The sequence below is a fragment of the Jaculus jaculus genome, chromosome 8 (assembly GCF_020740685.1).
Source record: "Jaculus jaculus isolate mJacJac1 chromosome 8, mJacJac1.mat.Y.cur, whole genome shotgun sequence".
Lineage (NCBI taxonomy): Eukaryota > Metazoa > Chordata > Mammalia > Rodentia > Dipodidae > Jaculus > Jaculus jaculus.
Window position 1 is genome coordinate 62,235,544 of NC_059109.1, and position 121,896 is coordinate 62,357,439.

The 121,896-nt window shown below is 39.7% G+C and overlaps 1 protein-coding gene across 2 annotated transcripts; it reads left to right on the forward strand.

The window, feature by feature from the left end:
* The first annotated feature begins 40,153 nt into the window (after positions 1-40,153).
* On the forward strand, positions 40,154-111,369 carry Sppl2a (signal peptide peptidase like 2A). 2 transcript variants are annotated; one of them, XM_045156468.1, is made up of 16 exons: positions 40,154-40,251; positions 61,256-61,375; positions 62,229-62,411; positions 63,076-63,165; positions 64,758-64,891; positions 71,085-71,236; positions 76,329-76,425; positions 76,813-76,914; positions 84,759-84,840; positions 85,735-85,809; positions 91,219-91,275; positions 91,463-91,516; positions 91,937-92,039; positions 96,900-96,974; positions 99,000-99,160; positions 110,878-111,369. In XM_045156468.1, the coding sequence occupies exons 1-16, from the start codon at positions 40,186-40,188 to the stop codon at positions 110,950-110,952; spliced, it is 1,626 nt and encodes a 541-aa protein (XP_045012403.1). In that variant the 5' UTR covers positions 40,154-40,185; the 3' UTR covers positions 110,953-111,369. The 2 variants fall into 2 exon arrangements, with proteins under 2 accessions (XP_045012403.1, XP_045012404.1); XM_045156469.1 differs by lacking the exon at positions 91,463-91,516.
* Positions 111,370-121,896: the final 10,527 nt, after the last annotated feature.

The window sequence follows — 121,896 nt, forward strand, 5'->3', positions numbered from 1 at the left end:
ATAGGCTATTGCCAAGGCCCTTTGTTTCTCATGAGAAAGAGATAGTAAGACCCTATTGCTGAAGACTTCACATGTCTGAGCAGCAGAGTCACTGAGAAATCAAGCTGGTGCTGAACAGAAAACTTTCTCCTGTAGCCCAGCCAACTGAAAGCTGCAAAAAGCTGTACTACATGCAGCCTTGTGGGAGACAGAAGTCATCAGTGGTGAAAACAGTGGACACTAGAAGTCTCAAGTTTGGCCAGACAGACCAAATGACTGAACAAGTGCAATAGTGGCATGTCTGCTCTGGGGGAAAACAACTGCTCTCTAATTGGACTGAAGGCCCACTCTATGGGAGGGAACACATGACTAGTATTGAAAGTCTAGTCAAAAGCCTATGGCAGGGGAAGTCATGAGCCTTAGGGGTATAAAGCCTGCTCTTGTCTGAATAAATGCATAAATTGCTCAAACCAAATTGCCCTGAAAGCACTGTACTTAATATTCATACTCATATATTAATGCTACTCACACTTCTGGTTAGAGAAGCTTCTCTTTTCAGATGGAAATGGCCACTGTGATGACCCAAAAGGCAAGGTAGTGCTGAGAAGGGTGGAGGAGTGGCCAGCTCTGAAATACCTCACACCCTCCAAGGCTCAGGGTCCATTGATGAATTGGTGGTGGAAAGAATATAAGAGCCAAAAGAAGGGTATCACTCCTTACATACAACTGTCCAGACAGAATTTGGCCTCGATATCCAAGACCTCACAGTGCCTAGCAATACCTACACAAGACCCTCACAATAGGAGAAAAAGATGATAACATCAAATTAAAAAAGAGACTAATGGAGAGAGGGAGTGGATAAGATGGAGAGCAGTGTTATGAAGGGGAAAACAGGAAAGGGGAGGGAATTACCATGGGTGGTTGTCTGTAAGTATAGAAGTTGTCAATATATCTATATCTATATCTATATATCTATATCTATCTATCTATCTACATATTTTTTAAAAAGGAGAGGTCATAACAGACGTAAGTGAAATTGGAAGAATCATCAGGATTTACTTCCAAAACTTCTACTCCCCGAAATTGAACAATTTGGAAGAATGGATGAATTCCTAGACACATACCACTTACTAAAATTAAACTCAGAGAAGATTGATCTCCTAAAAAAAAACTATCACATCCATTGAGATTGAAAAGTTAATCATAAACCTCTCTAAACTGGGCATGGTGGCACACACCTTTAATCCCAGCACTCGGGAAGCAGAGGTAGGAGGAGCACCATGAGTTTCAGGCCACCCTGAGACTACATAGTGAATTCCAGGTCAGCCTGGGCCAGAATGAGACCCTACCTCGAAAAAAAAAAAAAAAAAAATCTTCAAAAGAAAAGCCCAGTACTAGATGGCTTCTCAACAGAATTCTATCAAACCTTAGTTGAAGAAATGAAACCAGTTTTCATCAAACTGTTTCACATAATCAGAGAACAAGAAGTGCTCCCCAACTCCTTTTATGAAGCTAACATTACCCTAATACAAAAACAAGACAGATATACAAGAAGAAAAGAAAACAATAAGCCAACATCCCTGATGAATTTAGATGCAAATTCTGAACAAAATCCTTGCAAACAGAATCCAACAACACATCAAAATCTTGATCAAGTAGGCTTCATCCCAGGGATGCAGATATGGTTCAATATACAGAAATCAGTCAATGTAAAATACCACATAAATAAACTTAATCACAAGAATCTCATGTTCATTTAAATAAATGAAGAGAAGGCCTTTGACAAAATACAACATCACTTCATGATCCAAACACTGGAGAGAATAGGCATGGATGGTTTATATCTCAACACAATAAAGGCTATAGATATAAAGCACCTAAAGCCCAAATAATATTTAATAGGGAAAGACTCAAGGAGTTCCTATTGAGATCAGGAAGAAGACAGGGGTGCCCACCTTCATGAATGCTCTTCAAAATACTACTAGAATTTCTAGCCCAAGCAACAAGATAGGAGTAAGAGATAAAAGGGGTACAAATTGGAAAGGAAGAAGTCAAGTTAGCTCTGTTTGCAGATGGCATGATCCTATACATAAGTGACCCAAAAGTCTCCATCTCAAAACTTCTAAAGATGATTAATTCCTTCAGGAAAGTGGCAGGATACAAAATCAACCCACAAAAATCAGTAGCTTTTCTATAGGCAAAAGGGGAAATATAAAGAGAAAGAAATCAGTGACGCTGTCCCATTTTCAACAGGAAAAAAATTAAATATGTTGGAATAAAAATAACCAAGGATGTAAAAGACCTATAGAATGAAAATATAAAAACACTCATAAAAGAAACTGAGGCAGACTTGAGCAGATGGAAAGACCTCCCATGCTCCTGGATAGATAGAATAAATATTGTGAAAAATGACCATTTTCCCTAAAGCAATATACATATTTAATGGACTACCCCTAAAAATTCCAGCACCATTCTTCAGAGATAAAATTAAAAAAAGATCTCAAAATTCATATGCAGGCCTAGGATAGCCAAACATATACTCAGCAAAAGAAACAACTCTGGAGGAATCACTGGCATAGTACTGGCATAAAAAAAGAAATATAGATCAAGGGAACAGAATTGAAGACCCAGACTTTAAGCCAAGTAACTATAGCTACTTGATCTTTGACAAAGGTGCCAATAACGTATGTAGACTAGAGAAAAGACAGCGTCTTCAACAAATGGTGCTGGACAAATTAGATAATCATAGGTATAAAAATGAAACTAGACCCACCATATCTCACCATATACAAAACTCAACTCCAAATGGATTAAACACTTCAATATAAGACCTGAAATTCTTCAGCTACTGGAAGAAAAACAATAGGAGGAACACTCCATGATGTAGGAGTAGGGAAAGACTTCCTGAGCAAAACCAAAGTATCCCAGGAAATTAAACATCACTCAGCCAACATAATCTCTACTCAGAACAAACAAAGCCGCCTCTCCCAGGATATCTTTGAGGAGAGTCATGTAAGGATTAGCCTGCTTGGCCAGGTAGAACTTCTGACTAGAGGCAAAAGTAAAAGCAGGAAACAAGTGAGAGAACAGAGTGAAGATCTTTGCTCAACAGCCTCATAGGCAGAAAGGAACTAAATTCACAGGAGGTTTTTTGGTTTTTTTGTTTGTTAGTTTTTTTAATTTTATGTTTATTTTTGTTTATTTATTTGAGGGTGATTAGACAGAGAGAAAGAGGCAGAGAGAGAGAGAATGGGTACGCCAAGGCTTCCAGCCACTGCAAACAAACTCCAGATGCGTGTGCCCTGCTTAACGTGGGTCCTGGGGAATTGAGCCTTGAACGGGGTCCTTAGGTTTCACAGGCAAGCACTTAACCGCTAAGCTATATCTCTAGCCCCAGAACTTACTTTTCTTTTAAAATAAATTATTTTAAAAGATGCATGCAACATGTAAACAGAAGGTGAAAGATACTGGGGAGAGGGCGATTAAGGGAAGAGGGAGGTTGGAAATCAACTAAAGCAATTTGTAGTTTAAAATGTCAGAATAAATGATACCTAAATCTCTGTATGCCAAGTAAAAAATTAAAAAACTTATTTATTGACAATTTTATACATGTATATAATGTATGCTGATCTTAACTCTCTCCCATTATCTTCTCTCATCTCCTCCCCATGTCCCTCCCACTGTTCTCCTCCTTCCCAACTAGTCCCTTTTCTACTTTCATGTCCTCTTTTTTCTTCTATGTGTGTGACCCATTGAGTTTAATTAGGGCTGATTGCATAAGGAAAGGGTTATTTACCAGAGCACATGCAACTTACCACTGAAGAAAATTGCTCCCCATACTCTAGAAACCATAAATGCCAATAACTCTCCAGGGAGGGATGAGAGTCTCAGACTCTCCTCTACCATTCATAGCGGAATGTTGATGGACCCAATCTTGATCAGATTTTGTGCAGCTAACTTCAGTCATTGTGAGATTATGAATGTTATGACCATGACATATCTAGAAGACAGCATTCTACAGCACTCTTCCCCATCCTATGACTTAAATTTTTTCTGTCCTCCTGCAGTGTTCCCTGAGCTTTGGAGGGAGTGAAAAAAGCATCCCTTTTAATTCTAAGGAATCAAGAGTCACTTATTCTCACACTTGATGAGTTTTGAGTTTTCCCTGTAGGCACCTATAATTGCAAAAAGTTTCTCTGACCAAAGGTGAGAGCAGCACTAATCTATGAACATAAACACAAATATTAAAGGGGAAATTTGATAGGCACAACATATCCCACAACAATAGTAGCTTCCCTCTTAAGGTCTATGCCCTTTCCAGCCATAGGCTTTTAAGTAGGGCTTCAGTACACGGCATGAATTCCCTCCCATGGAGCAAGCCTCAAATCCAATCAGAGAATAGTTGTTTATCCCCGTAATAGTCATGCCACTATTGTACCTGTGGACACATCTTGCCTGGTTGGTTGGTTAAATAGCTTGCAGGGTCCACCACTTGGCAAGATTTTTGAGGACTTTTCTCCCTCAACAGCCTGCATAGCACTTTGCAGCACTGTGAAAGTTAGCTAGCAGAGAGGGGCTTCCAGCTCAGTTTCTTGATTTCTTTGTGTCTTACAACCAAAGCATGTGGTATCTTCAGCAATAGTCTTATCATCTAGAAAACTTTGTGATGTATCCTGTTCTGAAATTAAAATGCTACCAATGACTCATACTAAACCACAGTAACATCCTAAAGCTAGTTTTTATTTTATTTTTTTTTTATTTTTATTTTTTGTTTTTTTGAGGTAGGGTCTCACTCTAGTCCAAGCTGAGCTGGAATTAACTATGTAGTCTCAAGGTGGCCTCAAACTCATGGCGATCCTCCTACCTCTGCCTCCCGAGTGCTGGGATTAAAGGCATGCACCACCACACCCAGCTGCTAGTTTTTATTTTTGTCTGAAGCCCTGAGTCTTTACACTCTGTCTCCCATCCTCACACTCCACAACTCCCTGTACCTCAGCGACCTAGTCAGCAGACCAACTATTTGTTTCAGTGAAGTCTCTTTCCCTTGAAATTTACTGAGGCCCCTTTGCCTTGCTGAGTTGTCAGAGCCCTTACTTTTCTGTTGGATCCATGCCTGTCTTCTATCACCTGATAAGGTTGGTGGGTGTAGACCCAGATAATCAGTTTATGATCTTCTTCTCCAATCTAAAGTAAACAGTGGCACCTCACAGAAGAAATCTGAGATTACACAGTAAAGAAGTGATTGGCTAGCCAGGCGTGGTGGCGCATGCCTTTAATCCCAGCACTTGGGAGGCAGAGGTAGGAAGATCGCTGAAAGTTCAAAGCCAGCCTGAGACTCCATAGTGAATTCCAGGTCAGCCCAAGCTAGAGTGAGACCCTACCTCAAAAAAAAAAAAAAAAAAAAAGAAGTGATTGGCTATTTTGTTACTCTATTGTTCAGTTAGTATTATAATAAATGCTATTTGTTATGATAAATGTGTTTTAATTATAGTTTATCCCAAGTATGCCAATGGTTTTAGGCCTTTTATGGTCATGATATACATAGTATTGCATTTGATGCATGCACATGTTACTTTATTGTGATAAGTCAAGACTTTCTGTACCTTAGCTTTAGATTGTAATGATTCAATATGCATTTTCAAGGTCCAAACCAGCTGTCCTATTAATCAAACTTTAAAATGTCTTCCTTCAGGGCTGGGGAGATAGCTCAGCAGTTAAAAGCACTTGCTTGCAAACCTACCAACCAAAGTTCAGTCCTTCTCAGCACCCATTGGATGCCAAGTAGCTTCTATAACCCCAACAAGCTATGGCAATGGGAAGCACAATCAGAAAGCTTGCAAGCAGCAACAGCAAGGGAAACACTACCTCAAAGAAAGTGGGAGAGCAGAAACAACTTGAGGCTATGCTCTGACCTGCACATGTATACTGTGGAATGTTTATGCCCATACATATGTATGCATACACATAAACATAAGTAAATAATAAAGAAGAAAAAAAATTTAAATGTCTTCCTTCTTCCCTCTTCCTTTTGTCCTGCAGTCCTTCCTAATGTTCCTTGCTCTTATAAGCTGTATCTTTACTGTTCAGGTAAGAGACTTTGTGATTTCTAAATTGTGGTCTCCATTATTGAGTTTAAAGCAGTTAGAAAATAAACTCAATCTACTTTTTGTAAGTACAAGTTGCCAATTCTCAAAAAAGCAACTGCTATAAGTACTCTGTTGCTTCTTTCAATAAAAGTCTCACCTTTCAGATGACCTGGAAATGCCTAGGTATCCTGAAAGTGTGGAGCCTTTTATTTGCACTTAAACAATACCATATCCACTCAAGATGCCTTCAGTGTTCAGTAAATATAGTTAACACTGTGTTTAATGCATGCCAAGCATTATATACTTATTTAATCACTAAAGCATTTTTGTATGGTAGATAATATTATTATTACCTCTATTTTCTAGAAAAGGACATAGAAGCCTGTATGCCTTTATGAAACTTGGTCAATGTCAGTATCAATTAGGATGGATCCAAATGAAAGAAATCAACACTTATGGGGAGTGGCTTATATCAGAGCTTCTACAAGATTAATGGAAGCTGGAGGGATGGTTTAGCAGTTAAGGCATTTGCCTGAAAAGCCAAAAGATTCAGGTTTGATTCCCCTGGACCCACGTTAGCCAGATGCACAAGAGGGCGCATACATCTGGAGTTCATTTGTAGTAGCTGGAGGCCCTGGAGTGCCCATTCTCTCTCTTTTAAATACATAAATAATAAAATATTTTTAAAGAAAAGATTAATGCATAAAAGAGTCACTTGGGGGATAGGGCACTGGCTCAGTGGTTAAGGGAGCTTGCTTTTCAAGCTTGCCTACTGGAGTTCAAATCCCCAGCACGCACATAAAGTTGGATACAAAATGGTGTATGTGTCTGTAGTCCCAATGCACCTATAACCATGGCAGTCAGAGGCAGCAGAATCTGGAAGCTCATGACACCAGATAGACTGGTCTTTTCAGCAAGGAAAAAAATGTAGTAAGAGAAACCCTATCTCAAAATAAGATGGAAGGAAAAGACCAACACCCTGAGATTGTCCTCTAACTGCAACACACATGTCAAGGCATACATGCACTCCTACACACACACAAATAATGCAAAATTTAACAGAAGAATTACTTGGAAATCTTGGAACTGGAGATTCTAATTCACTAAGAGGGAATAAGGGTGAGGTTTTATACTATAAGCAATGAAATAAATATCTATGCTTGTCTGCAGACCATACTTTGAAAAGAAATAGCCTAAACCACAAGGACACTTATTACTTACCTAATGAAAGGCTTTTAGTACAATTGATTGAGCCACTATATGGTTTCTTTGGGGATATAAATTCTTTTCATATTTTGGATGAACCATGGTAAGAAGCTGACTCTGTGACCTAGGCTATTTCTTCATGGTCATAAGATGGCCACTGTGCTCCAAGGTATCACATATAGATGTAGCCTAAAAACATGATTCATTGTCTGAGACCAGGTATGCTGTCTGCTGTCTGCTGACAAAAACACAGAAAACCAGGGGTGGGGCAGGTGTAAATTATGGTAGGAGAAGTGAAGGATAAAAATAATATAGAGCTGATAGATAGGCATTACACAGTGTCTGCCAGAGTTGAGAAATAATATAGCCAGAAATCAAATCACTGTGTCCAAAACTATATTATCTCCCATCTATTAAGTTAATCATAGCAGAGGTAGCTGGAAATAATCTCAGGAGGCAAGTGCAGACTATAACTATCCTAAACATACTAATAAGTTCTACCATACCAGCTTGAAGGGTGAATGAACTATAGAAAGGGAATGGATCTGTTTGGAGCATAAAGATGAAGGCTCAAATAAACATTGTCGAGAAGGTTATAAAGATTCTGCTTCAGCAGAGAACTTTTCTTCATCATAGAGAGATTCTATATCTAGCTTAGATATACATATAAATATATACCTTAAAAAGAGTTATTTGAGGGCTGGAGAGATGGTTCAGCAGGTAAAGGTGCTTGCTGTCAAACCCTGACAGCCTGGGTTCAATTCCCAGTACCCATGTAAAACCAGATGCACAACATGGTACATGCATCTGGCATTCATTTATAGTGGCAAGAGGCCCTGATGCGCGCATTTCTCCCTTGTCATTCATATTCTTTCTCTCTTTGCAATTAAATAAAAATATTTAAAAATCTATGCTTATCAAGAATGCTTTGAATCCTTCATTTGACTTGCCAAGTAATTAGACAATAGAAAGAAAGGTATGGATCTCTGGTTAGTTTATGTAGCCAACTTCTATTTCTCTGAGAGTCCATAGTTACCATTGGAAACACTTGGACAGAGGTAGGAACTAAAAGACATACTCATGTCCAAATTAAAATTTAATAAGCCATAAAAGTGAAAGCACAAATCACCATGAAATGAACAGATTGCTTATAACATGCTTGGAAAACCACCCATCACAGAACAGAATAAAATAAAATACATATCCAACATCACATATGGAACTCAAACCATTCAAAAGCCTGTTTAGGGCTGAAGAGATGGCTTAGTAACCACTTGCCTACAAAGCCAAAGGACCCAGGTTCTACTCCCAAATATCTATGTAAGCCAGATATACAAGGTGGCACATGCATCTGGAGTTCATTTGCAGTGGCTGGAGGAGTTGGTGTAACCATTCTGTCTATATACCTTTTTCTCATGAATAAAATATTTTTTGAAAAATCCCATTGACACAAAATGCACCTTGCTCACCTCAAAAAGGGATCAGAGATAGCTTATTCTGGAGATATGGCCTGCTAACACAGATCAGGTTACTCCAACATGTTAACAATTCATGAAGGTTTTATAGGAACAAGACAAAACAAAAAACGTCACAACAAAGACACATTTCAAATACATTGGTGAAAATATCAAGTGGGCAGGTTTCAGGAAAGTTGGGAAATTTCTGCTATAGGCTTGAAATGCAATCTAATGACATTCTTAGCCTTTGGGTTGGTGGAAGCTAGTGGTCTGTTTATACCTTCCAAATAGATTTCACCTGAGCACCTGATAGTCACCAGGATGTTGGGACAGACACAGAGATGAGCAATAAATGGTTATTAGGAGCTAAAGGTAGTCCAAGGTAATCTGGTTCTTATAACCAGCAATAAGATCAAAAAAGTCATAAAACTAAAAAAAATTAAAGGACCAGATGGCTTCTCTAGTCAATTTTACTAAACTTTTAAAGGGAACTAACATCAATACTTCTGAAAGCATTCCATAAAATAGAAAAGGAAGGAATACTACCAAATTCCATTCCAAAAACCAGATAAAGTCACAACAGCAACAAAAAATAGAATTACCAACTAATGTCCCTCATGAACATACATTTAATCTAATCAAAATGGTTCCAAAAGGAATACAGGAACACATCAAAAAGATCATTCATCCTTATCAAGTGGGTTTTATCCCAGACATGCAGGGATAGTTCAACATACACAAATCAAAAAATATAATACACCATGTAAATGGACTTAAGAACAAAAAAAAAAAATCTCATGATCATATCAATAAGTGAAGAATAGGTATCTAACATCTAACATCCCTTGATGATAATGTCCTGAAAAACCCTGGGAATAGAAGGTACATATCTCAACATAATAAAGGCACAATGAAGTTTTGTTCATCTGTAAAGAAAAATTAAATTTTGAAATTTGTAGGAAAATGTATGGCTCTGGAAAGATTATGCTAAGTGAGGTAAACTAGGCTCAGAAAATCAAAACACACATGTTCTCTCATATGCAAATCCTAGAGGCTATGAAGCTGGAAAGGGGCCTTGAGGGAAGTAGGAGAGGGGAGGGTTTAAAGGGAAGGGGATAGTAGATAAGCAAGTAGAGGGGAGGAATACTGGGAATAGAATGGTCTAAGTGGGGTCGGGGGTGGCGGATGGAAGTGAGTAGAAGTTGGGAGAAGGGTTAACCAAAACTAAAGAGGTTTAAACAAGCCATGTGGAGACCTACTTTTTTAGATCATTTTAACATATATGTAATTTGTGGATCACCTGCTCTGGAAGGTGCATGTACAGAGACCCAAGGAAATAAACTACCCCTCGCATTTCAGCCAAGCCACAGCTGAAACCACAGGGAGACCTGCTGATTCCATGCTGAACCTGATAATCAGCTCCAAGGCGCAGGAACAGACCCTGAAGATACTCAACACTTAACAGAGCTCCAGAGGCGCCTAAGAGCTCATCACTGAAGTAGACTTAAAACTCACCCACCACAGCTCAAGGAATTTTGTGTAAGAGTGGGCAGAATGATTTTAAGAGCCATAGCTTGTGCCATCATGCCAAAAGGCATTCCCCCTCCCCCAAATAATTGACTGCTGTTCCCACAATGCATCAACTACAACCCTATAGGGAATACCTGCAACCCCACTGTTGCAGGCAGGTTTGCATTGTTGGCAGAAATCACCCAACCAAGAGCAGCTTTTGGGGGAAAAATGGATTTATTTTGGCTTACAGGCTTGAGGGGAAGCTCCATGATGGCAGGGGAAACAATGGCATGAGCAGAGGTTGGACATCACCCCCAGGCTGACATGAGGTGGACAATAACAACAGGAGAGTGTGCCAAACACTGGCAAGGGGAAAATGGCTATAACACCCATAAGCCCACCCCCAACAATACACTGCCTCCAGGAGGTGTTAATCCCCTAATCTCTATCAGCTGGGAACCTAGCATTCAGAACACCTAAATTTGTGGGGGACACCTGAATTAAACCACCACACTCACTGAGGACAGCCCCCAATGGAATGGGGGCAGGAACAAAGGAAAAGAGGGTACCAACACATAATGTAGCCATACAAAACATGTTGATAATAATAATATAAAAGAATTTTTTTTAAAGCATGTCATGTTGTCAAATACAAGGAGTTTACTACTTCCCCTACCAACTGCACCACATACTCTTTGTCTGTAGACTGGGCTCTAGAAAACTAGAAGCTCAAGATATTAGACTATACCCAATGTTGAAGTCCCTGGTTTCTTCTAAGACTTCTTTGAGGGGGTGCTTGTTTAGTGTCTTCATGAGATGTCTCAGCCAAAGAAAATTGTTTCAGTACTAACTTCAAGTCACTTACTTCTTGCACCCTCCTATTGTGTCTTTGTTGTAGATTTACCTTATCACTTCATCCTATAGGTCTCCAGTGATTTCCAACTTGAAACCCTGGCTGCAATCATAGATGGAAACTGTCTTGTAATGTATTGTATCTATAGATGATGGCAATGTATTATATACTAGAAGCTCATAAGAGAGTAGATTTTAAGTATTCTTATCACAAAAAGAAAGGTAACTATGTAAGGTGATGGATATTTCTAGCTTGACTGTGGAATCATTTCACAACTCGTCTATAGAAAAACATTATGTGTATACCTTGAGTATACAGTTTTTGTTTGTCAATTATTCTGTAATAAATGAGTGTAAACAAAAGTAATGGGTCCTTAAGATTAAAGCCAATGAGTACGTCTTTAAAAAAAATATGTATATATTTGAAAACAGAGTTTGAGCAGAAGTACTCTATAGGAGTATAAATGCTGTGCTCGAAAGCCATATAAGTTGTCAGAGAAAGTCTTTTCCTAAAAGAGGGGTTACATACATCAAATTCTCCCTAAATTAATAATGCTTATCCTATTAAACTATGCTGACTTCACTCTCCATTAGAGAATATGTTCTTCTTTTCCAGATGGTAGTGAGACCCGAGAAGATAAACTACCCCTTGCACTTTAGCCAAGCCACACCTGAAACCCCAGAGGAATTGGGGAGACAAACAAGAGTGCTGCTTCCATGGTGAACCTGATAATCAGCACCAGTGTGAATTAGACAGACACTGAGGATTCTCAACACATACCAAAGTAGAGATCCAGAGGCTTCTAAGAGCTCCTCACTGAAGTAGACTTAACACTCACTCACCATGGCTCAGAGAATTTTGAGGAAGAGGGGCAGAAGAATTGTAAGATCCATAGGTTGAGACATCATGCCCAAAGGCATTCCCTCCCCCCAGCCCAAAAAACTGCTGCTCCCACAATACATAACCTACAACCTGCAACCCCACTGAGGAGAGTCTCCAATGAAATGGGGCCAGGGATTAGAGAAAAGATGGTATCAACACATGATGTCCCCATTCAAAATATGTTAAGAAGAAGAAGGAGGAGGAGGAGGAGGAGTAAGAGGAGGAGGAGGAGGAGGAGGAGGAGGAGGAGAAAAGTATTTTCCATCACCTTATGCCATATAATGCCATTTTTGTTTTTGTCAACTTATTGCTTAGAAAGTATTTAGGGGATGGAAAAAAATAAAAAGTTGTTGTCCATTCATTACTTGAAGGATGTCTAGGCTGGTTCCATTTCCTAGCTACTGTGAATAGAGCAGCAATAAACATGGTTGAGTAAGTATCTAAGGTAGTGAGAAGAGACCTGGCCCCATTTCTGGTTCTCAATTCCAAAAATAGGTTTCTTTACAATGAGAGGATCTCTTAGCCAATCAGAAAGCTACTGGTTATCCACTGAGGCTGTGTGCCACTATTGCCCTGGTGTGTACATCCTGTCAGGGTGTTTGCTTCTGAGTAGCTTAGGCTTCTATTGTTGGTCACTTTCCCCCAGTAGCTCTTGTAGAATTTTCCAGCACTAGATGGACTGTCAGGGGGCTGGCTCTCTTTTGGATTATAGACAGGTGTCTGCATGCTCTGTGTCACCAGCATATGATGGTTTCAGCAATAGGGTTTTACCTTTTGCCTAGATGGGTAATCAAGTGCTTTCGCAGGAATCTATATTGTTTTGGGGACCTCATAGGTCTCTCCAATCAACATCTCATTGTTGATAGCAACCAATCTCAGGTACTGGGAGTTACAGGCCGCAGACAAAAAATATTTTTAGGCTTAGGCTTCATCCTACCCTCTCCAGGACCCTTCTTTTCAGGTGTTCCCCCCTACTCCCATTGAGAGTTATATATTTTAGTCTATCTCCAAGGATAAAAGTTTTTATGGTACCAGGTCATTTTGGATGAAATTTTGTATTTATTTATCCCCATTACATTAGAGCAGAAATTAATGAAATAAAAACCAAAAACACAATACAATCAATGAAACAAAGAGTTGCTTCTTTGAAAGGATAAAAAGATTGATAAACTCTTAGCAAATCTGACCAAAAGAAAGGGAGAAGAGATACAAATTAATAAAATTAGAGATGAAAAAGGCATCATTACAACAGATACCAGAGAAATACAGAAAACCATATGGATACTATAAGAACATGTACTCCACTAAATTTGAAAATCTGAAAGAAATGGATGATTTCCTTAATGTATATGACCTACAAAAATTAAATCAAGATGAGATTAACTATTTAAATGGACCTATAACAAGTACAGAGATATAAGCATTTCTCAAAAATCTCCCAACTTAAAAAAGTCCAGGCCCAGATGGATGTACTGGTGAATTTGACCAGAGCTTCATGGAAGAACTAACACCAAAGCTTCTCAAACTTTTCCATAAAATAGAAAAAGAAAAGCTGGACATGGTGGTGCATTCCTTTAATCCCAGCACTTGGGAGACAGAGGTAGGAGGATTGACATGAGTTCGAGGCTACCCTGAGACTACATAGTGAATTCCAGGTCAGCCTGTGCTGGAGTGAAACCCTAGCTAAAAAAAAAAAAAAAAAAAAAAAAAAAGCAGGGCATAGTGGTGCATGCCTTTAATCCCAGCACTCGGGAGGCAGAGGTAGGAGGATTGCTATGAGTATGAGGCCACCCTGAGACTCCATAGTGAATTCCAGGTCAGCCTGGGCTAGAGTGAGACCCTACCTCAAAAAATCAAAACAAAAAAAAAAAAAAAAAAAGAAAGAAAGAAAGAAGGAAAGAAAAGAAAAAAAAGGAATTCTACCAAACTACTTACACAAAGCCAGCACCATCCTGATACCAAAAACAGACAAAGACAGAACAAAAAAAGAAAATTACTGGACTGGAGAGGTGGCTTAGCAGTTAAGCGCTTGCCTGTGAAGCCTAAGGACCCTGGTTTGAGGCTCAATTCCCCAGGACCCACGTTAGCCAGATGTACAAGGGGGCGCACACATCTGGAGTTTGTTTGCAGTGGCTGGAGGCCCTGGTGCGCCCATTCTCTTTCTCTCTATCTGCCTCTTTCTCTCTCTGTCTGTCACTCTCAAATAAATAAATAAAAATGAACAAAAAAATTAAAAAAAAAAGAAAATTACTGACAAATTTCCCTCATGAACATATGTGCAAAAATTCTCAACAAAATATTGGTAAACAGAATACAAGAATATATCAGAAAAATCATTTACCCCAACCAAGTAAGCTTTATCCCAGAAATGCAGGGATGGTTCAATATGCACAAATCAATAAATGCAGTACACTATATAAATGGACTAAAGGACAAAAAATCATATGATCATCTCATTAGATGAAGAAAAAACATTTGACAAAATCCAACATCCCTTCATGATGAAGGTCCTACAGAAACTGGGACTATAAGGAACATATCTCAACATAATAAAGGCTATTTATGATACGCATACAGCCAACATAATACTAAGTGGAAAACAACTTGAAGCTTTTTTACTAAAATCAGGAACAAGACAGGGGTGTTCATTGTACCCACTTTAAAAAAAGTAATTTTTTTTATAACAACTTCCATGATTGTAACAATATCCCATGGTAATGCCCTTCCTCTCCCATTTTCCCCTTTGAAACCCCATTCTCCATCATATTCCCTCCCCCTCTCAATCAGTCTCTATTTTATTTTGATGTCATGGTCTTTTCCTCCCATTATGATGGTCTTGCATAGGTAGTGTCAGGCACTGTGAGGTCATGGATATCCAGGCCATTTTGTGTCTGGAGGAGCATGTTGTAAGGAGTCCTACCCTTCCTTGGCTCTTACATTCTTTCTGCCACCTCTTCCACAATGGACCCTGAGCCTTGGAAGGTGTGATCAAGATATTGCAGTGCTGAGCACTCCTCTGCCACTACTGCTCAGCACCATGATGCCTTCTGAGTCATCCCAAGGTCACTGCCACCTTGAAAGAAAAGGTTCTCTACCAAAAGTGAGAGTAGCATTAATATATAGGTATGAACATTAAAAGAAGTGCTTACTGGGCAGTTTGATGAGCATAGTATATACATGTAGCCAGACAACAGCAGATGTTACACCCCTAGGGCTCATGACTACCCCTATTGTAGGTTTTCAGTATCAGGGATATATTCCCTCCATGGAGCACACCTCAAGTTCAATTAGAGAGCAGTTGGTTTCCACCATGACACACATGCTTCTGTTGCACCCAGTGGCTCATTTGACCTGGCTGGCAAATATAAGGCTTGCAGTGTCCACTGTTGAGTATCTTCACTGGTGATTTTTCTCTCTTCAATTGAACTGAATGCAGAATGGCTTCTTTCAGCTTTCTGTCAGCTGGTCTACATGGAGGAGGTTATCAGCTCTGTTCCAGTAGGATTTCTCACTGACCTTGCAGCCCAAGTATGTGGAGTTTTCAACAATAGGGTCTTACCATCTATTCCTTTGTATCCAATTTTATTTAATATAATACTAGAAGTCTTAGTCATAGCAACAAGGCAAGAGACACTCATAAAAAGGATACAGATTGAAAAGAAAGAGATAAAATTATCATTACTTGCAGATGATGTGATTCTATACATAACCCTAAAGACTCTACTAGCAAACTGTTACAGCTGATAAACACTTTTAGCAATGTAGCAGGATACCAAACAGACACATAGAAATCAGTAGCCTTCCTATATGCTAACAACAAACACGCAGAGGATGAAATCAGAGAAACACTCCAATTCACAATTATCTCGAAAAAATTAAGTAACCTGGAAAAAACCTAACCAAGGAAGTGAATAATCTCTACAATGAAAATTTTAAAACACTCAAGGCAGAAATTGCAGAACACACTAGGAAATAGAAATATATCCTATGTGCTTGGACTGGAAGAATCAATATTGTGAAAATGTCAGTCTTACCAAAAGCAGTCTACACATCTAATGCAATCCACATCAAAATTCCAATGTCATTCTTCACAATAAAAACAATCCTAAACTTCATTTGGAAGCACAAAAACCCCCTCAAATATCTTAACCAATTTTGAGCACAAAAATAAGGCTGGCAGTATCACCATACCCAATTTTAACCTATATACAGAGCCATAGTAACAAAAACAGTTTGGTACTGGCATGAAAACAGACATGTAACAGAACAGAGGACCCAAATGTAAGTCCAGGTAGTACAGCCACCTGATATTCAACAAAAATGCCAAAAGTACTCATTGAAGAAAAGACAGCCTCTTCAACAAATGGTACTGGGAAAACTGGATATGTTTCTATAGTAGGGTGAATATAGATCTTTCTCTCTCTCCATGCACAAGAATTAAGTCCAAATGGATCAAAGACCTTACTATCAGACCTGAAACTCTGAAACTGCTAGAAGAAAACGTAGGGGAAACCCTTCAACATATTAGCATAGGCAATGACTTTCTGAATATAACCTCAGTTGCTCAGGAAATAAAACCACTAATTGATCACTGGAACCTCATGAAATTACACAGCTTTTGTACCACAAAGGATGCTGTGAATAGAGCAAAGAGGAAGCCTACAGAATGGGAGAAAATTTTAACCAGCTATACATCTGATAGAGAATTAATATCCAGGATATACAAAGAACTCAAAGACTAATAAGAAATCAAACAACCCAATTAAAAATACAGATGGCAAATAAACAACTAAAAAAATGTTCTACATCCTAGCCATTAGGGAAATGCAAATTAAAACTACTTTGAGATTCTATCTCACTCCTATCAGAATGTCTACCATCAAAAAAAAAAAAAAAAAAAAAAAGAGGGCTGGAGAGATAGCTTAACGGTTAAGACACTTGCCTGTGAAGCCTAAGGACCCAGGTTCGATTCTCCAAGTCCCACGTAAGCCAGATGCACATGGTGGGACATGTATCTGCAGTTCGTTTGCAGTGGCCAGAGTCCCTGACATGCCCATTCTCACTCTCTCTCCCTCTGTCCTTCTCTTTATCTCTAATAAATAAATAAGAAAAAATATTAAAAAAAAAAACAAATGAAAACATATGCTGGCAAGGATGAAGAAAAAGAGGAACACTTCTACAGTGTTGGTGGGAATGCAATCTGGTCCAGCCATTGTGGAAATTAGTGTGGAGGTTTCTGAGACAGCTAAAAATAGATTTACCATATTACCCATCTTTACCACTCCTGGACACATATCCTAAGGACTCGTCTCACTACCTTAAAGGCACTTGCTCAACCATGTTTATTGCCACTCTATTCACAATAGCTAGGAAATAGAACCAGCCTAGGTATCCCTCAGCTGATGAGTGGACAATGAAGATGTTGTATATTTATACAATGACGTTCTATTCAGTAGGAAAGAAATATGAAATTATGATATGTGAAAGGAAATGGATAGATCAGGAAAGGATTATGCTTAGTGAGGTAATCCAGACCCAGAAAGCCAAAAGTCACATGTTCTGTCTTATATATGGATCCTAGCTACAAATGTTTGGACTTCTATATGTGAGTTGGGATAAATGTAGCAGAGGCTAGTAAGCTAGAAGGGAGATATAGAGAGAAAAGAAAGGGAGGCAGGAAAGGGGGACTTGAGAGGATGGCACTGTGTATGTTTAAGTAGAAGAACAGATTAATGGGGGTGGAAAGGTTCCAGTGAGGTTAGGGGAAGAGATTGAGTAAAGGAAAGGTGGGGGAAGGCTAATCAAAATCTAAGAGGGTATGAATAAATTATATGGAAACCTACTATTTTGGACAATGGTGCTTCCTGAATCCATAGATTGTTACTAGAAAATTTTTAGTGCCAGAGATGGGATACCTTCCAGTGAGTTGTTGGCCAGGGAGGTCCTTATGCCCCCCCAAGCACTGTAGGCCATTGCCAAGGCTCTTGGTTTCCCATCAGGAATAAATGGTAAGACCCTATTGCTGAAGACTTCACATACTTGGGCTTCAAGGTTACTAAGAACTCCTGCTGGAGCTGAGCTGAAAACCTCATCTAGACCCACTGACAGAAAGCTAAAATGCATGTAGTTCCGTGGGGAGAGAGAAATCTCCGCTGGAGAGAAACAACAGCAGACACTGCAAGTCTTAGATTTGGCCAAGCAGGCCAAATGAGCCAACAGGTACAATAGTGGCATATCTGTAATGGGGGAAAACAACTTTTCTCTAACTGGACTACAGGCCCACTCCATGGGAGAGAATACCTGCCTGACACTGAAAACTATGACGAGGGAAGTCATGAGCCATTTGGGTGTAATGTCTGTTGGCATCTAGCTAAAATGTATATATTATGCTAATCAAACTGGCTGGTAAGCATATCTCTTAGTGTTCATACCCATATGTTAATGCTACTCTCACTTTTGGTTAGAGAAGCTTCTCTTTTCAGATGGTGGTGACCTTGAGATGACTCATAAGGCACCATAGTGCTGAGAAGTGGAAGAGGACTGTGAGTGCTCAGCACTGAAACATCTCTAACACACCCTCCAAGGTTCAGGGGCCATTGCAGAAGAGGTGGTGGAAAGAATATAAGAGCTAAAGGAATGCTAGGATTCCTTACAATGCACTCTTCTAGACACAAAATGGCCTTGATATCCATAACCTTGCAGTGCCTGACATTACCTACACAAGAACATTATAACAGGAGGAAAAGATGGTGACATCAAAATAAAAGAGTGACTGATTGAGGGCTGGAGAGAGGGCTTAGTGGTTAAGCGCTTGCCTGTGAAGCCTAAGGACCCTGGTTCAAGGCTCGATTCCCAAGGACTCATGTTAGCCAGATGCACAAGGGGGCGCACGCGTCTGGAGTTCGTTTGCAGTGGCTGGAGGCTCTGGTGTGCTCATTCTTTCTCTCTCTCTATCTGCCTCTTTCTCTCTGTCACTCTCAAATAAATAAATAAAAATGAACAAAAAATTTTTTAAAAAAAAGAGTGACTGATTGAAAAGGGTAAGGAATATGATGGAGAGTGAAGTTGCAAAGGAGAAAGTGAGGTAAGAGGGAATTACCTTGTATTATTATAATCATGGAAGTTGTCATTAAAATTTTTTAATTTAAATATTTACTTATGAGACAGAGAAAGAGAGAGATAGAGAGAATGGATGCACCAAGAGCCTCTTGCCCCTGCAAACCAACTCCAGATGCATGTGCCACATTATGCATCTGGATTTATGAAGGTAATGAGAAATCAAACCCAGGCCAGCAGGATTCGCAAGTGGTCTAGGTCTTTATAAATGACAGTTCTAAGATGTATAACTGATATACTTCAGAAGAGCTACAAGTGAAGAGAACTTCCTGATGTCAAATTTGAAATGAATATTCATATACTCTTAGAATACCAATAGGGAATTTAGAGCACCTTAAACAATGTGTCTAAGTTATGTGCTTTTTATAGCTCCACTTCAGCTCTGAGGAACATTATGACTTTGTGGCTTTATGCTTTCTTCCCCTTAAAATGCAATTTGTATGCATGCAAGTGTCAGGGACTAGTGTTCCAGTTTGCCTGTAGGTTAAACTAGGCATGAACTTCACAGCTGGTGGATACTAAGAGCCCTTAAATCTCATGAGAAACAAAGACTAAGGGCAAGATTGGAACAAACTCTAATTGCAAGCTCACAGACAAAAATGTGTGAGAAATAAGTTACAGTAGACCTAGAAATAACAAATGGAATCAGTCTAATCAAAATTCCAGTATGGGGAACTAATTAATAAAAGGAGTTCTCAGAGGAAGAACATTTTTCTAAACAGACAGAAAGGAGATTATTTAAAAGTGGTTACAGGTACTTGCTTGCAAAGCCTGCCATCCTGGGTTTCATTCCCCAGTATCCATGTAAAAGCCAGATGCACAAAGTGGTGCATGTGTCCAGAGTTCATTTCCAGCACAGTAGGCCCTAGTGTGTTCATTGCATTCTCTCTGTGTCTTTCTCCCTATCTCTCTCTCTATCTCATATAGGATCCCTGAATTGATAAGAAAATAGCCTTGGGAAGTTGGCTTTTTTAGGTTTTACTCAATGACCAAAATTAATCATATAGTAAACTGCTGGAAAAATTATTCTAGGCACTGACATTTGTATCATGGTAGTTTCCAACTGGGGATTAAATTTTAAAGGGATAGAAGGACTTACAACTATAAGGAGAAACTAACTATAGAAAGCAATTTTGAGAAGATTCTGACCTTGTAGCTACTCTCTATGCAGATAAAGGTCTATCAAATATGGAGTCTCATTAATTTGTCATTGAGATATTTTGAAAGTAAAAGGGAACAGTGTTAATAAATATGTAAGGGAAATGGATATAAACCAGGACTTCCCAAGCCCTAAGTGTAAGTGTGGTGTTTATGTCAGCAACACTAGAAAGATCCTTAGCTATCACAGTTAGAACTTTAGTCTTCTGACTTTATTTAATGAGGCAACTGGCAAGGTTTCTATAATATTATTCACAGGGCATGTAAACACTAAGCCTTCCCAATCATCTGTATTTTAACATAAGAAAAAAACATTTCTGAATCTTCCCAGAGGAAAGACTAAAGAGGGAATCTTTTTGAGTCAGTAGAACTTTATTTTTGCCTAAGGAAGGAAGAAAAGAAGAAGTGAGTAGGGGAAACTGGAGAGGTCTGAAGATGTCTTTGGCCATTAAGACTCTCTTCAACCCGGACAACTATCCTTCTCATCCCAAAGGATTTGTCCTCATCTAGGCCCAAGGGTCATACATGATACATACTTCTTTAAAGATTCCACTTCTAGAACACAGAGCTCTTACCTACTAGCAATTCATTCTACTCCAAATAAGCCAATTTAGAAGCTCACAGCATAGCTAGGTATAGTGGTGCACATCTGTAACCCCAAACTCAGGCAACAGAGGCAGGAAGATCAGGAATTCAAGGTCATCTTTGGCTACATAGTGAGTTCAAGGCCAACCTGAGCTACATGAGACCCTTTCACAAAATTCACTCCCCCTAAAAGAATATGAGAAGGAAATAATACAAGAACTTTACAGGGTAGATTAGTTTATAGTTTAGCCAGTTGCTTTCCACTTCCCTTCATAGAACAAGCTGGAGAAAAGTCTCTGGTGAAACCATTGAGTGTTAATAGCTTCCCATGCACTCACAATGGAAAATGAAATGGAGAACTGGGTGAAGAAGTCAGAGTTAACCCTAAAACTTATCCTATCTTTTTTTTTTTTTGTAATTTTTTTTGTTCATTTTTTATTTATTTATTTGAGAGCGACAGACACAGAGAGAAAGACAGATAGAGGGAGAGAGAGAATGGGCGCGCCAGGGCTTCCAGCCACTGCAAACGAACTCCAGAAACGTGCGCCCCCTTGTGCATCTGGCTAACGTGGGACCAGGGGAACCGAGCCTCGAACCGGGGTCCTTAGGCTTCACAGGCAAGCGCTTAACCGCTAAGTCATCTCTCCAGCCCAAACTTATCCTATCTTAAGGAAATGGTTATGAACTGTTTTTCTATTTCTTTACTCTGAGCAATTTATATATCAGATTTAATCACTATTTAACATGAAAATCCATAACAATAAAACAACCACAAAATAAATAAATGAAACTATTAAAATATCTAGTCTGTAATCTAGGCCATTTTTGAACAGCAATTTACATCAACTCCATCCTTGCTTTTCAGAACAACAGGTTATACAAGCAAGGTAATAGTCAGTGACCACTCAGTTCTTATGAATATATCTAAATGAACTGGAGGATGTTTCTGGAAAAGATTACAGGTTTTATGTAAAGCTGCTTTCAAAAATGAGGTCCTAAAATAGAACCATGCAATCTGAGCAAAAATCAAAAGGCTCCAGGATGCCTGTGCAAGGTGTCCTTGATCAGAGCTCTGTCAGGGCAAATATGCTTTTCACAAAGGCTAAGAACAGGAGCTGGCTCATAGATAGCCTCAACAGGATTTTTAGTTCAAAGTAGCCAAGTCCAGCAGAACCTCCTGCAGTGATGGAAGTACCTTGTGTCTATGCTGGCTAACATGGTAGCTTTCGGCCAAGATAGCCATTGAATGCTTGGAATTTAACTAGTACAGCAGGGGAATGTAGTTTACATCCTAATAGCTACATGTGACTAATGGCTACTTGATTGAACAACTCAAACCCGAATACCAAACCAGCAGAAGGAAAGTAATCAAAAGTCACCTTTGATTCAATGAGGACTTTAACAACATTTGGTTGTGTGCATGTGTGTGTTCATGTTACTAAGGCTTGAACAGACATGTGAAAAATGGTAATTGCTCCTACTAATTTTCTCAAGAGTTGATAGGGGCTTCCCAGACTCTTCATGATTTGGCCTTCAGTCTCTCCCTGACTTCACCAACTGCCTCTAATATTTCAGTTTGCCGCACTCTTCCATTTCTCTCTTAGCTCTGGAAGCAATGAGCCCCTTGTGGTATTCCTGTTTCCCACCTTTGCATTTGCTGTTCTCTCTGCCTACACCACAATTCTCCTAGCTAGAGACAGCTCTTGTTCCTTTATTTTCTTCATTATTAATGAATGAGCAAATGCATGGATGAATGAATGCTCAGACATTATGCACTCAAGTACATGTCTTCTGGCCACTATATTTATAATTGTCATGCCCGCTACCACCAACTCTCCTTATCTCTATTCACCATTGTAGTATTTGTCCTCTGGTGATCTAACATACTTCCAATATAACCTCCTCACTTGTTTTGTCTGTCTCCCCATCTAGAATGGAAATTCCACAGCCAAGGATTTTTATTTGGTTTAGCTGTAGTCAATGGTGTATTCATAAATATTTTTTGTGGGGAGGGGTGGTTTTTGAAATAAGGTCTTATGTAGCCCAGGCTGGCTTAGACATCTGCTCATCCTGCCTCTACTTCCCTAATTCTGGAATTATAGAGCTGCGCCATCATGCCTGGCATCATAGATCTTAAAGACACTGTTCTTTGGGTGGGGACACACTGATTTGTAGCACTTGTCAGTTTCTGTGATGTAAATAATCCCACTGAGGGTGCTTCCAAGCTGCCAACACAAAGTTTTTCACATAGAGCTGGAAAGACGTGTGTGTAATGAGGTCACAGACCACCTGAATACCACCAGTGTAGTCCCAGCTCCTAAAGCACTTATGCTAAGAACAGCCTAAGTATTTATTAAAGGAGGATTTTCTAAAGAATCACTTCCTTAACTAGATCATTGGCTCATATTTTTGCTACATATGAGGAAAGTACTAAACAGACCAATGGTCTTCACAGTGTAAAGGACAAGATGGGGAATCTACTCACTTTGTGGCTCATAAAGAGCTCTTTTTGACCCTTTGCCTCCTGATTAAGACCCAAATTTCTTTAATTTTTTAAAAATGGTTGTCAACTGCCATAATTACAGACAATAATCCATGATAATTCCCCCTTACTTTCCCATTCAAAACTCCACTCTCAGCCGGGTGTAGTGGTGCATGCCTTTAATCCCAGCATTCGGGAGGCCAAGGTAGGATTGCTGTGAGTTCAAGGCTACCCTGAGACTACATAGTGAATTTCAGGTCAGCCTAAGCTAGAATGAGACCCTGCCTCAAAAAACAAAACAAAACAACAACAACAACAAAAAAAACCTCCACTCTCTATCATATCCCCTCTCTATCTCTATCACTCTCTCTTTTATTTTGATGTCATGACCTTTTCTTCCTATTATGATGGTCTTATCTAGGTAGTGTCAGGCACTGTGAGGTCATGGATATCCAGGCCACATTGTAAAGAGTCCTACCTTTCCTTGGGCTCTTAGATTCTTTCTACCACCTCTTCTGCAATGAACCCTGAGCTTTGGAAGGTGTGATAGAGATGTTTCAGTGCTAGGCACTCCTCTGTCACTTCTTCTCAGCAATATTGTGCCTTCTGAGTTATCCCAGAGATCATTGCCATCTGAAAAGAGAAGCTTCTATTACCAAAGGTAAGAGTAGCATTAATATATGGGTATGAACATCAAGAAAAATGCTTACTGGGCAGTTTGGTAAACATAATGTATGCATTTAGCCAGACAATAGCAGGCGTTACACCCCTAGGACTCATGAATTCCCCCATCATAGGTTTTCAGTATCAGGTATGTATTCCCTCCTGTGGAGTGGGCCCCCAGGCCAACTAGAGAGTGATTGGTTTCTCCCTGGCTGGCCAAATTTAAGGCTTGCAGTGTCCACTGTTGTTTATCTCTAGTGATGACTTCTCTCTCCCATGGAGCTGCACATAGCATAGCTTTTTCCAGCTTTCTGTCAGCTGGTCTACACAGAGGAGGTTTTCAACTCAGCTCCAGCAAAATTTCTGAGTGTGAGGGTCAAAATTTCTAGTGATGCAACTGGGTTTTGTTGAGAAGAGGAAAGATACTTGGTGAAAGAGATGAGAAAGTGAACCAACAGGTTAAGAATTTCAATATTCTTAGCTGTCCTGAAAACAGTCTAATAACTTTACAGATTATAAGTCAATCAGTAATGAACAAGGAAATACAGTCCAAAGATCCCCTCCTCCTGCCTAAAGATGGGCCCAAGTCTCTGACCTTTGAGCATATTCTTCCATTTTTTACCATGTCACTTTTAAAGAATTAAAACATGCATATATATTATTAAACACACACATATGCATATATTCCTCTCTGTAGCAATTACATGTTGGGTCACTAACCCTTAAGAAAAGAACTGTTTGAGAAAGTCCTGTATGTGGTTTGGATATACTCTACCCTGAATTTCCCTTTTCTTTTCTTTTTTTTTTTAATTTTTTTATTTACTTCGTTGAGAGCGATAGACAGAGAGAAAGAGGGAGAGGGAGAGGGAGAGAGAGAGTATGAGGGAGAAAGAGAGAGAGAGAGAGAGAGAGAGAGAGAGAGAGAGAGAGAGAGAATGGGCACACCAGGGCTTCCAGTCACTGCAAACGAACTCCAGATGTGTGCGCCCCCTTGTGCATCTGGCTAACGTGGGTCCTGGGGAATCGAGCCTCGAACCGGGGTCCTTAGGCTTCACAGGCAACTGCTTAACCATTAAGCCATCTCTCCAGCCCAAATTTCCCTTTTCTTATTGCTGGAATTGAATCTAGGTCCTGGCATACACTGTAAACTGAGCTCTATGCCATCAATTCTCTATTTTGATTAAGATGACCTAAAATGGAAGCACACAGTGTATATTTTTAATGTCCTAAGTGACTCTTACCATCAGCATAGCACAGTACAGTCCTAACCACCTTCTTCCCCTTATTTAATGGGGCAGAGGATAGCCCCTGGGGGAGTTTAAAGGCTCACCCTGAAGACTGAACTTGGATTTGCAATCCTTGGACCAGTGGAACCCCTTCTTGCACCTGGGACAAGGGGTACAAGGGACATTAGGGACCACAGGGACTGTTGGGGTATTTTTTTGCCGGATTGGAGCACTCCCTTTTAAAGTGACCCTCTCTGCCACACCCAAAACAAGATCTCCCCTTTCCCCCTGAGGTCTGCTGGAGGGCACAGACCAGGGTGGCCATATCCTCATGGCAGGCGCCCTGTAAGGCTGACGCCATGGCCCTCGCCTGATGGGAGCTGGATCCCACATGTTTGGTGGCTATAATCCATTTACTCATACAGTGATCTTTTAGTCCAGCACAGGTCAACTTATGGTCACTCGTCATGCCTTCCCAGACCAGCATTTTAATGAACTGGTCTTGCAGGGGGCCAAGGGGAAACTTTTTTGGAGACTTTTGTCAACCCTCTCTATGAAGGTAGCCAAGTCTTCACTAGCTTTTTGTGTGATTCCTGTGATGGGGGCTCAGATGGGCGTTCCTCCAGTTTCCTCCATGCGGCCATTCCCAAAGCCCACACCTGATCTTGGTATGGATGGAGGATGGCAGCTTGCTGAAGACCCATGGAAAATGCATCAGCGGAGCCGAGAGCATGCTGAAGGTGATTGGGAGTGGGGGCTGAGTGGCCTGATTCCACCCAGCTTGAGTATGGCACTCATCCTGAAAGAAGGCACACCACTTTATATACAGGGGACGAGAAAGAACAACTTTATCAAGGTTTTTCCAATCTTGGGTGGCACACTGATGATGAGCCAAACCCTGGAGAATGGTCTCCACCCAGGGGGAATTAGGTCCATCCTCTGACACAGCCTTTTTAAGGTCCTTTAGATCATGAGCCTCCCAAGGGGTACCAAGCAGAGAGGCAATTACCACCAGGGTTAACATTGACAGGGAAGAGGTTGGTTGTTTCTCCCCCAGGGGTGCCATCCCCGTAGTAGGACAGAGGTGCAGAAGGGTTCTGAAAAGGATTTGTATGAAAAGGATTTGTAGGGGGATCTATGAGTGTAGGATCCTTAGAGGGCCAAGGAGCACTTCCAAAGGGGTCTAGGGATGGATATAAAGGCTCAGGCGAGCACAAGGGATTTGGGTTGGACGAGGACTGCCCCATAATTTATGAGGGTACGCTCACCTGCAGACCGATGGCCCGTCACCTTTCTTCCAGTTGGAGAGATGCCTCACACGTTGGGCGCCAGTCTGCTGGGCTCACCGGCAGGTAGGGCTGTAGAAGAGCCAGTCCTGCCTTTCTCTGCCTGGGGCTGAGCAGGATGGTGAGTGTGGGAGACTCAGAACCTCTCCTAGTCACACCGGAGAAAAACCACACTGAGTCGGGAGACTTGTCAAAGCAGGATCTCACTTTATTGTTACAGGCGGTTGTCTATATAATGTTGAGAATGAAGGCAGGGATCTCAGGAAAGGATGAGGTGTAAGGGCCAATAGCATATTGCGACTTTTGAAATGATTGGTTCTAAGCATGTGCGGGAACTCTTAACTCTTTTGCAGAAATAGCAGGCCAGAGGCAATTTGGCGCCCTGCTGAGTCATAGCTGGCCAGAGACAGGTCGCCAAACTTTAGCTAGGCTCAGGAAGTTCCACTAGGCCTTGCATCCAGGCCTCTCAAGGCCCAACAGAACAGGGGTCAGGGTAATTAGAATTTAACATTTTATAGACTAAAAATAAAATTAACATTAAAAAGAAGGTAGAGAAATGTGGCTAGAAATGGTCAAGAACTTTTCTACACATATACTTTTCCTCTATTACTTCCCAAATAGCATAGAGATATTGTATCACTATAAACCTGCCTTTTATTTTGTTTTTTTTTTTCTGAAGGTGCTTATTTGTGACAATTTCATACATTTATATATTTTGATAATATTTACCCCCATCTTATCCCCCTTCCACTCCTACTAAAACATTTCATCCCCTTTGTGCCTTCGTGTGTGTGTGTGTGTGTGTGTGTGTGTGTGTGTATCCAACTGAGTTAAACCCAGACCTGTTTTTAAACTTTAGTTTGCTTTTTAATTTTTATTTATTGATTTGAGAGAGAGAAACGGGGCAAAGAGAGAGAGAGAGAGAGATAGGGGAGAATGGGCACACCAGTGCCTCTAGCCTTTACTAATGAACTCCAGACACATGCAACACCATGTGCATCTGTCTTAGGTGGGTCCTGGGGAATTGAACCTGGGTCCTCTGGCCTCTTAGGCAAGCTCCTTAACCACTAAGCCATCTCTCCAGCCCCCAAGACCTGTTTTTAATTTGGCCTTATAATATTCTCAAATCTTCAATCCAACAAGTATGAAAATAATAGTAAAAAAGCAGAATATAAAGAAGGCTATGGTTTAAGATGACAATTAAAAGAAGTCACAGTTTCCACAGCGATGTGTACCTGTAGTCCTTTCTACTCAGGAGGGTGACGCAGGAGGACTACTTGAGCCTGTGAGTTCAAGCTGGTCAACACAGTGAGACTCCACCTCAATTTTAATAAAAGCCAGGCATGGCAGATCATGCCTGTAATCCCAGGATTCATTGTTACAGTATATGTTATTTAAGAGCACCCTGCTGTCTGAGCTGAAGCAACCTTGAATTATAACTTACTCTCTTATCTATGTGCCTTCTTGCTTGATCCCAACCCCTACTCTGCTGCAGCAGAACAGTCCCCTGTTGCCAGGGAAACCCTAGTTCACCAGGGGTGTCGTTTTGGTCCTATCTAATACCTCTATGTCTCCTACCACTGATACTGAGTTATAAGAGTGAGATTTTGCCTCCTATCCCAAAAAATTATAACAGAAGCATCCTTTGTCCTGTGCAAGCCAAAGCTGCTCTCTGGCTTCAGTGACACCATGCTCTACCATGATGTACAAATCCCACTCTAATAAACCTTTTCCCCCAAAGACAGAAACTTGTCTCTCTTTTTTTTGCAGTTACCTGAACTCCACTCTTTTGTTATTGAACTTTAAACTCATGGTTTTAAGTCTACATCTCGTGACAGTGGGTCACCTCCATAAATATATTTTCACTTAAACTGAAGTTCCCATCTCAGTTACTCAAATGACTGGAAATGACTGAATGCACTCATTGACCAGACCACACACTAATTCCTGACTAGGCTGGCCATACCACACAACCCTATCATTGAGATCTCTGGCATGAACACCTGACACAGAATGCCACGTGTAAGTTAATGATAAACGAGAAAAAGGAGAAGGCAGCTAAGAATACCAAGGCTTGTTATTGAGAAAACATAATGATAAACATTGTATTTTAAGCAAAGAAATTGAGGGAGGTCAGCCTTCACATTATTCTGAATGTAATATTCCTGCCAAATAAGATAGTTGATAATATTGATTTAAGATAATAATCTATCCCAACCCTTGTGAAGAAGACAAAGGAGGATTGTGAATTCCATACTAAGGCTACATAGTGAGTTCCAGGCCAGGCTAAGCTACATAACAAAATCCTGTCTCAAAGTGAACATAAAACAATACCTATTTTTAAAATAAGTTGGTGTTATCTTATATGGGGGACAGGGAAGAGCACTGGTTTGTAATAAAAATGTTATTTATTCACTTCACATGTAATAGAGCTACAATCTGAGCTTCACTGTTAGCCAAAAATTCTGAGCAGACATTAGTCCATTAGACTCCTAATGAAATAGAGAAGAAATGTCATGAAGTACACTTCTGGTTAACAATGATACCTAAAAATATCTCTGTCCATCAAAATGTCCTGACTGCATTTACTTCCTTTGGTGATAGTTTATTAATTTTGAGACTCCCATAAATGTGTATCTTTGGTTTTAAAATCCCAGAGTAGTCTCAACATGTCAATCATTAATACTGTGGTGCTTGCCCAGGAAAGCCATGTCACTTCCTGTGGAGCCCCAGGGGGTTTAGGTAATACGTGAGTCAATCTGCCATGCATAAGAAATTTGGACTTTTATTTTTCATCAAATCTAAAATCAGGGGTAGAGAGATTTCTCAGTGGTTAAGGTGCTTTCCTGCAAAGCCTAGCAATCGGAGTTCAATTCCCCAGTATCCACATAAAGCCAGATGCACAGTGGCGCATGCATCTGGATTTTGTTTGCAGCAGCTGGAGGCCTTGGTGTGCTCCTTCTCATTCTCCCTCCCTCCCTCTCTCCCTCTCTTTCTTTCTCTCTCTCTCTGTCTTCATTCTTTCTGCTTGCAATTAAATAATAAAAAATATATTTTAAATTTTTATTTATTTATTTATTTGAGAGCGACAGACACAGAGAGAAAAACAGATAGAGGGAGAGAGAGAGAATGGGCGTGCCAGGGCCTCCAGCCACTGCAAACGAACTCCAGACGCGTGCGACCCCTTGTGCATCTGGCTAACGTGGGACCTGGGGAACTGAGCCTCGAACCGGGGTCCTTAGGCTTCACAGGCAAGCACTTTAACCGCTAAGCCATCTCTCCAGCCCAATAAAAATATTTTTAAAGGAATCTAAAATCATTCAGTGCCCGTTGCAATCACATTGATTTCTGTAGATATCAGCACCTCTGATTATGTTTTGACACCAAGATCAATAAAACTCTAGCTTACAGTAGGTTATATCTTCAGAAATTATCACATGATCATTCATTCACACAAAAGAAAATATATCTATAAAAAATCTCTATAATATTATCTTATGTATGTATGTATCAGGTTATATTTATTATTTCTAGGGTAGAACTATGTCCCAGGGTCAGCGAATGGGTTCAAGCTATTATTAAGAACTCAGTGAATTAAAACTATCTCTGAGGCCAATAAGTTAACAAGGAGACATAAAGGGAAGAGAAAGGAAGGGAGGAGGGTACTGGATAGGTTGATATTGTATATATGTAAGTACAATGATTGAGATGGGGAGGTAATATGATGGAGAATGGAATTTCAAAGGGGAAAGTGGGGGGGGAGGGAATTACCATGGGATATTTTTTTATAATCATGGAAAATGCTAATAAAATTTTTTAAAAAACTATCTCTGAAAGTTGTCTAACTTTAAAAATGTGTGTATATGTTTATGCAATCTTTATAACTAAAAACCTCTCCTAACATTAATTCTGAACATTGCACTTCTTGTTCCATGTGATTAATAAAGAGACTCTTGTGTGTATGTGTGTGTTTCTGCATGTTGGTGTTAGTGGAGATCAAACAAAGAGCCTCATGTATGCTAGACAAGTGTTTACTACTAAACTGTATCCCTAGCAGCCAATTCTTGGACTTTTTGAGCAAATTAAAATTTAAACTTGAGGGTGGGGAAAGGGCAGCTAAACATAATTCAAAGCTGGGGCATGGTAGCGCACACCTTTATCCCAGCACTTGGGAGGCTGAGGTAGGAGGATTGATATGACTTTGAGGCTACCTACCCTGAGACTACAGAGTGAATTTCAGGTCAGCCTGGACTATAGTGAGAGAAACCCTACCTTGAACAACAACAATAACAAAAAAAAAAAAAAAATCAAAATGATTTTGTTTGGAATTAGATCTAGCTATTCCTCAGAAAACTAGACTTGACATATTGAAGCTTTAGAAAATACTTGAAAAGTATTTTAGTGAAACTTAAGAGTACTAAAATCCACACCATAGTTTGTTTAATTATTAACAAAAGTTTCTTAGTTTACCAAACATTTGTTGAGGACCTATAGTTGTACACATAGAACACAAAATGTCTACACCTAACTCCTGCTCTCCATCCTCCTAGGAGACTCCATAAGAATCATTTTCCTCTCAATTTTCCAATCTGAAAATGAAGTAAGAAGTAATAACTTAGCTCACAAACTGACACCAATGAAATAAATTAGTGAATGTATAAAAGGTACTTAACAAAGCAATAAATGTCAGCTTAAAAAAAAATCTGGAGCTGGGCATGGTGGGGCACACCTTTAATCCCAGCACCTGCGAGGTTGAGGTGGGAGGATAGCTGTGCATTTGAGGCCACCCTGAGACTACATAGTGAATTCCAGGTCAGCCTGGGCTGGGCATGGTGGCTCATGTCTGTAATCCTCACTCAGAAGGCAAAGCAGGACAGTTACCAAGAGTTAAAGGCTAGCCTGGGAGATACAGAATGAGTTCTATGCTAGGCTGAGCTACAGAGTAAGATCCTGTCTCAATAAAACCCAAAATCAGGGGGTGGAGAGATAGTTTAGTGGTTAAGCGTTTGCCTGTGAAGCCCAAGGAAACTGGTTCAAGGCTTGATTCCCCAGGATCCACCTAAGCCAGATGCACAAGGTGGCACATGTATCTGGAGTTCCTTTGTAGTGGCTGGAGGCCCTGATGCACCCATTCTCTCTCTCTGCCTCTTTCTCTCTCTGTCACTATCAAATAACTAAATAAAAATAACAAAAAAATTTTAAAACCCAAATCAAAGCAACTATAGTTTGTTAGACATTATTAAGCATTTTTTTTTTTTCGAGGTAGGGTCTCACTCTGGTCCAGGCTGACCTGGAATTAACTATGTAGTCTCAGGGTGGCCTTGAACTCATGGCGATCCTCCTACCTCTGCCTCCCGAGTGCTGGGATTAAAGGCATGCGCCACCACGCCCGGCCATTATTAAGCATTTAATACCTTTTCAGTCAAAAAGTTTCCTTATTCAAAGCTCAGAAATCTTCCTACACAAGGGCCACTAAAGCCTGAATTTTGGGGTAACACATCACCTGCCACATCCATAGTATGGGAACTTTATTTGACTGAGTTAACATTTCAACTCACCTCTTATGGAGGAAATGTCTACTGCTCATTGATTCAATGTCCAAGGGTGACAATCTGTCAAGAGCAGCAATAAAACATAAGCACGTGAAGGGATGTGACCTTAGTGACAGCACTCAGCAGCTTGCCTCCCTGTCAGTCATGTCTTCAAGCCAGGAAGCATCCAAGTCATAAGTTCTGCTCAAGGAGAAATGCTTCATAAATAGTTGTCAGAGAGGAAAGTATTTAAAGCATTTAACCCAGGCCAGATAGCCTCTGCCACAGAGCAGTGACAGAAAACTCTGAGCTGTCCCTTCATAAAGCAGCAAGATAATTACTGAGACTGAGTAGCAAACATGGTCATTCTCACTGAAAAAGTAACAAGCTTACTGTCTCATAAGAATTGTATTCAGGATCACTGTGTATTCAAGGCCACCCTAAGAATGAATTCCAGGTCAGCCTGAGCTACAGTGAGACCCTACCTCAAAAAACCAAAAAAAAAAAAAAAGAATTGTATTCAAGGCTGGAGAGATGGTTTAGCAGTTAAGTGCTTGGAGGCTAGCTTCCCCAGGACCCATGTTAGCCAGATGCACAAGGGGGCGCGCGAATCTGCAGTTCCTTTGTAGTGGCTGGAGACCCTGGCGTGCCCATTCTCTCTCTCTGCCTCTTTCTTTCTCTGACACTCTCAAATAAGTAAAAATAAACAACAACAAAAAATAATTGTATTCATAGATAGACACACACACACACACACACACACACGCATGTGCACAATCCCAACAACACAATCACAAGATGAAAACCAGGGAAATAAAGCAACCCTACTTCTGGACATAAAGCCAAAGTTGAAATTAGTATGTCAAAGAGATGTGTGCACTATAGGTACAATCAAAGTGCCCAGAACAGCACAGGCAAGGATTTTCTGGATAGGAATTTAACAGCACAGGAAATAATCTCAAGAACTGACAAACAGGGGCTATAGGGATGGTTTAACAGTTAAGGTGTTTGCCTTCAAAGCCAAAGGACCCAGTTTTGATTTCCCAGGACCCATATAAGCCAGATGCACAAGGGGGCACACATATCTGGAGTTCATTTGCAGTGATTGGAAGCCCTGGTGCGCCCATTCTCTCTCTCTCTCTCTATCCCTCCCTCCCTCCTTCCCTCTCCCCCTTTCTCCCCTCTCACTGTCAAATAAATAAATATTTAAAAAATTGACAAACAGAATTACATGAAACCAAAAGCTTCTTTACAACAAAGGCAACAGTTACTAGAGTAGAAAAGCAGCCTTCAGAAATGGAAAAAGGTCTTTGCCAACTCCACATAAGACAGAGGAATATATAAAGAACTATAAAAATTAAACACCAAAACACTCAAATCATTCAATCAATAAATAGATTAGTGAACTAAACAGACAATTCTCAAATGGCCAATAATATCTGAAAAAGTGTTCAACATCCTTATCCATTTCACCTCAATCAGAATTGCTGTCTCCATGAGAACAAATGACAACAAATGTTGGAGAGTATGTTGAAAAAGTGGAAACCTGTTTTGCTGCTGGAAGGCATGTACACTGGTGAACCCATTGTAGAAATCAGTGTAGAGGCTCATCAAAAACCTGAAAAGAGAACTGCTATGTGATGCAGCTATACCATATTTGGATATATACTTGAAGAATGCTGTTAACATATTACACAGATACTTACATATCCATTGCTGTACAACTCACAATGGCCAGAAAATGGAACCAGTCTAGATTTCCATAAAGATGAATGGATAAAGAAAGTGTGATACATAAACACAATGGAATTTTATACATTATGAAATTATAACATTTTTAAGGAGATTCAATATAACTGGAAATCATTATGTTAAACAAAATAAGACAGGCTCAGAAAGACAAATACTGTAACTTTTCTGTCACATGCAGAACCTAGATTTAAAATAATATGTGTTATATTAAAAATAAAACGTCTATCACAAGTGAACAGATTTTAAGACATGATACACATATAATAGATATCACGTCAGCCTTTACAAAGGAGGAAATTCTGCCATTTGCAACATAGATGAATGTAGAAGACATCATATTAAGTGAAGGCACAGAAAGACAAACAACACATGATTTCAATTACATATAAAATCTAAAAGTCAACTTATATAAATAGTGGTTTCCAGAGGACAGAGGGTAGAGCATGGATGGAGAAAGAAAGATGATGGTAGAAGGGTCCAATTCCAGTTAGATAGAAGGAAACTGGTTTGCTGATCTATTGCACAGTATGGTAACTACCATTAGTAATGATGTATATTTCAACATAGCTAAAAGAGGGGCTAGAGGAAAAGGCTCAACTGTTAAAGACACTTGCTTGAAAATTTTGCCAGCCTGGGTTCAATCTGGGTAAAGCCAGATACACAAAATGGCATATGCATCTGAAGTTCATTTGTAGTGGCAAAAGGCCCTGGCATGCTCATATTTTTTTTTTCTCTCTCTCTCTTTCTGTTCATAATTTTTTTTTTTTTTTTTTTTTTTTTTTTGGTTTTATGAGGTAGAGTCTCACTCTGGTCCAAGCTGACCTGGAATTAACTATGTAGTCTCAGGGTGGCCTCGAACTCAGCAATTCTCCTACCTCTGCCTCCTGAGTGCTGGGAGTAAAGTCATGCACCACCACGCCTGGCTCTTTCTTATTATTGGTCTTTTTCTTGAGTTATGAATTCTTTATATATTCTGGATTTAATTTTCTTTTGTTGAATGTATTTTTTTTACAAATGTATTCACCCAATCTAAGGTAGTTTTTTATTCTTTTAAGAGTATCAAATGCGGAAGTTCTGATTTTGCTGAAGTTCAGTTTATTAATTTTTATCCTTTTATAGTCTTCCCTTTGTGTTTTCTATTGTCTAACAAAAACTACTATAAATTTTCACCTATATTTTCTCTGAGATCTTGTATGTTGGCTCTCACATTTAGAATTAAGATCTATTTTGAATTTAGAATATTGTTTGAGGAAGTAGGCATAAGTACTTACTTAAACAGATGCTGGGCCTACCCTGCCTGAGTGTTGCTAAATCAGTGGGTCTTACAGTTTCCAGATGAACTTCCAGTTAAGATGGCAGCGTAGGTACCACGCCAAGGCAGCCTGGGGGGGGGGGGAGAGACAAAAAAAACTCAGCAAAATACACTCTTTTACTAAAAACTGAGGTGTATAGGAAATTGAAACAGCAACGGAGAAGTAGAAGAGATCCAGAGCATCCAGAACCCGCACAGGCCGGCAAAAGCAGCCCTGGCAGCTACGCGACCGTGGTGGCAGTGCACCAGAAAGCCACCAGGCTTGGCCTGAGCCACAGGAAAAACCAGGTGAGGGGAGCTTCCACTCCCACCAGAGCTCTCCGCAAACTCTAGAAACGTGAAGGGAGAGCGGCAGTGAACAACGGAGGAGCAGATCACAAGGTAGAAAAACACGTGGAACAGCGAGAGAACTAGAGCAGCATCGGCTCCCACCCCTCCCCCACTGCCTGTGCCCAGCTCCAGTGAACAGAGCAGCGGTCCCTGGACAGGACAGGCCAACTTGAGCCAATAGCAGGACCCAAGTAGGAGCAGAGTCCAGCAGCAACATCAGTGGCTCCAGCACCGGCAACAGCACCCAGCGGCAGCAGATCCAGCAGTGGCAGCTTCAGTGGTAGCAGCAGTGGTTCCAGCAGCAGCAGCTTCAGAGGCAGCAGTGGCGGATCCAGCAGTGGCAGCTACAGCAGCAGCAGCAGCTTCAGCAGCAGCAGTAGCAGTTCCAGCACCGGGGGTGCCAATCTGCAGGGCCACAGTTGCCAGGCTCAGTTTGCCGCGCAGGAACAGCCAGTGCCCAGTTTCCAGATGATACTGAAATTATGGCATCAAGGGCCTGGTTCAAGGCCACCCTTTGGGAATCACCAGGCAAAGGTTTTGCAATCCTAGCTATACAGTAGACCTACGAACTTTAACAATTCCTGATGTAAAGTATATCCAAACCAATAATATATAGGATTTCAGCAGAGAGAAAGGGAGAACAACAGGACTCAAGGACCACTGATATTCACCTAATTTTAAGCACAACTATAGTTGAGAATCACTGGTCTATGCAAATTATCCAGTTGCCTTGAAATTTCTTTGAAGCTCAGTTCCAAACATCATCAGTGTCCTTTGTGTGGAAGGTATGCCAGAGCAAGTATGACCATCAACATTTTTAACCGAAAAACCTACAGAGATAAAGTGAAATTGCCCAAGGAACATAGGCACCTACAACACAGACAAACACAATTTTACTATTCCAGGAGGAAGAAAAACGCAGGCAGGAAAGCCAGAAATTTTCAGACAGCTTCAGGATCACTTTAAAGACTCACATACAAAGTGCAGAGGAATTAAAATTCAGAAGGTATTATCTAAAGATAATTCTTCTAGTCCATCACAACCATTTCCCCAAGAAGAAACCTGGCTTGTCTTAGGCAGCCATGAAGTATTAGGAGTCAAGAAATGACAGGAAACATACTTGAGTTCTGGCTTCACTCTGCCCCTGAGCTTCTGACCAACCTACATAATCATTAACCTATATGTATTTGCACTTCAGTGTCCCACAGCATTCCAAACTCACATCCAGAGGTATTTCTCCTTCCTAATCCACCTCTCTTCTTCTACTGTGGTATCTCTCTCAATAAGGGCCCAGGGAATGATCTTGGAAATTATTCCTTTCCTTCTCCTGTTTCTTTCAGTTACCAAAATCTACTACAAATCTTAAAAATCATCTCTTCTTCATTTCTTTTGCCACAGTGTTCCTTGCTGTGCCATAACTGGGTTGTTTTTACAGTGGCTTATTGCCTCTTCTACTTCTAGTCCTATTTCAATCCATCTGCCACCTCGTAAATCCCAGAGAACTTCCAAAACAAAAACTGTATGTCATTACTTTATTTATTATTCATAAATCACCACCACCTTAAGGATAAAGTCCCAAGCCATCCAACCTATTTGTGATTGGGCTCTGCCCTCTTCTGATGCGTGAATTTTCACCACTTACCACTTCAGCCAAGCCAGAGTTTTGTAGTTCCTTCAACACTACCCTTGGCTTTGATGCAGATACCTCATTCTTCCTGAAAGTGGCTCCCCCTCCTGTGCCCTTTGTCTGGCTAAAACTATCTTGCACTTCTAGACAGTTCAGACTGTATTTTTCATGGCACCCCAAATATACTTTCCTTTGATACTTCCACAGTACTTCATACAAACAAAAGGATCACTATTTGTGTTGAATGGTACTTGCTTTCTCTCATCATGAACTTTAGTATAGCAAGGACATTTTGTCCTATTCAGCATTTGGTATTACATGTTCATTCAACAAGTATTTGAGGACCTATATGCCAGATATTCTAAGCATTAAGAATACAACAATAACCAGGCATGGTGGCACACGCCTTTAATCCTAGCATTTGGGAGGCAGAGGTAGGAGGATTGCCATGGGTTCCAGGCCAGCCTGGGACTACAAAGTGAGTGCCAGGTCAGCCTGAGCTAGAGCGTGACTCTACCTTGAAAAACCACACACACACACACACACACACACACACACGAATATAGCAATAAACAAAGCAAGGAAGGACTCTGCCAATACAAAATTCACAACTAGCCAGGTGTGGTGACACACGTCTTTAATCCCAGCACTTGGGAGGCAGAGGTAGGAGGATCGCTGTGAGTTCAAGGCCATCCTGAGACTACACAGTGAATTCCAGGTTAGCCTGAGCTACAGTGAGACCTTATCTCGAAAAACAAAAACAAAAACAAAAAGTTCTCACCTCAAAGAGGATGAGGTAGTTTATTCTGTAGCCAAGTGAGTGGTCATCACCCTGGAACACAGATTCAAGTTACCCCAAATTCCATGTTACAATGTTTTAGCAATTTAATAAAGGCTGCATAGTAACAGAATAGAAGAAAGTGATAAACCAATACATTTTTCAAATACATTGGTGGAAACCTCAGGTAGGCAGGTTATAGCAAAGCAGGGAAATCTCTGCTGTAGGCTTCAGATGTTATCTAATTATATTCTTAACCTTTAAGTTGTGGAAGCTGGTGGTGTGTTAGTACATTCCAAAAAGGTTTTACCTGATCACCTGAGAGTCACAAGGATGTTAGGTCAGACACAGAGGTGGGGCAATACATGGCTATTAAGGGGCTAAAGGTAAACCAAGGTAATTAGGCTCTGATCCTCCAATATTCCATCTCTCCATGACCACAAAAGTTCTATCAGTCCATTCAACCTTGCTCCATGTAACAAATGAAGAATTTTTCAGGAACTTTAGTTTAAAACACAACCTTACATCAAGTGGAAGGTAACATAATAAACTGAAAAATAATAAGATATAAGAAAATGAAAGAAGCTAGCAAGAAAATTAAAATAAATCAAATAAATAAAATTAAAATAAATCAAATAAATAAAAGTAACTACAGGGCTACCTTAGGTATGTCAGGGATATTGAAGGGGGATTGTTAGGGTGACTGGACCCCTGAAGGTAAAAAGGGCAGGAAAGTTTTTCTTAGCTTTTGCCTAGTTCCAAAGAACTTTTTTTTTTTTTTTTTTTCCACAGTCAGTACCCCTCCTGGGAGGGAGATCTGTCATAGGATTTTAACACTGGTTGGTCAAGTTCAGCCCAGGGAGCTAATCTCTTCCCAAGACAGTCCCTAACCCTAACCAAAACACAGTCCACCACCCTGAGGTTATAAATTCCTTTGCAAGGGGAGAGCAGACTCTCTGATCACTTGGGAACTTCGACCTGTGGGTGGGCCCAGCAAGAGGGACCCCCAGCCCTTATTCTTCTTATGGTTTCTTACTCCCTCCAACTCCCCACATGACAGGAATCCCTTGAACTTTCTTTTTACTTTCCATGCTTTTCCCCCCAGATTTCTGTCTGGTCACATGGACTCCAGTAAGGCTGGATGGGGGAGAGGGTTTCACATGGGCTTCTGGACTCCACATAGTATACCCCTCTTCTCCCCACTTTGTTTCCCCTTATCTCTCAGCCTTCCCCTTTCCACACTCCTTTGTAAAATCTGAATAAAATGTGGTATTTTAAAAATTATCATCTTGAATCTGGAATTGCCAATTCTTTGGTTAGTTTGTAGATATGGACTCCGGGCTTGTGGTTCTAGGAAGCACCCCAGAACCCCAGTTTCCCCGTTACAAAGTGACATTTAAACCGATAAATGAGTGCCAACAATAGGCTGGAGAGATGGCTTAGCGGTTAAGGCGCTGGCCACCCAAAGTCACACAAGTGCACAAGGCAGCTCGTGAGTTCAACTGCAGTGGCTACAGGCCCTGGCACGACAGTTCTCTGTCTCTCTTATATAACCTAAAATAAATGAATGCCAACAAGCCATGAGTTCTGTCTCCACATGCAACAGAGGACGACCAACATTGGGGCCAGAAGGCCTCAAAAAACATAGACAAGCAGGGTGTGGTGGTGCACATTTTTAATTTCAGCACTTGGGAGGCAGAGGTAGGAGAATCACTGTGAATTCAAGGCCATTTTGAGAGTACAGAGTGACTTCCAGGTCAACCTGGGCTACAGTGAGACCCTACCTCAGAACAAAACAAAAAACAACAACAACAAAAAACCCAGACCAAAGAACTGTGTATCTTAAAGCATGGGAAAATAGTGAAGACAGGGACAGGGGAAAGCAGGAGTCAAATAAGGTAAAGGTAAACATGGAACTTTGCAGCTTCAACCGTTCTGGAGACTGACAAGATCTGATTTATTTATATTTTTTCAAAAATCATTCCTGAGCTAAGCGGCAAAGTCAGGAGGGGAAACAAAACTAGAAAGCTCTGAGCACGGAGAGGATGTTGGCAGCTGCCCGAGAGGAAGTGAACGTTTAGAGATTTAAGTAAGCCAGAGCGCGCGGGTGAATTTAGGACCACAGCTGAATTGGCGTCAGCACCTGAGAAGTCACCTGCGACCCCGGAAGGCCGGCGCGCACTTCCAGGAGCCGGGCCTCACGCCCTACGCCAGCCCGGCCCGCCGCAGTCACGTGGGCCCTGGCCGGAAGAGCCGCGGCCAGCCTTCCCGCGCCAGCCCGCGCCGCCGGAAGCGGAAGTCAGTGCGCCAGCCCCAGCCTCCGCGACCGCCAGCCGGGGCGCCACGCACGCGCCCACCAGCCGCATGGGGCCGCAGGCGGGGCTGTCGCCTTCCGCGGCCGCCCTGCTCTGCTCCTTCCTGCTCCCGCTGGTAAGAGGGCCTGCGGCGCGGGGCCTTCCGTCCCCCTCCTTCCTCCCCCTCCCTCCCTCGTCCTCCTTCCTCCCCCTCCCCCTCCCTCCTCCCTCGTCCTCCTTCCCCCTCCCTTCCTCCTTCCCCCTTCCCTCCTCCGTCCATCCTCCCCTTCCCCCCCTTCACTCCTCCTCCCTCTTCTTCCTTCCCTCCCTCTCTCTCCCTCCTTCCCTCCTTTCCTCCCTCCTTTCCTCCATCTCCCTCCTTTTCCTCCCTCCCCCTTCCTTCACTTCCCTCCTCACCTAGTCTCACCCCTCCGCTGGGTCCTGCCCGCCCCTTCCACCTCTTGGGCCATGAGCCCTCATAGTTTTCACCGTGTTGGCATCCTTTATTTTAGTCCCCCCCCCCTTTTGTTGTTGTTTTTTGTTTTTTTTGAGGTAAGGTTTCACTCTAGCCCAGGCTGAATTGGAATTCACGGTGTAGTCTCAGAGTGGCCTCGAACTCACAGCGCTGCTCCTACTTCGGCCTCACCAGTGCTAGGATTAAAGGCGTGCGCCACCACCCTGCTATTTTAATTTTTTAAAGTTCACTTCCGCAGTTTATTGTCCAGCCTAGCTTCCCTACTGCTTAATCGCTTTCCACTGGGAAAAGAAATCACCTGCCAGTCTGTAGCGGTTTGCGGACTGCGCGGCTTACGTGCACAAAAGTACATGTGTAGTGGCTTGTTATTTTCTTTCCACTTCTGTAGTTTCTGCTTTACCGTAAAGGTCCCTAACCTCGTTGTGAGGGTTTGTTTTGTGTTTCTTGGTTTATTTTTCATGATTTAAAATAACTTTAAGATGAAAACATCAAAAGTGTAATACCTATACTGTTTCAGTTTGAAGTCTAGTTTGAAGGCTGTGCCCTTAGTTTGGTGTTCATAATTGTAAAAAAGTATTGTTTTCAAATTTATCATGAAATAACCTGAGCATCAGTGGGTGACAAGCCAGCTGTCATTGTTTCAGATTTTGTTTCTATTGACTTCTGGAATTTCAGGTTGAGCAGTTTTGTTAGTGTTAATTAGACAGTGGTGCAGCGTGTGCAGTTCTTTCCATTAGAAAGTGTAAACTTTCTGAAAAAGTATGTTTTGTTTACTCTCCAGTTTAAAAGGCCAGTATTCGTGAAATACTCAGTATGAAAGTGTGTCTAACAGTTACTAAGAAAGTTTAGGATCAAAGGTCTTAAGATTAAAAGCTTTGGATGGGGTTGGAGAGATGGCTTAGCGGTTAAGCGTTCGCCTGTGAAGCCTATGGACCCCGGTTCGAGGCTGGGTTCCCCAGGTCCCACGTTAGCCAGATGCACAAGGGGGCACACGCGTCTGGAGTTCGTTTGCAGTGGCTGGAAGCCCTGGCACCCCCATTCTCTCTCTCTCCCTCTATCTGTTTTTCTCTCTGTGTCTGTTGCTCTCAAACAAATAAGTAAATAATGAACAACAACAACAAAAAGGTTTTGATGTATTCACAACTTCACTGGCAGCATTAGGAACACAAATGAGTGAATGATATAGAAAAAAATGTTTCGAAGGGCAAATATAAAGAGAATAAGAAAGTAGTGGAGTTACTCAGAATATTTAAAGTGTGCACTGTGTAATCAGATAATAGATTCAAAGGAAAGCACTTCAAAGAGTATGTAAATGTACACAAACCGGTAACATGTTAAACTTAGCTTGCATTTTCATTTTTATATTTTAAGTTGACTATAAGAAAAAAATAAATATCTATCATAGTCCCACTAATCCTTTCTTACCATAAATTATTATATAGTATTACATCATAGTGATAACATCAATATCAACTCACTTTATAGTTCTTTTTTTCCCACTCTATAATTTCCTTTTTTTTTGGTTTTTTCCAAGTAAGGCTGACCTGGATTTCACTGTGTAGTCTCAGGATGGCCTCGAACTCACAGCAATCCTTTTACCTCTCACTCCTGAGTGTTGGGATTAAAGACGTGCCACCACGCCCTGCTCTCTACCCTATAATTCTTACAAAGAACTCTGACCATGCTAGGTATGATGACTCAAACATGTAATCCCAGCATTTGAGAGGCGGAGACAAGAGGATTATTTTGAGTCTGAGGCCAGCCTGGGTTACATAATGAGGTGCAGGTCACTCTGGTCTATCCTGCCTCACAAGTCAAAAAACCAACAACATGGGTCTGGAGTTCAGGGCTAGCCTAAACAGCACATTAAGACCGTTGACCCAGAGAGAGAGAGGAAGGGGAGCACCATTTTTCCTTATAAAGTATTTCTGAGGTCACTGATATGGACCCTTAAACATCCTTCAGTTTTAAATGCACACATTTAGAACATATTTTGTATATTTTTTTGAGTATTTAAGAGGACTCTGTATTGCCAAACCAGTTAATCTGTGGTGATGCACCTGGCAACAAAGCATCCCTGTCTATGTGGAGCTGCTCCAGGCTGCTAAGATCCCACTGTCAAGTGCTAACATGGAGTAAAGGGCAGTGACCATGTCTGAGCCCAGCTGAGGCACTGAACTCAGATCTATACTGTCTCTAAAATTCATCCTCACATTGGGGGTTGAACTATGTTAAATACAACTGGGAGGTTCAGCATTGTGCTCAAGATATAGTTCTGTGCAGACTATTTAGGTCTTTGGTAGTCATATACTATGTTTCAAATAAGACTGCTAGGAACAAAACCAGTATTCAGGTTTTACCAAGATTGTACATCTATGACAGTGATGCAGATTTTAAAAAAGCTTCCATAAAATTATTAGCTGATCTGACCATGCACTCTTTTAAAACAGATTCATACAGAGATTTCCCTTAATTATGACTGTAATCCTCCTAGTACCCAGTTGGTGTTGATCTTAAATTTGTCAAAAGTTGTTTTTAGCTTATTAAATGTCACAGTGAAGCCATCATTTATTATAATTTTGTCATGCAGATTTAATCATTTTTTTTTTAAGATTTGTGTGGAGGAACTTTTATTAAATTCTTGGATTAAATGTTTTTAAAATTTTTTGTTTATTTTTATTTATTTGAGAGAGAGAGAGAGAGAGGCAGCGAGAGAGAGAAAGAGAGAATGGGAGCGCCAGGGCTTCCAGCTACTGCAAACGAACTCCAGACGCGTGCACCCCCTTGTGCATCTGGCTAACGTGGGTCCTGGGGAATCGAGCCACAAACCGGAGCCCTTAGGCTTCACAGGCAAGCACTTAACCGCTAAGTCATCTCTTTAGCCCTTAATCATTTCTTGAATGTCTTTTTCTGAGAAGGGCTTTACAGCCCCTTGATCATGTGAACTAAGGTTTTTGCAAAGCAGCTGCATCCATTTGAAACATCCTGCAAAACTAATTAGGTGGTTAGAATTTCAATGTAGAAAACTTGAAATGTTGCAGGTCCACAGTCAAATTATCTTGGGCTATCTTAGCCCCTTTTGTAGCTAGCCATTTGTCATCCACCTTCCTGTGTGACCAAACATCATGTGATTTTAAGTAACCCCTCTTGTAATGTATAAACAGCTAACTTTCATCAACCTGAAAGCTAGGATTGTCATTTGATAGCATCCTAGCCCACTTTCAGATAATAGATTTCCCTGCTTTGCTTTAACCTGGCTACCTGATGTTTCCACCAATGTGTTTGAAGAGTGCCATGTTTTATAACACATTGGAACCTAGAATTTGGGGTAACCTACATCTGTGTTCTTCTGTTTGGCTCCAGAGTATACTCTCTTTATTTCCTTTGAGGTCAGAGTTGTTTCTGTTAACAGTTATTTGCGCTTAAAAAATCTTTTCTCTCACAAACGTTCTTTTGATGGGTGTTTTATAAATACCACTTAGGGCTTGAATCCCAGCATCCTTAAGTGCTTCAGGGTGTGAGGCTGAAATCCAAACTGAGTCTATACTTGTGCCATAATAGTTTTTTTTTAACTTTTTTTTGTTATGAAAGAAAGAATTGGTGTGCCAGGACCTCCAGCTTCTGCAGTTGAACTCCAGACGCATACACATATATGACCTTGCACACTTGCATCACCTTGTACGTCTGGCTTACATAGCATCTGGGGAGTCAAACATGGGTCCTTAGGCTTCTTTGGCAAGCACCTTAACTTCTATGCCATCTCTCCAACCCCATAGTAGTTTTTATGTTCACCATATTCAAAGAGCTTGTTATTTTGTATGTCTGTCTCAAATATTTGGAAATAAAAATATAACCTATGCCATCATTTTCCTGGCTTCTTCTTGCTCTGGTGTGGACCTACTGTGTGTCATTTGTCAGTAGCTTCTGCTTCAGTTCATTTAGCCTGACACCTCCAGGAACAACCAAGAAAACAAGCATTTCTCATGGTAAGGTGTCGTTTGTTCATATGTGTGTATACCAGCTATATCATACTGATCACTCTTTTTGCATTTGTATATGGATTTATTTGTATTCTTCTTTTCTGCTAAGACAGAAACTTCTAAAACTAGATGATTTCCTGTTGGAAAGCTTTAAGAGTTGAATTAGTATATCCAGTCATTTCACTGTGTAGTGGCTTGTTCTGAATCATATCCTTTCTTGGAAATGCCTTGAAGGATCAGGATCAGGCCTGCTTTGGGATTAGCATAACCTTTGTTCCTCATTTGCACCATATTGCATTATCTTGGTTCATAATTTGGAGAATGTTTCCCTTTTTAAAAGAAAGTTCAGCTTTCTTACATGGAATTACTTTATTGCTAATGAGGATTAGGCTCTTAGTCAAAAAGGACTTTGATAAATATCTTGTCTTCCTTGGCTAATAAGGGAAAGTAGCACCCAAGGGTTTTCCATTCTTGACTAAATGGTTACTTTTTTTAAATATATTTTATTTATTTATTTATTTGAGAGAGATGAACAGGCAGAGAGAGAGAGAGAGAGACAGGGAGGGAGAGGGAGAGGGAAATAGAGAGAGAGAATATGGGAGTGCCAGCCACTATAAATGAACTCTGGATGCATGCACTCCCTTGTGCATCTGGCTTATGTGGGTGCTGGAGAGTTGAACCAGGATCCTTTGGTTTTGCAGGCAAATGCCTTAACCTCTAAGCCATTTCTCCAGCCTCTAGATGGTTATTTCTGCAGTTGTCTTCATCATCAGTATCATGGCATGTGAAGCGATACAGGATTTTTTTTTTTTTTTTGCATCTCATTATATACAGAGATCAAGCCTTCATGTTACATTTTGACCATAGTTTTAGCAGGTCTCTGATATGTGGCTTGTTCTGAAGCATGTCAGCCAGGTCATCTGCCAAGGCCACCATGGATAATGGGCACTGGGCCCTTCTTCTGAGTAGTGAATGAGGTTTTTCATGAATCTTTACTAGTGAATGCAGTCATTTATCACCAAACATTCCAGAGGAAGGTCAGGTCTTTCTAATCCACATGTGACTACAGCTGAGTGGTCAGAGTTGCCAACAGCTCATATAGACCTGTATTGCTAGCAGATTCTGTGGCAGCCCTAGCATGATGCAGGCTACAGACTAGTAGCTGCCCTCCACTTTTACCTCAGGAAGCCATAGGGAGCTCCAACAGCACCCACTCATGCTTCACCCAAGATTTAGATGTCATGTAAGTCCTTTCTGCTTTGGGAGCTATGGTCCCTTGGAGGGGTTTTAGGTCTGGCTCCTGCAGCCAGAAACTGGAGGCAAGGAGGCGACAATTGTATCAACTGCAACTGCCAATCAAGAGCCAGTGGTAGACTCTGCTACAGCAGACATAGCTCCTTTCAAGTCTTGTTTCTGTTGACTTAAAACTCATATCTAATATTTTACTTATTCATTTGAGATAGAGATGAGAGAGAGAATGAGGGCCTGTAGTCACTGTAAATAAACTCTAGATGCATGTGCCACTTAGTGCATCTGGCTGTATGTGGGTATTGGTAAATCGAACCTCGGTCATTAGGCTTTACAGGCATGTACCTTAACTGCTGAGCCATCTCTCCAGCCCTAAAACTCATATTTAAAAGAGCTTTGGAATACCTCCTTCATTGCTGTGATGGGTAAATGGCTGTTGCTTCTCCATATTTATCTGTGGGTATCATTACCAGTCTGACTATTCTGTTAAAGCATAGATTTTGTTTGAAATGACCTGGGTTTAATTGGCAGGCAAGAGAAGTGGTGACACTAGGACCCAGTGATACATCTATTGAATTTTGATTGGACTAATGGAAGTAATAATGCCTGACAAAAAGCAACTTAAGGAAAGAATTTATTTTGGTTCGTGGTTTGAGGGGACAGGTTGTTAATCATGATGGGAAAAGCATGGCAGCAGGAACATGAGGCAGCTGGATACCTTGAAGCTACAGTAAGAAAGCGAGAGATGAATGTTGGTGCTCAGCTTACTTGCCCATTTTTTTTTTTCCCCTTTTTACTCAGTCTGGGATCCCAACCCATGGGATGGTGCTCACCACATTCAGCGTGGTCTTCCTCCCTCAGTTAAAACTCTGGAAACACTTTCTCAGACAGACCCATAAGTATGGTCCTAGATGATTCTAAATCCAGCCAAGTTGACAGTGAAGATTAACTATCAGAAAACATGACTCTCAGCTCTTGTGAAAATTCTTAAAATAATCCCAGATCCTCTAGAAGACTAGTAGCTTTCATTGCTATTCATGATAAGGTCTATAGCCATGCGCTTTTCAGCTAATATCACAGCATTACATGAAAACTTGTTAGAACCATGTAATCATGTTGGAAGAGGTGTGATAAGACTTAATCAGGGACTGGAGAGATGGCTTAGTGGTTAAGGCATTTGCCTGCAAAGCCAAAGGATCCCGGTTCGATTCTCCAGGACCCACGTAAGCCAGATGCACAAGCCAGGGCACATGCATCTGGAGTTCGTTTGTAGTGGCTGGAGGCTCTGGCCTGGCATGCCTATTCTCTCCTCTCTCTCTCTCTCTCTCTCTCTCTCTCTCTCTCTCTCTCTCTCTCTCTCTCTCGTGTGTGTGTGTGTGCGCACGCGCGTGTATATATAAAAGACTTAATCAGGTCAGAATCTGAATAAGGACATTAAAGTTCTGGGAGCAGTGATCTATACTAAAGGCTAAGAAGTAGTTGTATAAGCTATTAATCATAACAGTTGGGAAGTATAGCCATGTTTCACTAATCTGTTGGGCTTTAAGGGACTGAATATATACAAAGGTAAAAGGGTAGGTAAAAGAAAATGGACAAGGCAGAGAACTTAGATGATCTAAAGGATGGCAAAGATTAAGAGGTACTATGTTCAATGTTTACCTACAGAATTGTTTTGAATCTCTTCTGTAAAATAATTCCCTGTCTTCAGTCTCCTTTCTTGTTCTTTTATTTCCTTCCTTCCTTGCTTCTTTCCTTTCTTTCTTTGAAAGCTTTACTAGGATATAATTCATGTACTGCAACAATTCATCCATTTGAAGTGTATACTTCAATTGATGGTATGTAGTATATTGCAGGTGTGTATGTGAGTGTAGCCACAGCCTTTATCATTTGTCTATCTAGGGTCAGATCTTTCTGTGTTATGCAGGCCAGGCAAATATGTGATCCTCCTGCATCTGCCTTCCAGTGGCATGGACTACCACTTCATCATCACTGTCAATTTCAGAACATTTTTACCAAATGTTTTACCACAAAAGTAAAGCCAAGCCAGCTGCACACCTTTAATCTCAGCACTCAGGAGGCAAGGTAGGAGGATCTCTATGCATTGGAGGCCACCCTAAGATTACATAGTGAATTTCAGGGCAGCCTAGGCTAGAGTGACATTACCTGGGGGAGGGGGAAGAAAAAGAAAAAGAAAGCCAGTACATGAACTACAAAGGATATTGAGAGCAGTGAAGCTATTGAATACAGTGCTATACAGTGGACATGTGTCATTATCTATTTGTCAAAATTTAGAGAGTATGGGCTAGGGAGATGGCTCAGCAGTAAAGAATGCTTGCCACTTGAGAGTGAGGCTGTCTTGGACCAGAGACTACAAGTCAATTGCCCAGAACCCATGTAAAATAAATAAATAAATAAAAGCTTACTGTGGTCATGTACCTTTATGACACCAATCCACAGGAGGGTGGAGAATCACTGGACCTTGCTGACATATAGCAGTGCCCGGTTTGGGGAGAGACTTCATGCACCGATGAGCAGTGAGAGAAAGGATACTTGACATTCTCCTTTGGCCTCTGCACATATATGTTCCTGTCCCCCCCCCCCCCCAAAAAAAAAAACTACCCAGAGAATGGATGTTAGTTACCTTCCATCATTGTGACACAGTATCTGAGGAAAATCAATATATAAGGAGGTAAAGATTTATTTTCTTGCAAGAAGGTTTCAGTCCATGGGTACTTGAAGCTACTGTGGCATTGTTGCAGAGGAAACTGCTCATTATGGTGGCCAGGAAACAAAATAGGAAAGAAGCCGGGCGTGGTGGCACACGCCTTTAATCCCAGCACTCGGGAGGCAGAGGTAGGAGGATTGCCATGAGTTCAAGGCCACCCTGAGATGACAGAGTTAATTCCAGGTCAGCCTGGACCAGAGTGAGACCCTACCTCAAAAAAACCAAAAAAAAAAAAAAAAAAAAAACCAAAATAGGAAAGAAGTGGCCCGGGTCTCAATATCCATTTCAGAAAACTTCCTCTACCCTTAATGATCTAACTTCCTTCCACAAATCCCTAAAGATTATACCACCTTCCACTGTTGCCATAAGCTGGTCACCAAGCCTTTACCATGTGTATTTTTGAGGGAACATTTAAGATCCAAATGATGAGGTTTCACCCCAGCTCCAAAGGTTCATGTACGTCTCCACAAGTCCCCATTAATCTTTTATGTGTCTTTTGCACTCACAAATATTTGGCAAGATGGTAGATGGGTTATTGATGATGCTCCTCATTAATATGTCCAATTGCATTATCTAATTTAATCCTCAAGAAAACTCTTTGAGGTCCAGGTATTTATGGTCATCTCAAAACTGAGGATATTGAAACTTAAGCTAGATTCAATAGTCTATAGACAGTAACTACTGCAACTGGCATGTAACTGAAGTCTAATACTAAAATTTACACTTAACTTTCATAGTATCTAGTGTGCTAAAGTGAATATTTGAAGCTCTGTGATCTGTATCAGAAATTTTACAAAGATACAAAACACAGCAGAATGTTCAGGTTGTGTAGGCATTGCTTGCTTGAAAATTTTTGCATACTCTATATAGCCAGTTTAAACTGTTGGAAAATTATGTATGTTCTTACTTTAATCTTTTTTATTTTTATTTATTTATTTATTTGAGTTTTTTAAGGTAGGGTCTTGCTCTAGCCCAGACTAACCTGGAATTGAGTCTCAGAGTGGCTTTGAACTCATGGCTCTCCTCCAACATCTTTTATACTACTCTTCAACTAAGATAGATGTTTGTCTTTAATTTCTATATCAATGAGTTTTGAGTCTTATTTGTTTTTTTGTGTATATGTGTTTTGTAATAATGAATACTGAATCTGGGGCCTTGGACATAGTAAGCAAGTGTCCTACAACTGAGCTATATCTCTAACCCTTCTTAAATTTTTTACTTTTAAGCATTCCCATTAAGTTACCCATGCTAGCCTTGAACTTGCAATCCTTCTGTCTCAGCCTCCCTCCCAAGTAACTGGGCGTTTTGTTCTTATTAATGAATTATCTACATTATGGTCCATTTTCAGCATTAAATAATATTCAATTTTACTTATCTTTACACCTCTTGGACATTATTACATTTTTTATTTAGTTTAAAAAAACTTTGGGCTGGAGAGATGGCTTAGGAGTTAAGTGCTTGCCTGTGAAGCCTAAGGAACCCAGTTTGAGGCTCGGTTCCCCAGGACCCATGTTAGCCAGATGCACAAAGGGGTATACCTATCTGGACTTCGTTTGCAGTGGCTAGAAGCTCTGGCACACCCATTCTCTCTCTTTCTTTCTCTGTCACTCAAATAAATAAGAATGAACAAAAAATTAACAAAAACTTTTATTGACAATTTTCATAATCCCCTCCATTATGTTCTTTTATCTACCTTGCCTCTTTCCCCTTCTACTGAATCCCTTTGTCTCAGCTAGTCCTGCTTCTCTTATGATGTCTATTTTTTCCTTCCCCTTTCATCCATGACAAAATGTTGATGGGTACAATATTATGCAGGTCTTGTGCATTTAATAACAGTCACTGTGATGACTTCTAAGGAGACACAAAATTTGGGTCAAAGTGCTGAGAAGAAGTGGCTATTGAGTGCTCAGTGCTAAATGAGACATCTGTATTTTGCCCTCCAAAGGTCAGAGAACATTTTGGAAAATAGGATGGAAAAAAATGTAAAAGCCAGAGAGCAGTTGGTTGTACTTACAATAGTCATACCACTGTTGCATCAAGGGGTACATCTTGCCTGGCTGACCAGTTGTGTAGCTCCCAGGGTCCACTGCTGGTTATGACTGTTGATAACTGTTCTCCCTCAGGAGCCTGCAAAGCACTTTCCAACACTAGTGACAGCTAGCCCAGCGAGGATGAGGTTTTCAGGTCAGTTCTAGTTTGATTTTCAGAGTACTACGACTGACATAAGTGGTGTCTTCAGCAGTAGGGTCTTAAAATCTAGTTATGGTAGACAACCAAGAGGCTTGGCAATAGTTTTATTGCTTTTTTTGTGGGGGGCAGGGGTGTTGTTTTCTCCCTGGCTGCTCACTCACTGGGAATTATCCAGCCGCTGGTACTTGGTTTTTCCTGTTAACAACCTATGGCTTCTCAACAGCATTATGCATCCTCATAGGAAGTTTCTTCCCAAACTAGAGTTCTCTTTCTCTCCTCTCCTGCCCTCTCCTCTCCTCTCCTCTCCTCTCCTCTCCTCTCCTCTCCTCTCCTCTCCTCTCCTCTCCTGCCCTCTCCTCTCCTGCCCTCTCCTCTCCTGCCCTCTCCTCTCCTGCCCTCTCCTCTCCTGCCCTCTCCTCTCCTGCCCTCTCCTCTCCTGCCCTCTCCTCTCCTGCCCTCTCCTCTCCTCTCCTGCCCTCTCCTCTCCTCTCCTGCCCTCTCCTCTCCTGCCCTCTCCTCTCCTCTCCTGCCCTCTCCTCTCCTGCCCTCTCCTCTCCTCTCCTGCCCTCTCCTCTCCTGCCCTCTCCTCTCCTCTCCTGCCCTCTCCTCTCCTGCCCTCTCCTCTCCTCTCCTGCCCTCTCCTCTCCTGCCCTCTCCTCTCCTCTCCTGCCCTCTCCTCTCCTGCCCTCTCCTCTCCTCTCCTGCCCTCTCCTCTCCTGCCCTCTCCTCTCCTCTCCTGCCCTCTCCTCTCCTCTCCTGCCCTCTCCTCTCCTCTCCTGCCCTCTCCTGCCCTCTCCTCTCCTGCCCTCTCCTCTCCTCTCCTCTCCTCTCCTCTCCTCTCCTCTCCTCTCCTCTCCTCCCCTCCCCTCCCCTCCCCTCCCCTCCCCTCCCCTCCCCTCCCTTCCCCTCCCCTCCCCTCCCCTCCCCTCCCCTCCCCTCTCCTCGTGTGTGTATGTGTGTGTACTGGGTACTGGGAAATCAAACTTGGGTCATTAGGCTTTACAAGCAAGCGCCTTAACCTCTGAGCCATCTCTTCAGCCTTCATAATTATATTTTTAATCAGCCAGCAAAGAAGTTTATCAGCTCTGAGAGGTTTTTGGTGGACTCTTTTGGGTTTCTTAAGTATTAAATCATATCATATGCAAATAAAGCAAGTTTGACTTCTTTCTTTCCAATTTATGTCCCTTTTATTTCTTTCTCTGGTCTTATTGTTTGAGCTAAGATCTTTTGCTTTCACATCTATTGTAACTTTATTAGTTCTTTTCCTCCTATACTTTCTTGAGTATCTTTATTCTTCTCTTCGGTGTGAAGTATTCCACCCAATATTCTCTGTGTGGCTGGCTTAGTATTTATTCATAAAATTGACTTTTATTGTGGAGAGTTTTTCTTTCACCTTCTATTATGAGGTATAATTTTGCTGGGTGTAGTAGTTAGGGTTGGCAGCCATGTTCTTTCAAAATTTGAAATACTCCATTCCAAGTCCTTCTAGATTTTAGAGTTTCCATTGAAAAATTAGATATAATTCTGCTGGGCTTGCCTTTGTAAGTGATGACTTGTTTTTCTCTTGTAGTTTTTAGTATTCTCTATTTGTTTTCTGGTTTAGTGTTTTAACTATACTGTGATGTGGGGAATTTCTTCTCTGGTCCTATCTATTTGGTGGTTGTATGCCTTATGGGCCTGGTTTTTATAAGATTCTGAAATTTTTCTTCAGTAATTTTATTGATGATATCCTCTATGTCCATGGCCTGTAGTTCTTTCCCTTCTTATAGGCCCATGAGTTGAATGTTTGGTGTTTTTAAGCTGTCTTATATTCCCTTCATGTTTTGTTCATATTTTTTTAATTTGTCATTGATTTTGGCCTCCTGATTTCCTCTGTCTTTCATTCAAGTCCTGATAGTCGCCACATCATCTTTTCTTTTGGTTAGGCTTTCTTGGTAGCCTTTTAAATGAGCTATTTTTTTTTTTTTCCATTTAGGTTTTTCTTCAGCATCTCTATCTCTTTATTGAATTCCATTTTCATCTTTTTGGTTTGAGACTCTTGCTGTCTCTTGGAATTCATTCCTACATTTGACTATGTTCTCTTTGAATTTATTCCATTGTCCATTGAGTTATTTTCATTGCTTCTCATCCATTCATTCAGCTGTCTATTGAGTTCATTCTGCTGTTTCTCTTCCATTTCATTCAGCCATTTGTTCATGTGCTCTTTAAATTTTTTAAATGTACTTATTGTAATTGCATTTTGGAATTTTATATCTAGATTCTCCTGCAAACAGTTTTCATTGGAGGTTACCACTATAGGAATAGGCATTCTTGGTAGGGATATTTTGCCTTGGTTTCTCTTGTTAACTTGTTTTGATTGAGGTTTGCCCATCTGGAGATAGCCCTTTTGCCTGGGGGAAAATGCAGCAACAGCGGCTCTTGTGGTGCCTCTGTTGAGTGGCCTGAGCAGCGTTGATCCAGGTGGGCATGTGCTGGTGGTCTATCTGTAGATCTGGGTTGGCACACTTGGATCTGAGAAGTCTCCTCCTTGTGTGTGTAGTCTTCATGAAGGTCTGAGCTGGATAGTGTGACTAGTTCAGGGTCCCTACTCAGAGTGGTACAGGTAGGCAGTCTGGGAACTGAGGTCTGTGTCAAATAGGCCTGATCCCTAATGCATGGTCCCCAGGGTTGCTATCCATGGGACCAAATGCCTGTAGGGGAGTCCTACCTGGACCATGGATAGCCTACTCAGTACTGGTCCTGGCAGCGTAACCAGCCTTGTCATTTCTATTCATGGTGGCACAGGCAGCAGGCCTGGGAGTGACGTCAATGTCAGATGGGCCTGATCCCCAGGAATGGTAGGTAGCTATTTTGCATTGAGGTTTTCTCATCTGATGCTAGTTCATAGGTCAGGTCTTTCTCCATGTTTGGTATCTGTCCTTGCTTGTCATTGCTCTGCTTTGTGCTGCTTACAGTTCAGTTTTGGGATATTTGATGTAGTGGCAATCATCAGTAGTCCAGGGTGGGGATTGGTAACAGTGCTAGGAAAAAGCTGTGTCCTGGACTCACTAGCGGCAGCATTCAGGACAGTGAACAGAGTTCCATAGTTGTTATTTTTTCATATGTGTTTATCAGTATGGAAAATCTTAGTACATGAAATTTTAAATTTTAGAAAAATACAGAGCAAAATATATCGTGTGATTCTTTATGTGTAAAACAAATTATATACATACTTATTCTGAATCTTTAGAAAACAACACCATGGAAGCATGACTGAAGAATTGAGAGTAAATTTATACTTTTCTATTGTATGTACTTTTCATTTTAGTACTGTTTCTCCCTCCACTGTGTGTGTGTGTGTGTGTGTGTGTGTGTGTGTGTGTGTGTGTGGTCTTGAGGATTGAGTCCAGGATCTTATATGTGCTGTGCAAGCACTTTACCCCTGACTTAATTCCTTCAGTCTCTTCAAAGCTTTGCTTTGTTTTCTCTCATTCCTTCTCTGAACTTCTAATAGCCTCTTTTTAAAATTTTAAATTTAAACTTTTTTATTGACCATTTCCATAATTGTAAACAATATCCCATAGTGATTCCCTCCTCCCCCACTTTCCCCTTTGAAACTCTACTCTCCATCATACGTATTTTTCCACAACTTTCTTATTGGTAGGTGGGGGTGGCTATGCTAGCATCCCTTGCTGCTGCATACGAACACTAGACTTGCTTCACTTTTTGCATCCAGTTTATGTGTGTGGCTTGGGACTTGAGCCTTGGTCAGGAGGTTTTGCAAGAGGGACCTTTAACTGCTGAGCCATCTTCCCAGCCTCTCTATATCTTTCTTAAAGCTTCTATATGCAGATTAATGTAAAGGCTGGGGAGATGGCTCAGCAGTTAAAGGCCCCTGTTTGCAAAGCCTGATGGCCTGTTCAGTTCCCCAGTATCCATGTAAAGCCAGATGTACGAAGGGTCATATGCATCTGGAGTTCTTTTGTAGTGGTTAAAAAAAAGCCCTGGTGTGCCCATTTCCTCTCCCTCCCCCATCTTTCCCCATTTCTCCCTGACTCCCACTTGCAAATAAAAATTTTAAATTAAGAAAGAGAACTCCTTAAGCATTCCCTCTTTAGGCTTTCTGCATTTATTTATTTATGTGTGTGTGTGAGAGAAAGTATGGGCAAACCAGGACCTCCTGCCACTGCAAATGAACTTCAGATACATGTACATCTTTATGCATCTAGCTTTATGTGGGCATTGGAGAATGGAACTTGAGTCATCAGGCTTTGCAAGCTTGTACTTTTAAGTGCTGAGCCATCTCTCCAGCCCCCAGCCCTTCTGCTTTCAAAAGAATTTACATTTTTACAAGCTAAAACTTTTAATACTTTGGGTCTTGCCTTCAGGACATCTTTCTTATTGTCCCTGCATAGAACAGTGGGCTTCTATTTATGGTACTAATCTCTTTAGCAGAAACAGCTGCTTTCAGAAATTAAACTTGCTCTCATTTCTTTCCTTGCCATACTTCACATTTTTCATATCTTTCTGCTCTACATTTTACTTCTTCTTTTTTAATATTTGTATATATATTAATATATTCACTCTGGTATATCTTCAAAGTAATTTCTGAAAACTATTAAATAACATTAAAACATTCATAAAAATACTTAATTGGTCAAACCATATTTCATGAACATGAATAAGTGATATATTAGATTATAGATTATTAACAGTAATGTTAAATAGATTTAGCTAGAGTTCTATTAGTCCTGAAATTTACCACTAAGTTATAATATTTATATATTTTAAAATCTGTGTGCACTATAGGCCAAAAGAGGGTGTGATTAAGAAGTCACAGATTTGAGTCTCAGGTGTGGAGAGATGGCTTGGCACTTAAGGCACTTGCCTGCAAAGCTTAAGGACTCATGTTCCCATGTTCGATTTTCCACGTCTCATGTAAGCTAACACACAGTGAAACACAAGCATGCAAAATTGCACATGCGCACAAGATGGTACATGCGTCTGGGGTTCAACTGCAATAGCTGGAGTCCCTGACTCACCAATCCTCTCACTGATTAGAAAAACAAAAACGTGAGACTCAGAAAGCTAGGATATACACATAAACCCAGTGCACAAGGGGGCACGTGCATCTGGAGTTCATTTGCAGTGGCTGGAGGCTCTGTCATTCCCATTCTCTTTCTCTGTCCCCTCTTTCTTTCTTTCCCCTACCTGCCTATTTCTCTCTCTCAAATAAATAAAAATATTTTTAAAAAGAAAGCCAGGGTATAAATTACAACTCTTCTAAGTAATTACAAAAAAGAGTTGAAAATATATAACAAATGAAATGATATCTTCTAATTTATTTGAAAGACATTGACAATGGGAAAAGAAAAACTAGTCATTGTACTAATCCCTAGCAGTATATAACTAAGCTTTGTTACATCCGTCCCTGAGTAAGGTGGAATATTTTCATGTCTGTGACAGTATGCCATTCAATACACAAAAGTAACTAATGACTCACAATCTGTATTGGAATCAACTGCATGATCTCTGGGAAAAAAAGAAAAGAAAAGCTAGACTATGTTCTCTCAGTAAGCTGCCTTGATCTTGACATAATCATTTTAGAGTTGAGCATCATTTGGTTTGCAAAAATGAGACTGTGGTAGTTTGAATATAATCATGTAAACAGATGGCCCCATAGACTCAGGTGTTTTATTAAAATTGAGTTTGTAACTTCAGCCCCTAACAGGCAGATTTCTTCCCGGGGTGAGGGGGAAGGGTGTCATTGGGGCACATATAACTCAGCTCAAAAATGTGGAGAGAGCAATTTGAGCTCTCGCAATTTGTGCTTGCTGCATGTTATTGATTGCTTGCTGAAATTCCCTCTGGATGTATAGGAAAAAGCAGCTTCCTTTGATGGGAGTTTGACCTGGATTTTGTAAGCTGAAATAAATCCCTTCCTCCCATAAACTGGTGTCTGGTTGGATGTTTGTCTCAGCAACATGGAGCTGACTACAACAGAAGCTACATAGTAATTTATTTTCATAACACTAAAGAGTATCTACATGATTCTGATGTCTGATGATTTATTTCTACCAAGCAATATCTTAATATTTTGCATCATTTCATATAGTCATAGGTTTTGTCTTCTGTAATTCTTTTTTTTATGCCACGTATGAGGTTTTTTTTTAATTTTTTTTTGGTTTATTTTTATTTATTTATTTGAGAGCGACAGAGAAATAGAGAGAGAGAGAGAGAATGGGTGCACCAGGGCTTCCAGCCACTGTAGATGAATTCCAGATGCATGCGCCCCCTTGTGCATCTGGGTAACGTGGGTCCTGGGGAATCAAGCCTCGAACCGGGATCCTTAGGCTTCACAGGCAAGCACTTAACCGCTAAACCATCTCTCCAGCCCAAGTATGAGTTTTTTTAATAGCACAATACTTAATACTTGTCAATGTTTGGAATATGGAAATTTCAGAAATGTAGGAAATCCATGATAAATGATAGTAAGAATTGCTAATGCCACTATCTATATTATTAAAAAGGAAAACTTACCATAGTTGAAACCCAACTTTTAAAAAACAGTATTTTCTGTGCTTGCAGTTCTAAATTATTAATGTTATAAATTAAATGTAAAGATTATCCATATATAAGCAAGGCCTCTTTTTTCAGTGATTTCAGTCTTGTTTAAACCTTTGGATAGTTTAAGCTTTAGATTCCACAATGTAAGGCTGAGTTTATCAGATATAAATAAAATATCTAAGTCCGTGATGTTCTGTAGCACGCAGAAGCCCAACTTATCAGGCTGGCTGCAGCATCCTCATTCTTTAAAAAAGATTTGAATGTTTTTACATTTTGCTGCAAAAATGGCAACAGCATTTTCCACACTGTCTTTCCTCCTGAGTGTGAGGGAAGAGGCAGGGCTTAGGTTGATGGGTGCAGCCTCTACGGGGGTGGGGGCAGCATGAGCTCCATGTTAGGGTCTAGGGATACTTCCGCTTCTGTCCTTGGGTGGCTGCAGCACATCTGCTGATAAACTCAAACAGTATTTCCTTGGTGACAGGATTTCAGATGCTGTTACATATAGCCATGGCCATGCTGTAGGCATTTGGGAAACTTTTGTCTGTTCTTTGTCTCATGTGGACCCAGCTGTTATTCTCAAACTTGCATTCTATAATTTTGTTGTCATACTGCTTTAGTTCTTTTGTCACCAGTCTGTGGAGAACCAATTGTTCCTAGAAATGCTCCATTATTGAGTCTGGGGGTCCCCAGCGATACCAGATGAGCCCCCAAATGTAAGGGTCCGAAGATCGCTGAAGACAAACCCTGGATTCAAATAGTATGTAAAAACGAAGAACGTTTATTCTGCAGAATCATCCAGCATGCAGGAGTCAACCATTCATACAAAATGGTGACCCTTAGAGGAGCATGCAGGTTCCTTTTAATAAGCACAACTAGGGGAATTCCAGGTGGGTTAGGTAATCTCTGTCTTATATAATTCTTTATAGGCCTTAAGAGCTGTGAAGTGAGGAAAGGCTTTGCTAAACTCCTTATATCTATACAATATTTTCAAGTGTAAATATTTGCTCTTACATATTGGACAAAGTTCCATCCAAGTCAATGCATCATTTTACTCTTTCACTGTAGAGCTGACTAAGGGTATTTAACAGAAGCCATTCCACAGCATGGCACAGATTCAATGTTATTTTGCCTTGAAATTTCCTCTCCCAAACACATTCATTACATCTAAATTCAGCCTTGTTTAAGTCCTCAGTACACAGGCAGAATGCATCCAGATTCATTGCTAGACTGTCACATGAAGTTGTACTAGCACAGTCCCCAAAAGAATCCATGTTGTCTGTGTTTCTGTCAACATTCTGGTCTTCCACATTCCCATTAGAATAACCCATTAAGCTCTGCTTATAGCATTATTTACTTATTTATAAGCAGAGAGAGAGAAACTCCAGATGCATGCATACTTTGTATATCTGGCTTTACATGGGTACTGAGGAATTGAACCCAGGCCTTTAGGTTTAGCTAGAAGGTGCCTTTAACCACGAATCCATCTCTCCAGCTCCTACTTATAAAGCATATTAAGGCTTTTATAGCCCAAAATTCCAAACTCTTCCCACAAACCAGTTCAAAATACTGTGATCAGATTTAACACAGTAACAACCCCATTTCTCAGTACCAATTTTCTGAATCAGTTTCTTTCTCATGGCTGTGATTAAATATCTGACTAGAAACAACTTAAAGAAGGAAAGGTTTTATTTTCGGCTTACATTTTTGAGGGGAAAATGTATGGCAGGCAGGAACATGAAGCAGAGCTGGTCCACAGTGCAGCACACAGGAGGTAGAGAATGAAAGAACTGACAACCAGCTATAAAGCGTCAAGGCCCACTCAGAGTGACTCACATCTTCATGCAATAGTCTGCCTTCCCATGGCTCCACAATCTTCCCAGACAATGCTGCAAGCTGGGAATCAAGTGTTCAAACATGAGCCCATGGGAGACATTTTATATTTAAACCACATGACAGTATTTAAAACATCACCATTTGCTACCCCTAATATGTAAACTGGTTCATATAAGGACATTCCTAGAAGCTGTTGGGCTAATAGGCACTGATTAATTACCAACCACAAAGGGAAAAAAATTACACCTTTATACTCTGTAAATCCTGCAGTTACCCTTTAACCAGATGGTCAAAATTAGCATTGCTAATGATCATGAATCATGATGTTACATGCCATTTTGTTGGATCCAGTAAGAAGTACCCCATTCACTACCTAGGATTCTCTCCAAAAATATTTTAACCTAAATCTATTCACTTCCATTTATATCAGCAGGATTATCTTCTGTTCATAGACTCATAAATTAGTCTACTGGATGACTTTAGGTAAGTTATATGTTAGTGCTTTCTTTGTGTCTGAAGTCCTTCTCAATGGCACTGAGTCAAATAGATGTTGGGAAGTAGCCTACCATATTGTTGGTTATATAGCAAGAACATAATGGTGCATCTTTTTTCTGTCAGAATTCATCCATCACCAAGTAGATAGCTGAATAGAAACTACATCTTTGAACTGGAGATATGGCTTAATGGTTAAGGCTCTTGCCTGTGAAGGCAAAGGACCCAGGTTTGATTCCCTCATACCCACATAAGCCAGATGCAAAAGGTAGTGTATGTGTCTGGAGTTTGTTTGCAGTGGCTGGAGCCCCTGGAATACCCATTCTTTCCCTATCTCTCTCAAAGAAATAAATATATATATTTTTAAAGACTACATCTTCCTCATTTAGTTTCCTTACCTAATTTTTCTATATGTTTTTAAATATTTATTTATTTACAAGCAGAGAGTATGAGAGAGAATGGGCACACCAGGGCCTTTTGCTGCTGTAAATGAACTCCATATGCATGCGTAACTGCTTTACATGGATACTGGGGAATCAAACCCAGGTTGTTAGGTTTTGCAGGCAAGTGCCTTAACTGCTGAGCCGTCTGCCCAACCCAATTATTCTATTTTATGTTGTGTCTTATGAATTCTGTATACTTTCTCACTTCCATATGCAAATGAAACAAGCCCAGAGTATGCCAGAGAGCTGTCTAATTTGGGTATGAGAGCATTAGAATATCTCCATACTTGCTAGAAATGTAGGGTAAATTTTATAGAATTACTGATTTTGTAGAATCATTGATTTTTTAGCTTTATATGGTTGAACAAAATGTGTTCTTTAGCTAAAAAGGTTTGTATGTTATTTTGTTAAGCAGTTTCTTCTTTTACTTTTAGAGGAAAATTTGTTTACAGAGAAGGCAAGAAGGATCTATGCTGATCAAAGGTTGAATGAAGCAGTGATGCAATATTCCAAACACTTTAGGGTGCTTCTGCATTCATGCGCCCCTCTGTCACCCCACCCCTATGTATACTCATTATTCTTTTCACTCCTTATCTCCCACCCACTTTTTTCAGGTCAAATGGAAATGGGTCAAAATGAAAGGAAATTATTCTAACTCTTCTTCATTCCTTACCTTAAACTCTGGATTAGTAGTTTTGACTAGCCAGTTCTAGAATCTTGAAAACTTGACTAAGAATACTTCAGGCTCTAGCTAGTTCTCTCTTAGATATAGTAATTGAAAATTATATGCATCATTTTTAACACTAGGTAGTGGTAGAAAATAGAAGGTAACATACATGAGAGATTTTGAATGTATCCTTCCACTGAACATGAAAATGAAGTACTAATTCATAGGAGGGTAGATGAAAAGGATCAGGCTGTGAAGGGCAACTGATGTTACTACATCATCAGAATCCTTCCAAGTATGATATGGCCCTTAGAACAAGAGCCATGGTTAATTCCATAAGAAAGTGGTTTATCTTCCTCAAAGATGAGCCAAACATGTCTAGTATCAATATTCCTGAGCCATTCAAAGAAAAATAAATTCACTGGAGGACTTTATTCTCTTCAAAAATGTGACCAAAGCTGTATATAAATATTTTTATTAAAATCCTTACTTGCCAGCAAGCTCAGTGTTGTCATTGTGAAAGTTATTGTTTGTATCCTAGATAACTGCTCAGGAAGCCATCCTGCATGCATCTGCAAATGGCACATCTTTCCTATCCAAGGACTACTACATGCTATATAATCCACAGTGGACAGTGCTTCCAAGTACCCTAGCAAATGCAGTAAGTAAATCAGTTACTATTTATTCATAAAAGTTAAAATGTTAAATATAGCTAATATTGAATTTTATATTGTAATTGGTAAATATTTTATTGCTGGGCATGCTGGCATATGCTTGTAAGCCCAGGACTGGGGAGGTAGAGACAGGAGGATCCCTGGAACTCACTGGCCAGCCAGTCAAACCTAATTGGTAAGCTCCAAGCCAGTGAGAAACTCCTTCTCAAAAAGAAGGCATGCCTGAAGATGACACCTAGAATTGTCCTGTAGCCGCCACACACATGAACATGTCTACACACATGTGCCTTAAAAAATAATAAAATATTTTATTGACTTTGTATTTTTCTCTCCATTGAATATATGAGTTAAGGAGTTTTTAAATACCTCTAACCCTGATTTGTCTATCATAAGATGTTTCTAGTTTAAAAGATTATTGTTTTTATTGATTAAATTTGGTGCTTCAGATATTACTAAATACATATTCTACCATTCAGCTATACCCTATTCCCTAAAAGACCATTTTTTAAACTAATGTTGTACCTCATCATTAAATGCATTTAGGTGGTATATGATATTTGTCATGTTAAAAATATTTCTTGGGCTGGAGAGATGGCTTAGCGGTTAAGCGCTTGCCTGTGAAGCCTAAGGACCCCGGTTCGAGGCTCGGTTCCCCAGGTCCCACGTTAGCCAGATGCACAAGGGGGCGCACGCGTCTGGAGTTCATTTGCAGAGGCTGGAAGCCCTGGCGCGCCCATTCTCTCTCTCTTCCTCTATCTGTCTTTCTGTGTCTGTCGCTCTCAAATAAATAAATTTTAAAAAAAATTTTAAAATATTAAAAAAAATATTTCTCATTTTCAGACTCCCTTTAGTTTGATGAATCTGACTACCACACCACTATGCAACCTTTCGGATATTCCTACTGGTAGCATAAAGAACAAAGCCGTTGTGGTGCAGTGGGGACCCTGCCATTTTCTTGAAAAAGCCAGAATTGCACAGGAAGGAGGTGCTAAAGCATTGTTGATTGCCAATAACAGTGTCCTAGTAAGTTACAAAACTATAATACCTTCTTTTGAAACAATGACATCAAATTTCATAGGAATTAAACTAACTGCTTTGGGATCTTGGGGCTGAATTTTGAGGAATTTCAAAGTAGACTACTCTTTTTGTTAATAATTGTTCTGGATTTAATAGATATTTAGCTAGAACATTTTGTAGTTTTTGCTCTATTTTTGGATGAGATATATATGTGTATATATATTTATATTTATATAGTGTGTATGTTTATGTATAGGTGTGTGTATGTCGCAGGTACACTTATAGTGTCTGTATCATAGCATATGTTATTTTAAGTTCATGTTAAAAGAATTCCATCTTGAGAATGTACATATTATTAAGAAATAATAATAGGTTGATATTGTATATATGTAATTACAATGATTGTAATGGGGAGGTAATATGATGGAGAATGGAATTTCAAATGGGAAAGTGTGGGGGTGGGGAGGGAGGGAATTACCACAGGATATATTTTATAATCATGGAAAATGTTAATAAAAATTTAAAAAATAAAATAAAATAAAAAAATAAAAAATAAAACTTTGTTTATAATTTCATGTTGTAATATTTTAATTTAATGGAGTAGTATATATTACTTTTCTTCTGTAAACATATTAATAGCTAGTCAGTTTTCATAGTTTTTTCCTTTCAGTTTCCTCCCTTAGGGAACATATCTAAATTTCATGGTGTGAACATAACAATTGGATTTATAAGCTACAAAGACTGTATAGACATGAAACAGGTAAATTAGTAATTGTACATTAGATGAAGTTTATAAGTAGTACAATACTTTTGATCACTGATAACTTAATTTTGATTATTACTTTTGTTCCATTTGCTAAAAACAAGCTTAAAGACCAAAGTCTTTATTTGTAAAGTACTCACCTCTTATCTGGCATAAAATGTATCAAAGCCGCCAGGCATGGTGGTGCATGCCTTTAATACCAGCCCTCGGGAGGCAGAGGTAGGAGGATCGCTGTGAGTTCGAGGCCACCGTGAGACTACAGAGTGAATTCCAGGTCAACCTGAGCTAGAATGAAACCCTACCTCAGAGGGAAAAAAATGTGTCAAAGCCTACACTTTACAAAGAGTACTTGCTTGCTTTTTTCCTTCCTTCCCTTTCCCTTTCCCTCTCCCTTTCCCTTCTTTCTTTCTTTCCTTCGTTTCCTTTCCTTTCCTTTCTTCCCTCCCTCCCTCCCTCCCTCCCTCTCTGTCTCTCTCTCTCTTTCTTTCTTTCTTTCTTTCTTTCTTTCTTTCTTTCTTTCTTTCTTTCTTTCTTTCTTTCTTTCTTTCTTTCTTTCTCCCCCCTTCTCTCTCTCTCTCTCTCTCTTTCTGTACTGACTATTGATCCCAGAACCTCTTGCTTGCTTAGACAAATACTAAACTCATGAACCATATCCCTCACCTTTGGCTTAAGTTCATTTAAAATTGCTTGTCAGCTGGGCATGGTGGCGCACGGCTTTAATCCCAGCACTCGGGAGGCAGAGGTAGGAGGATTGCCATGAGTTTGAGGCCACCCTGAGACTCCATAGTGAATTCCAGGTCAGCCTGGGCTAGAGTGAGACCCTACCTCGGAAAGCCAAAAAAAAAAAATTGTTTATGTCATCTTACATTTTACATCCTTGAACAAAATTATAATTGGTACAGTGCACTTTCAAGAGTTTATATAAACCAAAGTGTATCCGACTTTTCTTTTTTTCCTGTGAGGTAGGGTCCCACTCTGGCCAGGCTAACCTGAAATTCACTATGAAGTCTCAGGGTTGCCTCCAACTTGTGGTGATCCTCCTACCTCTGCCTCCCAAGTGCTGGAATTAAAGGCATGTGCCCCAGTTGTATCTGACTTTTTTTTTTTTTTTTTTTTTGGTTTTTCGAGGTAGTGTCTCACTCTGGTCCAGGCTGACCTGGAATTAACTCTGTAGTCTCAGGGTGGCCTTGAACTCACGGCGATCCTCCTACCTCTGCCTCCCAAGTGCTGGGATTAAAGGCGTGCGCCACCATGCCCGGCTTGTATCTGACTTTTGGCTAAAGAATATATCATGTTGTCTAGTCTTCTTGTCTGATAAAGTATTCATTTGAGAGTTAAATGTGGAATATTACTGCAACATTCTATAGTATAGAAGAAACACAGCTGGGTATGGTGGTGTACACCTTTAATCTTAGCACTTAGGAGGTAGAGGTAGAGAATTTGCCATAAGTTCAAGGCCACCCTGAGACTACATAGTGAATTTCAGGTCAGCCTGGGCTAGAGTGAGACCCTACCTCAAAAAAAAAAAAAAAAGAAAGAAAGAAAAAAGAAGCACATTCTTGTGTTTTAACTACCATTTTGCTTTTCAGACTCTTGGAAGTAACATTACCGTAAAAATGTATTCTCCGCTCTGGCTTAACTTTGACTACACTATGGTGGTTATTTTTCTAATTTCGGTGTTTACTGTGGCATTAGGAGGATACTGGAGTGGGCTCATTGAACTGTAAGTTAAATTGAACTTTTTATGGTTTGTGATAAATGGTTTGACGTAATGTTTTATAATAATTTTAATCATATAGTGACATAACTTTTTTATCTGACCTCAGAATATATTGCCATTAAGACAAGATTGTAGACTTGTCATTTTTTTTCAATGAGAGTCATAGTCATTAAAACTTTTTAATCTTCGTATGATGTGTGAGTGTAGGTGGAAGTCAGAGGACAGCTGCAGGTTTCAGTCCTTGTCTTCCACCCTGCTTGAGAAAAGGTCTCTTGTTCACTGCTGCGTACAACAGGCTAGCCGGCCACAAGCTTCCAGGATTCTCCTGTCTCCCCTTCCCATTTTGCCTTAGGCACACTGGGATTATAAACATGTGCTACTCTGTCTGCTTTTACGTGTTGTTGAAAGTCTGATCTTTGGTCTTTATATTTGCACAGCAAGCACTTTATCCACTGATCCATCTCCCCAGCCATTTGCTTTATTTTTAAGGCAGGATTTCATTATGTAGCTTTGACCTTGAACTTGCTATATGTCCCAGATCAGCCTCAAACTCATGGCTCCTGCCTCCGCCTTCCAAATTCTGGGATAACAGGTTTATATCACCTACTGCCTTATGTGTTCCCTTTTCCAGGAGGAAACTCGTGAATATGCTGATGGTTTGTTCCTTCCTATTTATTTACTCTGGAAGGAACAAGCCAAGGAGGAAAGTAGCTTCTCAGCAGCTCCTGCAGGAGTCCTTAACAGTGTGGTCTTATCACTGTACTGCAGTGCTTCAGAAATACTGAGGGTGCTAGGCTTGTAGAAATTCTAAATGGACATAGATTTTGGATTGTTCTGTTTTACAGCATCTTAAATCTAAACTCATAATTTTGTAACTCTGATTTTAAGTTAAAACATGTACTATAAAATACAGAAGGATCAGCTTATATTCATAATTGAAAAATTCTACTCAGATTTTACTATTTCATAAAGGAGTTTATGTATAAAGTTTAATTTAAAAGGACTTATTTGTAACTAAATGGAGCTGTTCATTTGTAATTTCTTATATATTAAAATTTGAGCTATAGTAGAATAATTTTACAGTTTGGGAAATACAGATACTTGAAATGTTTAACAGTAAGTCTTTTACATTTATGATTCAACATATACCAGTCACGTGTTTTATGTGATTAAACTTATCTTTTTCTACATTATTAATCTTTTAAAATAGTTTTTTTATTTTTATTTATTCATTTGCAAGCAGAAAGCCAGAGAGATAGAAGAGAGACAGACAGGGAGAGAATGGGCACGCCAGGGTCTGTAGCCACTGCAAACGAACTCCAGACGCATGTGCTCCTTGTACATCTGGCTTGTGTGGGTCATGGGGAATCAAACCTGGGTTCTTTGGCTTCACAGGCAAACGCCTTAACTGCTAAGCCATCTCTCCAGCCCATACATTATTAATCTTTATAATATGTAAAGTTTCCAAGATCTCTATAAGATCATATTCCTACAGTCAGGTGTGATGGTATATGCTTTTAATCCCAGCACTTAGGAGGCTGAGGTAAGAGGATTGCTATGAATTCAAGGCCAGCCTAGGCTGCAGCATCAGTTCCAGGTCAGTGTGGGCTAGAGTGAGACCCTGCCTCATAAAAACAAAAAATAAAATCATATTCTGTGTTACTTTATAATTTGCTAAAGGCTATTATTTCGTTGAAGATGCTTTGTAAATCAGGTCGAAGATCCCAGCACTCCAGAGGTGGAGGAAGGGTTCTAAGTTTGACTTCAGCCTAAGCTACATAATAAACTCTTGTCTCAAAAAAAAAACAAAAAAAACCTAGGGGGATGGCTTAGTGGTCTGCAAAGCCTAGTGGCTCAAGTTCATTTTCTCAGGATCCATGTAAACCTGGTACAAAAAGTGACATATGCATCTGGTGTTTGTTTGCGTTGTCAAGAGACCCTTGTACATGAGTGGGGTACATGTGTGTCTGTGTGTGTACGCATGTGCGCGCACACAGACACGCAAAATGTAAACAAGGTTTTTAAAAAAGAAAAGGAAAAGATATTATTCCTACTTAATATAGATTCTCCCTATACATTTTTTTATTAATAAAATAGTGTTTCCCAAATTGTAGTGTGTATACATATTGTCTAGAGAGCTTGTTATGATACAAGCTACAAATTCCTATTTACAATGCTTGGCTTAGGTGCCAGGAGTCTGCATTTTTAATAAGCCTCCACTGATTCTTGCTGGTTTATGCACCACACTTGATATTAGAAGGTTGTATTGTGAACTTTGAATTGCTCTGACAAAATACCTGAAGTAAATAATTTTAGGAAGACATGGGAGTATAGCTTCCTGAAAGAGTGTTTGCCAAGCATGGGTATGGACCATAAGTCAACCTCCTGCACTAAAAACGATTGAACAACAAAAGAAAAGCCCACAAGATTTACTTTGGTCTATAGTTCCAGAGGCTTCAGTTCATTCTGAGTTGTCCCCATTGCTTTGGATTCTGGAGAGGCAGAGCAGCCTAGGAAGAGGAGCACATGGTGGAGCAAAGTTGCCCATGCCATTTGGACTGGGCAGAAAAGAGAAGGGAAGCAGCACCCTACAAAACACTCCCTCAGTGACCTGCCTTCTTCACAGTAGTGCCATGAACACTGGCCTTTGGAGAACATTCATGATCCAAACTGTGGCACAAAGCAGATTTCCTTTTTTTTTTTTTTTTTTTGGTTTTTCAAGGTAGGGCCACACTCTAGTCCAGGCTGACCTGGAATTCACTATGTAGTCTCAGGGTGGCCTTGAACTCACAGCGATCCACCTACCTCTGCCTCCCAAGTACTGGGATTAAAGGCATGCACCACCATGCCTGGTACAAAGCAGACTTCTTTATGAACATATTAAGGCAGGTCCCTCCTCAAGAAACTGTGGCACAGCGTACATATTAGGAAAAGCTCCTTTTGAAGAAAGTTGATACAAAAAAGCAGCATATACATACCAGCTTCTTTGCTCATGAAACAAGGTGATGGGCACAAACAAAGATCTGTTACCTTCAATAGCCAGGTTGGGAGAGAAGGATTCATATCTGCAGTATTATTGACTTGAAAGTTGGAAGGGGCAGATTCTCAGAACAAAATTAAGCCAAAAACACTTAAATCTATGTGTAGAACAGGAACATATGGAGAAAGGGACTATGAATCAGTGGTAAAAAAGGAAAACAAAAAAAAACACTTCTGTTTAAAAGAATTGTTAAAATCTTAAGGACTATCATTTAGCAAGAAAAGATAGATGGAAAGAAAAGTAAGACTTAGGGAGTTACTTCTAGAACAGAATTTCACAACCCAAAATTACCCTGCCAAATGAAAGATGCCTCAGCTCCACAGGAATACTTTCAGCAGAGTTAGATCTTATTATAGGGGCTAGAGAGGTAGCTCAGCAGTTAAAGGTGCTTATTTGCAAAGATTGGCAGCCCAGATTCAGTTCCTTAGTACCGACATAAAACCTGATACACAAAGTGTCAGATGCTTGTGGCATTGGTTTGCCATGACAGGAGGCTGTGGTGTGTCCATACCAACTGTATATTTTTCTCTCTCAAATAAAAAAATGTAAAAATTATTATAATGACATCACAGTCTTCAAACTCTGGGACCTCAAGATGATATGGAGTAAAGCTTAGTTTCTAGCTCATTTGGCCCTCAAGAAGATTAAGAATATAATTTTGAAGGTCTGAGAATGTAGCTCAGTGGTAGAGCTCTTGCCTAGTGTGTCTGTTTGATTCACAGCACTGCAAAAGAATATAATTTTTAAAAACTAAAGTGTAGGGCTGGAGAGATGGCTTAGCAGTTAAGGCACTTGCCTGCCTAGCCAAAGGACCCAGGCTTGTTTCCCTAGTACCCACATAAAGCCAGGTACATAAGGTGGTACATGTGTCTGGAGTTCATTTGCAGTGGCTAGAGGCCCTGGCATGCCCATTCTCTTTCTCTCTCTGCCTCTCTCTCTCTCAAATAATTAAAAATCTTTAAAAAATAGAGAGATAGAACCATAGGCCCAACATAGTGGTACATGCCTTTAATCCCAGCACTGAGGAAGCAGAGGTAGGAGAATTGCCATGAGTTTGAAGCCACTCTGACACTACATAGAGAATTCCAAGTCAGCCTGGGCTAAAGTGAGACCCTACCTCAAAAATAAAGAATTGTAATGTTTTAAAATATTTTAAAAATATTTATATTAAATTAAATATAAATATGTATATTTATATCATTTAATATATATTTTAAAATATTTTTAAAATGAATTCTAATGTGATAAATTTATTAGTTGCATTCTCTTCAAGAAATTGCCTTATGCAAACCAAGCATATGGTGCACACTTATAATCCCAGCATTTGGGAGGTATAGATAGGCAGGATATCAGGAGTTCAAGGTCATCCACAGTTTCATAACCAGTTCCAGAAGCAAGCTTGGGTTACATAAGGACTTCTCTCAACACTCCTCCTCCAAAAAATAGAAATTGCCCATGCCAAGCATGGTGGTGCACATCTATAATTACAGCCCACAAGAGTTTGAATCAAGACGATCATGAGTTCAAGGCCATCCTGGGATACATACAATATTCAAGGCCAACTTGTGTTACATAGCAAAATCAGGTAGGTAGGAAGGAAAGCTTTTTAATACACTGAATATGGATATAATTATTGTGGCTTATATATGTATGACATACCAAAAGTTGGACTTTTTCCCATTTAGGAACCACATTACTAAAACTGCTGTTAATGGTCTAACATGCAGCTGTGGAGTTGCAGAGGTATACTAACTGTACCCTATCTAGAGTTCCAGATGCTAGATACTACTGGCCATTCCAATCATTAGCTTCCTGATGAGAAAATGCTAGTAAGAGTTGTGTATATACAACTTCACACACATAACTGGTATTTGACCTAAAATCTGTAGTGATTCCAAATTTAATAAGCAGGGAGAGAATACACAAGAGGGAGCTGAGTTTAACAAAACAGAGCTCAAGGAACTAGACTTGGAAACACAGTCAGCTGCATATGACTGGAAAAGAGACCTTGAGGTTGACAGGACAGAGACTACTCACCAAATGACACTTGCTGCTCTTTTGTCTTTGACTTTTTCCTGCCTTTTACTAGCTGAGTGACCTAGCAAGGGTTGTTGGGAGAATTAGAGACAGTTAATAAAGGTAAGACAAAGCTATATTTTGTACTTATTAAAAATCCTTTCCGCTGGGCTTGGTGGCGCACGCCTTTAATCCCTGCACTCAGGAGGCAGAGGTAGGAGGATCCTCGAGAGTTCAAGGTCACCCTGAGATTACATAGTTAATTCCAGGCCAGCCTGGACCAGAGTGAGACCCTACCTCGAAAAAAACAAAAACAAACAAGAAAAATCCTTTCAAATACATTGATGAAGATAGAATAGGCATATGGTATTGTAAGTAGGTTTCTAGAAGAATTTTATGTTTGCCAGCCATGGTGGCAAGGTGCCTTTAATCCCAGTACTTGTGAGGTGGAAGTAGGAGGATGGCTGTGAGTTTAAATCCAGCCTGACAGAGTGAGTTCTAGGTCAGTCTGGGCTAGATTGAAACCCTGTCTTTAAGAAAATGAAATAGAGGGGCTGGAGAGATGGCTTAGCAGTGAAGGCATTTGCAAAGCTAAAGGACTCCAGTTCAATTTCCCAGGACCCACTTACGCCAGATGCACAGGTGGTGCATGCATCTGGAGTTTAGTTGCAGTGGCTGGAGGCCCTGGTGCGCCCATTCTATCTCTTTCCCTGTGTCTGCTTCTTTCTCTCTCTCTCAACTAAATAAATAATTAAAAAAGAAAAGAAAAGAATTTTATGTTTAAACTACTATCTGTAAGTTAGTAACATAGCAAGTATGGTCATGACTTGAAATGTATTATATCAGCATAAGTAGTGTCCAAATTTGTTATATGCGCATCCATAAACATTTTATTTGTTAATGTAATAAATGCCATTTATTTCGTTTTTATGAAAAAAAAGGTATTTCAAAAGTCATTGGTTAACAACAGATCATCTCTAGAAGGTTTTAGTTTCTAGATTAAATATTTCTTTTTGGTTCTCAGTAATTTTTTAATATGTTGCTATTGTAGTTAGAAACAAAGTTAAATTGCTGCTAATAATTAAAAATAACCATACTTGTTAGAGATTTGTTGAAGTTCCTGTGTTTGTGTTTCTACAGGGAAAACTTGAAAATAATGGCAAACCCTGACAATAAAGAAATGAGAAAAAAGAAGGAAGAATATTTAACTTTCAGTCCTCTTACGGTTGTAATATTTGTGGTCACCTGCTGTATTATGATGGTCTTGCTTTATTTCTTCTACAAGTGGCTGGGTAAGAAGTCACATTTTTTTATTGCACTTATCATACATTCTTTCATTTACTTTGCAGGACTTATCTTTCCCTTTAAAGCAGTCATCTAGGAAATAAGGAAATAATTTGGCCAACTTACCAGAATTGTTAGGTCCAGTTACTGAGGTGTTAAAAAAAATCAGATTGAAGAAATGCTATATCTAACTCGGCATGGTTCCCGTAAACCAGGCACTCACAAGGTTGGGACAGTAAGATTGCCATGAGTTTGAAGCCAGCCTAGGTTACAGAGTAACACAGAGTGAAACTCTGTCTCCAAAAACTAAAACAAGAAACAATCAAACAAAAAATACCATGTCTTTAGAATACTTCAAGAATACTTGTTCATTAATGACTTGAAAAATTTGCTATAGTCCCTAAGTTTCCTTCTCTATTGATAAAGAATATAGCCCAGTGCTTAAGTTAAAGACTAAGGATTTTGTGGGGCTCTATTTAGTTGCACAAAATGGAATATATTATTGAAGTAACAGATTAATTGCCTCTGCTTATCCTCACATTGTAACTTATCTTTTCCCTCAGTTTATAAATCAAGATCACTTGAATTTTGTTTTACTTGTACCAACAGGATATTTACAGAGATACACAAGTACCTGCTTGTGTTATGTTAGTTTGGTTTTTCTTTAAGGAGGTAGAGGTAGAAACTGTACTGGATTATCCATCCTCTAGACAATGATTTTTAAAATATTTAATTAATTTATTTGCAAGGGTAGAGAGAAGAGAGAAGAAGGGAGAGAATGAAAATTACACAATCAAATAATAACTTAAAAGCCCACACACATACCCACTGTCACACACAACTGTGCTTGGGGAAACTATTTGTTGTGTGCCACTGAAGGCATGTTTTGCTAAACTGCAGTTCCAGGTATTTTTGATTGGAAAGTCTATCACAGTAGGGCAGCGTCATTTATTAGATGAACAGAAAAGAAAGATAGGCTTCAGGCAGCCAGAAAAATTTTAAGGTCGGGTACAGCAGCCATCTCTTGAGGTCTTACCTGATACCCAGATAGGCAAGAAAGCTTCAAGATACATAGGTTGTTGGCCTTGTCCCGTGTCACCACATTACCTGACATGTGTGAATTTTACAATAGCTCTTATGAGCACTTTCTAATAAACTTGCATTTGAAATAAATCATGAGTTACAATAATCAAATACTTTTCTCATGCCCAGTCATTTTCTAAGATACAGTTTGCTGCTGAATGAGACACTGAAAACTCCATGAGGGCCTCAAAAGATGTGATTTCTGCCATTCTTCAAATTTGGGCTAGGCAGCATTGGCAGATGACATACCAAAATCCAGTTGGCAGTCTCTTGAGTGTCTGTTTTGCTGCTCACATTATTTATTGTGCATACTCAATAGTAACAAGTGCCATATACAAAGCCTGTATGTGCTAGGTGCTATTCTGTGTACAGTAATTTACCAAATCCTCGCAATAGGGGCTGGAGAGGTGGCTTAGTGGTTAAGGTGCTTGCCTGCGAAGCCTAAGGACCCATGTCCAACTCTCCAGATCCCACATGAGCCAGATGCACAAAGGTGAGGCAGAAACAAGGTCACACATGCCAACTAGGTGGCACAAGGATCTGGAGTTCAATTGAAGTGACTGAGTCCCTGTTTGCCAATTCTCTCTATAAAATGAAAACAATAAATAAAAATTCTCACAATAATATCACTATAAATATTATTATATTTTAGATTTGTCCAGCCTCACCATCAGAAAGTGATTGTCCCAAATTTACCATGTCAAGATTGGTCAGTCTTTTCATCTACATCACAGAGCTAAGTTTTCTGAAATCAAATACACTTTATACATTTCAAGTACATGCTGGGTGTGGTGGTGCATGCCTTTAATCCCAGCACTCAGGAGGCAGAGGTAGGAGGATCATTGTGAGTTTGAGGCCACCCCAGACTAGATAGTGAATTCCAGATGAGCCTGGGCTAGAGTGAGACCCTACCTCAGGGGGAAAAAAAATCAGGTACAACTTATTTATCATGAGATTTTTTTTTAACATTCTGGAAAGAAAAATAGTTTAAGGTATAATAATCTCTTCCCTTTAATAATGACAGAGGTCATACACATAATTTTAAATAGTTCTCAAATTTAAGTATTGGTAATATAGAAGGACATCTATCAATTTGAATGTTCTTGGTAATGAAGAAGTTTTCTTTGAGTAGATTTGGATGATTTTTTAAAAAGAAAACTTTATTTATGAAAATGAGGAAGAGGAAGAGGCAGATAGAGAGAGTGGGCATGCCAAAGCCTCCAACCACTGCAAACAAACTTTAGGTGCATGTGCTACCTAGTGCATCTGGCTTTACATGGGTACTGGGGAATCAAACTCAGATCCTTAGGCTTTGTAGGCAAGATCCTTAACCACTGAGCAATCTCTCCAGCCCCAATTTTTTTTTTTAATTTGATTTATTAGTTTTCTTTTCATCAAATACAGGTAGTTTGGTACCATTGTTTAGGCTCATCTATGATCTACCCCCTCCCATTATACCCTCCTTGTTGATGTAAATGGGTCGTGCATTGTGGAGTTTGTCCCCAATTATTGGTATGTTAAATGTCTCTGCAAATCATGACCCAACATGTGACTCTGACATTCTTTCCGCCCCCTCTTCCGCAAAATTTCCCTGAGCCATGTTGGGTTCATTTTTTGGTCTGCTTCAGTGCTGAGGTGTTGGGGGCCTCTGAGGCTCTGGCTCTCTGATTTGGTAGGAGTTGATTTTTCTCTGCGTTGGTCTCCTTCTCCTTTGTGCTGGTATCCGGTTCACAGGAAAACATCACCCTTGCTTGTTTCACCAACTGTCCTTAGTTTCAGTTGGGCCCCTTTTGAGGTATGTTGGGGCAGCTCTCTCCATAGGATCTGCATCTATCTGAAAAAGAGAAGCAGATTCTCCAACGGAGAGTAAGTTAGCACCCAGAAAATTGAAATACCACTTACTTTTTTGATAGACAGATTGATAGGTGTAGGCCCTCTTGTTCCCCATGATTGATAATAGCTTGATATTGTAGAGTAGGCTTGTGTTTAGGTATGGTTCTGACTTGTTTCCCAGCTCCAGCTATGGGTCTAGTACCACTGAGTGGATCAGTTAGCCAAATCAAGAGTAGTTGGTTCCTCACCATGGCTGTGTGCCACTATTGCACTTGTGTGGGCATCACGTCAGGTTATTTGTTACTAATTAGATTAGACAATGAGTTGCTTGGACAGATATTGGTCATTTCCCCCAATCGCCCATGTAGCGCCTTCTGGCACTAGACACACTGACTGTCTGGGGACTTACTCTCTCCTGGCTTCCAGCCATGCCGTTAGATTTTGCGTATCAGCTGCATATGGAGTCTTCAGCAATAGGGTCTTACCATCCAGCCCCAATTTAAGTGAATTGTTTTGTTTTGTTTTCTTGAGACAGCTTTGCTGTGTAGCCCTGACTTGACTAGTTAGGACTTACTATGTAGTTCAGGCTAGCCTCAACTTCCTGAATGCTGGGATTATAAGCACGTGCCACCATTCCTGTATAGATTTGGTTTTATAGTTTGTTACTATAGATAAATTCCCTATAGAATACCATAGTTCATCCTAAGGCATGTATTTCTTTTCATCCCTCATTTGCATTTCTAACAATGTTTCTGAATAGTTTATTAATCCAATTGGTGATGCATCTTAGTTGGTAGAGTGCTTATCTAATATGTACAACGCCCTGGATTCAGTCCCTAGCACTGCATAAACTAGTATATGGGTACACACCTGTAATCCCAGCACTCTGGAGGTGGGGACAAGTGAATCAGAAGTTATTCTTGGGTACATAGTAAGTTGAAGGCCAACCTGAGGCCCTGTCTGAAAAAACATATTTATTAATCCTTCTGTTTTTTTTTTAATTATTATTATTTTTATTTTTCTTTGTTTATTTGAGAGAGATAGGAAAGGAGAGAAGAAAGAGAGAGAATGGTTGTGCCAGGGCCTCCAGCCACTGCAAACAAATTCCAGATGTGTGTGCCCCTTGTGCATCTGGCTTATGTGGGTTCTGGGGAATTGAACCTGGGTCCTTTGGCTTTGCAGGCACATGCCTTAACCACTAGGCAATCTCTCCAGACCCTTCTTCTGTTTCTTATATTTATAATATGTATTTATAAATATTTGAAATTCACTTCACAGACTTCTTTAGCAAACATGTCACTTTAGTTTTTTTTTCTTTTCTCCCCCCCCCCCCCCCATGCAACCCACTACAGGGGGCCAGCAGCTTATAGAGATAGGCCAGGCAATGATTAGAGGCCACAGTTTGCTCTGGTATGGAACCCTATAAAAGGCCAAGGGCATGAAAAATGTCACTTACAGTAATCAAATAACAGAAAATATGGGAGCCACTTTTAGTCCATTAAAGAAATGCTGCTGATATATAATGGAACTGAAACAACACATAAAATGCTACTTTGTATTTATTGGTGTGAGAGAGGGAGAAAGAGGCAGACAGAGAAAATGGGCACACCAGGGCCTCCAGCCACTGCAAACAAGCTCCAGATGTGCCATCTTGTGCATCTGGCTTAAGTGGGTACTGGGGAATCACAGGCAAATACCTTAACTGTTAAGCCATCTCTCTAGGCCACTTTTAAAACTCAAGATATGTGCTTGCAAAGCCTGTTGAATTCCCCAGTACCCACATAAAGCTAGAATCCATTCACATTAACAAGCGGTCCTAGTATGTGTGCTCACTCTCACTCTCTCAAATAAATACATTAAAATACTTATTAAAAAATATTATTTCAGGCATGGTGGGGCATGCCTTTATACCCAGCACTCAGGAGGGAGAGGCAGGAGGATCACTGTGAGTTCAAGACTACAGAGTGCCAGGTCAGCCTGGACCAGAGTGATACCCTGCATCAAAAATAAGAAACAAAACAAAATAAAATAAAAGATATTTTTAGGGTAGTCCAGAAATAATATAGTTGCTACATTGAAAATACCATGATCCAGTGAAGAGTGAATTAATATACTTTTATTTTATTGTATTTCAATCATATTTCCTTCTGTTATATAATTTACTATCTTGCTTTTTTTTTCTAGTTTATGTTATGATTGCAATTTTCTGCATTGCATCAGCAATGAGTTTGTACAACTGTCTTGCCGCCCTGATTCATAAGATACCATGTGGACAATGCATGTATGTATCTCATGAGGAATGCTATAATATTGATATTTGGAATTTAATACAATGTAGGGAAAATGAGAGTATTATTTAAACATGTACAGTCCAATATATATTAGATCTATGCTACTTAAAGTTAATAATATACTGAAAATAATTCCTTTAATTCCTGAGACACATTTGAAATGTTCAGTAACCATATGTGACTAGTGGCTACTATGTTGGACAGTGTAGATACAGAACATTCCTATTGTCACAAAAGGTGTTATTGTTATGTCTCATTATTTTACTTAAAATCACTAAATTGGTATATCAATTACTTGTTAAAGTTTGGTACTTCTTGTCAACTGAATGTTATATTTTATTTGTAACATAAATTCACTGTTTCAATATGTTTTTCAGGATTGTGTTCCGAGGCAAAAACATCGAAATAAGGCTTATTTTTCTCTGTGGACTATGTATCGCGATAGCTGTTGTGTGGGCTATATTTAGAAATGAAGATAGGTATGACTATTTATTGAATTCAATTTGAGATGTAAGGATGTTTCATATCTTTCCCTAACTCTTCTTTTTTTATTGTTGTTGTTTTTGAGGTAGTGTCTCACTCTAGGCAAGGGTGAAATGGAATTCACTATGTAGTCTTAGGCTGGCCTGGAACTCATAGTGATCCTCCTCCCTCTGCCTCCCAAGTGCTGGGATTAAAGGCCTGTGCCACCATACCTAGGATCCTCACTCTTCTTTATTTTTTTGTTCTCAATTTTTATTAACAGTTTCCATGATTATAAAAAGTATCCCATGGTAATACCCTTCTGCTCCCCCCTCCACTTTCCCTTTTGAAATTCCATTCTCCATCATATCCCCTCCCCATCTCAGTCAGTCTCTTTTATTTTGATGTCATGGTCTTTTCCTCCTGTTATGATGGTCTTGTGTAGGTAGTGTCAGGCACTATGAGGTCATGGATATGCAGGTCATTTTGTGTTTGGAGGAGCATGTTGTAAGGAGTCTTACCCTTCCATTGGCTCTTACATTCTTTCCGCCACCTCTTCCACATCAGACCCTGAGCCTTGGAAGGTGTGATCAAGATGTTACTCAGTATTCCAGTCACTTCTTTCCAGCACTATGATACCTTCTGAGTCATCCCAAAGTCACTGCCATCTGAAAATAGAAGATTCTCTACCCAATGTGAGAGTAGCGTTAATATAAGGGTATAAATATTAAGAGAATTACTGGGCAGTTTGATAAGCATAGTATATACATTTTTTCCAGACATCAGAAGATGTTACAACTCTAGAGCTCATGGCTACCCCTGCTTTAAGGTTTTAGTATCAGGGATGTGTTTCCCCCCATGGAGTGGGCCTCCAGTCCTATTGGAGGGCAGTTGGTTTCCACCATGACAGACCTGCCACTGCCACCTGCACTACTGCTCATTTGGGCTGTCTGGCCAATTATAAGGCTTGCAGTGTCCACTGTTGAGTATCTTCACTGGTGGTATCTCTTTCTCCCATTGATCTACGTGTAGAATGGCTTCCTCCAGCTTTGTGTCAGCTGGTCTACATGGAGGAGGTTATCAGCTCAGTTCCAGCAGGATTTCTCAGTGGCCTTGCAGCCCAAGTATATGGAGTCTTCAGCAATAGGGTCTTACCATCTATTCCTGGTGGGAAACCAAGGGCCTTGGCAATGGCTTATAATGTTTTGGGGGCATCAGGGACCTCCCTGGCCAACAACTCACTGGAGGTATCCCACCCCTGGCACTGAAAATGTTCTTAAAATTATGTTTTGTTCATTTATTTATTTGAGAGCGACAGAGAGAGAGAGAGAATGGGTGCGCCAAGGCCTCCAGCCACTGCAAACGAACTCCAGACGCGTGCGCCCCCTTGTGCATCTGGCTAACCTGGGTCGTGGGGAATCAAGCCTGGAACTGGGGCCCTTAGGCTTCACAGGCAAGCGCTTAACGACTAAGCCATCTCTCCAGCCCCAGAAAATTTTCTAACAACGATCTATGGCTCCTGAGTGTTCCACTGTCCGAAACCGGAGGATTCCATATGATTTATTTGCATCCTCTTAGGTTTTGATTAGCCCTCCCTCCACCTTTCCTTTACTCAATCTCTTCCCCTGACCTCACTTTTGGGCATTTTCACCCCGGTTAATCTATTCTTCTACTTACATATACACAATACCAACCTATTAAGTACCCTCCTCCCTTCCTTTCTCTTCCCTTTATATCTCCTTTTTAACTTACTGGCCTCTGCTACTGAGTTTTTTCCTTCTCACAGAAGCCCAATCATCTGTAGCTAGGATCCACATATGAGGGAGTACATGTGAAGCTTGGCTTTCTGGGCATGGGTTACCTCACTTAGTATAATCCTTTCCAGATCCATCCATTTTCCTGCAAATTTCATAACTTAATTTTTCTTTACCACTGAGTAGAACTCCATTGTGTAAATGGGCCACATTTTCATTATCCACTCATCAGTTGAGAGACATCTAGGCTGGTCCTATTTCCCAGCTATTATGAATTGAGCAGCAGTAAACATGGTTGAGCATGTACTTCTAAGGAAATGGGATGAGTCCTTAGGATATATGCCTAGGAGTGCTATGGCTGGGTCATATGGTAGATCAATTTTTAGCTGTCTTAGGAACCTCCACACTGATTTCCACAATGGCTGGACCAGATTGCATTCCCACCAACAGTGTAGAAGGGTTCCTCTTTTTCCACATCCCCACCAGCATTTATGATCATTTGTTTTTGGTAGCCAATCTGACAGGAGTGAGATGGAATCTCAGTGTAGTTTTAATCTGCATTTCCTTGATGACTAGGGATGTAGAACATTTTTTTAGATGCTTATACGCCATCCGTATCTCTTTTGAGAACTCTCTGTGTAGCTTCATAGCCCATTTTTTAGGGTCCTTTATGTATAGAATCATGTCATCTGCAAATAATGATATCTTGATCACTTCCTTTCCAATTTGTATCCCTTTTATGGGTGTCTCTTGCCTTACTGCTATGGCTAAGACTTCCAAAACTATATTAAATAAAAGTGGGGACAGTGGACACCCTTGTCTTGTTCCTGATTTGAGTGGAAAAGCTTCCAGTTTTTCCCCATTTAGTAATATGTTGGCTGTAGGCTTGTCATAAACAGCCTTTATTATATTGAGGTATATTCCCAGTCTCTGTAGGACTTTTATCATGAAGTGATGTTGGATTTTTGTCAAACGCTTTCTCTGCATCTAATGAGATGATCATATGATTTTTGTCCTTCAGTCTGTTTATATAATGTATTACATTTATCGATTTGCACATTTTGAACCATCCTGCATTTCTGGGATAAAGCCTACTTGGTCTGGGTGAATGATCTTTCTGATATATTGTTGTATTCTGTTTGCCAATATTTTGTTGAGAATTTGTGCATCTATGTTCATGAGGGAGATTGGTCTGTAATTTTCTTTTTTTGTTCTATCGTTGCCTGCTTTTGGTATCAGGGCGATGCTGGCTTCATAGAAGGAATTTGGTAGGATTCCTTCTTTTTCTATTTTATGGAAAAGCTTAAGAAACAGTGGCGTTAGTTCTTCCCTGAAGGTCTGGTATAATTCAGCATTGAATCCATCTGGGCCTGGGCTTTTTTTAGTTTGGAGATTATTGATAACTGTTTGGATCTCCATGCTATAGGTCTTTTGATTAATCTCCATGTTATAGGTCTATTTGATTAATCTTATCTTGATTTAATTTATGTAGGTCATATAAATCAAGAAAATCATCCATTTCATACTTTGTGGAGTATATGCTTTTATAGTATGTCCCTATGATTTTTTGAATTTCTCTTTTTTTAAATTTAATTTATTAGTTTTCTTTTCATCAAATACAGGCAGTTTGGTACCATTGTTTAGGCTCATCCATGATCTGCCCCCTCCCAATGGATCCTCCTTGTTGATGTAAATGGTCGTGCATTGTGGAGTTAGCCCACAGTTATTGGTACAATAAATGTCTCTGCATATCATGACCCAACATGTGACTCTGACATTCTTTCCGCCCCCTCTTCCGCAAAATTTCCCTGAGCCATGTTGTGTTCACTTTTGGTCTGCTTCAGTGCTGAGGTGTTGGGGGCTTCTGAGGCTCTGGCTCTCTGATTTGGTAGGAGTTGATGTTTCTCTGTGTTGGTCTCCTTCCCCTTGATGTTACCTTTTTCATCTCTGATTTTATTAATTTGTGTCTCTTCTGTCTTTGGTCAAATTTGCTAAGGTTTTATCAATCTTGTTTATCCTTTCTAAGAACCAACTCTTTGTTTCATTGATTGTTTGGATTGTTTTTTGTTGTTGTTGTTGTTGTTTGTTTCTATTTCATTAATTTCTGCCCTAATCTTCATTATTTATTTATTTATTTGGGAGTGACAGACACAGGGAGAAAGACAGATAGAGGGAGAGAGAGAGGATGGGCGCGCCAGGGCTTCCAGCCATTGCAAACGAACTCCAGACGCGTGCGCCTCTTGTGCCTCTGGCTAACGTGGGACCTGGGGAACCGAGCCTCGAACCGGGGTCCTTAGGTTTCACAGGCAAGTGCTTAACCACTAAGCCATCTCTCCAGCCCAGTCCTAATCTTTATTATTTCTTCCCATCTACTGATTTGTTGTTTGCCTTATTCTTTTTCCAAGGCTTTAAGGTGAAGCATTAGGTCATTTACTTGCAACCTTTTTAATTTCTTAATATAGGCACTTAAAGCTATAAATTTAACTCCTAGCACTGCCTTCATTGTGTCCCAGAGACTTTGGTTATGTTCTCATTATTGTTTGATTATAAATTTTTTGATTTCCTTCTTGATTTCTTCATTGACCCATTCATCATTTAGTAGTGTGTTTAATTTCCATGATTTTGTGTATGCTCTATAGCCTTTCTTGCTATTGTTTTGTAGTTTGGTGAGATTTTCTAGTTTTTTTATTTCATTAACTGTGTTCTTCATTGCTAGTAAATCTGACTGATTTTTCTTTATTATATCTAGTTCCTTATTTATGTCTTAGTATTGACCTCTTTATTTCATTAAATTGGTGTCCTGTGTTTTCTTTGATTTCTTTGATTTCCTCTTTGATTCCTTCTTTGACTTCTTTGAACATATTTATAATCATTCTTTTGAAATCTTTCTCAGGCATTTCCTCTAACTTGTTCTCACTGGAGGTCATTTCTGATGTATTAATACTTTTTGGTAGATTTTTATTGTCTTGATTTTTGGTGTTTCTTGTGTTAAAATGTATGTTTTTGCATCCTGGATTATTTAATGATTGGATTTTCTAGTTAACTGGTATTATTAGATGTATCAGACCCTCTGATGTTATATACCTTCAGGGTAGGAGCTTAAGGCGTTAGGTGTGGCTCTCAAGACTCTCAGAGTATTTATCCAAGAGTAGGTATTATGACAACCAGATCCTCTAACTGTCCCTTAGGGTGTGTGGTGTCCCACCCACACCCTCAATCCTGACAAGGAGGTTAAGATTTCTGGTCTATTGAGGGTTCCAAGTTATCTTGTGACCAGGTGAGACCCTTCTCTGGTGTAATCCCAGTTACCTCTCCTCCTGCTTGGGTCCCCCTGTCGGTTCAAGTTGGTGTGTCTGGTCCATGGACTGCTGCTCTGTTCGCTGGAGCTGGGCACTGGCGGTGGGGTTGGGAGGCTGCCGATGCTGCTCTAGTTCTCTTGCTGTTCCATGTGTTCTTCTACCTTGTGATCTCCTCTTCCATTGTTCATTGCTGCTCTCCCTTCACATTTCTTGAGTTTGCGGAGAGCTCCAGTGTGAGTGGAAGCTCCCCTCACCTGGCTTTTCCTGTGGCTCAAGCCAAGTCTGGTGGCTTTCCGGTGCACCACTGCGATTGGCAGACCTGCCAGAGCTGCTTCTGCTGGCTATGTGGGCTCTGGATGCTCTGGATCTCTCCTACTTCTCTGCTGCTGTTTCAGTTTCCTATACACCTCACTTTTTAGGAAAAGTGTGTATTTTGGTGAGGTCTTTTTTGCTTTTTCCCCCTAGGCTGCTTTGGTTTGGTACCTAAGTTGCCATCTTAACCGGAAGTCCCCCTGACTCCTCTTAATTGTGATTATTATGGAAAATATTTTTTTTAATTTATTTGGGAGAAAGAGAAAGAGAGAATGGACATGCCAGGGCCTCTAGCCACTGCAAATGAACTCCAGGCGCATACATCACCTGTGCACCTGACTTATGTGGGTACTAGAAAATCAAGCCTGGGTCCTTAGGCTTCACAGGCAAATACACCTTAACTACTAAGTTACCACTCCAGTCCTAGAAAAAAAAATTTTTTTTGAGGCAAGCCCAACAGACAGGCGCTTTTTTAATGCAAGAGGCACAGAGAAAGAATTAGATACCAGAGCCTCCAGCCACTGCAGTTGAACACCTGATGTGTGTGCCATCTTGTGCACATCTGCGTCCTTGCAAAGTTGAATCACCTTGTGCTTGTGACTTACATGGGACCTGAAGAGTCAAACATGGGTCCTTAGGCTTCCAAGCAAGCACCTTAACTGCCGTCTCTCTAACCCCATGGAAAATATTTTTGTAGCAGGTTCTCATTTTAGCAAAGGCTGACATGGAACTCACTCTGTAGCTCCAGGCTGGCCTAGAACTCATGGTGATCCTATCTTAGCCTCCTGAGTGCTGGTTTAGGTGTTTTGGGTTTATTTTTAAAGGTAAAATCTCTCTCCCTGGCTATCCTGGAAACCACTATGTAGATCAGGCTAGCCTTAAGTTTGCAGGGATTCTCTGCCTTGCTTCCCAAGTGCTGGGAATAGAGGTGTGAGCCACCATTCCCAGAAAATGAACATTTGCTCTTACAATAAAAAGATTAAAGATAATAATAAATAAACGTAAATCTTATAATAAAAAGATAAAAGAGCATAATAGCTCTTATGCTAAGAGCTTATATATTGAGAAAGAAATTGAGCTATGTTATATGCTTTAAACACCTAAACTTTCAAGATGCCTAATTGCTATATATTAACAATGAAGTACAATATAAACATTTAAAAAAATGGCTCTGAGTTGATAAGGCAGTGATTTCAAGATACTTTTTAAAAAATATTTTACTTATTTATTTACTTGAGAGGGAGGGGGAGGAGAGAGAGAGAGAGATTGGATGCGCTCACCAGGGCCTCTAGCCACTGTATACAAACTCCAGACACCTGTGCCACTTTGTGCGTCTGGCTTACATGGGTACTATGGAATCAAATATAGGTTCACAGGCAAGTGTCTTAACCATTAAAGCATCTCTCCAGCCCATCAAGATACTTTAAGTGAGAAAAACAGAGCACAAAAGTGTATGTACAATCTATTGCCTTTCCTGTTATAATGAGATGTGTCAGATTCTTTCATCTGTCCACTTATAGAGAAGAGACAATTGTCCCTTACCGAGAACATGTTTGAATGAGATGTGTCAGATTCTCTCATCTGTTCTCTTAGGGAGAACAGGCTCCATCCTTACAGGAAGGAAAACCTGGGGAAAAAAAAAAAGACATTAGTTTACTTAATGGCTTGTTAGTAAAAACTGTTGAGAACTTAGAAATCCGTTATAATTATCAAAATTATCGGTTTTTAAGCAGTTGATAGATCAAGTTTTGTAGTTTCTATTTCATGTTTAAATTGCCTGGTGTATATGAACACCAAGGCTCTTAGTTAAAAACTAGCTTTCTAGAAAGAGGCCTATAAAATTTCAAAGATTAAGACCAATATGCACCTTTTTTTTTTTTTTTTTTTTTTTTTTTGAGGTAGGGTGTCACTCTAGCCCAGGCTAACCTGGAATTCACTATGTAGTCTCAGGGTGGCCTCGAACTCATGGTGATCCTCCCACCTCTACCTACCAAGTGCTGGGATTAAAGGTGTGTGCTACCATACCCAGCCCAAATATGCACTTTTATCTGATACATATTCTTCTAAGGTAGCCTTTCAACTTTTTCTTAGTTTAACAGTATTCATTAGTTTGCAGTGCAGTGAAGTACTCCATAAGGAGAATACTAGGGTTTTGTTTTTTATACTGGTTATTTAATAAGTAAACAGCCAGATAATAGCACTTGGATGGCAGGACTATAATCTGTTTTTAAAATATTTTATTTATTTGAGAGAGAAAGAGGCAGAGAGAGAAACGAGGGACATACCAGGGTCTGTAGCCACTGCCACAAACTCCAGATGCCTGTGCTGCCTCGTGCATTTGACTTACGTGGGTACTGGGGAATTGAACATGGGTCTTTAGGCTTCGCATGGAAGCACCTTAACCACTAAGCCATCTCTCCAGCCCTATAATCTGTTTTCTTAAGATTATTCTAAAAATAAATGGATAAAACAATAGGGTATTTCTTTTTATTATAGGTGGGCTTGGATTTTACAGGACATCTTGGGAATTGCTTTCTGTCTAAATTTAATTAAAACACTCAAATTACCCAACTTCAAGGTAAAGTATATTACTTTGCTAGCTTAAATAATTTTATTTTCTCTTTAAAACAGTATCATAAAAGTCAGGTTTGTTAGCTCGTACCTGTAATCCCAGTACTTGGGAAGCTGAGGTGGGAGGAGTAACATGAATTTGAGGCCAGTCTGAGGTAGAGTAAGTTCCAGGTCAGCCTGGGCTAGAGTAAGACCATGTCTGAAAACAACACACACACACACACACACACACACACACACACATATGGTTGAGGTATAACTTGCATACAGTAAGATAGAACCACTTTAGTTATATTGTTGAAATTTAATACGATTTGCACAATACTATACATAATAACAATACCTATAAGTGCTGAGAATGTGGCTCAACTGGTTAGAGTGCCTGCTTATTATACATGAAAACCTGGGTTAGATTCCCAGCACCTCATAAAAATTAAGCATTAGATGGCTCACTGTCTAAAGGTGCTTGCTTGGCAAAGCCTACCAGCCTAGGCTCAATTCCCAAACCATCCATGTAAGCCAGATGCAAAAGTGGTGCAAGTATCTGGTGTTCGCTTGCAGTGATAAGAGACCCTGGCACATTCACAAACACATACACACACATGCAAATAAATTAATTTAATTAATAAGCATGGCACACACCTGCATTGTCAGCACTCATTCCTAGCACTAGGGAGGTGGAAACAGAAGGATCAAAAGTTCATAGCAGTCATGGGGTGCATAGTAAGTTTGAAGTCAGCCTGGGCTGTGTGAGACCTTGTCTCACACAAAATAAAAGAAAAAGAAAGAAAGAAAAAGTAGTATTCAAATACATGTTCCTGTGTTTATTTATATTTGCAAAATAATCTCTTAATTTAGATATGAAAAGTTTGACCTTTAAATTTCTTTCTTTCTTTAACAGTCATGTGTGATTCTTCTAGTCCTTCTCCTCATCTACGATGTATTTTTTGTTTTCATAACACCATTCATTACAAAGGTATGGTCATATATTTAAATCCATGAAGAAGCATTCTAAAATGTGAACATTATGAAACCTGTTCATAAATAATTGGTTTTGCAGATATATTTACCACTGAGTAAAACCTTAATTCTCTTAATAGAATTGTTGAAATTGACATTTTAATAGAGGGTATTTTCAAGCTTTTTAAGTTTTTTGTTTTGTTTTGTTTTTTTGAAAGAGCAGGCTGGCCTTGAACTCACTATGTAGCTGAGGATAATCTTGAACTTCTGATCTTTCTGCCTAGATCTCCTAAGTGCTGTGATTGCAAGCATGTTCCACTATGCCTGGTTCAGTGCAGTACTAGAGAGCCAACCCAGGGCTTCGTGCGTGCTAGTCTAATATTCTACCAGCTGAGCTACATCCCCAGTCTTATTTTCAAACTTTTAATCCTTTATGTTAAATTTAAAATGAGAATATGTATAATTTTATTTCTTCTTAAAGGTGATGTTTTTTTCTTTTAACTAGTATCTACTATAGGCAGTATAATAGGAAAGAAGGAAATGTATCATTGTTGGAATTCTAATGTGAGAGTAAGAAGCCAGCAGCACACTGCAAGACTGAAGGCCTACAATGTAGCTGTGTGACCTTGCAGCCCTGAGCCCTTTCTGCTTTAGTTTCCTAATTGGTTGTATGGGAAAGCATTGCTAGCTTTCCCTTCTACCTGATGCATGAAATTCTTTCTGTTGCAACTGACAGAAACTAAATTAAGGTCACTAAACCATAAGGTCATATGCATCTAGGCTGTGCATGCAGGCTAGGATGAAGGTACTCTCAGCTGGAAGTAGACCCAAGGCCCCTGCTCTCCCTTGTCCCTTCTCTGAGGACTGGCTGCTTCTATGATAGAAGCTTCCAGGTAATAGATTCCAGCTCTGCCACTAGCTGCTTAATAAAATGAGAACAGGTGCTAAGTAAGTATGCTAGTCACTCCTTACTTGTTTAGTTTTTGGCCATGTCTCTTTTCCCATCCTGAGTATGTTATTATTATTAACTATTTAACTCTCTCCCCATTTTATTTTGATCTTGTTTTATAACTTTATATTTTTCCCTTTATCCTTTGTGTCTTACATATTTAATATTTGGTATTTACTACTATTCTTCCCATTTGGGCTTTTTAAAAGTTTTTTATTCTTGCAGTACTAAGGATAGAATCCAGAACCTTGTGTATACTAGGCAAGCACTCTACCACTAAGATATATCCCCAGCTTCCCCCCAGCTGGGTCTTGATTCATTCTTTACATCCTACTATCACTAAAAATCTATACTTCTGATATGTACTACCATGCTATAAAGACAAAATGCCCTGTTAGGGAGCTTAAAATTTCAGCAGGTTATCCAAATTGTCTTAAAGTATCTTTCCATGCCTTTATTGTGAAATATTCGACTTGGCAATTTCATTGAGCACAGTAACCTTACAAAGAAGATGAACAACAGCTAGTAGTGAGGAACTGGAGAGGTAGCTTAGTTGGTAGACTGTGTGCCTACCATGCATGAAGCCCTGGGTTCAGTGCTCAACATTGCAAGTACCTGTAAACCTGTTATTCAGAAGGTGGAGACAGGAGATCAGAAATTCAAGATCATCCTCAGCTATATGGTGAATTTGAGAACCTGTCTCAAAAAAACCCAAACGACAGCAAAGAACTAGGTCGTAACTAAAGTTTGTCATGTATTGAAGTGTGTTTTCAGGCTGGAGAGATGGCTTAGTGGTTAAGCGCTTGCCTCTGAAGCCTAAGGACCCCGGTTTGAGGCTTGATTCCTCAGGACCTACGTTAGCCAGATGCACAAGGGGGTGCATGCGTTTGGAGTGTGTTTGCAGTGGCTGGAAGCCCTGAAGCACCCATTCTCTCTCTCTCTCTCTCTCTCTCTCTCTCTCTCTCTCTCTCTCTCTCTCTCCACCTCTCTATCTTCTCTCTCTCTGTCGCTTTCAAATAAATAAATAATTTTTTTTTAAAGTGTGTTTTCAAGCTGGGCTTGGTGGCAGCCTGTAATCTGTACACTCAGGAATTAGAGGATCACTTCAAGTGTGAGGCCAGTCTAACCTGCAAAGGAAATGCCAGGCCCGCCAGAGCTACATAGACCCTATCCCAAAACAACACAGTAAAATATGTTATCTGCCTAGCTATCTAAAGCTACTTGAACTGTGTCAACTTACGTGATACAAAAAATTGTTTTTGTAGGCTATTCCATCAGAGATGCCATAATGAAAGTGAAACCTTTCTACACAAGACCATTTCTGTAAGTTAGCAGTTAGTCCATAGCATGTGACCTACATATTTATTACACAGTAGGAATAGCTATAAGCTATAACTACTTTTAAAAATATTTTCATTATTTATTTATTTGCAAAGAGAGAGAGAGAATGGGAACACCAGGGCCTTTTGCTGCTGCAAATTCCAGGTGCATGCAATACTTTGTCCATCTGGATTTACTTGGATACTGGGGAATCGATCCTATGCCATCAGGCTTAGCAGGCAAGTGCCTTAATTGCTGAGCCATCTCTGCAGCCCTAAATTATTTTTTTTTTCATTTTAAACTTACTGTCACTATGGATATCAAACATGTCAGTAAATGATTTCTATTCTATTTTTTTCTGTGTGCATGCATGTGCGCACATATTTTATTTATTTACTTGAGAGGAGAGAGGGGGAAGAGACAGAGAGAGTATGGGCATGCCAGGGCCTCTAGCCACTGCAAATGAACTCCAGACATATGTGCCACCTTGTACATCTCACATGTGTACTGGGGAATCAAACCTGGGTCCTTAGGCTTTGCAGCCAAGCGTCTTACCCTTTGAGCCATCTCTCCAGCCCTAAGATATCTTTTTATGTTAAACTTACTGTCACTATGGATATCAAACGTGTCAGTAAATGATTTCTATTCTATAAAATGTTTCAAAATTTTAAAGATACAAATCATTGAGCTGTCTTTTAGCCTCCTTGACTGTGTGCTTAGGAAAAATTTCATCTTTTTATCTAGCTTAGTTTTTTCTAGGAACTGGAAATGTGATTTCTGCCAGTCAGGCATAATAGAGAAGGCTTTTGTGCCCTTTGGAGTTCACTATTGTCTGTTTCCATTAACATATTTTCAGTTTGATTAATTTTTCTTAAGACTATAGCCCCAACTACTAGGTAGTTAAAAATGAAAATTAAATGTTGACTTTTTGTGGTTTTCACTATAATTTTGAAAGATTAAATATTGGCTCTTCTAAATGTGTTCTTGACTCAGTTTTAGTAGACTTCTAGGCACACTCATAAAAATGTTTTGGGTTTTGGTTTTAGGGGAGGATAACATCTTGCAATGTAGTCCAGACTATCCTCAAACTCCTAGTCCTCCTGCCTCCACCTCTCCACTGCAGAAATTATAGGAGTGCACCATGACACCCAGTCGAGTCTTGTCTTGCTCCTTTTTTCATCCACCACTGTATCTTACAGATAGTAGTTACTAGTTGTCTGTGAATAGGCAGGAGTATGCCAATGATGATCATTACTCAGATGTTAAAAGTAATACCTAGAGAACAAACCAAATCATTACCTGGAGATTTAATTACAACCTGGGGGTTTTCTTTAGGAATCTGCATTTAGTACTATTTAGCTTTCTAAACCCTTGTGACTTAACCCTTCTGTGACCAGATCCTTAGCATGGTAAAAAGATTTCTATAGCCAAGGATTTTACATTCCTACTTGACCCAGGTGTCAATGACTCCCTTTCAAAAGCACAGAAGTGATTTCTTCTGTGCAGCCCACCCACAGGGAAATATTACAGTCAATCACATTTTTCTAAAATTCAGCATATATATGTGTATCTTCCCTGTTCTGCTGATATGTTTATTCTGTGAATCATAAAAATGGGTTCTTCAGGGCTGGAGAAGATAGCTTAGCAGTTAAGTGCTTGCCTGTGAAGCCTAAGGACCCCAGTTCAAGGCTCGATTCTCCAGGACCCATGTTAGCCAGATGCACAAGGGGACGCACTGGTCTGGAGTTAGTTTGCAGTGGCTGGAAGCCCTGGCATGCCCATATTCATTCTCTCTCTCTCTCTCTCTCTCTCTCTCTCTCAAATAAATAAATAAAAAATGAACAAAAATATATTTTAAAAAAATTTTAATGGGTTCTTCAAACTGGGTTTGGTGAGACTTATATAGACTTATATAATCCTAGCACTTGGGGGATGGAAACATGAGGATCAGGATCCCATTGTCTTCCTAAGCTTTATAATGAGTTTGAGACCAGCCTGAGCTACCTGAGACTCTGTTTCAAGATGCCTCATGCAGTGCTAGCCTTCTTCTCACAAATGTTTCTTCCCTCTGCAACAGATTGGGCTATCAGAAGAAAATGAACTTTGCCTATGAACTCCTTACCCAGCCCACATAAGACAACAGCAGACACAAGGAGGGAAATCTAGCTAAATTAAATGTTTTGATTGGAACACAGACAGCAGGCAGGGCTGAAATTGGACAGGAGTCAGGCGAGAGAAGCTTCTCAGATTCTGTAGGGTTATGTCTTTTCAAATTTGGCTTCATTGTTTTGTTTTGTCTTTTTTGTGGTGAGTAGCTAGAAGGTCAAGTTCAAATAAAGTTACCCACATTTGTTACAAAGATACATTTAAGATCTTAGTATTGTATCCTTTTTATGATATGGTTAAAAATAAGAATAGGGCCGGGCATGGTGGTGTACGCCTTTAATCCCAGCACTTGGGAGGCAGAGGTAGGAGGATCGCCGTGAGTTCGAGGCTACCCTGAGACTCTGTAGTGAATTCCAGGTCAGCCTGGGCTAGAGTGAGACCCCACCTCGAAAAACCAAAAAAAAAAAAAAGAAGAAGAAGAAAAAGAAGAATAGGGCTGGAGAGATGGCTTGGCAGTTAAATTGCTTGCCTACAAAGCCAAAGGACCTTGATTCAATTCCTCTAGACCCATAAAAGCCAGATACACAAGGGGGTGCATGCATCTGGAGTTTATTGGCAGTGGCTAGAGGCCCTGGCATGCCCATTCTCGCTCTCTCGCTCGCTCTCTCTCTCTCTCTCTCTCTCTCTGGCTGCCCCCCCCTCAAATAAATAAAAAAAATTTTTAAAAGAACAGTATATACTGCATAGTAAAAAAATGAAAATACCTAAAATTTATAACACATTAAAATGTTAACTGTTAGTACAGTCCAGATCTCCAGAATTTTTGTTTATCTGACAATAACTGAGTTTGTTTAAAGTAGAATGATGTGCTAGATGAATTTCATTTCAGATGACTATAATTTTTGCTGACTACAAAAGCTGATTAAGAAATAATTTTGTAGCCACTTTCAGTTTCTAGTAGGCCATATGTTCTCAATCACTCATGAATAGTGATAGGTTGTTCTCTTCAGATGACAGGATAACTTATTTCATCTTCCTCCTCACTTTTAGAATGGTGAGAGTATCATGGTTGAACTTGCAGCTGGACCATTTGGGAATACTGAAAAGGTAGGGATGGCAGGTCAATAGAAGAGTTTGTCAATGTGTGTCTCTGTACACATAATTTTGCCTTTTAATGTAATTCATTGGTCATGGTGCATGTTAAGGTGTTATAAAACTTATTTCTCACAAAATATAACCCTTTTCTTAGTTACTTTAAATTATTAAATACCTGTTGACTTGGGTTTCATCCTAGAATGATGGAAACTTTGTGGAAGCCACTGCTCACCTCTCAGCTCCCCATGAGAAAGTAAGGATTGTATTTCAGATACATTCATTGGACTTTAAATCATTCCTTCTGAAATAAGACTCTTCTTTGGTGGGGGGAAATCTAGGTTGACAAAAAAATTTCCTTCAAAGTCTGAGTCCTATTCTTGACAAAAAGGAAAAAAACTAAAAGGGGCTAGTGAATAAATGCTGTTACTCCTCCATGTGTTGGATTCAATTTTCCAAAACTACATATCTGTTTCTTTCAAGCTTTCTATGTACAGTGTATATGTGTGTTGTTTATGTATGCTTAAAATGTTTATATTCTCTGACTTCAATGGTTTTATAACAGTTTAAAAAGGATGAAATGGTTACTCTAATATCAGTTCTTCCTTTCCTAAAAGAAAGAGATGGGGAAGAGGTTTAATGATGATCTTTCTTTATTTCTTTTTCTTTTGTACAGTTGCCAGTACTTATCAAGGTGCCAAAGCTGATCTGTTTGTCAGTAATGAATGTGTACTTTATGCCTGTTTCAATATTGGGTTTTGGAGACATTATTGTACCAGGTAAGTGTTTGTTATAATTATATTAAAGCTATACCAATGGTTTAAAATAGTCATATACATAAGGTTTGTTAAAAGTTACAGACTGTATCTTATACTTCTAGCTGTCAGTAGAGCTGGGATCAGTGACAAGAGTCAACGTTTTGAAGGATAGAAGAGAAAGTCTTAAGTGGTAACAACCAAAGTAAAATCTCTGCTGGCTGAAAAGTATCTTTTATATTTTGGGTTTTGTTTTGTTTTTGTTTTTTGTTTTTTCAGGGTAGGGTCTCACTCTAGCTCAGGCTGGATTGGAATTCACTGTGTAGTTTCAGGGTGGCCTCAAATTCACAGCGATCCTTCTACCTCTACCTCCCGAGTACTAGGATTAAAGGCATGCGCCACTGTGCCCAGCTGAAAAAGTGTCTTGAAGCATTGAGAATCACTGTAACTTTCTTCCCCAATAAAAGTATATTTTGTAATCTTTTCTAAAAGTTGAATATACTAACATACAGTTTCTATTACTTCTACTTGATAATGTAATGTTTAATGAAGTGGTTTAAAGATACTATCAAGGGTTAGATAGGTAAGCAGTTCAGGCTCTTGCCTGCGAAGCCTAAGGACCCATGTTTGACTCTCCAGATCCCATGTAAGCCAGATGCATAAAGATGAGGTGAGCACAAGGTTACACATGCCCAGTAGGTAGCACAAGCATCTGGAGTTCGATTACAGTGGCTGAAACCCTGGTCCCAATTCTCTCTCTCTGGAAAAGAAAAGAAAAGAGAAAAGAAAAAGATACTATCAAAGTAATGTTCAAGAGAAAAGAAAATAGTGTCCCACCTTGTTTGGCTCACCTACTCACAGTTGCTATGGATCTGCCTTATTTTCCTCTTTGAAATAATTTAATCCCAAACAAGTAATAATATAGTTTTCTGTGCTAATAGCTGCTTCCACAAATACAGAGACTGAGTTAAAACTTACCAGTCTTTGCACAAGAATGGCAGCAAAGCCCAGCCCCACAAAGGGACACGAGAATGGCAAGAACTCTTCAGATGCCCAGGGGCAGTACTGTGATGACAGAAGCAGGGTGGCTGTGGTTGGCAGACCAGGAAGATTTTCTGAAAGAAAACTAAAACTACCAAGAAGATTATGCTGAGCCTTGAGTATGTTGAGTACCCCTGCAGGTTTAAGAGAATACCAACCATTAGAGATGGCAGTGTTCTGCACTGGAAGGAAATAGGAAGCAAAAGGGCCACTTCTAAGCTTTTTGTTGTTTTTGTTATATAATGAAGACAGTAGAATTTTGTAGTTATGTTCATGAGAAATAATACATTTTAGAAGTAACCAATCATATTTCTTCATTAGCTGAGAGCTATCCTTTTTTTCCAGCCTCCCTGCATACCAACTGCCTGTAAATGGGTGAGGAAGTGGCTTTTCTGCAAACATGCCTCTCTATACATAGTAAAGCCACATAGAGAAGCTGGCAATGTGACCCATGAGTTGGCATGGCAAAGTCCACTGTAACTATTCTCAGTGGACCTCCTCCATTCATATAAGTCAGGAAAAGCTACTGTTGTGTAATTTATAATCCCTTGAATATCTTTAAACTTATCCATAATTTTCCCAGTTTTACACTGCTATCTATGATCTTGTATATAAATATTACATTCTTTATTAAAGGACTCAAATAGAAATATAGCTTTAAAGAGTAGAGTTACTGACAATACAATATATGATTTAATCTTAAGAGCTAAATTTTAATGAAGAGGGAAAGTACCATTCTTTAACATATGGAAAGATGATTAAACAGCAAATCTAATCAACAGAAGAACTTATTATATATTAATATTATATAAACATGTATATATAGGCAACTAATGGTCAAATAAGACTATCACGCTTTATTTAAGCGGTTGTATATCATCATATGTTTTATAAAGTATATAGTTAAATGCAATATGAGAGTTCTTTTATGGAAAGGTTCAACAAATTTCTTCTAAGAAATAGGTGTTAAAAGCCAGGTATGCCTTTAATTCCAGCACTTGGGAGGAGGGTAAAGTAGGAGGCTACTGTGAGTTCGGTACCAGACTGGGTTACAGAGTGAGTTCTAGATCAGCTATGCTAGAGTAAAACCTGCCTCAAAAAAAAATTTAAAAAAAGAAAGAAAGAAAAGAAAAAAATAGATGAAGAAAGAACAGGTATAGAGTTGTTTCTGCATATTTGCATGTGCAAATGGTACCTATATTTTACTGGCTTTTAAAAAATGTTTCATATTAAAATTCCAAATTATTTTATGCTAGTAGGAAGTGTGTGGTGGGGAGGTCATGCCAAGGTCTCTTGCTACTGCAAGTGAATACCAGACCCATGTGTATCTGGCTTAACATGGGTGCCAGGGACTTGAACCCAGGTGGACTGATATTTGCAAGCAAGCGCCTTTAACCACTATTTTCGGGAGACTCTCAAGTACCATTTGAAATTGCATTCCTTGATACCTTTTCTGATACTTTTAAACACATATGTATTTATTTAAATTGAAAAATAAAAATTGTATAATTTGGGGCTGGATAGATGGCTTAGCAGTTAAGATGTTTGCCTGCAAAGCCAAAGGATTCCAGTTCAATTCTCCAGGACCCACATAAGCCAGATGCACAAGGGGTCACATGCATCTGGAGTTTGTTTGCAGTGTTGGAGGCCCTGGTGCTCACTCGCTCTCTCTCTGCCTCTTTCTCTCAAATGAATAAATAAAAGCTTTTCTATTTGTATAATTTATTGCATTCAGCACATTATGTATTTAGAAATATGTGTATGTGGTAGAATGACTGAAGCTAATTAATATATTCATTATATCACATACTTAGTTTTCTCAGGAGAACACACAAAATCTACTTAGATTTCAAGACTATAACACATCGCTATTAACTGTCATTACCATGTTGTATGGTGAATGTATCCTATCTAAGTGAGATTTTGTATCCTTTGAGCAACATCTCCCTAAGCCCCTCATTTCATAGAGTTCAACTCTTCTATGCCTGGATTTATTTATTATTAATTTTTTTCTTGCTTAATAGTGTCCTACATATATCAAAATGTTGCTATCACAATGATGGACTTCTGTATTTAAAAGGATAAATAATATTCCATTTTAGGTGTATATAACATTCTCTTTATCAGTACATTTATTGATAGGCACTTTGATCTCACCTTAGCTATTCTGAAAGCAGGTGAATATGTCTCTTCAACATGGTAATTTCATTTCCTTTGGGTATTTGTCTAGTAGTGGGATTGCTAGATCATACTATAGATTCATCTGTCAATCAGTCAGTCTGGGACAGTCTTGCCTTCAGACTGGCTTTAAACTCATGATCTACTTGCCTCAGCCTCCCACGTACTGGAATTACAGGCTTATAACATCATACCTCACCCATTTTTAGCTTTTTGTTTAATGATGTTGTGGTACTAAGAATCAAATTTCTAGGCCTCAGGCATTCTAGGCAAGTGTAAGAAATACAGACTTAAATCCTTTGCTGATTTTCTAATTGGGTTATGTTAATGTTTTCTTGCTAGCAACATGTTTATGTTCCTTATATATCTTAGACATTAACTCTTCATCAGATGTCTACATGGCAAATATTTCAATTTTGTAGGTTGTATCTTCAGTCTACTGATGTTTTTCTTAGCTCTGCAGGAGCTTTTTAGTTCTATATAATCTCATTACTCAATATATTTTTAGTAAGAAGAATTAAATCTTTTCTTTGTAACATGGAATATTGAGTAACTAACAAAAGTCATATTTTTAAGCACTGTTTATATGGTATTAAATTTTAAATATGGGGCTGAAGAGATGGCTTAGGGTTAAGTGCTTGCCTGTAAAGCCTAAGGACCTTGGTTCAAGGCTCAGTTCCCTAGGGCCCATGTTAACCAGATGCACAAAGGGGCGCACGCATCTAGAGTTCATTTGCAGTGGATGAAGGAGTGCCCATTCTCTCTCTCTCTCTCTCTGTCTGTCTCTTTCTCTCTCTGTTGCTCTCAAATAAATAAATAAAAATGAACAAATTGTTTAAAAAAACTTTAAATATGTGTATTGGAGATAGCTCAGTAACAGAGAAGCTTGCCTCGTATATGAATGGCAATGTGTTCTATCTCTAGCACTGCAAATGTAAACCAAAAACAAAATTTTTTTATTGTACATAAAGGGCTAGAGAGATGGCTCAGTGGGTAAAGGCTGTTACTCTTAAGCTTGTTGGCCCCAGTTCAATTCTCCAGTACCCACATAAAGCTGGACCCAAAGTTGCCCATATATCTGTAATTTCAGCATACCTATGGCAGTAGGAGGCAGAGCCAAAAGAAGACAGAAGCTCACAGGCTACTACTAAAACAACAAAGGAGACCCTGTCTCAAGCAAGGTGAAAGGAGAAGACAAAACACTGCAGAGTTATCCTCAGACTTCCACATACACACTCATACACATCCACACACACAATTTGAAAATGTGTACCTTACATTTTATTTTATTTTATTTTTTAAATTTTTATTTATTTATTTGAGAGCGACAGACACAGAGAGAAAGACAGATAGAGGGAGAGAGAGAGAATGGGCGCGCCAGGGCTTCCAGCCTCTGCAAACGAACTCCAGACGCGTGCACCCCCTTGTGCATCTGGCTAACGTGGGACCTGGGGAACCGAGCCTTGAACCGGGGTCCTTAGGCTTCACAGGCAAGCGCTTAACTGCTAAGCCATCTCTCCAGCCCTACATTTTATTCAGAATTCAGTGTTCTTTGATGCTCTCATAATGTAGAAAGTTAAATATAACACATACTCTTGCCCATAGTTAACAGTTGAATTTATATTGTTGTTATTGTTTTAAGAAAATAATGTGGATTTTTTTTAGGCCTATTGATTGCATATTGTAGAAGATTTGATGTTCAGACTGGTTCTTCTGTTTACCATATTTCATCCACAGTTGGTAAATGTTTTTTTTTTTTTAATTATTATGCTGAATTGTACTATCTGGAGGAAAAGCTGGAGTTCTAAAAATAAGGCATCTGTGTCTTTGATTTTACCATTTTCACACTAAGTACCATAGAAGACCTTAAACATAGTCTTTGGCATAGAGCTATAAAAATAGTATGCAAATACTATATTCTTAAAAGTAAATGTTTGGCTTGGGATGTAATTAGTTGTCAGAGTGTTTGCCTTGTACACATAATGTCCTGGGTTCTACCCCCAACAACACATAAACCAGGCATGGTGTCATAGGCCTGTAGTCAAATCAGGAATTTCAGGCCATCCTTGGCTACATAGTGAATTTTAGGCCAAGCTGGAATATATGAGACCTTGTCTCAAAACAAATAAATGTCAAAGGTCACACAGAAATATGCATCCAAAACAAATAAATAGAAGGGATAACTATACAATTTGTAGCATGAGATTTTGAGGGTTTAAGGAAGAAATTGGATATATGATGAGGTTCTATATATGTTGATTAAAATGCCTGGCACATAAGTAATCACTACATTGCTTATTACTTGACTTTTAACATGACATGTAAACAATTATGTATTTATATAAATGAACTCATGGCACAATAGCATCTCAGTTAGGAAAGCAGAGGTAGTTATCACTTATACTTCTATTTTTGTTATTGAGAAATAGTTAAGGAAATAAATAATACTGTACTACTTTTGAACATATCAAATGGGTATGTCAAAGTCCATCCATTCACCAGTTTTAATGTTGAATAAATGGCTTACAACAGAGCCATTTAGATGCTCTGTTAACAAGGCTTAATAATTCACAGTGCAATTCAATTCAGTATATTAAAAATGTTTATTAGTAGGGAAGTATGTTACTAAAATAAGTACCCTAGCAACAAGAAAGAACAACTGTGAAAGGAAAACAAAGAAGAGGGGGTGGGAGGAGGGAAGGAGAAAAGAGAAAAGAAAAGGAACAGAGAGGAAGAGTCCTAGGAGGGACAGAAGGAAGATGGGGTTGGAATGGAAGGAGGAAAGGGAGGGACTGTACAGAAATAAGAAAAGTAACCTGTGGCTGTAAAGCATGGTACCCAGTAAGGGCAATAACACCATTTATTCAGCATGATTGAATAAAGAATGCCTAATGAAAAAGATTATAGGAGACTTAGTCAATTCTGCTGTATGACTTTTGGCAACTTTGATCTTCCATTGCCTCATCTTTAAAATAAAGAGCTGGGCCGGGCGTGGTGGCGCACGCCTTTAATCCCAGCACTCGGGAGGCAGAGGTAGGAGGATCACCGAGAGTTCGAGGCCACCCTGAGACTCCATGGCGAATTCCAGGTCAGCCTGAGCCAGAGTGAGACCCTACCTCGAAAAACCAAAGAAAAATAAATAAATAAAATAAAATAAAATAAAGAGCTGGGCCGAACATGGGGGCACACACCTTTAATCTTAGCACTCGGGGGGCAGAGGTAGGAGGACTGCCATGATGCTCTGTTGGCCACCCTGAGGATACAGAGTGAATTCCAGGTCAGCCTGGGCTAGAGTGAGACCCTACCTTAAAAAAAAAAAAAAGACTAAACTGTAAAGGTCTTTCCAACTCCAGTGTTCTGAGATGCTGTGTTTATGAGAAAAATCTTAAAATCATTAAGAAAAGTCCAAATAATATTTGATGTGTACTTACTTTAAAAAGTCTAGGAAGTTTGTAGCTAGTATTAGATTTTTAAAGCAATTTTTAACTATCTACAGGTATATCTTTAGTTATCTGAAATGTGGGACAACTCAATATCAATCATGACATAGTTGATACTTTCTTGAATTATCTTAATCCATGATTAATGGTTAGTTTGAAAGACTAGCCAGTTTACAGACTTTTCAGAAGTTCTATAGAACTTTTATGTGAAGACTATCTAGCAAAAAAAAATTATAAGACATCATGTTGCAAAAATGTCTTCAGAAATATTTTAAGTGGGAGAGGAAAAAATGTAAAACCGACTACTTTGTATTTTTCCCCACAGCCTATGCTATTGGCATGATACTTACATTTGTTGTTTTGGTGCTAATGAAAAGGGGGCAGCCTGCCCTTCTCTACCTAGTACCTTGTACTCTTATTACTGCTTCAGTTGTTGCTTGGAGACGTAAGGAAATGAAAAAATTCTGGGAAGGTAGCAGCTATCAGGTATGTACTTTTCTTTATAATTCACTGGCTGAGTTAGGCTTGAAATAGTCTATTTGCATCAAAGCTTCTATGTTCCAAAAAGTTACTTTAAAATTTGTCATGATGGCCTCAGTTTTTTTTTTTTTTTCCCACTATCACTCCTCATTCATGTCTACCTGCTGCAACATAGTTTTCATTTTGTCCATCAAGTGCCAAGATCCTGGTGAGTCAAGATAAAGCTCTGGTGGGAGGACATCAAGAAAAACACAGCATTTGTACATGTATTTTCAAAGTCTTCATAAGAGCGGACTTTCTGAAAATGGAAACTACTCAAAAGAAAGACTGAATTTTGAGACAGTATATAGTGATAGCCCTAACATTTTTAAAATACAGAAAACATGTATTATTTTCAGCATTTGAATGTGCCTAACTAACTTTGACTAGGCACTTCAAATTTAAATAGGTCAAGATGTCCTTTCAGCCCAGGCATGATAGTATACTCCTTTAATCCAGCACTTGGGAGGCAGAGGTTTAAGGAGGAGCTACATGGGTTTGAAGCTACCCTGTGACTACATCCAGGTCAGCCTGGACTGGAGGAAGATTGTGCCTTGAAAAACCAAAGAAAAGATTGTCCTTTCTGTAAAATTTCTAGAACAAGAAAATCTTAATTTCAAAATCTGTTGTTTGCATTCTTTTTATTTATTAATTTGTTTATTATAGTTTCTTGGTTCTGTGAGGTAAGCTATAGCCTAGGCTAACCTGGAAACTACTATGTAGTCACAGACTGCCCTTGAACTCACAGTGATCCTCTTACCTCTAGTGCTGGAATTAAAGGCATGCACCACCACACCCAACAAGTTTTTTTTTAATAGAGGCAAGCCCTTCTCTTTTTCCTGAATGTTCATAGTACTCCAGGAAAGTCTTTTGGCATTGAAATTGCGTGTTTAGAAGCCCTTGTGTATTGAGATTAGGGCCATGGCATTGATCCCTTCACAAAGGATGGGAGGTAAATTATAGAGCAGTTACCACTGCTCTGTTCTATTATAGCAAAATACCCTATGCCATATATTTGCTGCATGTATGTCAGTGGTCACATGAGCAAAAGGAGTCACGTTGGGTAGCTGCAAATCTAGAGCTAGAGAAAATGTTCAAAGTTTTTGTAGTGTCATTTGTAATATTATTTAAAGGGTTTTGTTGTTGTTGTCATTACTGTTTGAGGCAAGCCCAACAGACAGGCCTTTTTTTTTTTTCGTGTGAGAGAAAGAGAGAATTGGCATGCCAAGGACTCCATCCACTGCAGTCAAACTCCGGACCCATGTGCCACCTTGCACATGTGTCATCTTGTGTGTTTGGCTTAAGTGGGATCTAGGGAGTTGAACATGGGTCCTTGAGCTTCACAGGCAAGCTCCTTAACTATTAAGCCATCTCTCTAGTCCTAAAGGATTTTAAAAAATATTTTATTTATTTATTTGTGAGAGAGAAGGAGGGCAGGGAGGCAGATAGAGAGAATGGCATGCCAGGGTCACTAGCTACAACACATAAACTCCAGGCACATGCACCACGTTGTGCATGTGGCTTACATGGGTACTGGGGAATTGAACCTAGATCCACAGGCTTCACAGGCAAGCTCCCTAACTGCTAAGTGATCTCTTCAGCCCTGTGTTGTTATTTAACAAGAGGCTTTTATAACTAGAAAAGGCTCTGATTTAGAATTCTTTCTGATAAATCTTACAATTTCTTTTTGAGATTAGATAGAATAATAATACCTACTTTGGGGCTGGAGAGATGGCTTTGCAGTTTGCCTGCCAAGCCTAAGGACCCAGGTTCAATTCCCCTGTATCCACAAGGTGCACAGATGGCCTATATCCTGGAGTTTATTTGCAGTGGCATGCTCATTCTCTCTATCTGTCTCTTTTTCTCTCTCTCCAATAAATAAGTAAATTATTTTTAAAAATTTACAGAAGGGCTGGAGAGATGACTTAGCAGTTAAGGCACTTGCCTGTGAAGGCTAAGGACCCAGGTTCATATGGTTGCATATACATACAATGTGGCACACGCATCTGGAGTTCAATTGCAGTGGCTAGAGGTCCTGGTGCACCCATTTTTTCACTCTCTGTCTCTCTCTCTCTCTCTCTCATAAATAAATAACTTCAAAAAATTGGAGAAAAAGAAAAAACCTACTCTTACCTGTCTCACAGTGCTCTGGTCTCAACCTTTTTTTGAGGGGGGGCTTTTCGAGGTAGGGTTTTACTTTGGCCCAAGCTGACCTGGAATTCACTATGTAGTCTTAGGGTAGCCTCAAACTCACAGTGGTTCTTCTACCTCAGCCTCCCAAGGGCTGGGATTAAAGACATGCACTACCACGCCTGGCTCAACCTACATTTTTAAGAATGCATTTATGGCCACAAGGTTCTTAACTAACTCTTAACTTCCATGAAGAGGACACCCACATCATTTTTGTTTTGTACTGGGGTTCAGACTTAGGGCCTCCTATTTGTAGATAAGTACAGATTTTTTTGTTTGTTTTTTGAGGCAGGGTCTCTTAGCACATGTTAACCTGGAACTCACTCTGTAGTCCAGGCTGGCCTTGAACTCATTGTGATCCTCCTACCTCAGCCTCCTGGGTGCTAGGTAGGATTAAAGGCATGTGCTACTACACCCAGCTTAGATTTTATTAATTTTTATATTTTTAAATAAAAATGTGTCTGCTGTGACTTTGAGGCCAGCCTGAGACTACATAGTGAATTCTAGGCAAGCCTGAGCCAGAGTGAGACCCTACCTCAGAGGAAAGAAAAAAGAAAAAAATGTGTCAAATCTGGTGTAGTGACTAACAACTGCAATACCAGCACTTGCAAAGTATAAGCAGGAAGATCAGGAAGAGTTTGAGGTCAACCTAGACAAAATTACACCTTGTTTCAAAAAGGAATGAATGAAATAAAAGGGTGTCCTACACACATCCTCTTCCTTTAATCTTTGAATGTCATATCCTCAAAAGTGGCCTTTCTTTCTTTCCTTCTTTTTTTTTTTTTTTTTTTTAAGGCAGAGTCCTACTCTGGTCTGGCCTTGTCAGCCCTCATCTGAAGTATGGGCTAGGTTCTGGTTACCTTTTTTTTTTTATTTGCAAGAGAAAAAGAGAAAGGTAGATCGAGAGGGAGAGAGATTGGGTGTACCAAGGCCTTTAGCCACTGTAACTGAACTGCAGACACATTGGCCACCTTGTACATCTTGTTTACATGGGTCCAAGGGAATCAAACTTGGGTCCTTAGGCTTTGCAGGTAAAAATGCCTTTACAACTAAGCCATTTATCTAGCCCCAAAGTGGCCTTTCTATTTCTTCACTTAACAAATGTTTGTTAAACAGTTCTGTAAGATATGTACATACTGATACAAGATGAACAAGTTACACCAGGCCTCTTCTCTGAGCCTCTTGAAACTTAACTAGGAAATGTAGATAAAGACATTAACAAAGCACCATAAATGCATTGATAATGGTAGGTGTCATGTTAGTTAGAAGTAAGATATCTAGTGCTGTGAAGTCAGAGAAGGGTAATGGAATTTGAGGAAGGACTTCTAAAGACTGTGAAGTTTATGCTGAAAATTTAAAACTAAGCATTGTGTTCGTTTAGAAAGACTGCATCTTCAAAAGCTGAGAGAGAAGCTGGGTGTGGTGGTACACACCTTTAATCCCAGCACTCAGGAGGCAGAGGTAGGAGCATTGCCATGAGTTCAAGGCCACTCTGAAACTACATAGTGAATTCCAGGTCAGCCTGAGCTAGAGTGAGATCCTACCTCAAAAATAAAACAAAGTCTCAGAGAGAAAAAGAATGAGGTACATCCTCAAAACTGGGTGAAATTTAGTGTTGCATTAACTTTTTCTGGTGAAAAGCTATGGAATACTTGTTCTCCACAGGCAGGGCACCCCCAACAAACTAAAACCAGATTCCACCCAAGTTCAACCTGAAGAACTAATGAGTTGATTAGACTTTCTTACAGAGCATGGGTGAGGGTTACTCGCCACAGCCTGGAGACCCCAAAGTAGTCATAGCATTGGGAAGACTCATCCCTGCATGGATGATATCACACTATCCCATAACTGCATAGATGGAACTCTTAGGCCCTTATTTTTTGCTCTCTCTGTTCCCCTCACCCTGAGATCATGAGACCTCAAGCATCATTGTATACAGTTGATACAGAGAGCACCGAATAGCTCAGATGAAGGTGTGATGACCTTCCCCAGCCCCTCCTTGTATGGGAGCATCAGTAGACCCATTCTCAAGAGTCTTTTTGCAAGTGGTCACAACTGCTTATGATAAAAATGTCAGTAGTCATTTTTCTCAGAGAACTACATCACACAACAATTAGGCTGACTATAGTGTTGAGTATGTAGGAGACCTTCAAGAAATAAAGATTGGAGATGGTCATAAGGGCAGGAGTCTATAGGGTCTTGTACGTCACATTAAAGTGAAGTAGACAATGTCCAGAAAAATTTTGAGGCACAATTAAAATGTGATCCAATGATGTAAGAAAAGGCAAAGGATCTGTAGCTCAGGGTTTCTGAAGGAGGGAAATAGGTTTAGGGATAAGGATAATGGATTTAGTATTAGATATTTTAAATTTATGCTTTCTAAAGGACCTATAGAATCACCAGAAAAGGATAAATAGTTGAATAAGTAGATCTGAATGGCGGAAGTCAGAGCTGACTACAGCTAAGTGTCATTCACATACAAAGCAAATAAATAAACATATAGAGTGGTTGAGTTAGGCATGGTGGTGTGTGTTTTGCACTCAGGAGGCTGAGGTAAGAGGATGGCTGCAAGTTTGAGGCCAGCTTGGGTTATAGAGTTAATTTCGGGTCAGCCTAGGCTAGAATGAAACCCTGCCTTGAAAGAAAAAAAAGAGAATAGGTGTTTATCTTTCAGCAAACTTGCAAGATATAAAATTAAGCCTGGCGTGGTGACGCATGCCTCCAATCCCAGCATTTGGGAGGCAGAGGTAGGAGGATCACTGTGAGTTCAAGGCCACCCTGAGACTACATAGCAAATTCCAGGTCAACCTGGGCTAAAGAGAGACCCTACTTCAAAAAACCAAAAAAAAAAAAAAAAAAAAGATGTAAAATTAACACACAAAAATCAGTAGCTTTCCTTTGTTCTAACAATGGTCTTGCCAAGAAAGAAATTAGGAAAAATATTTCGTTCACAATAGCTTCCTGAAAAATTAAGTACCTAGGACTAAGTTTCACCAAGGCATGGAGACACTGAAAAAGAAATAAAGTACCACCTGAGCTTGGTGGCGCATGCCTTTAATCCCAGCACTTTGGGAAGCAGAGGTAGGATTGCTGTGAGTTTGAGGCTACCCTGAGACTACATAGTGAATTCCAGGTCAGTCTGGGCTAGCACAAGACCCTAACTCAAAAAGAAAAAGAAAAAGAAAGGAAGGAAGGAAGGAAGGAAGGAAGGAAGGAAGGAAGGAAGGAAGGAAGGAGGGAGGGAGGGAGGGAGGGAGGGAGGGAGGGAGGGAGGGAAGGAAGGAAGGAAGGGGAAGGGGAGGGAGGGAGAGAAAGAAAGAAAGAAAGAAAGGGGGAGAGAGAGAAAAAAAAAGAAAGGAAGGAAGGAAATACCAGACATTAAAGAGAGGTTTCATGCTCTTGGATAAGCAAAATCAATTTTGTGAAATTGGTTATATTACCAAAACTAATCTATAGATTAAATGCAGTTCCCATCAAAATTCCAGTGACAGTCTTGTCAAAACTAGAAATAAAATTCATGTGGAAACACAAAAGACTACGCATCACCAAAGCAAACCTAAATAAAAAGAGCACTGCTGGAGATCATCACAATTCCAAATCAAAAATTATACTGTATATCTATACTAACAAAAACAGCATGGTTCTGACACAAAGACAGACCAGTGGAATAGAATAGAGCACCCAGAAATAAACCTGCACAACTACAGTAACCTAATTTTACATAAAGTATCAAAAATATACTATACTAGGGTATTTCTAAGGGAACAGGTCCAATAGAATAAATATGAATTATAAAGGGACTTTTGGATTAGCTTACAGGATATAGTCCAGCAATAGCTGTCTCCAGGCTGGAGTGCTGGAGAACCCAGTACCTGCTTAGGCCATGAAGCTGGATGCAGACTAGAGTTTGAGAGCTGGGCAGCTACTCAGTCCATGAGGTGTAGGGTGCCTCACCAGTCCCAATCTGGCATTGAAGGTCTGGGGAATTACTTAAGAGCTACTGGTCTTCAGTCCACATTGGAAAGCTGATGACACTGGGTTTCAATGTCCATGAAGCATAAGCTGCAAAAGGGAAGGTGGTACAAGCAAGTAGTACAAATATTCAGGGGAAAAGCCACTGTATGCTCTTGGAACTTTTTTAATCTATCCTCCTCCACCTGAAGGGCCATCAGGCCCACCCAAGAGACCACTTTCTTGATTTCTAATATGATCAAGTGGAAAAAACACAGTGTATTCAACAGATGATGCTGGCCAAACAATATCTGCCCATGGAAGATTGAAATTAAACCAACATCTCTCACCCTGCTCAAAGATCAATTCAAATGGATTAGATTTTAGGTAAAGTCAGAAAGGCAGAAAACAAAAGCAACACTGGAGGTTATGGGTAAGACCTTTCTGGAAAGGACTCCAGTAGCATAAAAAATAGTCCCAGGGATCAAATGGGTCTACATTAATTGATTGAAGAGTTTCTGCACAACAAAGGAAAACCATCAGCAGAGGATGCAGAAGGCCTACAGAATGGAAGATCTCTCCCAGTTATTCCTCTGGAAGAGAGATGATATATCGAATAAATAAAAAACTACAAATATTAAGCAACAAATATAAAACCTCAAGCTAGAGAGATGGCTTATAAGGTCTTGTCTAGGAAGCCTAAGGACCCAGGTTTGATTCCCTAGTACCCACATAAACCAGGTACACAAGGTAGCGCATATGTCTGGAACTCATTGGCAGTGGGCTACAGGCCTTAGCCCGCCCATTCCCTCCCTCCCTTCCCCCCTCTGCCTTTTTCTCTCTGAAATCAATAATTTCTTTTAAATCAGAACTCCCTGTCAATAAATATGCTAATGAATTGAACAATCTCAAAAAAAAAAAAACAAATGACCAATAGATATTTTAAAAAATGGTCCATATTCTTAGTCATCAGATAAATGCAAATTAAGCCACTTTGAGATTTCATCTCATCCTAATTAGAAATCTCAAAGTGGCTATCAAGAAAACAAATGACAAAAAAATGCTGGTGAGGAGGTAGGGAAATGGAATGAAAGTGGAAACTGATGCAGCTATCATGGAAATCAGTGTGGCAGTTTCTCAAAAAGCTAAACTATGACCATATGAGCTAGCTATGTCATTTCTGGGTGTACACCCAAAGGATGCTATGTCCTGCCACAGAGATGCTTGCACAACCATGTTCTTTGCTGCTGTATTCACAGTAGCTAAGAAATGGAATCAACCTAAATGTCCATCAATGGAGAGCTGGATAATGAAACTGTGGTACATATACACAATGGAGTTTTAGCTTTAAAGAAAAATGAAACTTTCAAGAAAATGTCTGGAATTAGAATTAGTAAGGCAACCAGGCCCAGAAAAATGATCACATGTTCTGTCTTATGTGTGGACCCTAAATTTAAGTATTTGTATGTATGTAAATTAGGAGATATGAGGGTGAGTATAGGCTATGATTCAAGATAGGAGACCACAAGACAAAGAAAAAATGTAGTATGAAAGCAGAGGAGGGGCTATATGTCCTGGGAAGGGAAGAAGGGAGAAGAGGAGGGAGGAAAGGTAGAGAAAGGGAAACAAGAAACAAAATTTGTTTGAAAACACTATAATGAGACCTAATTGTTTATATGCTAATAAAAATAGGTATTTATTATAGAAAATTTGGAAGATACTTAAAAATACAAGAAGAAATTATGTCTGCCCATAATTCTGCCACCTCAAGATAACAGTTGTTTTTTGCATTTTTTTTATGAAAGAGAGAGAGAGAGAATTGGCATACCAGGCCCTCCTGCCACTGCAGTTGAACTCCAGAAGTGTGTGCCATGTGTTCCTTGCATGCTTCCATCACCTTGTGCATCTGGCTTATGTGAAATCTGGAGAGTTGAACCTGGGTCCTTAGGCTTTGCAGGCAAGCACCTTAACTGCTAAGTCATCTCTCCAGCTCAGAGAAACAGGTTTAAATGACTGCTTTCTGTCCTTTTAGTAAAAGAATGGTGTAGACGGTTGATTATACTATTAGTAGTAGAAGAATGGATAGGTGGTTGATTATACTATTAGAAGAAGAATGGAAAGGTAGTTGATTATACTATTAGAGGAAGAATAAATAGGTGGTTGATTACATAAGCTTTTTTTAAAGCTATATGCTATAATCCCTTCATAGAATTATTGCCTTATATGAAAAAGAAAGTTCATCTAGTTTCTGTGTTGTTTGTAGTCATCAATTCTGGCAAGTGATTTAATCTCCTGAATGAAATGAGATTGGGTCTACAGGTAGATAGGAGAATCAATAGTCAACAGAGATAGGTTAGCCCAAGGTAGTTGAGTGTTTAAATCAGAAAAGGCAAGGCAGACTTTGAAAGTAGAATAAAGACGCTGGGCCAGGTGTGGTGGTGCATGCATTTAATACCAGCACTCGCATTTAATCCCAGAACTCAGAAGACGGAGGTAGGTGGATTACCATGAGTTCAAAGCCACCCTGAGACTACATAGTGAATTCCAGGTCAGCCTGGACTAGAGTGAGACCATACATCGAAAAACAAACAAACAAACAAAAAAGATGTTGGACATGGTAGTGCACACCTTTAATCCCAGCACTCGGGAGGCAGAGGTAGGAGGATTGCCGTGAATTCAAGGCCAGACTGAGAGTACATAGTGAATTTCAGGTCACTCTAGGCTAGAGCAAAACCCTACCTCAAAAAACAAAAAAGGGGGAAAAAAATGGCAGAATAAAAACTTTAATAAACCTGGTAGAACAGAGAGAAACTTGGTTTGGGCCTAGGTAGAATGGGTTGATGGTCTATACCTGGTTCACAGCCTCCCTGCTCTCTGTCAAATTCCTTAATCTCCAAAGCTTCCTTAGTCTCTGTTACCAGAATCTCTGTTCTTGAACTCCCAATTCAAAAACTTTTCCAAGCTGACTTCCAAGAAATTAGGACCTCCATTTGAGACTAGGTTCATTTTTCCACGTACTTTCTAGACTTTGTAGTTTAAAGGCTTATTAACATCCTCCCTGAAGTGTAAGTATGAATCTCTCATTCTTTTAGCTCCTCAATGTCAGAAACCCACAGTATTTATGTAAAATTGTAAAATATATATATATATATATATATATATATATATATATATATATATATATATATGTATGTATGTATGTATGTATGGATGATGTATGTATGTATTTACTTATTTGAGAGAGAGACAGAGAATGGGCACACCAGGGCCTCCAGCCATTGCAAACAAACTCCAAACCCATGGGCCACCTTGTGCATCTGCCTTAAATGGGTCCTGGGGAATCAAACCTGAATCCTCAGGCTTCACAGGTTAGTACCTTAACCACTATGCCATCTCTCAACAGTATTTTACATACTATTAAGTTTTCAGTTAATTTTAATGAAACTTCATTAAAATGCAACTATATTAAAGACTGAAGAGTCTTTAATCCAGAAAACTCTGGTCACTTTGTTGCATATGTATAAACTTTCTGACTATGTCAGTAGCCTCATCCAGTTACTGTAATTATCATATGCACTTCTTTTAAAGGTTTTTAAAAAAAATATTGTACTTTTATTTATTTGAGAGGGAGAAGGGAGAAAATAGGCCTCTTGCCATGCAAATGAACCCCAGGCACATGCACCACCTTGAGCGTCCATCTGGTTTATGTGGGTCCTGGGGAATAGAACCTGGATCCTTTGGCTTTGCAGGCAAGCACTTTAACCACTAAGCCATCTCTCCAGCCCTCAAGTGTACTTTTAAAAGTATAGTACTTTTGGGCTGGAGAAATGGCTCAGCAGTTAAAGGGACTTGTTTGCAAAGCCTGATGGCCCAGGTACAATTCCCTAGTACCCATATAAAGCCAGATGCACAAAGTGAAACATGCATCTGTAGGGTTTTTTGTTTTTTTTTCTTTGCAACAGCAGTAGGCCCTGGTGCGCCCATATTCATTCATTCATTTTCTTTCTCCTGCCTTCTCCTCCTTCCTTCCCCCCTCCCTTTTGAAACATTAAACTAGACTTACCTTCTCTCTCTACTACAGCCCTTGTGTATAATAACTTTGGAGGTTCCAATTTTTTTCTTTCTCTTTTTTTTGCTAGTGTTTTGAAGTACTCAGACATAGCAGAAGTACTATAAATAGTTGGACTCTAAGGCAATGGCTGATGCTGCTGACCTTTTCATTCATTCTAGTGACAGATACCTACATTGAGTGCAAGCATAGTGATGTATGTTGAGCACCCCTAATCGAAAATGCTCTAAAATCTGAGGTTTGGGGAGTGTCATCATTATGCCACAGACAGACAATTTCTAACTTGACTTCATGTGATGAGCCACAGTCAAAATACTAGTGCACTAAAAATACTGTATAAAATTGCCTTTTGGTTCTGTGTGTAAGTTTTATATGAAACATAAATCAGTTGCATATTTAGGTCTTATGATGGCTAATCTCAGTTGTCAACTTGACACTTACTATGGAAACAAATCTCTAGTCATGTCTCTGAGAATTTGTCTATGTTAATTTAGGTTGGAAAGCCCACTCCCAATGTGAATGGCACCATTCCGTGAATCCATGTGGTCATAGGCTAAATAACAGGAGAAAGCTGATTTGCACTAGCAGTCATCTCTCTCTGTCTGCTTCTTGACATCAGATACAATGTGACTAGGAGCTTTGTGCTCCTTAAATTTCTTTTTCAGGTATTTTTGTCACATCCACAAGAAAGATAACTAATATAAGTCTTCCTCAAGATAGCTCTTTATAGATAGGCAAATATACCAGTATTTTTTTTAACTCAAAATCAGAATCACTTTAGTCCCAAGCAGTTCGGGTAAGGAGTTTTCAACCTGTCAATATACCTCTCCTTATGAACATGGATGTTAGGCAGTGTTCCAAAGGAGTGCTTGATTTCATGGGACACTCAGTATCTTTAGAAAAAGTGGTGGCACTGGAGAAATGATATAGCAGTTAAGACACTTGCCTGCAAAGCCTGAGGACCCATGTTCAACTCTCTAGATCCCACATAAGCCAGATGCATAAGGTGGTACAAGCGCACAAAGTTGCATATGCGTACAAGGTGGCACACCCATCTGGAGTTTGATTGCAGTGGCTGGAAGCCCTTGAAAGCCAAATTGTCTATCTCTCTCCCATTAAAAAAAAAAAAAAAAAGGGCTGGAGAGGTGGTTCAGCAGTTAAGCGCTTGCATGTGAAGCCTAAGGACCCCGGTTCAAGGCTTGATTCCCTAGGACCCACATTAGCTAGATGCGCAAGGGGGTGCACGCATCTGGAGTTTGTTTGCAGTGGCTGGAGGCCCTGGTGCGCCCATTCTCTCTGTATCTATCTATCTGCCTCTCTCTCTCTCTCTCAATCTGTGTCACTCTAAATAAAATTTTTTTTAATACAAAAAAAAGGTATTGAAATAAAAAACCTGGGAATACTTTTGCCAGGTTAATGAGTATTGGGGTAGGTTGAAAATTTGCATTTTCTGACATGTTCTGTTTCTGCCTAGGTAATGGAGCATCTGGACTATTCAACAAATGAAGCAAGCCCAGTGACTGCAGAGGGGCAGATTGCCCAAAAATGAAAAGTGGACTTAAATAATGTGTTAGAATTTTATCCAGTTAGAATTTGAATTTTTTTTCTGCCTTTTTCTTTCATGTTGTTTTGTTTTGTTGTGAGCCAAGGTGTTGCTCTGTAGCCCTGGCTGGCCTGAAACTCACTATGTCGACCATGCTGGCCTTGAACTTATAGCAATTCTCTGGCCTCTGCCTTCCAAGTCTTGGGATTAAAGGTATGTGCCACCATGCTCAATGAGTTTACTCTTTAAATCAGTTTCAAAATTGACAGTCCAAAAGCATTTTCAGTGATTTTTTTTAACAAATATATATTTTTATGAGCTGAGTCTAAAATTACATCATGAATAATAAAAATGAATTTGCTTTTTCAATTATGTTAAAATTGTGCCTTCACATTAAATAAAAGCATATGGATCTGTAATTTATATACAGTATATTTTTCTTAAAAAAAAATCCTTGACCCTCTCCTATGCTTTTCTTACTGAATGTATCTCTCTCTTTTTTCTTTCTTTTTTTAATGTATAATTTTATTATTGACAGCGTCTATCCTTACAGACAAAAAAAAAATGATAATTCTGTCTCCCACTTTCCCCTTCACAACTCCACTCTCTATCACATCCCCTCCCTCTCTTCAGTTAGTGTCTCATTTATTTTGATGTCGTCGTTTTTTTCTCCCATTATGAGGGTCTTGTGAAGGTGTTGCTAAGCACTGTGAGGTCATGGATATCAAGGCCAGTTTCTGTCTGGACAGTTGCATTGTAAGGAGTCGTACCCTTCCTTTGGCTTTTTCTGAATGTATCTCTTTCTAATTGTAGGTCACCACAGGACTGCCAAGACAACTTTCTGTAGAGTTGTTTTTTTTTTTTTTTGTTTTGTTTTTTTGAGGAATTACACAGATTTTTGGTCAGGGAGATGATGGACCAGTGGATAAAAGCACTTGCTGTCCAGGCATGATGACCCAGAATCCACATAAAGCTAGGCACCATAGCATGTGTCTGTAACGCCAGTGTGTTTATGGCCAGATGGAAGGTCAAGTCAGGAAAAGCTTCAGAACCTCACAGGCAGCTAGCCTGACAGTAGCAAACCATCAGAGACTCTGACTCAAACAAGGTGGAAGATGAGAACCAACACCCAGCGTTGTCCTTTGACCTCCACACACACACTGTGGCATACATGTACTCATACATCCATATAAAATTCTTTTAAATAAGCTCAGTGTGGTGGTGTATGCCTTTAATTCCAGCACTCAGAGGCAGAGGTAGGGAGTTCACTGTGAGTTTGAGGCCACCCTGAGACTACATAGTAAACTCCAGGTTAGTCTGGACTAGAGCGAGACCTTACCTTGAAATATATATATATATGTATTTAAAGAATTATGCAGATCTCATATCTATAGAAATAACTGTTTAGGACCATGCAGTTTTCCCTTATATCATACAAAGTTAGAAAAATACATAATTTGGGGAGACACATAAACACATGTATTTTATAGCTTAACTTTTTAAAAAATCACAATCCATTTTTAAACTTGAGAACCTAAACTGCTTCACACTGCATATGTATGCTATTAGGATTTTTTAGGGTTCAAGAAACAATATATAGAAATTCATTAAAAGGACATGAAAACTGGAATGCAGTTTATATTGGTCCACTTTTCTTCAGCTTCTGTGCTGTCAGTTTTACTGTGTCATTTACGAACTTGGAAGTTTGATTCTGTTAGTAAGGCTTATCTTTTTAAAATGCTTTTATCTGGTAGCATATTGATATGTATGACTCAGTGTTTTGTGGATCATCCCTAGCTATTCCCTTTCTTGATATTGTTACCTCCTGATTTTCACTCTCCCCTCATAGGCAAGCACTGTTAACCTGGGAATGAGAGCTGCTCAAAGTGCAAATGTACTTTTGTTTCTCAGATTTCTCACCTACAAAAGGAGTGAATTAGAGCAGTTAATCACTTTGGTAGCTTCCAACTTTAAATCATTTTTTCTCATTAGAAAAATCTCAGGTATGGCCTTGACTCTTCCTAGGGAGTCAAGTCAATTATCTTCCAAATTATTTTCTCTAAGAAATTCCCAAATGACAAGTTATTTCAAAAGAAGCAGGGTTTTTCATATCTGTATAAATAATGCACAAAACAGGTAAAAAAATCTTTCATTCTAAGCCCACTTCAGCTTCTTCAAAGATGAAACTCATTCATTTTAATGGATTAGACCTTTGAAGTTTGAACTGAATTTCACATAAGATGCTTTTGCTTAATTGTTAACTTTTGCTGAGTTAATTGCAGATAGAGAAGCTCCCCAGATATCCCTCTTTCTACTCAACAGACATAAGGTCCTTTATGGTAAAAATAAGAATTCATCTGAACTGTGCCATCATGATATCAAGTTTGAACTTATTGCAAGGATTCTGATTTATGTGGCAGAGTAAATTAAGTGCCTTTCAAAATTTGCCAACTTTATTGTCATTTATTATGTCAGTAAAATTCTTAGCCAGGCATGGTGGCTCACACCTTTAATCCTAGCACTCCAGAGGCAGAGGTAGGAGGATCACCATGAGTTCGAGGCAAACTTGAGACTGCATAGTGAATTCTAGGTCAGCCTGGGCTAGAGTGTGACCCTACCTTGAAAAAAACAATTGCCAAAATGCAGATTTTTAAAGTAAGGTCACGTGCACACTCATCCAAGCTCTACTATATTCAAAATCATCAACTACATTTTATAGAGAATTTTAAAGAAAATTGCTATTTAAACTACATTGAAGTAATACTATTTGATTTTGTTAACTGATGACTGATATTTTAATTTCTTAATCTGGACTTTTGCTCCAGAAAAACATTATATCTACAAATCTGAATTCTCAGTTATTTGAAACAAATTCTATTTTATCCAACCTCAAAAAAGTAAAATTTTTTTCTAATTATCTATCAAAATCTTTCAGGTGGGCTGGGGATTTGGCTCAGTTTTTGAGTGCTTACCTACTGTGCACAAGCCCTGGGCGTAGTCCCCAGTACTGCCAGCAAAACAGTCGTAACTGAGTACATAACAGTGAGAAAGATAGAAATGCTAGAGTCTCTCCATCCTGGTTATCAATTTCATATGTACTTACTTCAACAATCCTGCCAACATAGTTGAAAGCACTTATTTAGAAGAAAAGGACAGAAATGTTTTGGGATTTGAAATGAACAAATAAAATAGATGAAAACTTGACTATAAAAACCTCTATCATCTGTTGCTCTTCCAATACCAACAACTTTGAGAAAAGGAATCTGGATTTTTTCCCCCTAAACATACCTTAAATGCAAATTATGTTTTATTTATTAATTATAGCAAAAATGTTACTTACTAGAAAATTTCTATAGGCATTTTTGTGGATTATCAAATAGAAATCATTAAATATCTTTTTAAAAATTTTTTTGGTTTATTTATTTATTTGAGAGTGACAGAGAAAGAGGCAGAGAGAGAATGGGTACTCCAGGACCGCGAACTCCAGACACATGCGCCCCCTTGTGCATCTGGTTAAATGGGTCCTGGGGAATCAAGCCTAGAACCAGGGTCCTTAGGTTTCACAGGCAAGTGCTTAATCACTAAGCCATCTCTCCAGCTCTCATTAAATGTCGTAATTATAATGTAGATTATTTTTCCAACAATTTAGCTTAGCAAAGTTAATAAATGTGAGCCTTGTAAGGAAAGACTTTGATATCCTAATTATTTTTTCCTAGCTTGTCCATTTTTTTTTAGATTAGCTGATTTTGATATTAGAATTTAATTTAATGCCCTTTTGTAGGAGAATAATTTTGTCCCACATGCTGTTAGCATGCATATGTATGTACACACAGGTTTTGGTAGAATGATACATCTATAATAAATACAAATGAAGTTCCCAGTGTTCTTTGCTCTTTGAATTTCTGTATTTTATTCATATTGTTTTTTTGGTTTTGGTAGTACTAAGGGTCCAGTCAGGGCTTGCACATGGTAGGCAAGTACTGTACCAATAAGCTGTGTTCTCAGCCCTTCAGTTTCTGCTTTTGGTATAAATATTATTTTCACATTTGACTATAACATATATAAATTAATTTATTTAAGCTTGTTCTCTAAAATGTTGGCTTGAGCTCAGTGAAGTTTCAGAAACAAAAAAATTATATCTCTGACTAGTGGAATATACTAGTTTATAGACGCTTTGTAGTTCTCTTAACAAGAAAAAAAGGTTGAATTTGCTCAAGATGCAGCTACATGATCAATTTATATATCGTTCTGTGATTAGGCATCAAAAATATGAACAGCTCTATTCCTTTGGAATGTATATGATATGATACCTAAAGTTTTTCTACTTAGCCTATGACGTTTCCCACTAGGAAAAGTCAGTGTAAATTAGGTAGTTTTTGACTGTGTTTGTTTCTTAACTTTCTGTTGTATTTTGCTTATTACTTTTTGAGTACCTTTCTAAAAATCCATAATTGGATTTTGATTTCTTAGATACTTGGTTTGCATATAGGATTCTTTTTCTAACACTTTGCTATGTAAGTTAGTGTAAATATTTTTATAACACTACTAACTTTAACTTTTTTATGGAACATGATTTCAGGTTTAAACATTTTAACGTGTTAATATAGCAGCACTTTATTCATTATGTGCCAATGCTGACAAGAATAACAATTTTTAATGTATTAAATTCACTGCAGCATTCAATAAATTCTATTTTAAAATAAAGAATTGAATTTGTTTTATTTCACATGGCAAAAATATCACTGAAAACGAACCAAAAGCATACTAGGTCTATCATGGGAAACTTTTCCCCTGGGGAGACACAGACACACACCTTCACCCCCCAAATAAAGCTCAGATGGCAGACCAAAGTACGATTACAATACCACCAGTTCAGTGAACCAATGTGTTTATAGGGAGGGGGTTTACTTACAGAGCATATAGGGATGTGGGGCCCCCAAAGCAGCCACTTGTATGGAGACTGCGGTGTCAAAATTACCCTTGGATGCTCCTCCCCCATTCTCAGAATGAGGGCTTACTTACATCAGGACCCCAGAGCAGCCTCACCACAGAGAAGTCTCATTCCACCCTCAGTGACAACTTCCCCATGGCTGCTTTTTTCAGAAGCTCTCTGTCCGTGTCCAGGAGTATGAGACCACAGAGCAGCACTTCAGTGGGGCTCACTATTGGGGTTCCCCGTGCATGCTCTTCCCTCAACCTGGGGGGTGAGGGCCTACTTACAGAGATTGGAGACTCCAAAGAAACTGCTAATACAGAGCTCATTATTCCTAGATCATTTCCTCTATATGTACCCTATCTCCCCCCTAAGGTTATGAGATGTTGTGTGTTACCGTGTACAGCTGACACAGTGGGCATCTGAATCTCAGATGAGGGTCTGATGGCCCTCCCTACACCTTCTCTTATGAGGTGACCCACACTTTTGAATGTGGAGAATTGCCGTACAACCAGGTCATGGTCATATATTACACAAAAATGATGATATGAAATTGTGTATTTAAGTCTAACAATCCTTAAAACCCAGATTCCTAGGTGGTATTTACTAGAAACTTACATTTATACCTAATAGCACTTAGTAAATATTTACTAATTTATATGTGAATTCCTTTTGAAACAAGGCTTATTGTGTAGCCCAGCCTGTTTTGTAGCTCAAAATATACCTACCTCATCTCTCAAGTACTTGAGATTACGGGGTTGTACAACCAAGATCTTTTTTTTTGGGGGGGGGGGTTTCGAGGTAGGGTCTCACTCTGGGCCAGGCTGACCTGGAATTAACTCTGTCATCTCAGGGTGGCCTTGAACTCATGGCAATCCTACCTCTGCCTCCCGAGTGCTGGGATTAAAGGCGTGCGCCACCACGTCCAGCTTCCAAGATCTTTTTTGTTGTTTGTTTACAACAGATCTCACTTTGTAGCCAAGGCTGGCCTCAAACTTCTTATGCAGTCAGGGCTGGCTTTGAACTCCTGCTCCTCTTCCCTCCACTTTCAAAAGTACTGATATTTACAGATGTGTGCCATTGCTCCTAGCAATTTTTTTTTTTAAAGAAAGTATCTCACCTCTTATGAGGAGCGTTCCTGGTATTTGAAGTTTTGCCAGTGTCACCTCAAATTACCAAGCTGCTTGTTGCCATTATACTATCTTTCCTTTCTGAGTTACAGCCCTAGGCCTGTACTGTCTTTTTAACTCAGATGAGCTTGGCCTTAGATACATGTCTGTGGTTTAGATGCTGTTATGAGGAGCCCTTTACTTCCCTGTATACCCTCATGCAGAGAAACCTTGTTTCATTGCATTTGCCCACCTATCTGGAATGAGAATGCTGTCTCTGGGAAAGGAAGAGTGAAATGTGAGATGGCTGGGGCACACACAAGACTTGCTCTCTGAACCCTCTTGTACATTCTGCATTTCCTGCCTATACTTTAATTAAGTATTCAAAATACAAATCATAAAAGTCTGTTGTTATTTTCCTCTTAACAGACTGGGGATGTAGTTTAATTGGTAGAGTGCTAGGCTGTGGGTTCAATCTAGCACTGATTTAAAAATAAAGTAGGGACTGGAGACATGGCTTAGTAGTTAAGGCACTTGCCTAAGAAGCCTACAGACCTAGGTTCAACTTCCCAGTACCCACACAAGCCAGATGCACATGGTGGCACATGCATCTGGAATTCATTTGCAGTGGCCAAAGGCCCTGGATGGCCATTTATACTCTGTTACCCACCCCCTCCGACTCTAATAAATAAAAATAAAATATTAAAAAGCAACTATCTTATTCATATCATTTTCTAAACAAAACAGTAAGATATACAAGGTAGTAAGCCTGTAAACAGTTAAATGTGTGTGGTAAGATTAAAAGAACTATTTAAGATTTTTATTTATTTGCAAGAAGGGGGAAGAGAGAGAAAGAGGAGGGAGGGAATGAGTGTGCCAGGGCCTGTAGCACTGCAGTTGGACTTCATATGTGTGTACTGCTTTGTGCATCTGGCTGTATGTGGGTACTGGGAAATCAAACTCAGGTCATTAGACATTGCAGGCAAACACCTTAACCACTGAACCATCTCTCCAGCCCAAGATACTTTAATTTAGGTATGAATAAAATTAATTTATATCCTCTAAAATGTATATTGACATTCATCTTGTTTTGCTAGAAAATAGGAAGTAGGACCAAATTTTATATTAAGGTTAATCCCATTTTTATAATCCTATGAAGTCTAGATTCTTAAAATAATATTTTTGGTTATGCCTTCTTACCCAAGTGGCCCATGGCAAATTAAAAGTAGGAGATTCTTGCCGGGCGTGGTGGCGCACGCCTTTAATCCCAGCACTTGGGAGGCAGAGGTAGGAGGATTGCCATGAGTTCAAGGCCACCCTTAGATGACAGAGTTAATTGCAGGTCAGCCTGGACCAGAGTGAGACCCTACCTCGAAAAACCAAAAAAAAAAAAAAAAAAAAGAGGAGATTTTTGTAGCTCAGTGAAAAGTTTGTGTTGGGCATGTTCAAGATTCTGGATTTGATCCCCAACACTAAAGAAGTAATTAAATAATAGTGTTTATCCCCAGCACCCTAAAATAATTCTTCACAGAAAAGCAAGGAAATAAAAACAATGACAATTCCAGGCAACACTAAGGATAAAATGCCCTTCCTAAAAAGAATTTGGAAATGAGCTGGAGAAATTGCTTAGTGGTTAAGGCTCTTGCCTGCAAAGCCAAAGGACCCAGGTTCAATTCCCCAGGACCCATGTAATCCCGATGCACAAGGGGCGCATGTGTCTGGAGTTTGTTTGCAGCTGCTGAAGGCCCTAGCATGCCTATTACCTCTGTCTATCTGCCTGCCTTTCTCTCTCTCTCTCTCTCTCTAAAATAAATAAAATTTTAAAAAGAAATAAAAGAATTTAGAAATTGTAGCTACCTGCCTTAATCCCAAAGCTTTTAAGAGGTGTCCAGCCTCACTAGTCAACTCACTGGCATATAGTAACAACCATTTTGAATATTCCAGAGATTTTATAGTTGTGTGCCAGGAAAAAGGGGCATGTTACCTAAGATCATGAGCAAGGACTGTGATCTGCATTCTTAGCTGATCCTATCATTATGTGAACATCATGCCCAGGGCTTAAGTATTGTATGTTTATACCACTGATGACAGAAACTGTCATGTGGTGGATCACCATATGTTTCATAATATAAAACCTGACCAGGGTTTTTTTTTTGCCTGTTTTTTAAATTTGATTATTATTTTAGATATGGCTTCAATATGTAGCACAGGGTGACCTCAAAATTCATGATTGGGCCTCTTAGTCCAGAGATCACCAATTTGATTTCCCAAAACCCACATAAAAAGGTGGTCATAGCCACACACATCTGTAACTTGCAAGTCTGCAGTGAGGCATGGGGAGGGATCACTAAGGCTTTCTGACAGTGAGTGACCCTGTTTTAAGAAAATAGGCAAGTGATAAAAGAAGAACACCTCCTCTGGCCTTCACATGTATAAGCCACAAGCATCTGCACACACGTGTGTACACCACAAATTACACAGCATACCACATACATACTTCATATACACATGCAGCAAAACTCATGATCCTTCTGCTTCCACCTCTATAGAGCTAGAACTGCAGACATGTGCAGCCATACAAAGCTAGCCCCATTAATTTCTATTTGCTTGAGGGTTTTTGTTGTTTTAAGGTAAGGTCTCACTCTAGCCCAAGCTGACCTTGAACTCACTTTGTAGTGCTGGCCTCAAACTCACAGCGATGCCCCTACCTATACTTCCTGAGTCCTGGAACTAAAGGTGTGCGTCAGCTTGCCTGGCTTCATGTCTATCTTTTTGTTTGTTTGTTTTTTGAGGTAGGGTTTCACTCTAGTCCAAGCTGACCTGGAATTCACTACATAGTCTCAGGGTGGCCTCAAACTAACGATGACCCTCCTACCTCTGCCTCTCAAGTGCTGGACTTTCATTTCTATCTTAATCTATCACTTTCCTCTGTTTCATTCTTGCCCTTTGCACTTGTCTTCTTAATCCTTCTGGGCATTATTCCTACACCCAGCCATCTACAAATCCTTCAAGTCTCAGTTTAGGTACTGAGGCAGTTAAGCATAGAGAGAGCTTAACCAGGACTCTGCATGGCTTGAGCCACACACACCCCTTTTCTAACAATGCACTTAGCAACCTAGGACCCTTACTGCACTGAGCCACACATGCCCATACACCCTGCTACAAACAATTCAATAGATTGCTCCTCCCTAGCATCCTTTGGAACTCCCTGTGTGTGACCAAATGGATCCTGAAACCAAGTGAAATGGCCTAATCCAGCAACTGGTTTTCAGAGTATGCACAGTGAGTCAAAGTCTATCCTCTGAGTGAACTTTTAGGGAAAGTCCCCTGTTTACCACCCTATTCCTATGCATGATGAGCTGTACATATGATTAATGTCAGATACACAATAGGGAAGGACATGCATGTGAGCTAAGGCTTATACAACTCAAAGCCATCAATTAAAACCAAAAGACTGGGCTGGAAAGATGGCCCAGAGGTTGAGATGTTTGTCTGCAAAGCCTAGTGCTGTGGGTTCTATTCCCCAGTACCCATGTGAAGCCAGATATACAAAGTGGCACATGCATCTTGAGTTCATTTGGGAGTAGCTGGAGGACCTGCCACACCCATTTTATCTATCTATCTATCTTTCTCTGTGTGTGTGTGTTTCTCTTTTCTCTCTGCTTGTAAATAAATAAGTTTTAAAAGACCACCTACACCCCACCCTCAGCAGCCACATGACAGGATAATGAGGTCGTGAAACTGGGCAAATTAGGTCCTTTCTGGAGCCAGATAGATCTATATGTCTATCAGGTCAATGTTTGGATGGCTAATCTTTTCCTGCTTGACATCTTGTGACTTCTTTAAAACATCCTATTACTAAAATTTGGGGACCTTGGTTTTCCAGACTAGTATAATCTCTAGATTCAGGGACTCAGGTCCTCTCTATAACATAATCCCCATTTACTATTTACTATGAAAGTTAAGAAAGACTCTTCTTTTTTTTTTAATTTTTTTGTTTATTTTTATTTATTTGAGAGTGACACAGAGAGAAAGAGGCAGATAGGTAAAGAGAGAGAGAGAGAATGGGCATGCCAGGGCCTCCAGCCACTGCAAACGAACTCCAGACGCGTACGCCCCCTTGTGCATCTGGCTAACGTGGGACCTGGGGAACTGAGCCTCGAACCGGGATCCTTCGGCTTCACAGGCAATCGCTTAACCGCTAAGCCATCTCTCCAGCCCAAGAAAGACTCTTCTTAATTTGATCAGATTTATGAAGCATTGTATGAATTGTCCTTTCCCATTTCTACCCAGATCCCAGGGAAGAAGACATTATGTCATAGCACTTCCTAGACTTGATTGGGTCTATGGCCAGCCAGCACCCTAGTCTCATAGTGACCATGATGAGCCATTACTGTAGCCAAAGCCACTTCTCCCCAACTCTCATCTAAGCAGTAATCTGAGATATGCCAACACTTTTCCCAAGAAGCTCATTGGGAGGTGACCAGGTTCTCTAGCTGGAGTTAAGTAACTAAAGTCACTCTGTACATCCAGGAATACTCCCTCCAGAAAGGAAACATAGATTATGGAGGAACATAGTCCAAAGACAAAGAAAACAAAGGAATCTTTATAATGTCCACCAGAGGCAAACATGGAAAAGCAACACCCCAAGGAGAGATTCCAAAGGGGGATGCCCTAGGAATCTTTAAACTCACCCTGCTGTTCCATTCATAGGGACACACTTTAGAAGAGAATCACACCAATAGTTCTCCATTTTGCTCCCTCTCTTCTCATGTGAACCACCACAAGGAACTCCCCTTCAGTTCAACAGACTTTCCTCTCAGGTGTATACTTAAATCATTGGCTAAAGTTTCACCTAGACAATCTCAGGAAAGAGCATATAATATTTTACTATGACAAGCTGGTTGT

What these genes read in the sequence shown, in the direction of transcription:
- Sppl2a (XM_045156468.1), top strand. Translation starts at nt 40,186, where the DNA reads ATGGGGCCGCAGGCGGGGCTGTCGCCTTCCGCGGCCGCCCTGCTCTGC. An exon ending in TTTCTTCTACAAGTGGCTGG is followed by an intron (nt 71,237 to 76,328) that starts GTAAGAAGTCAC and finishes TTTTTTTTCTAG; the next exon opens with TTTATGTTATGATTGCAATT. An exon ending in GGGAAGGTAGCAGCTATCAG is followed by an intron (nt 99,161 to 110,877) that starts GTATGTACTTTT and finishes GTTTCTGCCTAG; the next exon opens with GTAATGGAGCATCTGGACTA.